Here is a 144,179-nt window from a genome sequence, read left to right on the forward strand (position 1 = left end):
TTCAAACTTCTTTCCAGGTACTTAGGGAAATTCTGAAGTGTTTCTAACACATGGGGGAGAGTACCAAGGAAGGAGCTGGGGAGTCTTATATTCCTTTGGCCACTCTAAATTCTAGCTGCAAATTAAAGGATCTATTTACTTTTCATTTTACTTTCCACTCATCATCGCACAATCCATTGGGTACTCTCTTTGTTATTCACAATTTTTATTCCTTTTTTTTTTTTAAGAATTTACTTGAGAGAGTGTGTGTGTGCGCGAGAGAGCACTAGCGGGGAGGCCTGAAGGAGAGGGAGAAGCAGGCTCCCTGGGACCGCTATGCCTGGCTCAATCCCAGGGTCCTGCGATCATGGCTTGAGCAAAAAGCAAATGATGCTTAACTGATTGATACACCTGAAGTGTACACCCCTCACTTTTTACTCCTTTTGAAACTTACTCCTTTTGAAACAAAGTTTTCTAAAGTTCCTAGAAAAAAAGGGGTGCCTGGGTGGCTCAGTCGATTAAGCTTCTGCCTTCACCTCATGTCATGACCTCAGGGTCCTGGGATCAAGTCCTGCATTGGGCTCCTTGCTCAGCAGGGAGTCTGCCTCTTGCTCTCCATTTGCCTCTTTCTCAGCTTGTGCTCTCTCACTCTCTATCTCTTTCAAATAAATAAATAATTAAAAAAATAAATAAAGATTGGTTCTGAGATATGACATGTACAGAATCAGGAAAATAATAGGAAATGACTTAAAAACAAATATTAGACATAACTATTTTTTAGATTTTTAGGACATTTTTTTGCGAACCCAATGTTACAGGACCTGCCATTTAGAAACAAAATGGTCTGCTCCCCCTGAAACCTATCTTCTGTCTTCCATACCTTTCTGTGACATGCTCTATTACATTTTCCTGGTAGTCATATGAAAACATTCTTAAATAAATGGATAATACCTTTTTTCCTTTTACATATTTTATATGAAGTACAAAATATAATCTAAGAGCATATTGGATTAAAATGTGTGTGTGTGTATATGTGTGTGTGACTAATCATCCTAAATCCTTTTTCTTAAAGCTTGCAAAGATAAAGATGTGAGCAGGTAGTTTAATTCTTGTAACAGCTATGCGATTTTCTACTTTGCTACATAGAAACACCTATGCTTCCCTGAAGGTATTAAGCATTCTGGATATTATGACAATAATATTTAGACTTCACAGCACTTGCTAATGAATTCTTTATAAATCAGCTTACTATATCTAGTTAGACTGAAGAATATGATTTCATTGTGTTTGCAATTATAAATGAGAAGGGGAAACCTTATTTTCTTATTCTTTAAGAACCTCAGAAAAAAAAAATAATAAACTCTAATGCATATCCTTTCCAATCTTAGATCTCTATATAACATATATAATACTAATATGTAGTTTTTCATATATACATAGTTTTACACATATGTATACTTATTTTGTGTGTGTGTGTGCATATATATATATATAAATACATGGATATGTATTTATGTAATTTGTTGTTTTATCACATGCTTTTTCCAGTTCGTCATCCTTATTTTACTATTTTAATAAATTTTCTTCTTATATAAAAAAAAAAAAAAGAACCTCAGAATAAGGTATTTCAAACTTAAAAGAAGAATGTTTCTCAACAGCTAACCTCAATTAAATCACTACATAGGGCAGGGGAGAACAGAAAAAACCAATGTGAATCTTTTATTTTTCCAAGCAAGAACAACGAAACACTTTTTAAACCTATTAATCTTTATTAAATAAAAAAAGATCCGCTTTTTGGCAAAGATTTCTGAGCTCTTGTAAATTTTTCTGCTTCTTAAAGAAATCCAATACATAAGAGAATTATTTATTCATGTTTTTTGCCTCACCTTCTTTCAAAAGCTGGAAATTCAAAGAATACTGTTGTACTTCTTTCCAACTGTTTATTGAAAAGGGCATTATACTAAAATCTCACATAGACAGATTCTGAATACAAGAAAATGAGTGATTAAGTTATAAACTTTGCAATGATTTTCAATCAGATGCTGAGGAGCTTATTTTCAAAATTTCATCTGAAAAATAACTATTTGCTTGATAGTACAAAAATACATTGATAATGTGCAAAAGGCATGCCCTTGATTCAAGATACCTACATTGTTTCTTTTAGGAGAACTTTAAAAATGTGTGTGTGTGTGTGTGTGCGCGCGCTCACACATGTTTTTCTGAGAACAGTACAATATTGATATATGATGTGTAAGTTCATGGTAGGCAGGTAGAAAAACCAATCAAACATTCTGCTCGAGGAGCTAAAAGTTTAGTGAAATCACCAAATATATATCTAGAGAACACTCACTAAAGGCCGTTCACGAGCAATGCTCACTTACACTGCAGGTTTGTCTTACAAGAGAATAGAAGTGGCAAAGGATTCTACCTGGATTGAATTTCAGCTCTATTATTCACTAGCTGAATGAAATTGCCTTAACATCTCAATGTATTAGTTTCCTTGTCTGTGGAATAAAATATTCATCCCTGTACAATAACAATTTTAACAATGAAAATGGAAATATTACTTTTGTTATTAATATACATGAGAAGAATAATTTTTAAAAATATTTTATTTATTTATTTTTTTTCACTTTTTTTTTCCATTTTATTTATTTTTTCAGCGTAACAGTATTCATTGTTTTTGCACAACACCCAGTGCTCCATGCAAAACGTGCCCTCCCTATTACCCACCACCTGTTCCCCCAACCTCCCACCCCTGACCCTTCAAAACCCTCAGGTAGAGAGAGAGAGCACAAGCAGGGTAAGCAGCAGAGGAAGAGGGTGAAGCAGGCTCCATGCTGAACAAGGAGCCCGATGTGGGAACTCGATCTTAGCCCCTGGGATCATGACCTGAGCCAAAGGCAGATGTTTAACTGACTGAGCAACCCAAAAGCCCCTGAAGAGAATATGTTATATATATATATATATATACAGAGAGAAAAAGAGCATGCACCAAACTCTGCTGAGAGCTTTTCATGCAGTGTCTTTTTACAAATGACATACAGCATATATATAGACAATGGAAATTCTAATTGTTCAACTCCATGAATTACAAATGAAGACATCCATGTAATACGCACCTAGATCCAGAAACTGAATATTACTAAAGACCCAGGGGCTCTTACGTGACACTTGCCAGTCACCTTATCACTACCCCTGCTCCCTGCAGGGGTACACATTATCTTGATTTCCAACACCATAATTTAGTTTTGTCTGTTTTTGCAGTATGCATTTTAGTTGTGTCAGTAGCCCTGAAATGTAAACATAGTTAATCCCTTTCACATATTCTTAAGCACTGATAAAGTCAAAGAAGATGCATTGTCCTCGAAGGCTATGGGACTGTTTCTTGGAAAACTGATTCACTGACAGGACTGTTGGATTGAAACGAAGAAAACAAAACAGTGAACTTGTGTTTGAGTGTGGCTGCTTCTGGCAAACACTGGAATTCTGAGAAATTTATCACCTCTGATTTCCCCCTTTCTTAATGAGATCGTTTTAAGGATTAAATAACATGTGGAAGAATTTAGTAAATAATAAAGTATTTTACAACTGTAAGATGGCAGCAGCAGCAGCAGCAGTGGTAATACAGAGAAAGAAAAAATGAGAGATAGCTGTGGGCAAAGCCAGTGAGTAGGGTGTATCCAGGAAAGAGCAAGAACTATATGATGAGGCTGCTGTTACTGACGTGGATTACATGGTAGAGAGATTAATTATGAGCGAGTACATTAAAATGTGGTTTGGAAACATATGGAGTCAATCTCTTTTCAATATGAAGTGTGGCTTAAATATAAATAGGGATATATAATATAAATTTACTCTTATTTGCTTTTTTGGGGGTGGTGATTAGGACAGCTTTTTGGAAATTTAGGTAGGGTGAACCATTTTGGGAATTTGAAACAAAACTAATATTAACTTTCTTTAGCCTCTGTACTTTAGAATGTGAAGGGTAGTATAATTTATGTCAGTGAAAAAAGAAACCTCTGAACTGCTTTATTCTCTGTGAAGAGGCTAGCATGGGAGAGAAAAGCGAAGGAAACCCCGTTCCTTCACAGTTCTTCTGTGGCCACTGAAATCCATGTAACTTGCTGATCAGGAGGTAGATTTAATTCCATAAGACTATTGGTCTAGACCAGAAATGTACATAGGAATCACATCTGTGGCTTCTTAAAAGGCAAGTTCTGGGCCCCACCCCTTCAGAGACACCAGATCATTATGCTTCTGAAGGGAACTAAGTGATTTAGATAAAGGTATTCCAGGAACTCCAGATCCTAACTCATTTTAGGAGACAAAGAGCTACAAATTTTGCAACTTGGGCTAAAAGTTGGGGGGGTGAGGGGGTGGGTGGACACAAAGGAAAGCCTGGTAGAGTCTGAGAAGGGAGATGAGGGTCAAGAGAAAGGATGTTGAAGTGAAGCAGGAAAGAATGTGCAGGGAAAGGTGTGGAACCCAGGAAGGACAGCAAAACATTGAAAGTCACATAAGAGAGGGGAAGTGTGTAGGGAAGAAATGCTTCAGAAGAATCAGATCAAAAGGGTCTAGGCAGCATGCAAGAGATTACGGGCAAAAGCTCTAGGATTGTAACAAATGGCACTTGAGAATGTAAAAGAAATATATAAATCCTGTGATTTATACATGAGAAAATAATAGAAGAGCAAGATGCAGTCCAAAGGCACTTGGCATTCATGCCTAGAGAATGCATTAGCGCTGAGTTTGACCCAGGATTCGTGGGCCTGGAATGCTTCAGTCACAAACAAACATATGCAAAATATGAATACAAAATTAGGTATACAAACGCATATTTATTTAGAATTGGAAAAATATGGAAAAATATGGCAACAATTTAAAAAATGTAAAAGTTAAGAAGCATGTCATTTAAAACAGTAACAATAAAATAATAACCATAGCTATGGTCTAGCGTATATCGATGATACTCCTACTAATTTGTTTTACTTCTTTATGTAGTTACCTCGTTGAATGACAGTTGTTTTAATGTTTTTTCAAAGAACAGAAAGATAATATGTTCTTTCCTTCCTCATTATTTCTTGAATTATTATTATTAGTACTATTGAAAATTTCAGGAAGCTTCTTTCAGTTTCACAATGCCTTATCAGTGATATTACATCTGTACTTTCCTTCAGAATAATTTGCTAGAAGGTGATACTTCTAGAAAATTCCAGAGGAATTTGTTCCAGAGAATACCAGGCCTTTAACCTCTCTTGGGTCCCAACACTTGGTGTTTCAGCAGCTCCGTTTCTGCCAGATCTACTTCCTGTGCTTTCAGTGTTGAGGCTTTGGAGAGAGAATCCATGCATTGTGAGATGGTTATGAAACCAGGACCATAGCCTTCTCTCTAACAAAAGCAGGGAGTAGAGTGAGGTCTTTAACCAGCTTCTGGTGAGATTCAAGTATCTTGATGCTCCATGAGGTCTGTGAGGGGCTGGTTGTCGCTGGCAGTGGGTGAATGCTGGCTTGCAACCTGGAGACCACTGCCTGGGCTGGGTAGGACCCCAGCTAGGACAGTAGCTGTGTCCTACCCACTTTCTTGGAGGACAACTCCCCATTCTGGGAAGAAGAGACTCATACAAGTGAAGGTTCTAGAAACTTAAACTTCATTGCCTTCACAGAAATCTTCCCTCTGACTTAAACTCTAGATAAGAAAAGAATGGAAGTCAAAGTTGACTGGTTACTGCCTGTCTGCTTATACTTATATCAAGTCAGCAATTCAATAAATTGAGTCTGGGTTTTCCAGAGTTGAAGTTTGGTATTTTCTATAGAAAATATTGGTTTTAAGTACTGTTTGGAATCCCTGAGGGAGTAATCAGTGTGTCACATGGTCTCAGATCCCAAGAGTCCCCAGAAGCCACCTATTGTCTGGACTGGTGCTCAGACAGGGAAGAGATATCGATAATTGGGTTATTCTACCATACCAGGTGCCTTTCATTCATTTATTTATTTATTTTTATTTTTTAGAGAAAAGGAGAGTGCATGTGAGTGAAGGAGGGGCAGAGGGAGAGGGAAAGAGAGACTCCACATTCAGGGAGGAGCCCACTACAGGGCTTGATCTGACAACCTGGAGATCGTGACCTGAGCCAAAATCAAGTATGGGCACTTAATCGACTGAGCCACCCATACTAGATGCCTTTTAGAAAACAGTGTTCAAAACCCTTTTCTAGGTATAGAGACTTAGAGAGTCTATTCTGGTCCCAATTGAAATATAATTTACATGGTTTTTTCCAAGGACTCATGGAATAGACTCATGGAATAAAAACCTATTTATCATTATCATATCAGAAACTAAAAATAAAGATATACACATTGCCATCAAAAACCGATATAATTTACTTCAAATTAAAGCCAGGCTAACTGAACTGTTATTCTGAATGGTGAGCTCCATGTTCTCCCCGCAACAAACACACTCTTTGTATAGCTAGCTGACAAGTAAAATGGCATCTCTAAATTTCTTATGGTTGCATTGTATCACATTCTATTTTCTGAGAACTTTTAGAAAGTTGTTCCTCAACTTTGTGTTCTAAATTGTGGGTTATCATAATCACTACTAATGATTTGTTCCATTGACTGAATCACTTAAGGAACTCTGCCAGTAAAACGATGAGCATTTTTTTAGGGGATAGTCTATGGAATAATTGAAGTCTTTAGAAAAACTGACTGCAAGTAATAATTCTAATTGTATTTGACTGATGGAAGGAACGCCTCATGATGATTTAGTGCAGGATCTAAAGCATTACTTACCATTAATCTGATTTTTTCCATCCTTACCAAAGTCAAAATAAAGTTATATTGTTGGAAGAATGAAGAATAGAGAAATAAAAGCTTAGATCTTTGAAAGGTATACTGTCATTAACTAAAAATATCCTGGAGTCTCAGATACTGTGATCTTCACATCTGTGTTTCATGTGGTGACTGGATCGTGGATCAGTGGTCTTGCCAAAGAATATCTGGGGGGATGTGTTGGGGGAGAGTATGAGGAAACAGAAAGTTCAACTGGCATCTGATCACAATCTTCATCGGCATCCGCTTCCTCAACCATCTAAAGATGCCTTTCTATAGCCATATGTCCTCAAAATAAATACAAGACATAATTAAGTTTCATGTACCTGCTATGCAGATTTGGGATCAAGAGAAGTCATCAAGCTCCTCCCTTCCAGCTATATTCCCACATTTCCTTCCACTAAGTGTCTACTGTACAGAAATTCTGATGCTACTACTGCTTTTATTACTTTTCACTTATTTCTGGAAAAAGAGGAGTTTGTCATTATGTTCTTTAGAAACTCCACGTGCAAAGTGCCATCATCACACTGAACTCATATGAGTCAGCTCTCTTCTCTGATTTGACCATCCCAATTTATTCCACTGAGGGGGTCTCTTAATCTTCATTTCTTGTTTTTATTTTTATTTTTTTCTTCTTGCATACCTATGACCTAGTTTATATTTCAATTCCAAGAATAACTTCTCAGAATCTAAGAAGATAAAAAGAAATCAAAATTAATAATTACATTTTCTAAGCATATTGGTGATCTCATATAGGATACAAAAGAGTGTATTTTTTTTAGACTATTTGTTGCTCTATCTTTGCAACAGACATTTCAGAGTATTGAAGTCATGTCTCTGAGTTGCCCTTGTCTTTTCCAATGAAGTTGCCCTCTCTCCCAGGAGCAATACCCATTTTGAGAACTGATTTAATGATGTTGGTATGAATAGTGTTGAAAGTGACACTGTGCCATCCTGTTGGTTGCAAAGAGGTCATCAAAAATATGGATGGCAAGGAGCAATCAATACATCTCTATTACACACAGATGGAAAGGAAGTGTTTAAGACAGCAGTTCTATCAAACAGAGGTGCTTATATATTCTCAAAGCAGCTGTCTTTAAATGAGTCCATTTTTAATGAGGTTAAGGCCTTATTTTAAAAGTGTTTGGCCGGTCTATAACTTTTCCAAACACTGTCATGTCATTTCTCATTTGTGAAGTTCTTTCTCAGCATAAGTGCCTAGAGTAACATCTATTAAAAAAAAAAAAAAAAGAAAGAAAATCTATTTTTTAAAAGAAGTTTGTAATATGAAAGTTCAAATATGTTAAAGTTGGAATTAATAGTTATCAATTAAAATAAAATATTGGTTTTCAAAAATAGTAAGCAAGTTGATTAAAGAGCAGAACTTTAACCAAAAAAAACCACCACCAACAACAAAACCCTTTACACTCAGGAGTAATAAAAATAAATCCTTTCTGTAAGAGACTTAATAATTGGATAGGAGTGAAAAATGGGTTGGTGGGAATTGAGTATGGGTTCTTTCAAGCTGGATAATGACAATGCTGATGTGAAACTAACTCAAGCTTTTCACCAGAGCTTGACACCTTAGCATTAATAGCCTCAGGGCCTCAGCTGTTCTTGCTGAGACTTACTATAGTTATCTGCTGTACCGGAATCTCACTGGCATTCCACCACACTTCCATTTTAATATAGTAATGTTGATCCATTGACAGTAATTTTTGGCTGCGTTGAAAGACTTGTGCCACCTATTACATATCAATTTGACCTGCCTTAATTTGATTTATGCATGCTATACTTTACAATTTATTTTTTTCTTAACATTTTATTGGTGTATAATTGACATATGATTAACTACACATATTTAAAGTGTACCATTTGATAAGTGTTCACATATGTCCACCTATAAAATCAACATCATCATCAAGATAAGACAGGTCTATGCCCTCCAAAAGATTTCCTTTTAAAATCCCTCCCTGCTTCTGTCTGTCAGAACATCACCTGTCCCTTAGCAATCATTAATCTGCTTTCTGTCATTATGTGTTTGTCTGCATGGTTTAGATGTTTATGTCATCATAAGCATGAGATATTTACTCTTTCTAGTCTAGATTATTTCACTCAGAATTATTTTCAGTTTTGTTTGTGTGTATAAGTAGATCAACAATACATTCTTTTATACTTCCAAGTATGAATTTATCACGTCTTTAACCCATTAACTGTTGATTGACGTTTGAACTTTGTGGGTTTTTTTTTTTTTTCAATTACATATAAAGCGGCTATGAAAATTCACATTCCAGTCTTTGTAAGGACACATTCTTCCAGTTTCTTGGATGAACATCCAGGAATGGAATATCTGGATTATACGGGGGGTTTATGTTTATCGTTTTTTAAAGATTATTTATTTTAGAGAGAGAGTATGGGAGCAGGGTGTAGGGACAGAGGGAGAGGGAGAGAGAGAATCTCAAGCAGACTCTGTGCTGAGCACAAAGCCTGACACAGGGCTCAATCTCACGACCCTGAGATCACAACCTGAGCTGAAACCAAGAGTTGGACACTTAAATGACTAAAACAACCAGATGTCCCTATGTTTATCATTTTAAGAAATTGCCAGAGTCAGACCATTTTCCAAAGTGACTGCACCATTTTACATTCCCAACAGTAGTGTATGAGAGTCTCATTTGCTCTATATCTTTGCCAAGAGTTGATATATTCAGTCTTTTTAATGATAGACATCCTAATAGGTATGTGCAATATCTCATTATGATTTTAATTTGCATTTCCCTGATCATTGGTGATACTGACATATTTTTCTATGCTTATTTGCCATCCATGTATTATTATCAATGAAATATCTATTTAAATATATTACCCTTGTCTTATTTATTTATAGAATATACATTTATATATTATTTTTAATTTTTTGTTTGTTTCAAGTTTATATTTAAATTCCAGTTAGTTAACATATAGCATAATATTAGTTTTAGTATTTAATGATTCATCACTTACATACCATATCCAGTGGTCATCATAATTAATGTCCTACTTAATACCTATTTAGCCCATCCCTTGCCCACCTCCCCTCCAGCAAACCTCAGCTTCTTCTCTATAGTTGAAAGTCTATTTTATGATTTGCTTCTCTTTTTTCCCCTTACGTTCATCTGTTTTTTTTCTAAATTCCACATATGAGTGAAATCATATGGTATTTGTCTTTCTCCCACTGACTTATTTCACTTAGCATAATAGCCTCCAGCTCCATCTGTGTCATTGCAAATGGCCAGATTTCATTCTTTTTGATGGCTGAGTGATATTCCATTGCATAAATATACCACCTCTTCTTTATCCATCCATTAGTCAGTGGACATTAGTCTCTTTCTTAATTTGGCTATTGAGGATGCTGCTATAAACCTCAAGGTACATATGACCCTTCAAATCAGTATTTTTGTGTCCTTCGGATAAATGCCTTGTAATGCAATTCCTGGGTAATAGGGTAGTTCTATTTTCAACTTTTTGAGGAACCTCATACTGTTTTCCAGCATGGCTACCCCAGTTTGTATTCCCACCAACAGTACAAGAGGGTTCCCCTTCCTCTGAATGCTCATCAATATCTTCTGTTTCCTGTGTTGTCCATTTTAGTCATTGTTGACAGGTGTGAGATGATATCTCATTGTAGTTTCGATTTGTATTTCCCTGATGATGAGGATGTTGAGCATCTTTTCATGTCTCAGCCATCAAGATGTCTTTTTTTTTTTTTTAATCTATTCGTGTCCTTGCCCATTTCTTAACTGGATTATTTGTTTTTTGGGATTTGAGTTTGATAGGTTCTTTATGGATTTCGGATACCAACCCTTCATTAGATATGTCATTTTCAGGTATCTTCTCTCATTCTGTACGTTGTCTTCGAGTTTTGTTGATTTTTTCCTTTGTTGTGCAGAAGATTTTTATCCTGGTGTAGTCCCAATACTTTATTTTTGCATTGTTTCCCTTGCCTCAGGAGACATGTCTAGTAAGAAGTTGCTACGGCTGAGGTCAGAAAGGTTGCAGCCTGTGTTCTCTTCTAGGATTTTGATGGTTTCCTGTTTTACATTTAGATCTTTCATCCATTTTGAATTTATTATTGTATATGGTATATAAAAGTAGTCCAGTTTCATTCTTTTGGATGTTGCTATCCAGTTTCTCTAACACTATATGTTCAAGAGACTGTCTTTTTTCCATTGGATATTCTTTCCTATTTTGTCAAAGATTTGTTGACTGCATTGTTATGGGTCCCTTTCTGGATTTTCTATTCTATTCCATTGATCTCTGTTTTTGTGCCAGTACCATACTGTTCAGAACCACAGCTTTGTAATATAATTTGAAGTCCAGAATTGTGATGCCTCTGTCTTTGCTTGCCTTTTTCAAGATTACTTTAGCTATTCAGGGTCTTTTGTGGTTCCATACAAATTTTAAGATTGTTTGTTCTAGCTCTGTGAAAAATGGTATTGATATGGATTGCATTAAATGTATAGATTGCTTTGGGTAGAATAGATATTTTAACAATATTTGTTCTTCCAATCCATGAGCATGGGATGTTCTTCTATGTCTTTGTGTCCTCTTCAATTTCTTTCATAAACATTTTATAGTTTTCAGAGTGTGGTGTGATATATTCTACAAGCTGAATGGGAAAAATCTGTGTCAAGAATACTCTATACAGCAAGGTTGTCATTCAGAAGAGGAGAGATAAAGAGTTTCCCAGACAAACAAAACTAAAGGAGTTCATGATCACCAAACCAGCCCTACAAGAAATACTGAAGGAAATTCTTGGGTGGGAAAGAAAGATCTATTTAAATATTTTGCTAATTTTTAAATTTGGATTGTATATTATACATACTTTCTAAGAATTCTTTTTTAAAAAGATTTTATTTATTTATTTGACATACAAAGATCACAAGTAGGCAGAGAGAAAGAGGGAAGCAGGTTCCCTGCTGAGCAGAGAGCCTGATGTGGGGCTGGATCCCAGGATCCTGAAATCATGACCTGAGCCGAAGGCAGAGGCTTAGCTCACTGAGACACACAGGCACCCCCCCCTTCTAAGAATTCTTCATATATTCAGGATACAATACCTTTATCAGATTTGTAATTTACAAATATCTTCCACGAGTTTGTGGTTTGTTTTTTCATTCTCTTAACAGTTGTTTTTAAAAAGCATAAATTCTGGGGCACCTCGGTGGCTCAGTGGGTTAAGCCTCTGCCTTCAGCTCGGGTCATGATCTCAGGGTCCTGGGATCAAGTCCCACATTAGGCTTTCTGCTCAGCGGGGAGCCTGCTTCCTCCTCTCTCTCTCCCTGCCTCTCTGCTTACTTGTGATCTCTCTTTCTGCCAAATAAATAAATAAAATCTTTTTAAAAAAAAGGGAAAAAAAGCTTAAGTTCTTCATTTTGTTAATGTGTAGCTTTTAAACTTACTCTCTTATAGATCATGCATTTGGTGTTTTCACTGAGAAATATGTGTTCAAAAATTTTTTTTCTAATCTGTTTTCTTCCTCTAGTTTTATGTTTCTTTTTGTATTTGATTCTAAGACCAATTATTTAATATTTATATGTGGTGTGAAATATATATCAACATATTTTGTATATGGACATTTAATTGTTCTAGCATCATTTGTTGAAAAAATGTTTGTTTTTTGTTGTTGCTGTTTATTTGTTTTTTATCCCAGAAATGTTTTTGTACTTTTATCAATCATTTGTCCAAATTGTTTGAGTCTATTTTTGAATTTTCTATTCTGTTTTGTTGCTTTCTTTACCTTTGTGCCAATTCCAAACTTCTGATTACTGTGACTTTATGCTAAGTAGAATATATTCTGTATAGGATATATTCTATGTTATATACTATACTATATATTCTATGGAATATATATATAGTATGTTCTATATAGTATACTAAGTAAAATATATCCTCCAATATTTACTTTTAAGTACTTTTATCTAGTTTAGGTTTTGTTTTTGTTTTGTTTTAATTTCCACATGAATTATTGAGTTGTCTTGTAAAGTACTACCAAAATGCTTGGGTGAAACTTGACTGGAATTGTATTGAATTCATAGATCTACAGACAAATCTCGGGAAGAATTAACAACAGTATTCTGACCCATGGTTACCTTATATCTGTCTATTTACTTACTTTTTAATTTTCTCAGCAATATTTTATAGTTTTGAGAGTACAAGTCTTACACAATTTTGTTAGAGTTATCACCACATATTTTGTATTTTAAATGCCATTTTAAGTCACATTGTTTTCTTTATTTCAACTTCTGATAAACTATTGCTGGATAATAAAATGTGATTGATTATTTGTATCAGTCTTGTGTCCTTCAGCATCATTAAATTCAATTATTAGTCCTAGAGGCTTTTGTGCAGATTTTGTTGGATGGATGATCATGCATTCTACAAACAAGAACAGTTTACCTTCTCCTTTTTAATTTCTTGCCCAATTGGACCATCTAGAATTGTCAGTACAATGTTGAATATATGTGCTGAGAATGGACATCCTTAACCTTTTAGGAGGAAAACATTGAGTCCTTCACAATTAGACGTGATGATATCTGTAGGATCTTTTACTGATGTCTTTTTTCAAGTGGAGGAAATTCCCTTCTTTTTTCATATCTCAAAAACTTTTTATACAGAATGGATATTGAATTTGGGTTTTTTTTTTCATGTGCTGTGATGACAATATTTTTTTTTCTTTTTTAGTCTGTTTATATGGTAAATCAAATCAATTTGTTGATTTTTAAGATGTTAAACTAACCTTGCAATCCTGAATTAAACTAATTGGTCATGATGTGCTTTCTTTCTTTTCTTTCTTTCTTTTTCTTTTTTTCTTTATGTAGTTGCCCTTGAGTTAAAGTTTTCTTAAGTATTTTTAAGAAAAATTATTTTTAAGTATTTAAGTAAGGTAAAGTTTTCTTAAGTATTTTTATATCTACATTAGGAAGTATAATGTAGTTGCCTTTTCTTGCAATGTTTGTGTCTGGTGTTGGTATTATAGCAATGAGAGTACCATCTAATGAGTTGGATAGTTTTATATCATCATCAGTTTTCTGGAAATGTTTGTAGAATTCCATAATTAAGATTTGGAACTAGAATTTAATTTGTGGAAATATTTTTAACTACAAACTTCATTCATTTGTGGTAGATACACAGTTATTATGTTGGTCATTTCAAGACTATATCCATTTCAAGGTTGTATCCATTTCATTATCTCCTAAAATTGTCCATAATCTTCATTATCCTCTTAATATGTACATAATCTGTGATCATATCACCTCTTCTATTCCTTATAGAGATAATTGTTTTCCTTTTTTTTTTTTTTCCTGATTAGTCTGGCTAGTGATTATTGGTCTTATTAGACATCATTCAGATACTCTCATTTTATTATTATTTTTAAAATCTAACTTGATGTTTTCTATTTTTTGTAAACATATTTTGTATGACTTCAATTTTTAAAAATTTGTTAAGGTGTATTTAATAGCCCAGAATGTGATTTATCTTTGTGAATGTTTGATATGGGCTTGAAAAGATTGGTCATTTCGCTGTGTGAAATATCTTTAAATGTCTATTAGATTATGTTGGTAGATGGTGTTGTAAAGTTCCTTTTTATTCTTGCAGATTTTCTGTTAAGTAGCTCTTTCTTTTTTTTTTTTAAGGTTTTTTTTTTTAAAGATTTTATTTATTTATTTGACAGACAGAGATCCCAAGTAGGCAGAGATGCAGGCAGAGAAAGGAGGAAGCAGGCTCCCTGCTGAGCAGAGAGCAGGAGGCGGGGCCCCATCTCAGGACCCTGAGATCATGACCTGGGCAGAAGGCAGAGGCTTTAACCCACTGAGCCACCCAGGTGCCCCTTAAGTAGTTCTTTCAAATGAAGATAGAAAATTATTGTAGTCACTGATATAATTGTGGATTTCTCTATTTCCTCTTGGAGTTCTACCAGTTTTCACTTCACATTTTTTAGATGCATAAATATTTAGGATCACTAGATGTTCTTGGAGGGCTGAAATTTTATTATTGTGTAATCTTACTCTTGATCATTTTTTGCACTGAAGTCACATTTAGCTTATATTAATATTATTACTTCTGCTTTTATTTTTTATTTTTATTTTTTTAAGATTTTATTTATTTATTTGACAAGAAAGAGATTACAAGAAGGCAGAGAGGCAGTCAGAGAAGGGGAAGCAGGCTCCCTGCTGAGCAGAGAGCCTGATGTGGGGCTGATCCCAGAGCCCTGAGATCATGACCTGAGCCAAAGACAGAGGCTTAACTCACTGAGCCACTCAGGTGCCCCTACTTCAACTTCTATATAAAAATTAATTTTTGTATGATATGTTTCTTCATATATTTTACTTTTAACCTACCTATGCTATATCTTTATATTTGATATGAGTTTCTTAAAGATAGCATATAGTTGGATCATTTAAAAAAATCTACTCCAGATATCTTTAATTGGCATCTTAATTGAAGGCAATTATTGATATATTAGGGATTATTTCACCATTTTATTATTTGTTTCTGTCTGTTCCACCTGTTTCATCAAAACACTTTTGTGATAACTGTTTTAAAATCTTTGTCAGAGGGGTGCCTGGGTGGCTCAGTGGCTTAAGCCTCTGCCTTCCGCCCAGGTCATGATCTCGGGGTCCTGGGATGGGGCCCTGCCTCCTGCTCTCTGCTCAGCAGAGAGCCTGCTTCCTCCTCTCTCTGCCTGCATCTCTGCCTACTTGTGATCTCTCTGTCTAATAAATAAATAAAAATCTTAAAAAAAAATCTTTGTCAGAGAAGGGCACCTCGGTGGCTCAGTCAGTTAAGCGTCGACCTTCAGCTCAGGTTATGATCCCAGGGTCCTCAGATTGAGCCCTACACGGGGTTCTCTGACCAGCCTGGAGTCTGATTCTCCCTTTTCCTCTGCCCCTCTGCACCACTTATGTTCTCTCTCTCTCTCAAATAAAGCCTTAAAAAAAAAAAAAGTCTTTGTCAGAGAATCCCAACCTCTGAGTCCTCTTGTATCTGATAGTTTTGATGATATATGATGGTATCAATCAGGTATAAATCATGACTGTTATCTGATTGGTTGATAAGGTACCAATCTGTAGTTGGTGTCTGTTGATTATCTTACTTTATTCGAATTATGATTTTCCTTGTCTGTAGTATGGTGAGTGATTTCAATTGCATATTTATTTATTTATTTATTTGAGAGAGGGAGAGAAAGCACAAGTCGGGTGAAGAGTAGAGGGAGAAGCAGATTCCCCACTAAGCAGGGAGCCCGATCCTGGACTGGATCCTGGACTCCAGGATCATGACCTGAGCTGAAGGCATGAGTAACCGACTGAGCCACCCAGGAACCCCTTCAATGGTATCTTATTTTGAGTATTATATTCTGAGAATCTACATTTCATTTAAATTTTTTTTTTTTTAGCAAGCAGTCACCTTCTTTAGGTTTAAGGCACATAAGTTTAGTCTCTCTTCAATAAGCTGTGGTTCTGACAATTTAGTTTTCAGAGCCCTTGCAGTACTGTTCTACTCTGCCCCATTGGTTTGATACCAGGAGACTACTCTGAGAATTGTAAGTGCTATTCTACACAGTAGTTCAGTTTTCAACATTTCAGTATGTTGATTCTTGTTACTTTCACTTGTAGGTCAGACAGGGATCAGCCCAAGACTTCCTTTGCATGTTTAAAGAATCACTTTCTTTAATTTCCTCCTTTCTGGGATCCTATTTCTAATGTCTTATTGGGGTAAGGATGGTTGCCTCTTGTCATCACTGCTGTAACTGGAAATCTGGACTCCCTGCACAGCCTCTGCTGACACTGCACCAGAGAGGAAGAGGAATGCTGAATGGGCCACTTGATACCATTGCCCTCTGTTAACACCAGGGTGGGTTGGAAGGGTGATCATCTACTGTATTTGGCTCCACTTGGGTATGTATTGTTAAAAAGCTTCTGGTACTGTAAGACTCCCCTTTCTCAGTCCTTTGCCTGGAGAGAACAGGTTTTCCTTGGAACTCTTTTTATTTGTGCCTCCTGATGGTTCACAGTTGCAGGAATTTCTACCAGTCAACCCATTAAATAATCAAAAACCGAAAATGCTGGGATTTGCTCCTGAAGTCTTCAAGTTCCTAGTCAGTCCAACTTTTTCCTCCCACTTTTCAAGAATCCTCTTTCATACCCTCAAATTATCTGTGGTACTATGTTGTCACTTAGTGAGGAGAAGCAGGAAAAAGATTTACACTATCTTGTCACTCACATAGATCTTGTTTTTTTAATCAAGTACATATCAAGTATTTATTATATGGAATTGTCTACCTGTAGAGTCACTGTGTGAAATAATGTTTGATTATTTATACAGGAATGGAAGAAATCATTAGTGTTTGTGTGCTCATTCCTTCTGACCTTTGTCCACCAGTGTAAGCTATTTAAGGAAAGTGGAGAAAGTAGAATAAGTACTGCGGCAGAGCTATGTTTCCTAATTCAGAAATCATCATTCAATTACTCTAGGACTTTAAGAAAATTATTCAGCTTTTCTTTCTCAGTTTAATTTCCAAAAGAAAAATGGATATAACATTATTTTGTATTCTTCAACATTTTTTGCATTTCATATACCTTTTCTCAGCCAATCAGAGTAGCTACATGCTCCTTGCTTTAGAGATGATTTAATCTAATTTAGTCCAATAAGACATGAGGTTGTATTCAAATCTTTTGCTCAAGGCTTCTGAGAAAGAAAAGCCAGTCTTTTTCAGACTGGATATGATCAAAGAACATGTGAACCCAGCTGCCTCTTTCAATCATTCTGCAATCAAGAGGCAAACCAGACTTAGGAAAAAATCTATACCATGAACAAAAAAAATGGAAAGAACATAAGACTATCAAGAACATCGATGAAGTACTGAATCAAATAACTCAAAGCCAGTCCTTTTCCTGGAATCTTCAAATGTGATATGCTATTTTTTGAAATTTTAAAAGATTTTATTTTTTTGAGAGAGAGCAAGAGAGATCACAGAGGGAGAGGAAGAGGAAGAAGCAGGTTCACCACTGAGCAGGGAGCCAGATGTGGGGCTCAATTCCAGGACCCCAAGATCATGACCTGAGCTGAAGACAGATGCTTAACCAACTGAGCCACCCAGGCATCCCTATTTTTTAAAATGAGGGCATTTGTAGTTGAGGGGTATAACTTGAAATATCCTAACTAATGTTGAAAAAAATAATAACCCTGTCTTATAGTATGGTGAAAATTAAATGAAAGAATGAATGTTGGGGCCCCTAGGTGGCTCAGTGGGTTAAGCCTCTGCCTTCGGCTCAGGTCATGATCTCAGGGTCTGGAATGGAGCCCCGCATCGGGCTCTCTGCTCAAGCAGGGAGCCTGCTTCCTCCTCTCTCTCTCTCTGCCTGCCTCTCTGCCTACTTGTGATCTCTCTTTCAAATAAATAAATAAAATATTTTAAAAATAAAATTTAAAAAAAGAAAGAATGGATGTTGAATGCAGAGTACAACTTCAGGCACATAGAAGGAGTACAATAACTGGCATTGATTATTTTAGATCTTTTGGAGATTGAGATTGGAGTGATGGAGTTTAATCCTTTATAGAACATGACAATTCAAGATTTTGGAAAGAAGAGTACATTACTATAATAACTATTCCCTTTCTTTGTACTATCAATAAAACATTAATTTGCCTATTTGACTGTTAAACCTGATAGATATAGCTTAAACTATTCTAAGACAGAGACCTCCCAATTCCATGGTTTCATTTCAAACTATTTTTTTTATTGCTGTTGAGGTTCACTGAAAGCCTCTTAACTAATTTTTTAGTTGAGGATAGTATTTCATCATCTAGAATTGTTACTTCCAAATCTGACCCTGTAGAGAAACTATAGAAAACTTAATGAAATTTTATTATAGAAAATGCAGGGGCGCCTGGGTGGCTCAGTGGTTTAATCCTCTGCCTTCGGCTCGGGTCATGATCCCAGGGTCCTGGGATCGAGCCCCGCATCGGGCTCTCTGCTCAGCATGAAGCCTGCTTCTTCCTCTCTCTCTGCCGGCCTCTCTGCCTACTTGTGATCTCTCTCTCTCTCTCGTCAAATAAATAAATAAAATATTAAAAAAAAAAAAGAAAATGCAGTAAATGTATATGTTGTGATATTATCATATTCAGTCACATGATCTAAAATGAAACATATTAATAAACCTGGATGCACCAAAAAAATTTTAATGTATACAACTAGATTCATACACTCTGTTTCTTTGGATATAGTTTGCTCATAAATACTTCTACTTTACCAGATCTAGAGCAATATATTGTTGAAAGTTCATGTAACATTTCTGTGTTTTTCTTACATATCTTTGTTATGATGAGGCATTAAAACAATGGCTGGGTCCAGAGATATAACTGAATTTGCAATGAGCCAAGATTGTCAAAGTCACCACAATCATTGATCCTAGAATTTCTGAAACATTTTAATTCAGAATTAAATGTCTCTGAATGTAACTTTTTGACTTTTTAACTTTCTCTATTACCATCCTACATATGACCCATACATTTATACAGTAGTATAAGCAACTCTAAGATTTAATCAGTACTTGTTGAGTATATTGATTTCCTTTTAGAACAAAAAATTATTGAAGTTTAAAAAGTTACTTAAAGAAGATGCAAACATTAAAATTATCATGGCATTAAATTATGCTTTCATTTAGTTGTACAGGACTCATTTTGTATTTCTACTTTAGCAAGATTGTAAGATCGAACCAATTGTCCTTCTGGGTTTGATTCCTAGGTTATTATGCAGGAAGATATTAAAATTTGGAGATATATGGCTACTAAAAGTGTAGAAATGAGTATTATCTTTATAATGTCATCAGCGTCATTGCTTTCACTATTTCCCATTTTTGGCTTGCAAAATTCTATTAAAATATTTTTAGAATATCTAGAGGTATGAATGTAGTCAAATTCTATCTTCAAGAACTCAGGTGTTATATCGTACGAAGAACATCTGCTAAGCCAGCTGTTGTCACCATTTACATTCAAGATGTTGCCAAGAAGCATTTTCCCCCAACCGTTTTATTTGTTCATTTGGGGAGAATAATCTGAGACTCAGTGCCAAGGCTAGATGTGATTATTATGGTGAAGAGTGATTTGGGGGGCCTCAAGTGGGCCGTCATATCTTTGCAGATCGAATGGTCTGAGTTGCTGCCAGGACATATTGGAGTGTGGTTGATAGATATACTGAATGGCACTGTTAACAGCGATGGTGAAATATTTTGCTTTAGTGAAGGTGATTGCGAACTCTGCACTGAGACCTGCTGTAAGTGTAGTCATTTAACCAGAACAAAGTACCTGTTAGGCACTGGACTCAGGTAATAGAGCCAAGAGTCTGACCTGTGCAGTCAAAATGAATCGCAGGTTGAGCACGAGACTCAGTTAATTTTGGCAGTGTAAAGAAACACCCACATTATCTAGGTCAGCTGTCTGCATTTTCTTTTCTCTGGATAGTTGCTAAACTCTACTTTCTATAAACAGAAGAAAAGATTTCAGATATGACAGTAGTTTGATTTAGTTGTAAAGATTAAATAGATGTTCAAATATCAATGAGAATTATCTCCAATTATTCAGCAAGAGAATGAGGTTAAAAACACAGAATTATTTCTCTTGTACTTTGTCTCACAAATATACTTCTAATTAGAGGAAAGCAGTGATTTGTATGGTTTTCATGTATATTTGCTGCAGGCAATCTCAAACCTCTGAATTGACCTGTCCATCAAGAGGAAAGAGAGTTGAACTAGATGTTAAACACAATATGCTCAACTTTTTCAACTGTGATACAGGCATGATTTCACCAAAGTGAAGAAAAATAGAAAGTGTTTTTTAACAAATGCTTTTACATTGTGCTAGCTAGGGAGCAAAGAAGCCACACAATAAAATGACCTGTGTATCAATGATTTTGCAGAAATACCTATTTAAAATGTTTACATAGATATGTGTAGTTAAATGCCTTACTTCTTAAGACAAAGGAAGTACATTTCGCACTCCCTGTGTCTGTGTTTGTAAGATGTACCACGAGCACAAGTTTGCCCTTCCCTGGAATTAGGTCAGCTTCTCTGGAAAGGTTAGAAACACTGAGGTACATACAGATGCTATGATTTAGACATATCAGAGAATACAAGGTTACTTGTGTTGGGTTTTAGTTTGGACAGAGAGCATCTGTAATTGTTTAACGATGCTAGTGTGAATATTGAATTATCAAAAATTACAAGACTTGATAAAAACTCTTCATAAAAGAATTGGTAAATTGCAAAATTTTATCCTCAAAGAGAACGTTGCCATCAAAGAGGCAGTACCTAATTCCTTGGAAATATTGGGATAAGTCTTTACCTTCTCTATTTACGAGAATTGTCATTTGACCATGATCTGCTTTTCCTAGACAGTCTACCTTTCTGATGACACTGTCTGCTTTCTGTAACCCTCTTTTATACTTTTATTCATGAAATCATCCTCATTCTATCTCAAAACATGAAAACTTCTTGTCTGCAACTTGTCAGAGATTGGGTTTAGAAAGTTTTTAGATGTCCACTCAGGACTTTGGAATTACTTTAACGTGAAAGGAAACAATAAACGATTTTTTTTGCCCAAGGATTAAATAGGGAAATTTTGTCCTCAGACTTAATTGTATCAGCTAGAATATATATGTTTTATGTAGCAAAATCTGCCACAGAAAATTCAGCACATTTTTTCCAACTGGCTTCTAGAACTTTGTTAATTGTGTAAAGATAAACTAAGTGAGTGCCTGAATACTTTTCAGTAAGAACTAGTCATTTTGCAAAATGATGGGGAAGAGAGAGAAAAAGAGGACGTAGCAAGGCATTAGCAAACTGTGCCTTGCCAAGTGTCTCAACTCACCAAGAGAGTTCTTTGACTTGGCGAAATGAAATTTTCAGGAAATGGGAGGAGGCTGAGGAGCTTTTGTGAGCCTTTCTACTTTGCCTGCCTCTTCCACCTAACACAGCAGTGGAGTTCCAAGTGAAAACCCCTGGGCATCAGGAAAAGAGTTAGCCTCAGTTGGTGAGAAACAGGAGTTTGAGTGCCACAGTGATGTTTTAAGCCACTTTGACACAGTCAATTGTTATGGTTCCCTCTTACTGCAAGCCCAAGATGAAAATGGTTCCCTCTTACTGCAAGCCCAAGATGAAAAGGGGCTCAGGAAATGGGGCTGGTAGCCTTGTACTAACAAATGTGTGTCCATATCAGCAGAAGAATGTATGGATGCTTTGGGATGGGCTGGGCCCTTGTGTAGACAAAGTTAAAGCAGTCCGGCAAAAAGTCAATAATCAGAATTTCCCTATAGCCCAAGATTTCTTCCATATTTTTGAACCAGAGAAAAAGAATATGGGAAGACGGGGTACAGAATGTATTTTCTATTTATCTGCACTTTAAATATTCTACTTTCTTTTTATGAGTATAAATAAGACCCTTTAATTTCTAGACATGGGAATATTGAAAGATACATTATACTCATTTAAATGCTAGAAGATGAATATGTCTTAAATTATGTGGATAATTTACATTAGTTATCTCCTGTATCTAAATAAATAACATTGGAAGTTCCCCAAAACAATTTGAAATGTCTCCAATTTTCTACTCTACTTCTAAATTCTTTTTGAAAATTTTTTAAATATAAGACAGATGAATCCCTGAACTCTAGCTCTGAAACTAATAATAGAGACTATATGTTAGTTAATTGAGTTTAAATATTCTACTTTAATATATTGGGAAGTACCTATCATACCTATGTTTGAAATTCCCCTAATTTGAGCCAAAACACAGATTTAAGAAGTACAGGGGGCTAGCTTTGAACAATGTATTTTTTTTAATTAATTAATTTATTTTTATTTGCTTATTTACAGCATAACAGTGTTCATTGTTTTGGCATCACACCCAGTGCTCCATGCAGTACGTGCCCTCCCTATTACCCACCACCTGGTTCCTCAACCTCCCACCCCACCCCACCCCCTCCCGCCGCCCCTTCATAACCCTCTGGTTGTTTTTCAGAGTCCATAGTCTCTCATGGTTCATCTCCCCTTCCAGTTTCCCTCAACTCCCTCTCCTCTCCATCTCCCCATGTCCTCCATGTTATTTGTTATGCTCCACAAATAAGTGAGACCATATGATACTTGACTCTCTCTGCTTGAACAATGTATTTTTATTGGATTGTTTTTATGCCAGCCTTCATCACCACTACCATCGCCCCTGTTTTTTTTTTTAAAGCTTAAGAGGCTAATCTAGGGACACAGAAATAAATAATTTCTCTCCACCCATGGAATAAGGTAGTGTCGGCAAAATTTAAAGATATTTTAGTATAAAAATGTACTAGAGATATTGAGCAAAACCAGGGCATTGGTGAAAAATTTAAAACAGAGTTTTTAGTTTTTTTATATCTTAAAGTATTTGGAAAGTCAGGTCAGCCAGATGTGATAGGTTGCCTATTAGGAATAAGAAGAAGTAATTGGCAAGAATGATTTCATAAATATTTCCTTGCACAATGGGATGAAGTGTGCTGCAGCTACACTTTCAGGTAAAGAACACAGAAAAATGGCTGATTTGGGAACAGGAAGAGAGAGAAAACAGCAGTTTGTATTTGGGCATGTTGACTTTGCATTACTTTGCATTACATAGAAGACTATCCAATAAATGGTAGCAAAAGCCATTTGGATAAATAGGTCTGAGGCTTTAAGGGAATGTCCTGAGCAGTGATATACTCCAGAGTCTGCTAGGGCTAGAGTTAATTGAGAAAAAGTATGAGTACTAAGACTTGAAGAACTTCCATAATTAATGTCTGATAACTGGAAGAAAGAGCCATTTAGAATGAGAGAGCAGGTAGCCTGAGACGTAAGACTTTCACCAAAAGATATCTTCATAGAAACCAAGAAGAGAAGGTGTTTCCACCAAGGATGTCATCAGCAGTGTAAGAAGTTACTGAGGGCTTATGAGCAAGACTGAAAAACTGGCCTCGGTGTTTAGCAATACATAAGGCATTTGGTGACATCACCAAAATAAAAAATTTGTGGAGTGATGGGGATAGATATTGTATCAGTACTGGTTATGAAATATGAAGACTTGAATACAATGAAGGCAACTTTTTCAAGATCGTGTGCTCAAAAGAGTAGTGTTGTAAAAAAGAAAATAAAGCAATAGCTAGAGAAAGATGAAGAATATGGAAGAAGGTACATTTTTCCATTTATCTTGTTTTTATTTGAAAAACTTGAAAAAACATAAAGTTTGATTTTATAAAATATCTAGTCAAGTCCCGTAAAGCATGTAAGAGAGGGAAAGAAAACAAAGAATGCAAATTCCTGTAAGCTGGGAGGTGTAGGATCCAAAACAGAAATTGGGGCAAAATCCAAGAAAGAGTGCTTATTCTAATTATTATGCTCAGTCTTCAATCTTCAGCCTTAAGAAGCTTAAAGAAACATAGGGAAAACTTTATTTTTAGAGATGCTTTTTGCTTTTATTTTTTTCTTATGTATTTCCCTGAGTTTAGATATTGAGTTCATGGAAGCATATTGGTTGCTAGAGAGGAAAGACCATGTCATTTAATCCAGTTGCTTTCAAATGCCAACACAACAATTTAGCTAGTCATCTGATGTTTGGTAAATTCCCATCTCTCTGAGCCTCTGTTTTCTCATCTTAAATGTAAGATAATTGTACCATGTAAGAGGCTTTAAGCCAAAGACAAATGAAATAATCGGATTCAATATTCAATAGTGTTTCTCACTATTAAGAAATCTTAATTCCTTTCTTCCTTTAGTTTGATGAAAAATTAAAATTTTAGTTTCAAGGTTGAGGTTAGAACATAAGCTGTATACATAGCCTTAAAGATGGCTTGTGTCTTGTCTTGATAGTCATGAGATCTACTACTGCAGGCTCCTTTCTCATTTTAACAAAGGAGGAAACATTATCTTAGGTACTTACACTGTCAATGAGGGGTCTTCTTCAATGGCCAGCTCTATGAATCCCTCTTTCAGATAATGAATGACCAACCAAACAATGGTAGATCTATTGGAAAATGATAGATTTAGCTCTATTTTTCCAAATAGTGTTTAATGTTCAGAACTCAAGTAACCACACATGCTAGATGTTCTGTGCCACTTTATGTTTTAAAAATCTTTATCTTGATTATAATGATTTAGCTGGGTTTTAGAATGAAACTACCTGCATCAGATTGCAGTTTCAGGTACTACTATGTGCCTTTGACAAGTACCCTAAACTATTTGTCTTCAGTTTCTTCATTGTAGAATGGAGATAATAGCACAGAGTTATTTTTATGATGAAATGAGATAATATATTCAAAGCCCTTAGAGTTGTCTTTGGACGAACTCATTAAATATAAGCTAGCCATTTTCTTGGTATTCTGAAATCTCAACTGTTTCCTAAGTATATTAATTTTCATAGATTTTTATTTAAAAATTTTGGTTTGCTTTTACTGAAACCAAGCTTTTCAAGCAAAGATTTCAGTTTAGAAACATGGTATGTTGTTAATATCCCTAGTTGAGACTGCTTTCCAGATTAAGGAGCATAGAGTTTAGAGGATAAACCTGGAAATCCTTAAACTAGGACAGGAGTGAAGACTCCCTTCCTCTTTGCTGATGAATGAACAGAAAGGAGAAATGAAAATTTAATTTTAAATACTTTACTCCTTATTTTTTATATCTTATAAAATAAATTTTAATAGTTCAGTTCAATAGTTCAGTTCAGTTCAATAGTTCACATCCTTTTATATTTTGGAAAAATGAGTATGCATAGTAGTTTGGGATGAAGGTCAATATTTTTTAAACATGTTTGGGAAATCTTAGAAACAAAATAGTCACTCTTGGTTATTAGATTTGTTTTGGGAAGGCTAAGAAACAGTGTGACACTTAGAAAATGCATGTTTATTTGGAAGAAAAGGCAAGGGCGTGAATAGTCCTCAAGTGGAACTGTAGGGGGAAAAAGAGGGTATTTTGAGAAGAAGGAAATAAGTTTTGAAAAATGGTTTGATATCTTGACAAGAATTAATGTTTGCTTTTTGGAGACAGAGATAATGAACCCCATCCTCACTTGGTAGTCAAAGTACTAATGTTTTATTTTCTGGAAATTTGAAGAAACTGTTTCCTGAATTTTAAACAAAAGAAAATGTCTCATAATTAACCACACACTTCTTCCAATGCAAAAGCAAGAAAGCACTTTAAAGACCAGAGTGTTTGGAAAAATAGAGGTGGGTGAAATTCTGGATTTTCCTAGGTCCCGAAATAAATTAGCATTGCAACATAAAGTTGCACAAGCGAGGCATGCATGTGGAATTTTGAATTTTTTATAAACAATTATTCAGGCAGAGTTATAAAAAATAATTTATCTTTATTTTTCCCATCAACATCCCTGTAACTAAGCTAAATTAAACATGAATTATAGCTCATATTTTATTAACATTTACTTCTTTCTTTAAGGTTTGGTTTTCCATTCTCTAGTTATTTATTTTATTCCATCTAGTTCTCTGTATACGTATGTTTAGTTTAAAGATTGCTGTATATTTATTTCCTTGTACAATATGTCACCTAGGGATGGAGAATATCTGTCTATCTATTTATCTATCTATCTCATCCATCATCTCAAGTAATGTTTGTAATTTAAATAAAAACTTGTGTAAATATTAGTAATTATTTTTTAGAGAAACAAAGATACCTAGTATCAAGTTCTTTTATTTTTTTTGGTATCAAATTCTTAATAATGTGTTTGTTGTTGTTTATTTCTTGATCAACCTATACTAAAATTACATGAGATTATTGAAGAAAGGTAATATTTTTGTTTGAAAGATTGATAGGTATCTCTGTGGATCAGCATTTCCTAACAGATCTTCCTAATAAGTATACATAAATAAATTAAGAATACATGGAGAAATAAATTCTGAAAATGCTTGGTGACATGAAGGAAAATTAGATTTCTAAATACACAACTTCACTGAGTTCTTGGTCTTATGTGCTGTATGAAATATTCTACAAATGTGTATGCCCAAAGGAACTTTCTATACAAAGACTTTTGTAGGACAGGTTTTAGAAGAAAATCGTTGTCAATTCAAAACCTCTCTTCACAGTATATAAAGTATGTAAAAGTCATAGTACTGGTTTTCTCTTAAATATTAATATGTGACTTTTGTGACATGGTTTCCTCATTTGTAAAATTAGGGGCTTGAGGTGATGAAATCTAAGATTCCTTTTTTTAAAAACATTTATTTATTTATTTTAGAGTGAGAGAGGGGGAGTGTGAGTGAGGGGAGGGGTAGAGGGAGAGAATCTTGAAGCAAACTCCTGGCTGAGCATGAAGCTCGGTGAAGAGCTCAATCTCATGACCCATGAGATCCTGACCCATGAGATCCTGACCTGAGCTGAAACCTAGAGTTGGAGACTTAACCAACTAAGCCACCCAAGCACCCAGAAATCAAGATTTCTATGTCCTTCTTGTCACAGACATTTTATAATTATATAATTTTATATTACACATCATGATAAATTCATGCTGCAGTGTTCTGTATGAATAGTTCATTTTTCTCTGGTAAACTCCATTTTACAAGAAAGATTGTGAAAGTTATAATTTTTAATCCAAGGAGAACTAATAATAGTTTTCTACTCAAAAAGACAAATATAACCTTCATTCTGTCAAGATGTACCTCTCACCAAGATTTTGTTCCTCCATATTGCTTTATAGGCCCATCCTACTGTAATACATGCCCATATGCAAATTACTTAATCTGAAATGGAGCTAGAGAGGCTTTGACTTTATTTATTTATACTCTGCAATGGATATAGTAATGTGCCCAAATAAAAGGTTTATGCAACCATAAGCAGAAAGTTATGCAGAAAGAGCACTAAGTGTTAACTAAAGATAATTAATTTAACAACTTTGAGTCTTAAATTTCATTACTGTAAAATGAGAGGATAAATCTCTATCTTTTCGGTCTTACAGTAGAGTGACTATATAGTTTATCACCCAAATCCAAACACTATTTATTTATACAGTGAAAGCAGCAATTTTATTCAATCTCAAGAAACTCATGAACTCTCTCTAATATTATGGCTCAGTCAGTAAAGCATGTGACTTTTGATTTCAGGGTTGTAAGTTTGAGCCCCATGTTAGGTGTAGATAATACTTAAAAATAGCAAAAATTTAAAAATAAATAAATGAATGGACCAAGACCACCACAGTTAGATTTTTAACGTATCAGAGATTTTGTGTAAAAACAAGATCACAAATCTAAAAGTAAATTTTCTATTAGATTCCAAATTTGGATCCTTGATTCGGAAACTCTGATTTTCCAATAGTAAAATATACTCACCTAGGGATATAGGATATTTGTGTTTAATAATCAAAGCACGGTGTTCCCCGAACATACTAGAAGCACGTAGATCATTGAAAAATGTCCAATTCCTTTTTTCCTTTTTTAATTCATAATCAGAACATTTACAAAAAATAGCAAATATTTATAGACCTTTAATTTGATCCCAGAACTAGTATAATACATTATTTTCAGCTTTGTAGGGATGAAATGATACCCTGTTAATAATTACACTAATTTAGCAGGTATAATCAGGTCTGTTTTGGACTAACTGGAATGTATGGTTACCCTTCCTAACAAGCTGGATCAAATGAAATAATGTGTGACAGAGGGTTGAAAGTCTTTGTAATTGTATGAATACAGGGTACAATGAAATCTTACTATCTAGATGTGCTTTTGATGAAGAGAGAGAGAGAGAGAGTTGAGCTACTTTCAACATATAAATGAACAAACAGGCTTATGACAGAGTTTCTCATTACCTAGACTTGTAGTAGGAGGAAGCTGTGAGACTAGAAAGTTGTAGGATTGCTGATTATTAGGTTAGGGCTCTGAGTGCTTTAATGGCGGGCTAATTATTAGCGCTGTCTGTGTGGTGATAGGAATACGAATGTTATTCCAAATATCAGGGAATTTGTCTCTGGCTTTGCACTGTAGTTGAGCAAACAAATTATATATTCACTACTTTTCAAGGTCCTTTTTTCTCAGAATAAGCAATATCTTAGAATTTATGGGTAGGTGCCCATGTCTAGAAACATTTAGGATATTTGTTATTCTACCTTTTATGGCTTTAAAAGAAAATATTTTATCCAGTATTAGCTTCTATTGGCCTGTAGTAGACATGTCTACAATAGATATATCCATATTGAAATACTGAAGAACAGCATAGTTGTCTTTTCAATTTAAACTGTCTGTAGTCTTTACTGAATTAGAGAAAAGTAGGGGATCTGGTCTAAATTACTATGCAAGATGAAAATGTTAAATATTTGGTCTCCCATATTATACCCATGCATTCCCAAAATGTTTGCCATAAACCTTATATTTGAAGTAAACTTACATATTTGATGTAAAACTCTCAAAGCTCTTTGACAGTATCCAAAGGGCATTCTAGACACATACATTTCTTCTGTTCTTCACATTCACTTAAACTTGTTGTCCAAACAAGGACTATTTATTGCATGGAGGTGAGAATACTATGAACATCCAGATCAGTGCTGAGATTGTGAAATCCATTTCACCATTGTTTACTCTAGCAATCTAACCAAAGTCATTCTTCAACAAATCTTACTGGTCTAGATATGAACCTCAGCCTCTGCAGTAAGCTATTTATGATTAATTTATGCAGCTACTCAGTTCCATTTCCTATTAATAATGTTTTTATCATATAACTGTATTCAAGGGCTTACCATTTTATCTGATTTATAAATGCGTTTAATACCTTTGGCTGATGCAAGTTTTAAAGTATTTAATAAAGTGGTCTACAAACTTCATTATTAATGTGTACATTTCACAGATAACTGAGACTGTACCTTCTATCTAGGTCATACGCTAAACAATTTATAACCATTTTTAATGCTTTATTTAGATGCCTTTGGAATGTGGACTGAAGGTTTTGGAAATGAGCCCGAGGCAGCTTAGGTGGTATACTGATTCTGTGGGGGGGTACTTTTACTGTTCTAATGGAGATTCTGTGCACAAAGGATTCCTTTTGAAGCCCATATTTTAAGTAGATCTGAATATACTATGGGCCATTTTTTCATCTGAAATGAAAACATGGATAAAATCATCAAGTTTAGATTTTTTTTCTCTCCCCTCATTTAAGTTACAGTGGGTTTCTACTCTAACATTTTGAACCTTTCTTGCTTTAATATCAAATTTACTTTCCTAGCATACGTTCTTGAGATGAGAACAGCTTCTGAGTTTATAGTTATTAAGAGGTAAGATTGGAGTAGATTCTGACTATAATAAGTTTAAATATACATAAGTATGAGTATTTCTATCATTAATTGAAAATGAAATAAATATTTCTCAGTTGCTCTTGCAGCACAGGACATGGTCTTAAAGGACGCTAAAGCAAAAGAGAATATCCAGTATTTCCATACAGGCACCACGTTAGCCAGAGGAAAGTTGGTGGTATCAGCTGTGTGTGAATCAGACCACAAAAAAGTCTAGGAAAAATAAAATAGAGAGGCCCTCACTCAGCACCCTTCCTCCTTCCAAAGCCTGTGACTCTCACTGAAGGAGATTTCTGATTTCTCTGTAAAGATTATAGGAAAGTTAAAAAGAGCTGGAAAATAAAGTCTGATTTAGGAGGCAGAGAAATTCTTAGTTGGTAGAAACATAGTTATTTTCATTACTCTTACCACTTTTTAATTATTTTTTAATTCCAAAAGTAGAAGTAATAGAGGTTCATTTTACATTTTGAAAAAAAAAAACAAAACACAAGTATTTTAAAGAAAAGTGTTAAGTATCTCCCCCTCAGCTCTTTTTAATATTAATAGCTTCATGGTATCTCCCCAGGCCCTTATCCATACATATATATGGGGCTTATTGCTTTAAAAAAAAAAAAAAGTGGTAATTACTTTGACTCTTAATTTCCTTATTTAAAATATATCATGGTCATCTTTCCAAATTAAGATATATTTCTAACTAATTCTTTTTTTAATAACTGCATTAACACCCTCAATATCATCATACCATAATAGATAAAATTATTCCTTCATTGAAAGGGATTCTGATAGTTGTCTTTCTCCGATTGACTTATTTCACTAAGCATGATACGCTCTAGTTCCATCCACGTCGTCGCAAATGGCAAGATTTCATTTCTTTTGATGGCTGCATAGTATTCCATTGTGTATATATACCACATCTTCTTTATCCATTCATCTGTTGATGGACATCTAGGTTCTTTCCATAGTCTGGCTATTGTAGACATTGCTGCTATAAACATTCGGGTACACGTGCCCCTTCGGATCACTATGTTTGTAACTATCATATGATCTCCCTGATATGAGGACATGGAGAAGCAACATGGGGGGGTAGGGGGATAGGAGAAGAATAAATGAAACAAGATGGGATTGGGAGGGAGACAAACCATAAATGACTCTTAATCTCACAAAACAAACTGGGGGTTGCTGGGGGGAGGTGGGATTGGGAGAGGGGGAGCGGGCTATGGACATTGGGGAGGGGAGGCGAACCATAAGAGACTATGGACTCTGAAAAACAACCTGAGGGTTTTGAAGGGTCAGGGGTGGGAGGTTGGGGGAACAGGTGGTGGGTAATGGGGAGGGCACGTTTTGCATGGAGCACTGGGTGTTGTGCAAAAAGAATGAATACTGTTACGCTGAAAAAATAAATAAAATGGAAAAAAAAAAAGAAAGGGATTCTGATTATTTTCAGTTGTTCTGCCATTGTGGTTATATGCTGCAATATTCTGTTAGTACTGGTGCTTTTGTTTGAAAAGGTTAGATTTTCAAGAGTTGCTAATAGAAGATTACATATATTTTTTATTAGTTTTAATGTGCAGCCATTGCATTTACAAGTTAGGCTCCCAGCATGGAACATGGACACCTGACAGTCACCAAATTTGAGAAGAGTTTATTAAAGAGACCAATTATAAAGGAGCGGGTAGGATTTAGGGAGACTATGAGATATAGTTCAATCCACTAATGTTAATAATACTCATGAATTATCATTTCTAGACCAGGAGGCTCTAGAAGACAGAGGGAGTATATGAAGAAGATTGCCCTGAGGAGTTGCAACCTTCCTTAGGGATGTGGTCAGCCAGTCAAGATTCTGAGAAAAGGGAGTTGGTAACATACATTCTGTGACCTCAGTCTTCTCCCTTTTCTCATCGTTATTGGCTGAATACAACTAGAAATTCAAGGATCAGACATCTAGGTAATATAACCTTTATAGGTCAGTTCCCCAGGAACTCAAAGAAGGTGGAGAAAAGGGAAGGAGAATGAAGTGGAAAGTAGCCCCCTTAGCATTCCCTTCCGTTCCCTGAATGTTGGTCCTTCCCTTGGTCCACATAAAACATTTGTGCTCCCACCTCAGAGACCATGAAAATCCCCTCAATACTTATCACTGTGAGGCTGGAATTCATTAACAAACAAATGATGTCCATCATTTTGTCCAAATATACTAGAGAAATTAATAGCTTTTCAGTATCTGCACCTTACAATTTTTTAAATTTGTCAATCTGATGGAAAAAAATACAAATCTCATTTGAAAAAGTTGTAATTACCTTTATTCTGTTGAGTAGAGCAAAGTTTCAAATTTTTATTAGCTATTTAGGTTTCCTTACCTATGAACTACCTATCCATATCCTTTGCCAATTGTATCCTTTGAAGGAATTCTTTGAATATTAAGTATCTACTCATTCATTCACTCAATAAATATGCATTAAATACCCACTATGTGACGGGTTTTGTTCTAGGCAGTGGGATCCAGTGAACAGAATAGGCAAAAATGCCTGCCTTCCTAAAAGTCACATCCAAGAGTTCGAAGACAGTAAATAAGTGAGTATAATATATGGTGTATTAGATGGTGAAACCTAATGCAGGAGAGAGAATGCCTAATGCAGAATGTCTGAGGAAATGCAATTTTAAATGGGATGTTCAGAAAATGCACTTATGTAATATAAGCGAAATCCCAAGTCCCAAGGATCTAAGATAGGGAGTGGTACCTATACCTTGGGAAGAACATTCCAAACAGAGAGAAGAGCAAGCATGGATTCCCTTTGGTGAACATTTCTGATTGATGGTTAAATTGCATGGAAGTCTGTGTGGTGGGAGCACAGCGAGAGTGGATGGGAAAGGTGGGAAGTGAGATCAAGGAGTTGTGGTGGGGGAAAGACTGATCACAAAGGGCCCAGGGTGTTGTTACAAAGATTTGTGTTTTTATTCTCAGTGAAGTGGGAAGTCACTAGAAAGATCACCAAGCTGAGGAGTGACAGGACCTAACTCATTTTTAAACAATCTCCCTGGCTGCCAAATTGATACTACAGTTTTGGCCAGATGGGGAAGAGCGTTGGTGGTAAAGGAAGAACCAAAAGAGAATTTTGGAGACTATTTCAATAATCCACGAAAAAGATGATAGTGGCTTGCATCAAGGTGTCTGTGGAGGATAAGAAAACTTGAATTCTGAAAATATTTTGAAGATATAGCATAAGGAGTTGTTGAAGTTTTTGATATTGCATTTAGAATTGTTTGTGTGTTTGAGGATCAGAGGTCTTGTTAAGGACAGGTTAAGTTTGAGATGCTTATACCATATCCCAGTTGGGGTCATGGCTAGATATAGAAGCCTAGAGTACTTTGGAAGATAACCAGCAGGGCATATTTTCCCTTTGCACCTGAAATATGCCACGATTGGTTTTTTCATAATCTTGCATTTGTATCTTGACATTTTTGCTATTCTTTCTGAGGTTGTTGTTGCTATTTTCTGTCTCTGTACCTTTCTGTGTTTTAAGTTTCAGATTTGCTTAGCAAAACCTCCAAAAGCACAAATTTCTGATCGTAATTATTTATTTTTTCTTCTAATCATATTTATGATTAGAAAAAAGATATACTTATGACTTTTATAAATCTTATAATTTTGTATACTTTTCACTCTCAACCATAATTATAATTTAATAATTGTATAATATAACACATAATACCATAATTTTAATTTAATAAAATATAATTTTTAAATATGCTATATTTAAAAATATGAAGGAGGTACTCTACCTTTGTTGTCAGATGGCAACAAAGTAAAGAAATATAAATATAAATATACAAATATAAAAAAAGGCAGTAGTCTAGCTTTATTGCCAGATGGCAATAATAAAGTAAAAAGTTATTTTATTGTTCTAAAGATTTTATTTATTCATTTGAGAGAGAAGGAGAGATAGAGCACAAGCAAGAGGCGGGCAGAGGGAGAGGGAGAAGCAGACTCCCTGCTGACCTGGGAACCTGACATGGGGCTCGATGCCAGGACCAGCGATCATGACCTGAGCCAAAGGCAGATGCTCAACCATCTGAGCCACCTAGTCACCCTTCATGTAAAAAGTTATTTACCTGTATTTTTGAATATGGCAAAATAAGTATTTTCCAGTTTTTAAAGGTGAACATTAAAAAGGAAAAAGAAAGTTAAAGATCTTAAGTCCCGGGGTGCCTGGGTGGCTCAGTGGGTTAATCCTCCGCCTTCAGCTCAGGTCATGATCTCAGGCTCCTGGTATTGAGCCCTGCATTGGTCTCTCTGCACAGCAGGGAGCCTGCTACTCCATCTCTCTCTCCCTCTGCCTACTTGTAATCTCTGTCTGTCAAATAAATAAATAAAAAATTAAAAAAAAAATCTTAAGTCCCTATATACTGACATAGTCTATAAAAAGGATTCTGTTAAAGAAAATATCATTTTTTTTCTCAATATGTACGTAAGTAATTAAGCTTTTCGATTGTGTTCCCTACTCATACCTTTTTTTTCCTTTACCATTAAATGAAAAGTGCACTTTTTTCACCCTCAGTAATGACCAATACCATCCTCCTCAGTCCCCACTCACATATTATCATGTCTCTTTACATCTGAATATGGATAATCTTCACAAAGCCTTATGTTTTACAAAGAATGTTATCAGTTATAGCAAGACAGATATTTTTATAGCATGGATCTTTCTACGATTTTTTTTTTTTTTTTTCAAAAAGATCTGGGCTTACATCATGTTTGCATCTAAGGAATATTGCCTTGTTCTACTTAGTGATACAGAACATATTTAAGAAATACTGAGTTCATCTAATAACCAGTAATGAATTCTTGTTGGCTAAGCAGACTTAAGACTTTTTTTTTTTAATTTAAACACATTGAATAAAAAAATTTAAAAAAGAGGGAAAATATAGTAGCCACTAACATAATTTAGCATCTTCAACAAACTTTTTAAAACTTCCTTAATATCCCTAAAAACCTATTATGAAAGCAAAAAGTCCAATATCAATTATAACAAGGAGTCATATTTTTCCTATGAAAAAATGGATAAAAATGAGCCTTAAATCCACTTAACAATCAACAATTCATTAGTATATTGATCTCCTTGATTTCTAATACCTATATATGCATATATACATTTACATTTAAAAATTACTGAATTGTAATATTTGTCCTGAGTTTTGTTCAATAGTGTCTTAGGTTTGAAGATATCAAGTCAGAGCTGATGAGGCTTGGCAATGAGCTAGTTTTGGGGAAGTAATATAAAGATAGTTTGATGAAAATAGAGAATGAGACTGAACTAAGAACAACAAAGATCCATGGAAGAATGGGGAAAGTAGGAAATGGAACAGGTGAATATGTGCATTTCTGAAGCTTAGAGGTGATTTTGAGGGAAGGAAAATGAGTCATGTGGTAATTGTCCACTCTTTGAGCGATGCATCATTCTTTGGAGGTGCTATTTTCACTTCTAAGTAAAGACTTAAATTGGAAGGCTCACAGCAGAATTAAATGCATTTACAAAGTATTTAACAGCTTCATGGAAACTTACAAACACAGTCTATACACCTTACTTCACGGAGGAACCAGCTTAAAGAGGTTTTTAAGCAACTTGACCACAAGTTTGACTTTCAGTGTCATTTGAAACTAGTTTTGGGTGTAAGCGAATGAAATAGCATGTTGAAGAAAATAAAACATCGAAAGGAAGTAGTTAAGCAAAAATTAAGCAGAATCTAATTATTGTTTCTCTTTAGATCAGCCATTAAGGGTCAACATGTGCAGGGCTTAAGTTAGTGAGAACAACCTGAACCAACTGTCTAGTGCTTATCTTTTGCAAGATGCAGTAGAGCTACTCAGCACATGGAGACTTCTCATTTGAAAAACAATTGAAATACATTTAATTTGTAAATCCAGACACACAGCAAAGTTTAGTTCACTTTGTTTCTGGCTTCATATCACTTCTGCTGAAAGCTGCTCTGTGTGCTATCAAATAAGTAAACATTTCCCACTTGGGGCAGAGCTCTGAAGCCAGATTAAATCAAGGCCAAGTGGTATCGAATGATCATTTAAGAGTAAACAAGACTAGGGGCGCCTGGGTGGCTCAGTGGTTTAAGCCTCTGCCTTCGGCTCAGGTCATGATCTCAGGGTCCTGGGATCGAGCCCCGCATCAGGCTCTCTGTTCAGTGGGGAGCCTGTTTCTCCCTCTCTCTCTGCCTGCCTCTCTGCCTACTTGTGACCTCTCTCTCTGCCAAATAAATAAATAAAATATTTAAAAAAAAAAGAGTAAACAAGACTAGCATAATTTATCTCTTCAGTTTGAAGAGTTTAAACATGATATTCACACAGTCATACTATCAGAAATATATATCTAAACATTTCTCAGACTTTATCAACAGTGCATTCAATCAACAAGTAAAGAGTAGTAAGGGGTCCCTCAGTGGCTCCAATATTTTTACTCCAATAAAACCAGAGTTAGTGTTTATCTAGCTGCTTGTGTTTCCAGTTTTGCTTTGGTCCGAGTGACTTTAAAAGTTGGCTGATATTTTCTTACATTGTATATCAGCATGACTACACAATAGAAAAAGAATAATAGAAAAATCATTATGAATAATCTCTATAATTTTTACCAAGTTTATCATCGAGTCAAGGAGATAGGCTGAGCTGGGAATACAGATTCTCAACCAATAGATGGAATTATAGAACTGTCCTCTGCGGAATCCTACTAGGCACAAGAGATAATTCAAATTTAAGTTCATTTTTTAAAATTGAAAAGTCTGTTCCTCAGTCATATAAGTCACAATGCTGCTAGTAGACATATATGACTAGTGACCACTGTATTGAACAGGACAGATATAGAATATATGCATGAAATTAAGAAAATCCTACTGGGCAGTATTGCTAGAATCGTGAGTACATTGACCAAGGTTGTGTTCTTTACTCCTTCTCTACTCTGCAATGTCTGCTTTGCTAGAGATGTGATTGATTCAGAGTGACTGGATCCAATCTTCCTCATGCCTTCCTGACCGTTTCAAAATCATATCTGATGCCAGGAATTTATCATCTATTCCAAATTACTACTTTTCTGCCATTTCCTAAGTGGGAGATCATTGCAGTTTGTACTTACAGATGGTCACATTTTTTATTCCATTAATTTAACTCTGTGCCTTATAGAATTTTTTTGTAAGCCCGAAATGAAAGATTTAGCTTTTACCTGCATATATTCATTTTGGCTCTAGAAACTTTGGAGATGTGTAGCCTTGTATGATATTGCCAATTACTGATTTTCTGGTTGTAGAAATTTTATTAATGCATTGTTTTTATCCAACTGTATATTGTTTAGTCTAAAATGAGTTATATAGAAATTGATTAATTTGGGGGCATCAAACTCATTATGCATCTCAGTCACCAATTGTAGATATAGTTTTTGTCATTTTAAAAATTGTAACCAATGTTGAGATTGGTTTTCTTGAGAAATGCAAAAACAGTGTTTTCTTCCACTAGTGGAATGAAAGAGAAATGTTTTAATAGTCTAGCTTGAGTCTAAAAGACAAAACATATGTTTGATATAAATTGTGAATCAACATCCTGCAAAAGATATATATTTTTAAAGACTTTATTTATATGACGGAGAAAGAGAGACAGCAAGAGAGGGAAAACAAGCAAGGGGGAGTGGGAGAAGGAAAAGCAGGTTTCCCTCTGAGTAGGGAGCCCAGTGTGGGGCTTGAGCCCAGGACCCTGAGATCATGACCTGAGCTGAAGGCAGAGGCTTAACAACTGAGCCACCCAGGCATCCCCCTGCAAAAGATATTTGAGGCTGACCTCTACCATGAAAAAAAAAAAAAAGATGTTATTGAATCTCAGGTTCAGGGAAATGAAGTTGTGCAATTAGTTATTATGATATAAAACTTGTGTTTTTTGAACATTTCCAGACTATTCCTTTCTTTTCATGTTTGATTCTTAATACTTTCAATCATGCATTGATTTATATAAATTATGTTTCACAAATTATGTTTTAGACATCCATATTAGCATAAATGACAATATCTGATCAAAAATGTGATAGATTGGAGTAAATAGATTTTTAAATTAAGATGCTATTTTATGCATTCAGACCACATATCTCCATATATATGTTGTGATGAACTATGAAAGTATTATTATTATGTTTTCTCCATAATTCCTTATTTTTACACCCTTTGCTGGTGCCATCTCATACTGACTCAGCTTGCACGTGTGACTTGCATTAGTTAATATTATAGTTCAAAAACTTGAGTGAAACAGAGACTGAGAAAACCTCTCATACATTTTTACTTTGTCTTCCCTCCATGTGGTTGCCACGGGAAATATCTGGGCTAGTCTGTCAAAATAATATGACAGATGCATAGAGGAGATTGTAACGACACACTGGAGTTCTTTCTATACCCAGCGGCACCCAGCTGACCTAGCAGTTGACCAAAGACCCATAAGCAAGTCCAGCTGAGATGAGTCCAGACAGGCCCTTAGCAGAATCACCCAGCTGACCTGTAGACTCATCAGCAAAAAGGAACACTTTTTAGCATATGCCATGGAAATTTGTGGTTGTTTATTATGCAACGATATTATGATACTAGATAAGTGATTCTGGCTAAAATCAGAACAAAGCCAATCAGTGTACACCACTGTCACATTTTCCTAGACATCCTATATTTCTCCTGAAATCCTTATCTCATATCATATAGAGTGGTGTTCTTTCTGCATGACTAGAAGTAATGGGTACTCTGGATTTGTTTCTATTCTCCAAAAAAACTCCATTCCAGGAACTAATTCAAATTCCAGTAAAAATACTATTCACATTTGATATTTAAATTTGGAGCTCTCTTTTCAAAAACACTAGAAATTCTGCTTTTCTTTTTTTTTAAATTTAATTTAATTTTGTATTTATTTGTATTTATATTTATTTTATTTTTATTTATGGAATTCACATTTATTTTATGTTTATTTAATTTTTATTTGGCATAGCTAGTGATAATTTTATGTATTTCTTCATATACATCATACTAATAATTTCATAGTTTCAATGCTTCTCTAACTTTATTTTATTTCTCAAACTCCTCAAACTCGAACTCAACTCCTCAAGTTCACTTACATACTCCCTACTCATTTCCTACATGACTTTTCCATGTAATTCAAATGTACTACCAAAGAAAGTCATCTTTCTAATTCCCAAATCCAGAGGATTCATTTTGGTTGGCGGTCCTCTATGTGATTCAGCAGAGCTCTCCACTCCCTGGGTGAATTTCTCTTGTCTTTTTACTCTATGACAACATGTTTTCATGGTCTTATTTTACCTTTATGATTATTTGTTTTCTGTTTTCTTCTTTATTTAACCATTATTTATTTTCCTCCAGCATTTTGTGTTTGGTTTTCTTCTCACTCCACCTGAACTCTCTATGTAATGTCACAGCTTCTTCTGACTTTAACTACCACCTATATCCTGATTGTCCTTTTTTTTTGCTTTTGCTTTTCTATTTTTATATTTTTTTTATTTGTTTATTTACAGCATAACAGTGTTCATTGTTTGGCATCACACCCAGTGCTCCATGCAGTACGTGCCCTCCCTATTACCCACCACCTGGTTCCTCAACCTCCCACCCCCCCCGCCCCTTCAAAACCCTCTGGTTGTTTTTCAGAGTCCGTAGTCTTTCATGGTTCATCTCCCCTTCCAGTTTCCCTCAACTCCCTCTCCTCTCCATCTCCCCATGTCCTCCATGTTATTTGTTACGCTCCACAAATAAGTGAGACCATATGATACTTGACTCTGCTTGACTTATTTCGCTCAGCATAATCTCTTCCAGTCCCGTCCATGTTGCTACAAAAGTTGGGTATTCATCCTTTCTGATGGAGGCATAATACTCCATTGTGTATATGTACCACATCTTCCTTATCCATTCATCCATTGAAGGGCATCTTGGTTCTTTCCACAGTTTGGCGACCGTAGCCATTGCTGCAATAAACATTGGGGTACAGATGGCCCTTCTTTTCACTACATCTGTATCTTTGGGGTAAATACCCAGCAGTGCAATTGCAGGGTCATAGGGAAGCTCTATTCTTAATTTCTTCAGGAATCTCCACACTGTTCTCCAAAGTGGCTGCACTAACTTGTATTCCCACCAACAGTGTAAGAGGGTTCCCCTTTCTCCACATCCTCTCCAACACACGTTGTTTCCTGTCTTGCTAATTTTGGCCATTCTAACTGGTGTCAGGTGGTATCTCAATGTTGTTTTAATTTGAATCTCCCTGATGGCTAGTGATGATGAACATTTTTTCATGTGTCTGATAGCCATTTGTATGTCTTCAATGGAGAAGTGTCTGTTCATATCTTCTGCCCATTTTTTTGATATGATTATCTGTTTTGTGTGTGTTGAGTTTGAGAAGTTCTTTAAAGATCCTGGATATCAACCTTTTGTCTGTATTGTCATTTGCAAATATCTTCTCCCATTCCATGGGTTGCCTTTTTGTTTTGTTGACTGTTTCCTTTGCTGTGCAGAAGCTTTTGATCTTGATGAAGTCCCAAAAGTTCATTTTTGCTTTTGTTTCCTTGGCCTTTGGAGACATATCTTGAAAGAAGTTGCTGTGGCTGATATCGAAGAGGTTATTGCCTATGTTCTCCACTAGGATTCTGATAGATTCCTGTCTCACGTTGAGGTCTTTTATCCATTTCGAGTTTATCTTTGTGCAGGGTGTAAGAGAATGGTCGAGTTTCATTCTTCTACATATCGCTGTCCAGTTTTCCCAGCACCATTTATTGAAGAGACTGTCTTTTTTCCATTGTATATTTTTTCCTGTTTTGTCAAAGATTATTTGACCATAGAGTTGAGGGTCCATATCTGGGGTCTCCACTCTGTTCCACTGGTCTATGTGTCTGTTTTTATGCCAGCACCACGTGGTCTTGGTGATCACAGCTTTGTAGTAAAGCTTGAAATCAGGTAACGTGATGCCACCAGTTTTGTTTTTGTTTTTCAACATTTCCTTAGCAATTCGGGGTCTCTTCTGATTCCATACAAATTTTAGGATTATTTGCTCCAGCTCTTTGAAAAATACTGGTGGAATTTTGATCGGAATGGCATTAAAAGTATAGATTGCTCTAGGCAGTATAGACATTTTAACAATGTTTATTCTTCCAATCCAAGAGCATGGAACAGTCTTCCATCTTTTTGTGTCTTCTTCAATTTCTTTCATGAGTGCTCTGTAGTTCCTCGAGTACAGGTCCTTTACCTCTTTGGTTAGGTTTATTCCCAGGTATCTTATGGTTCTTGGTGCTATAGTAAATGGAATCAATTCTCTAATTTCCCTTTTTGTATTTTCATTGTTAGTGTATAAGAAAGCCACTGATTTCTGTACATTGACTTTGTATCCTGCCACGTTACTGAATTGCTGTATGAGTTCTAGTAGTTTGGGGGTGGAGTCTTTGGGGTTTTCCATATAAAGAATCATGTCATCTGCGAAGAGAGAGAGTTTGACTTCTTCCTTGCCAATATGGATACCTTTTACTCCTCTTTGTTGTTTGATTGCTGTTGCTAGAACTTCTAATACTATTGAACAAGAGTGGTGAGAGTGGGCATCCTTGTCGTGTTCCTGATCTCAACGGGAAGGCTGCAAGCTTTTTCCCATTGAGGATGATATTTGCTGTGGGTCTTTCATAGATAGATTTTATGAAGTTCAGGAATGTTCCCTCTATCCCTATACTTTGAAGCGTTTTCATCAGGAACGGATGCTGGATTTTGTCAAATGCTTTTTCTGCATCAATTGAGAGGACCATGTGGTTCTTCTCTCTTCTCTTATTGATTTGTTCTATCACATTGATTGATTTGCGAATGTTGAACCAACCTTGCAACCCAGGGATGAATCCCACCTGTTCATGGTGGATAATCTTTTTAATGTGCTGCTGGATCCTGTTTGCTAGGATCTTGTTGAGAATCTTTGCATCCATATTCATCAGTGATATTGGTCTGAAATTCTCCTTTTTGGTAGGGTCTTTGCCTGGTTTGGGGATCAGGGTAATGCTGGCTTCATAAAAAGAGTCTGGAAGTTTTCCTTCTGCTTCAATTTTTTGGAACAGCTTCAGGAGAATTGGTGTTATTTCTTCTTTGAAAGTTTGGTAGAATTCCCCAGGGAATCCGTCAGGTCCTGGGCTCTTGTTTTTTTTTTTTTTTTTTTCAAAGATTTATTTATTTATTTGACATAGAGAGATCACAAGTAGATAGAGAGGCAGGCAGAGATAGAGAGAGGGAAGCAGGCTCCCTGCTGAGCAGAGAGCCCGACGCGGGACTCGATCCCAGGACCCTGAGATCATGACCCGAGCCGAAGGCAGCGGCTTAACCCACTGAGCCACCCAGGCGCCCCCTGGGCTCTTGTTTTTTGGGAGCTTTTTGATCACTGCTTCAATCTCATTACTAGATATCGGTCTATTCAGGTTGTCAATTTCTTCCTGGTTCAATTTTGGGAGTTTGTAGCTTTCCAGGAATGCATCCATTTCATCTAGGTTGCTTAGCTTATTGGCATATAACTGTTGGTAATAATTTCTGATGATTGTTTCTATTTCCTTGGTGTTCGTTGTGATCTCTCCCTTTTCATTCATAATTTTATTAATTTGGGCTTTCTCTCTTTTCTTTTGGATTAGTGTGGCCAATGGTTTATCGATCTTATTGATTCTTTCAAAAAACCAGCTTCTGGTTTCATTGATACGTTCTACTGTATCTCTGGTTTCTACCTCATTGATCTCTGCTCTAATCTTGATTATTTCCCTTCTTGCATGTGGAGTTGGTTTGATTTGTTGTTGATTCTCCAGTTCTTTAAGGTGTAGAGACAGCTGGTGTATTCTGGATTTTTCAATGTTTTTGAGGGAGGCTTGGATGGCTATGTATTTCCCCCTTAGAACTACCTTTGCTGTATCCTATAGGTTTTGGACCGAAGTGTCTTCATTCTCATTGGTTTCCATGAATTGTTTAAGTTCATCTTTGATCTCCTGGTTGATCCAAGCATTCTTAAGCAAGGTGGTCTTTAGCTTCCAGGTGTTTGAGTTCCTTCTGAACTTTTCCTTGTGATTGAGTTCCAGTTTCAAAGCATTGTGATCTGAGAATATGCAGGGAATAATGTCAGTCTTTTGGTATCAGTTGAGTCCTGCTTTGTGACCCAGTATGTGGTCTATTCTGGAGAAGGTTCCATGTGCACTTGAGAAGAATGAGTATTCGGTTGTTTTAGGGTGGAATGTTCTGTATATGTCTATGAGGTCCATCTGGTCCAATGTTTCATTCAATGCTCTTATTTCTTTATTAATTTTCTGCTTCGATGATCTGTCTATTTCTGAGAGAGGCGTATTAAGATCTCCTACTATTATTGTATTCATATCAATATGACTCTTTATCTTGATTAATAGTTTTCTTATGTAATTGGGTGCTCCCATATTGGGGGCATAGATATTCACAATTGTTAGATAATCTTGGCGGATAGTCCCTTTAAGAATTATGGAGTGTCCTTCTGTATCTCTGACTACAGTCTTTAGTTTAAAATCTAATTTATCTGATATGAGAATCACTACCCCGGCCTTCTTTTGAGGCCCATTGGCATGAAAGATGCTTCTCCATCCCTTCACTTTCAGTCTGGGTGTATCCTTAGGTTCAAAATGGGTCTCTTGTAGACAACATATGGATGGGTCCTGTCGTTTTATCCAATCTGCAACCCTGTATCGTTTTATGGGTGCATTTAGGCCATTCACATTGAGAGTGATTATTGAGAGATAGGTTTTTATTGACATCGTGTTGCCTTTGAAGTCTTTCTGTCTGTAGATTGTTTCTATATTTCTGTTCGATGATATTCTTAGGGTATTTTCTCTTTTATAGGACCCCCCTTCATATTTCCTGCAGTGTCGGCTTGGTGGTTGCATAGTCTTTTAAGCCTTGCTGGTCTTGGAAACTCTTTATCTCTCCATCCATTTTAAATGTCAGTCTTGCTGGATAGAGTATTCTTGGTTGCATGTTCTTCTCATTTAGTACTCTGAATATATTTTGCCAGCCCTTCCTGGCTTTCCAGGTCTCTGTTGAAAGGTCTGACGTTATTCTAATGGGCTTTCCTCTGTATGTAAGGAGCTTCTTTGTCCTAGCTGCTTTTAAGAGGGTCTCTCTTGAAACATAATTCCTCATTCTAACTATAAGGTGTCATGAGGACTTTCGAGAATCTAAAATCTTGGGAGGAAATCTCTCTGCCTCTAGTACATGAACGTTGTTTCCATTCGTGAGATTGGGAAAATTTTCATAGACAACTTCTTCCACTATATCTTCTAGACTTCTTTCTTTTTCCTCCCCTTCAGGGATTCCAATAATTCTGACGTTGGAACGTTTCATGGCATCATTTATTTCCCTGATACTGTTTTCGTGGCTTCTGAGCTGTTTGTTCCAGGCTTCCTCCTGATCCTTTCTCTCTATCTGTTTGTCCTCCAGATCACTAATTCTATCTTCTGTTTCAGTTACCCTAGCTTTTAGAGAATTTAGATTAGATTGGAACTCATTGAGAGCATTTTGAACATCATCCCTGGTGGCTTTCAGTTCTGCCCTAACATTGTGAACATCATCCCTGGTGGCTTTCAGTTCTGCCCTAATCAATTCTGTTTGGTCATCCATGGCTTTCTTCACCTAGCTGTTGCCTGGATAATTGTTAGTCTGAATTCCTTTTCTGACATATTGTCTATGTTGATAGCCATTAGCTCTGTTGCAGAAGGCCCATCCTCTGTATTTTTCTTCTGTTGGGTATTCCTCCTCCTAGTCATTTTGGTAAGAGATGACTAAACAGATGCAGCTGGACTTATCAATTGTGGTGCAGTCAAGGTGCACCCTGGAACGCTTCTGTGCAATCAGGATTCCCCACCCAAATGAGAGAAAAAAGAAAAGAAAAATAAATAGAGAAGAAAGAAAAAAAGGGGAAAAGAAAAAAGGAAAAAAAAAAGAGAGAGAGAGAGAGAGATAGGAAAAGAAGGGAAGATAAAAGAGAAGGCTCAGCCCAAATGGGCCACAAGGTAAGATTTGTGAAGTATACAAACAAAAACAAACAAAAAGACTGATAAAAGTATATGACAAGAGAAAAAATATATATATATAAGCAAAAAAAGGGAAGAACCTCATCAGAAAGAACCCCAAGTATAAGATTTATATATTATCAGGACAAACACAAATTCACAGAAACACTGACAGAAGGAAAAATTGGGAGAGTGGTTATAAATTCTTAGTGTGGGTGAGGAAGTTTATTTTGATTCTTCCTGAAGGTATCTTGATGTTTTTGTTAAGGGACTCAACTTTCCTAAGTTACAGGGGGATTAGAAACTGGTTTGCCTATAGGGGTGGCATTGACTGGGGAAAGGGGATTACTGTGAAGTTTAACTCTATATGTATAGTAGAAAATAAAAATTAAAAAGAATAAACTAGACTAAACTAAGTTAAAATTAAAAAAGAATTAAAAAAATAGAAAAGCAAAAGAAAAACACGGGTGTATGTATCAAAAAGTTCAGGTTAGAAAGTTTCCAAAGAATTTGATGTACTGGACATCCCAGTGTGATGGTAAATAGGTTAAAAAATCATCTGCACATATTAAAAAAAAAAAAAAAGAACCAGAATATTGGTAAAGAGCCAAAAACAAAAGTTGCATTTATGAAGTAGTGGTGGTTGTTCTCTTATAGTCTTTTTTTTTTTTTTTTTTCTTCCTTCCTGGTTGGTTTTCTGGGGGAGGGGCCTGCCACGTGGGTTTTCAGACAATGATGTTCCCTGAGTTAGGTTCTCCCGCTCCCCTCAAGGGGGTGGGCTCTGAGGAAACTGGTTTTTTTTCAGGCTTTTGTTCTCTAGGGGTTTTTATGTTCTTTCATCTGTTTTCTCTCGCCTTGACAGCTTTTGATGGTTTTTGGAGTTTTAGAGGAGAGCAAACTGCACCCCAACCTCCCTCTCAAAGAGAAGCCTCAGAATGTTCTGCAAGAGCTGCTGGCAGAGTCGGTTCTGAGTGACTGTCCCTGGGGATGCAGGAGCTCCTCATTGTACCCAAAACCAGGGCAGCGGTGGCTGTCTAGGCAGCTCCAGACCGCCAGAGAGGTTCTGAGCAGAGATCGCAAACTTGAGATTTTCCCGCTGTCCCGGGCTGGGAATGTCTGGTTTTTCTGGATGCCAGAGCTCCAGGCTAGCGCCTATGAGCACCTCTCCCAAGGGAGGGTGTGGGATGCGCACATTTCAGGATTGCCATCTGGCCAGGCTTCCAGCTCCTCATGGGAGCCAGACCCCACTCATTCTCGGGCGCACTGGCAGGTCAGGTGCACTGGAGGCTCAGGGACGGAGACCTGATTTCTCCACCGCACTCTCTCTGGCTCAGCGCCAGGGGAGGCTTTCCTGGGTCCGGGGACTTAGGTTCCTGACCCTAACCGCCCAGGTTCCCACTATTTCCCCCCATGATCCTTTGCTCTTTGTTTTTTGAGTGCTTTCAACCAGACTCCAAGTTAATGCTGGTCCCCAGATGCAGGGCACTCTCGTATTGGGGTATTACTTTCCAATCGGTCCCCTCTGGTGGCTCTCTCCCCCTTTTGTTTATCTTCCAATATCAGTCCAACGCTCCCAGTTGGCTTTACCTGCCACTGGCATCTTCTGCTCCTGTAGAGATCCAGATGTGTATAATTCTGATCTCAGGCTGATTTCATGGGTGGTCGGAGTTCTTTGGGTAGGTAATCAGCTCACTTTAGGGTACAGGTTGAAACGGTGCCTCCTCCTACTTCCCCACCATCTTGACTCCCCCCTGATTGTCCTTAAACCTAAATCTCCATCCCAGTGATGGATTCTGAGCTCTAAACTGATCATTCAAGGACCAAAATGAATTATATATGTCCTTTCAACCCAACCCACTTCTTTATTTTTCCTACTTTAGTGAATGGCCTAACAACTGAGACCTGAAACAGAAACTCAGAAGACATTGCAAACTCTCACCTCTCCTTTCTCATCCACACCCATGGAAGGAGCCCTGCAGCCCAATGTATCTTCTATATGCCTCTTCCTTATGAGAGTTTCTACCTTAACTTTGCCCTAATAATTCTCACTTAAATTGTTTAAAGAGTTTCCCTCTATTTCTCTTCCTGCCATTTTGAGACTTTTCAAACTAACCTTTAAAATGTGCCAAATTTATCTTTCTAATATACATACCTGAGCATGCTATTCCACCTTAAAATTTCTCTGTGACTATCAAATACATGAAGTATAACATCCAAACTTTTATATTGCAATAAAAGAATAGTCAACTGAAATTTGAATAACACAACAAACTAAATATGCATATGCACAACTACTTTCTATTCTTCCATGACGAAGCTCAGGGTGTATATACATAAGGGTAAAGTGTGTGTGTGTGTGTGTGTGTGTGTGTGTGTCTGTGTGTGTGTCTGTGTGTGTGACAGAGAGAGACAGACAGACAGAGAAAGTGTTAACCATGCTAGAAAACCAGAAAGTCTGCTCCAAGAAATTGTGTAGTCTTTCTGGAAGATGAATGGAAGATGGATCAGATACACAGATTAAAAATTCTAGTGGAAATCAGAGTTTCAGATCTGCAGGAGAAAACCTGCAGTGTGCAACATGATTACAGGACAACTCTGTTTCTGGCAGGGTAAACTTTTGGTGAAACGGGGATCCAGAAGCAAACAAAGTGGAATTAATTGAAGCCATTGCTTTAAGAGAAGATTGGTCAATATGATTCTAATGTTTATGCTTTTAATAAAAAGATACTTCTGGGAAGTAACAAAGAAGAGCAATGCTACATTCAAAATAGAATCTTCACTTACTATTAAAATATAGTATTGATCAGTTGAGGGTCAAGCTAGAAATAAAATAGAACACTGCAGCTATATATAAGTATATCTTTGTAGTATATAAGCCACGTGTAGTTTAACTTCATTTGCTAAGCTCTGATACAGTTGTGCACAGTTGATCTAATTTTGTCATTGGTTATAAAGTCAGAATAACTGGATATCATATTCTGAAGACTGGATCACTTTGGTTGTTTGACACTGAGCTCAACCTCTGCAGATATTAACTGAACAAATGAACTTTGGCAAAAGGCAAACTTTCATTTAAGAAATGGGGGAAAAATATCCCCTCATACAAGGAAGTAGATAATGAATAGGCATTCGAAATCTTTGCACTTTGGTAATTTGCCCTCCCCCAAATCAAATGCTCTTGCTCTATAACGTATAAAATGGATTTTTGAATGTCTGCTAAGCTTTTTGCTTGTACCTCTACCTCGTTGTTGAATAATTTTCTAGATTCTGTACTGCCCCCCACACACATTGACTAAACTAACGAGAATCATTTTCTGTTTCTTATACCCAAATACATTATTATCCTGATCTAAAAAAAAAAAAAAAAACATTTTCACCTACATAAAAGTACCAATGGGTCAAATGGAATGACTCATGCCCAGAGGCAAAAGTCAGTCTTAAAATTGAATGAAATATTTAATTGAACAATTATTTGTTGAAAAATAATAGTCTGTCTCTGATAGAGGCACCAGCATGGATTTATTCTTCTTTTCATATTCTAAGACAACAATATCATTCAAGCTACTTCTTTGACAAAATATAAATTAAAAAATTAGTATGTGTAATATGCACTTTTTGGTATCCTAGGGACTATGTCTTACCTGATTCTGAATCTGTTGAACTAATTTGAAAAAAGTTCTTTGATGAGCTCTGTGGGATAGAAAGCAAATAGAAAACAGGAGCTATTGTTCTTTACCCCAGGTAAACATTGTTTCAGCATCAGCTAAAAAGTATCCTAAGAATGGTTGGAGAACATACTCAGCATTAAGGCCTCCCTGCCTAGTGAGATTGTCTCATTACTATGCCAGTTTGACTCTGTGAAAATGGGGAGAAAATATCTTATTCTGCCTCTGTAGCTAATGTAATGTAATTAGGGTGATGTGGAATTGTTTAATTGTGAATGTCAAAACACAACAGGATACCAGCAGAACCAAATTTCATCCTAAGGTAAATCTATCTCTACAAGGTGTGGGGGGGAAAAAAAAGGCAGAAATTTCATGCTCTGAGCAAAACAAAACTTTTGGTACATGATATCCTCTCTTTAAATTTAAGTGTTTTTACATATGCAATAATAATGTGAAAGGAAATGAATATGGTCTTTTTATTTATAGGCAAGAAAGTTTAAATGCCACTTAAGAGGAACCCAATTATAAAGATTTCTTTCTGGATATTTATACTAGCAGATTTAATGTAAATTCGCATTCCTATGGGTTTATAATCTCAGGAAAACAGAAACAGATATCCAGTAAACTAAATAATGATATTACTTAGCAGAAAGGACCTTTTAAAGAATTTACATGTCTAGTTATCTTGAAACAAAATTAAGAAATGAGGAAAATTTTATTTTTGTCATTTTAATATGTGGAAGAAGTTTTCATTTAGAAGTGATATATTTGAAGAGGAAATAAAAAAATACACCTTTTACCATGGCAGAAGGTAAACATTTACTCCATCTGTATGTGAGTGACTTGTTTGCTTGCTTTTTTATAATTAAAATGAAAATATGTTATTTAATGTATAATAACACATTATGATAAATACATACAACATTCAACATTTATTATTGCTCTTTGCTTTATATTAATACATATAAATAGGATTGCATGTTTTAGAAAATGTAATTTAGTAATGAAATTTCTAAATTGGAGTAATAAAAAAATAAATCCCATTAATAACATAAGATGCAAGGAAATCTTATTTTTTAAAAATTGAGGTATAATTGACATATAACATTATATTAGTGTCAGGTCTACAGCATCATAATTTGGTATTTGTATGTATTACAAAATGATCCCCACAGTAGGTCTAGTTAACATCCATCAACATACATAGTTAAAATTTTTTTCGTATGATGAGATCCTCTAAGAAGTCATTTTTAATTTGTAATGTTGCTGATGAGTGACACAGTGAAGATACTGAAAAAAATATAACATTCACACAGAATGAAGATCAAAAGACATGTTTTCAGGGATTTTCTTTCTAAGAGTTAGATATGTTAAATACATAGGATTAAATTGCTGAATACTAAGCAGTATAGCCATAAACTGTTAAAGTATAGGGCATACCTATTTCACGAAATGAGTCTGATTGTTTACTCAGAAACTGTAGCCTGTTGTGGATCCTTCAGTCAATAATGTGATACCCCCTCAATAAGGCTATAGAAAGCTATCATTTACTAATTAATCCACCTACAAATTAATTAGGTAGAGCAGGGGGTTGTTAGTTCCCCATTTTACAGATGAAGAAGCAAAGGTAGGAAAGGTTAAGATAACATGCCACAGGCCTCAGTTAATGAAGGCACAGTGTACTTACTAGTGCCATTCTCTGAGGACCTCGAAGCATCAGACTGAATCTTTAATCCTTTTAATTTTACTGTGCATTTGGTAGGGGAAAGGTACAATTATCCTTATTTTACCTTTAAGGAGAATGAACTGCTCTCAAATAAATGGTTTGCCCAAGGTATCTGGCAGAGTTTACAATTAGGTTCAACTCTTTAATTCATAAAAGTTATTTTTTGTCTTGTGTCAGCATAATAGACTTTTCGCTAACCAAAATTTTAAAATTTAGAAGCAAATAAAAGTGTTTTTGATATCCTGTCCTGATCTTCGACCATTACATAACACTTTCTTCCAGTATTTTCATTTCTTTTTCTTTTTCTTTTTTTTAAGAATTTACTTATTTATTTATGTATTTATTTCTTTATCTATTTATCTGAGAGAAATAGAGAGAGGGAGCACAAACAGGGAGAGGAGCAGATGGAGAGTGAGAATCCTCAGACTCTGAACTCAGTGCAGAGCTTGACATGGGGTTTGATCCCAGGACCCCAAGATCATGACCTAAGCTGAAAGTCAAGAGTCAGACACTTAACTGACAGAGCCACTGATGCACCCCTCCAGGATTTTCAAAGAATGAGTCCGTTTTTAAAATAGTGTCACCTCAAACTGACAATACCTGCAAGGAAAATATAACCAGATGTCTCAGTCTCTTCAAGCTCCTATAACAGAATCCCATAATTGGGGTGGCTTCTAGCAACAGAAGGTCACTTCTCATAGTTCTGAAGGCTGGTTCATAGACAACTATCTTCTCCTTATGTCCTTAAATGTTGGAAGAGAAAGGGATCTCTCTGGAGTTCTTTGAAAAGGGCACTAACCTCATTCATGATGGCTCCATCTTCATGACTTGATGACTTCCCAAAGCTCCCAACTCCTATTACTATCACATTGGGGATTAGGTTTTAATATATGAATTTTGGAGAGACACATACATTCAGTCTATATAACACCAGAGGCAACGAGTATTGGTCTAAATATTTAAGAAATGTAATGAGAAGATTGTATGAAGCATTTAAGTATAACACTGATCTTAATTATACATCTTAACTCTACTACTGATTGACGATGATGAAAATTTATTATATATTAATCAAAATATTTTAAAAATATACAAAATTGATGGGGCACCTGGTGGCTCAGGGGGTTAAGCCTCTGCCTTCGACTCAGGTCATGATCTCAGGGTCCTGGGATTGAGCCCAGCATCGGTCTCTCTGCTCAGTGGGAACCTTCTCCCCCCCACCCCGACCACTGCCTGCCTCTCTGCCTACTTGTGATCTCTCTCTCTGTCAAATAAATAAATAAAATAAAATAAAAAAATAAAATATACAAAATTGCTATGAATAGTCACATGACTATCTCTTCCCCAATCATTAACTCTAATTTTTAGTTCTGTGTCTTTGGGCATTGTTGAGAGTATTTCATCACTATATGTAGAGAATAAATACATGCTTTACAAAAGACAACTAATTTGTACTGAAAGAACATTAAAGAAAAAAGAAACTTTTCATAGGTCAACTCAAATACCAAAATAACAATAAAGTCATACATTTTTGGAGCTAGAATAAATTGAGACTTCTTTTTGATTCCTCTTTTTTAAAATTAGAGTATTGAACATTTGAAAAATGACTTGTTCAAGACTGCACAATTAGTGTTAGAAACTTGTAAAATTTCCAACCTTCTAATTCATTGCTTTTTTCAGGTCAAATAAAAGTAAAGTGTCATGAAGATAATACTCAGAAAAATTGGATGAGGATTTGTCTTATAAGACATATATATTAACTAATTGCTCTGAACTGAAGCAAGTTTGGAATCCCCCACATAAGTAGTAGAAGGTCTTCCCTCTCAAAGAATGAAGTTAATATAATCAGAACTAAATATGTAAATGCCTTTCCATTTGTCTTCTTTTTCAAATATCCTTATTTTTTTATGTTTTAAAATTTTTATTATTTTTCAATTTTTTAAAGATTTTAATCACCAGTGATCATCATGACAAGTACATTCTTTAATCCCCATCACCATTTCCACTCATCCAACCACCCTTGTCCCCTCTGGTAACTACCAGTTTGTTCTTCGTAGGTAAGAATCTGGTTTTTTGCTTTGTCTCTTCCTTTTTCTCTGCCCTGCCCCCTTGCTTATTTGTTCTGTTTATTAAATTCCATATATCAGTGAAATTATATGGTGTTTGCCTTTCTCTGGCTGGCTTACTTCATTTAGCATAATACTCTCTAGCTCCATCCATTTCATTGCAAACAGCAAGATTTCAATCTTTTTATGGCTGAATAATATTCCATTGTATGTATATACCATCTCTTGTTTATCCATTCATTAATCAGTGGACATTTTCATATCTTGGTTATTGTAAATAATGTTTCTAAAACATAAGGGTGCATCTATCCCTTTGAATTCGTGCTTTTGTATTCTTTGGGTAAATACCCAGTAGTGTGCAGATTGTAGGATAGTTCTATTTTTAACTTTTTTGAGGAAACTCCATACTGTTTTTCAGAATGTCTGTACCGGTTTGCATTCCTACCAATAGTGCACAAGGTTCTCCACATTCTTGCCAACTCTAGTTGTTTACTCTGTTGTTGATTTTAGCCATTCCAACAGGTGAGAAGTGATATCTCATTGTAGTTTTGATTTGCATTTTATTTTTTTTTATTTTTCCCATTTTATTTATTTTTTCAGCGTAACGGTATTCATTCTTTTTGCACAACACCCAGTGCTCCATGCAAAACGTGCCCTCCACATTACCCACCACCTGTTCCCCCAACCTCCCACCCCTGACCCTTCAAAACCCTCAGGTTGTTTTTCAGAGTCCATAGTCTCTTATGGTTCGCCTCCGCTTCCAAATTTTTTTTTTAATAAACATATAATGTATTTTTATCCCCAGGGGTACAGGTCTGTGAATCGCCAGGTTTACACACTTCACAGCACTCACGATAGCACTTACCCTCCCCAATGTCCTGATTTGCATTTTCTTAATGGTAAATGATGATGGGCATTTTTCTTGTGTCTGTTGGACACCTTCTTTGGAAGAAATGTCTGTTCATGTCTTCTGCCCTTTTTTAAATTGGATTATTTGTTTTTTGGCTCTTGAGTTTTACAAGTTCCTTATGTATTTTGCATACTAACCCTTTACCGCATATGTCGTTTGCAAATATTCTCTCCTATTCAGTAGGTTGCCTTAGTGTTTTGTTGGTTGTTCTCTTCACTGTTCCAAAGCTTTTTATTTTTATGTGGTCCCAATAGTTTATTTTTGCTTTTCTTTCCCTTATGTCAGGAGATCTATCTAGAAAAAAGTTGCTATGGCCAGTGTCAGAGAAATTCCTGCCTGTGCTTTTTTCCTAGGCTTTTGATGATTCCCTGTCTCATAAATAGGTCTTTAATCCATTTTGGATGTATTTTTGTGTATGGTGTAAGGAAGTGGTCCAGTTATAATTCTTCCACATGGTGCTGTCCATTTTCCCAACACCATTTCTGGAAGAGACTGTCTTTTTGTACATTCTTTTCTGCTTCGTTGAAGATTAGTTGACCTTATAATTGTGAGTTCATTTTTATATTTCTATTCTGTTCTATTGATAAATGTGACTATTTTTGTGCCGGCATCATACTGTTTTGATTACTGCAGCTTTGTAATACAGTTTGAAATCCAGAACTGTGATACCTCCAGCTTTGCTTTTCTTTTTCAGGATTGCTTTGGCTACTCAGGGTCTTTTGTAGTTCCATACAAATTTTAGGATTGTTTGTTCTGTCTCTGTGAAAAATGCTGGTGATATTTTGATAGGGATGTATTAGCTGTGCAGATTGCTTTGGGTAGTATGACCATTTTAACAATATTTGTTCTTCCAATCCATGAGCATGGAATGTTTTTCCATTTCTTTGTGTCATCTCTATTTCTTTCACCAGTCTTTTATTGTTTTGAGGGTACAGATCTTTCACCTCTTTGGTTAGATTTATTCCTAGGTAGCATTATTTTTGGTGCAATTATAAATGGGGTTACCTTCTTAATTTCTCTTTCTGCTTCTTCATTATTATTGTATAGAATGCAGAAGATTTCTGTAGATTGATTTTATTTCCTGTGACTTTACTAAATACATTTATCAGATCTAGAAGTATTTTTGGTGGAGTCTTTTGGGTTTTTTCTCTATGTGGTATCATGTAATTTGCAAATAGTAAAAGTTTGACTTCTTCCTTGCTAATTTAGATGCCTTTTATATCTTTTTGTGGTCTGATTGCTGTGGCTGGGACTTCCAGTACTATATTGAATAAAAATGGTGAGAGTGGACATCCTTGACTTGTCCCTGACTTTAAGAGAAAGGATCTATTCTTCTCTACTGAGGATAATGTTAGTTGTGAGTTTTTCATAGATGGTCTTTATTATGTTGAAGTGTTTTCCCTCTAAACCTACTTAGTTAAGGTTTTTTTTGTTTTGTTTTGGTTTGGTTTGGTTTTTTTTGTTTTTTGTTTCTTTTTTTTTTGTTTTTAATCATGAATGGATGTTGTACTTTGTGAAAAGCTTTTTCTGCATCTATTGAAATAATAATGTGGTTTTTAATCTTTCTCTTACTGATAATGCTGTATCATGTTGATTGATTTATGAATGCTGAACCACCCTTACAACACAGGAATTAATCCCACTTGATCGTGGTGAATGATTATTTTTAACGTATTGTTGGATCTGTCTTGCTAATACTTGTGGAGGATTTTTGGAATCCATATTCATCAGAGAGACTGGCCTATAGTTCTTGTTTTTATTGTGCTGTCTTTATCTTGTTTTGGTTTCAAGTTATTGCTGGCCTGATAGAATGAATTTGAAAGTTTTTCTTCCTTTTCCATATTTTGGAATAGTTTGAGAAGAACAGGTATTGGTTCCTCTTTAAGTGTTTAGTAGGATTTACCTGTGAAGCCATCATCTGGTCATGGAATTTTGTTTATTGGAAGTTTATTTGTTTATTTATTTACTTATTTGTTTATTTACTGATCCACTTTCTTTGCTAGTGATTGATTTGTTCAAATTTTCTATTTTCAAATATCCTTACTTTTTGCACACAGTAGTGCTATTAAGTAACATTGCATGTACTCAAAATTTTGAATCAAGTTTTAACCTTTCTCTCTACTGGGGTAGCTCACATTGCCAAGCTCGGTTGCCAAGTCCTGTTAGTTCTGTCTCCCAAATATCTCTCAAAGTGCTTGGCAGTCTCTTGGCCATTTCTAGAGTCATTTGCTTGGGGAAGGACTTTATCACCTATTATACTGGCTACTGCAAATAAATTTCATCTAGACTTTTCCTGCTCTTCCCCTCCATGGAATTTTCTTTGTGTCACATTTTATGAATATTTCCTTCTCACTTTTAAGGTCTTTCTAAGCGTTACTGTTCTGATTACCCTATCCCATTCCTGATTCAATCTTTCTTCACAGCACTCATTATCTAAAGTAATCTTGCTTTTTTATTTATTATTATTTTTTTGTATTTGCTTATTGTTTGTCCACAAGAGTAAATATCTGTCTTGGTCATTGCCTGATTCATAGCAGCAATTTGACTCTCAAAAAATGTCTTAAATAAATGCCAGGAATAGTAACTTTATGTTTGGAACCTCATTCTCTGATAATTTCTTATTTTTTCAGATCTATCAACCATTTCTCCTTTACATGTACTTAAGGGCCCTCAGTTCCAAGTCATTACTATTTCAGCCTGTGCCAAGCCTCATCTCAGGTTATTTCACAATCTAGAGGTTTATAAGCATCACTGACTTGTTGATTATTGCATTATTGTGGCTATTTTTTACATGGTGCCTATCCCTGCTCCTCACTACTGAATCACCCTAAGATTCTGATTCAGAAATGTATAGATCTCTATAAGAAATTTCCAAGTGAGAAGAATGTACAGTTCAGTTCCTTACCTATCCCTTCTCTATCAGCACAAAATTATTCATCCCAATTCCAGATCCAGATGTTATATCTCTACTGAAATACTTCACATTCATATCCCTAAATAAGTCCTCCCAGTCTAAGGCCATGCAGCTCTCAGTTTATCTCTTTTATGGTTCTGATAAACTCCTTTTGCTGTGATGATTAAATGTATAATACAGGTACAGTGCTTAGAATATTTCTTTTTCCTTTCCTTTCCTCTTCTTTTCTTTTTCTTTTTTCGTCTTCTCTCTCTCTTTTTAAGCATTTGTCCAAGCATTTTTTTGGTGCATCTCTACTTTACACATATTAACAAATTTAAAAGTCAGTTTTCATTTTTTTCTGGTAATAATCTTCATAACTGATACATACACACACATCCATACATAATCTGATGGAAAACAAACACAAAATGTATACACAGAACTATACTATAGGAACGTGTCTTTTTAAAAAATGGAAACCAGAGATCATTACATAGGAAGACAAAACTCAAACCGAACATGCGCAGTAAGTCTCTGTTCACCACTATTTCAAGATTATTATCATAGCTATATTTCTTGTTTTGCCTTTCTCTTCCTTCCAAGAAAACCATGTGCTACCCAAATACACTCTTATAGATGTATACTAGATAGCAATTCTTGAAGGACAAAATTTTTTATCAGCTAATTTTGTTTAAATCAGTATTTCCGGACACCCAGGGGGCTCAGTCAGTTAAGGAGTTGACTGCAGCTCAGGTCATGATCCCATTGTCCTGGAATCAAAACATGCAGCTCCTTGCTCGGCAGGGAGCCTGCTTCTCCTTCTGCCTCTGCCTGCCACTCTGCCTGTCTGTGTTATCTCTCTCTGACAAATAAATAAATAAAATCTCAATAAATAAAGAAATCAGTATTTCCTACAGGTCATATTATGGTATCTTTCACTAAAAAGAATATTATTAAATACTTGATATGGAAATGAAAAAAAAAAAGGAAGAGAAAGGAAGGGATGGAAATAAGAATAAATAGAGGATAAAAGAATGGAAGGAAGAAAGGAATGGAATGGAAGAAAAGAAGGAAAGAATTTTTTAAAAAAGAAAGGATTGGATAGTAACTGAGTAACAGGGTCTATTTCCTCACAGTGCCAGACACAGAATATTCATTTTTTAATATAAATTTAAAATATATCCTCCATCATTTCTAACCTCCTATGAAAAGAGATGGGAAATATTTGGGACTACACTCATGATGTATTTATTTATTTGTTTATTAAAGATTTTATTTATTTATTTGACAGAGAAAGAGAGGGATCACAAATAGGCAGAGAGGCAGGCAGAGAGAGAGGGGGGAACAGGCTCTCTGCTGAGCAGGGAGCCCAATGCGGGGCTCTATCCCAGGACCCTGAGATCATGACCTGAGCCAAAGGCAGAAGCTTAACCCTCTGAGCCACCCAGGTGCCCCTCTCATTATGTATTTAAGAGTAAGAATTATTCACCAATTCCAGGCTGCTGTTCCAATGTCACTATTTCTCTTCACATATGTCATTCTTTTTTGGGATCTCCATTAGGTAGCCTAGAGTGGCTAGCACAGATAATCTATTGTTCTTTAACTTCTATACACGATACAGATTGAAATAATACAATGACTACTTTAGTATTGTAGTTCACTGTCCCTGAGTGACAATATTAGTAAGTGTCTTAGACAGCAACAAAAAATGAAGTAAGTGCTTGGAACATCTGTAATGTATGGAATGACACAGATAATAAGTCAGGCACTACTCAAGAGTTTGAAAGGTCTAAATGTAAAAATAAAGGCAGAGATATAAATTTACCAACTCCATCTCCTGCACCACTCAGAATGCCTGACAGAAGATGCCAGTAAGCAGAGAATGACAATGACACAAAATGGTTACCATGTCAGTCATGCCAAACAGGTTATATCAAATTTCAAATAGCTGAGGACAATGTTTGCCAGTCTATAAAGCAACGTGCATACACAGCTGACAGGTTGGTGTTACGAATAGAATCGAGGAAGGGGGTACACAAGTAAATTAGTGATCCTGGGTAGCTTGTTTGTATTCCTACAGGACAGTGTTTAGAAGTAATTTCTAGTTTTTTTTTTCTGTCTTTTTTGACACCAAACCAACAGAAACAAATGGTCCACCGTGATCACTTAATAGTACCCAGTTTCACAATGAGGGTTTTGCTAAATCTCATTTGTTGGCAGATGAAAAATGAAAAATATCAAACATCAAGGGTATGTTTCCTCTGTGTCAAGCCCTAGGCTTGCTGATAAATGTGCAAATAAAGAAATAAAGAAATAAATACAGTGTCTTTGAGTTCATACACATGGGACTAGAAGAGAGGTTAAAAGACAGAAAAGTAAACCAAGAATGAAGTTAGTTAAAATAAAAGTATATTCACTATATTATGCAGGCAGGCACTGAAGAGAGACTAACATCTGATGTAGGGTCGATTCTGATACTGTTTTCAGAGGAAGATGATATCCGTCTCTTGCTATCAGGAGCTGTGCACCCAGGAACAATAATTGTTATGTAATTAATTGAACTCTGTATCAGCAAAATTGACAACACTCCACGGAAACCCAGAAGAGAATGTCTGCCTAAGAGTTTTAGGAAAGTAATATTTTATCCAAACTTGAGCAAAGTCTTAGCTTATGATGTGGGAAGGTGGGTGAAGTATCTTTTAGGCAGGGAGTAATGGTTTCAGAGGCCCACAAACAAAGTATGTTTAAGGAACAACTAATAGTTGGATTCAATCAAAGATATTTGCAGATGGGATGAGTGATGGAGGGAATGCTGCAGGATGGGTTGGGAAGCAAGTTGAGCAAGATTGTGATGGACTTTTTGGCCGTGCTAAGCAAATGCAATTTAACCTTGTAGGGTTTTGGGGTAAAGATCAAAGACACTGAAGTAAGACAACTGCATTTTTAAACTATATTTTACACTGTAATCATAAATTAAAGGAGAAAACAAATTAGGAGGTTATTATATTATTCCATGTGGAGGAAAAATGATAGCAAGATGTAGAGCAGGCATATACATATATACATATACATGTGTATGTATATAATTAGTATTTAGAATATACATAGAACACATATATAGCTAGTATATATGTATGTAATTAATATCTTGTTATAGGTTCCAAATATCTTTAAAAATGTTTTATTTACCATAAGTCATTTAACACCTTGGAAAGCCTATATAATTCTCCCCTTTTCTATAATGCAGAAAATGAAGTCTATGCTTCTGTGGCTAATATATGATGAGCACAGGATTCAACTGATATTGCCTTTGACAAAGATTTTTTTTCCTGCTCATAAGAGATAATTCTAGATGAAAATATGCAAAGAAGAAAGGGATAGTGACAAGTGTACTAAATACAGTATTTAGGGTTTGGTGCACACATTCATTTTTCAGACCACTAGGGCACCATTTAGTGTGATGCAGTAAATTAGAAAAACTCAGCTTAATACCAAGGAGTGTCATAGATACTGGAAATTATGAATCTCCAAAGGATCATAAAACCCTGAGCTAGAAAAAATGTTAAAATGTAATATAGTCTGTTCTCAACTTCTACTAAGACTGACTGAACATAAAATTCCTCTAAGAGATGGGTTCAATCCACCTGTGTTGTAAACCTAAGGCTCCGAACTCTGACAGAATCCTGAGAAAGATGAAAAGGATTTAGTGACAGGGTAGCCGGGTCCCTCATCCTGAGAAGATCACTAGGAATCAGGTTGACTAGAAGCTATTGTACTTCACATATCTGTAGTTAAATGAGATCAGATACTCAAATTTTCTGCCTCAACTTCCTTCTTCAGTACCTCTTTCTTATTTCCTGATACTATGATTGTTTAATTTTCTTCTAGGAATAAAAGAGTATTCTTTTGCTCACTCAGCCATAAGAATATCTTTAAGAGGAGAACAAAAGAGGAAAAAAAAACCTACAACTATGCTATGGTACAATCTGTAGCTAAACCAAGGGCTTTTATGTGCAATACTTACAAAATAAACACTTAGCATGATCACCATCATTTAAGAAGAAGAAAATGGTATAGGATAGCAGAGGGAGATAAGACTCCTTTTGTGTGTCTGACTTTTCTGAAACTCACCACTTCTAATCTCCAATAAAATGCAGAAAAATATTCCTTTTCTCTTACAGGGTTGTATTAAGTGTCAAATGAAACGGTTATATAAAAGAACTTTGTGAAGTGAAGTAACATGGCACGTAAACAGACTTTGTTCAAGGAGCAATCCCTCATTATGTAAGGACCACTGGTCACATAGTCTGCCCACAGGGGCATTCTCTTGCCTGCAGTTGACAACCTGGACTCAAAACACGTTGGTTATGGATGCCCAAATAAATATTGTGCATATAATTTAAATTCTAATAGAAAGGATTCGTTAGTAGAAAGCTATTGAATCCATACCATTAATATCAGCAAATACATTGGAAAAACCAAACAATAAATCTAATGTGAAAATATGCTATAAATTAAAATCCCTATGTAATAATACATCAGTACAACTTTATGAAGTTCAATGACAGGCAAAATTAAGCTCTTATAAAAGAAATCAGAATGGTGGCTACCTCTAGAAAATAGACTGGAAAAATTAACACAAAATCTGGGATAAAGGAAATGTTTTATATCTTGAACTGGGAAGTGATCTAACTGGTATATACAAAGGTAAAAATTCACTGAGCAATACCTTTAAAATCTGTGAATTTTACTGCATGCAAATTAGATCTCAATAACACCTTTGTTCTGGTTCTAGGCTTACCGCACACACTTCTTGACAACATGTTACTATCTCTTAGAGCTCTTTCTCTACATCCCATTCTATCTGGCCCCCTGATGGTGACTAGCATGTAGGAGAACTGAGTGTTTCTTTGGAAAAAATAATGACTTTTGTCAGTGTTCGGTATCTGAGCACAGCGTTTTTAAGCTCGTTTTGATTTCAAGTGCTACTAAACATAAATGTGCCTTAGTGCTACTGGAGGAAGTCAGTTCTGCTCCAGCGAACCTGTAGAAAGGGACTGCTCAAACTACTTCTGGCCACTTTTGATTTGCAAATTGTCTCTATCTGGGCTTTGAGTTGTGAGAGTAAGAGCAGTTAGTGAATTAAATGTTATGCATCTGTAAAGGCTCTCAGAATAGTTGTGCTCATCTGAGCTCCGTTGTCTAGCACAGTGTTGGTACAAAATACACACAATGAATATTTGATAAATGAAAGGACAGAAAGAGGATTTACTTGCTGTTTCTCCATATGTGTTTATTTGTTTATTTACATTTGCCTGCTAAGTTCTGTTGACACATAATAGTCACTTTTGTTGAAGTTACATTTTTCAATAAAACATGATCCTTAATTTATGTCACTCAATTTATGTCACTTAATTTATGTCACTCCTTAATTTATGTGACTCAATTTATGTCAACCCACACGGATTTTCTCACAAAATTCTTCCCAGGGCTCGCTCTTCCAATCCCGGCCCAAAGCAAAAGGGAAAAATTGGAGTGATTATATTTTCACTAACTTTTTTCATAACAATGAGAAAGAATCTTCCTGCTAGATTCTGGAATAAAACACTACTTAATCTGAGATAAATTAGGCAATGACTTGTTCGTGAATATCCCCAGTTAAAAATAACATGTTTTCCATAGTTTGGCTATTATAGACATTGCTGCTATAAACATTCGGGTATATATACACAATGGAATACTATGCAGCCATCAAAAGAAATGAAATCATGCCATTTGCGACGACGTGGATGGAACTAGAGCGTATCATGCTTAGTGAAATAAGTCAATCAGAGAAAGACAACTATCATATGATCTCCCTGATATGAGGACATGGAGAAGCAACATGGGGGGGTAGGGGGATAGGAGAAGAATAAATGAAACAAGATGGGATTGGGAGGGAGACAAACCATAAATGACTCTTAATCTCACAAAACAAACTGGGGGTTGCTGGGGGGAGGTGGGATTGGGAGAGGGGGAGGGGGCTATGGACATTGGGGAGGGTAAGTGCTATCGTGAGTGCTGTGAAGTGTGTAAACCTGGCGATTCACAGACCTGTACCCCTGGGGATAAAAATACATTATATGTTTATTAAAAAAAAAATTTGGAAGGGGAGGCGAACCATAAGAGACTATGGACTCTGAAAAGCAACCTGAGGGTTTTGAAGGGTCAGGGGTGGGAGGTTGGGGGAACAGGTGGTGGGTAATGGGAAGGGCACGTTTTGCATGGAGCACTGGGTGTTGTGCAAAAAGAATGAATACTGTTATGCTGAAAAAATAAATAAAATGGGAAAAAAAATAACATGTTTTCTATACATTCCAAGTGATAAGTGATTTCAACACACTTTTAAAACATGAAAACAGAACTAAGATTTATAAACAAGAATGCGGAAATGACTCCATCTCTGCCTTTTTAAACCACAGCTGCCCTAATATCTGTAATTGTAATAATGAGGATTTTTCCTCTAAAGTCTTTAGTTATAGTAATGAGAATTATTTTATCCACATATACATCCTCCAAAGTTATACAGGGACAGATTAGTTCATATTTATAAAGCATGTTGAATATAAAATCATAGTTTTAATTAAATTTCAAGCAAAGTTTTAAAACTTGGCTTTCTGTTACTAATTACTTATAGCATGTTCTCTATAAATGTGGCATTGTCTGTACAGCAAAGTTGTCATAACCACATGCTCTCTCCTAACTCTTTCTCATTTTACATTTAAGAAAACAACAAGAAAAAAAAAGTGAGAAAGACTGTATGAGCAAAGTTTATATAAATTGGTTCTAAATTTAAGCAAGAAGCTATAAGACTATAAAAGCACAGCAAGTGGTGAAAATCTTTTAGTTTCTAGTAGTATAATATTCTTATTGGCTCTGGAACTTGTAATTTACATTTTCATTCATTCATCTTTGCTTCAAGGAGGAAAGGATTTAGAAGAGGGTGACAGACAAGTTAACAGATAATTACCAGACATTGTGATAAGTGCTTTCATGGAGAGAAGCAATTTGAAGTGCTATTTGGTTTAGCAAATTGCTCTCATACATATCGCACCATCTGATGCTCAAGGTAACATTGTGAGTTGGTTGAGTACATACTAACCATAGTGTCCCCATTTTACAGTTGAAAGAAGCTGAGATTGAATGAGTTTAAATTAATTTTCCTGAAATCATATAAAAAGTTGTTGAAATTGGGATTTAAACAAGGTATCCTGACTTCTAATGTTGTGGCCAACCCAGTGAATACATCTCTACTGGTTAATACTCCCACAAAACATTATTTTGTGGGACAAAAGGTGATCTTAGGTAGAAAAGCTAGTCTTAAAAAAAAAGAGGGAAGGTGTAATAAGAACAATAATAGAATAATGGGTAGAAAAGCATGGGCAAAGAATATTCTCCTAAGATCTAGTTAATACTACAAAGATTATCAAATGAACTATGTAATACATAGTCATGTGTTTATGGAAGCTTTTAAAGCATATAGGAAACAGTGGAGAAATTGTGTATTTAATTCATATAAGACAAGTAAAGTAAGTAAGTAAAGTGTTAGAAACATAATTAATTGAACAAAGTATCTGTTTGTAGGGGAAAAAAAAAACCTGAAATGCTACTGAATAAGAATTAAAGATCTATTATAGAAAAATCCATAAAACTTTCAAACAAATACCTAACTGAAATAAAAGCAAAAAGGATGCTGCATTTTACTGGCAAAAAATAGAACGCGTATCTCGAGAGAAACCATTTATTTCACTGATTAAAATTCTTATAAATATAGTGAAGAAGGTGTCTCAATATTTTATTTTTCACCTTAGTCTTCTTTTTCCTCCTTAATAATTTTCAGGCTAAAATACCTTTGATGGACGGACCTAAAGTTTAGGGATTAAGTCTCCCCACCCCCCTTTTTTTGTTAGACATTAACGTGCATTTCCAGCTTTTTGGGATTTAAGATATTTTTATTTTATGAAGGTCCAGGTGATTAAGTAAGTCTGCAAATCCTCTGTGGCATCCTGGGGTGATTACACACCATAGTACCCTGAATGGAGAGAGGTTTGATTGTTAGAGATGCATGTTATCCATGATCTAAACTAAGCATTCTCATTAACAAGAGGAGTTTAAAGGAAAATTCAGAATGCAATGTGATATTAAAACATGAGGAAGACCTAATATGTGTTGGTTGTTTACTCTGAGGCAGGCATTATGCCAGACTCTTAATTTACTTCATTTAATTCTCGCACAACTGCTGTGACACAGGTCACTAGTTAAGGTTTTTAGTAGAAAGCACCAGAGGTTTACTCTGGCTAATGTAATAGAAACAGAATTTATTACAAGAATGTAGGGTGTCTCATAGAATCCCTGGGAAGTTTAAAGAAGGAGGTTCACAAAACTAGCATGATCAAGGGGGCTGGGCAGCCAGACATGGCCACATTCCTGACACAAAATACGTCCTGGAGAGAGCACACAGACCTTGGGCTCAGGCTGCTACATTGTTGACAGAGAACACTGGGTTTATTACTGATTTTGTCGCCATTTTGCCTCTGCAAAGTTAATTTGTCGTCAGTAGTCTCAGGGAACTTTTGGGGGGTGGTTGATATATGAAAATGAAGTCATCAGCAAGGGGCAAGATTTACTTAAAAGAATACAAATAAAAACCTGTCTTAAGCCTGAAATCATATTTCATATAGTCCAAATACTAAAGTATTGCCATTTCATAAGGAGATCACAATACAAATAAAATAAGCTTTTATATCTAAAAATATCAGTATGCCTGAAATGGCCAAGTTGGAATGATTTAAAGAAGGGAGATGTTTAAATATGCTGAATATTTTGTTGTTGCTGTTGGAAAAGGAACATGTTGCTTATTAAAATGCAAAATGAATCTAGTTTCTTAAAACTGTTAACATGTTATTCCTATATTTACAAAACTCCATCTTTAGCTTGTTGTTGTGAAGCAACTTTTATGTAAAATGCAACAATTCAGTTTTCACTTTATTTCATCTTCTAACAAATTTAGGTAAGAGAACTTACTATTTAAAATAAGAATATATAATATAATGTAAACACATAAATGTAAAATAAATATTAAAATAAATATGTTATATATTTGATCTATTTTGGTGAAATAATATTCCATATGGGCCATGGCAGATATCAATAATTAAGGGATTATTTTTTGTCTGTTTTACATCATTTCCTTGTGTTAAGGATGTATTATTTGGGAGAAAAGGTACCTGCTTCTAGTGTAGACACGGTGACAAAGTGTAAGAAGACAGTTGCGTCCCCACATGGTTTGAAATGACGGTAAAAATTGTGTCAGTGCCTACTGTTTCACTCTTCTGTGGAGCGACTCGCTCAGGATTCCCTTTCTAAGCCAGAACTGAAGGGTAAGAGTGGACTGCTGAAAAGTCAGTAAACAGAAATAGGATCAGAGTGAAGAATGTTCAGTCTCTCAAAAATGTCAAAGCTTATGATTATGGATTTTGGCCAAGGAACATGTTGTAAGAAGAAAATGAGGTTACAGTGACTGTTCAGAGCATTTCTTTTTTGTCTCTTTGAACTTCTATCAATTAATCAGTTTTGGCTGCAAAAATATGTCTTTTCATAAGAAAAGGAGCTGTAGCTTCTTTTCATGTAGCTCCATGAACTTTTCTTTCTCTTCATTATCATAGCTTCTCATCTTATTACTAAACGTTCATTGGTTTTACTATTTTGTTCATTAATTAAAATTGGAGAGACAATGATTAAACTTGTATGAAGAATGTGTTTCATATATTCATGTCTTATATCATACTCAGGGTTTCCTAATAGTAATTATAGCCTAATACAGTTACTCTTAAGTAAAGAGCAAACTCATGAGTCAAAAAGAGTAATAGAAGGAAAGTACCTCCAAATGTAGCAATGACCTCCTAAAATTCTCTCTCCCATAAAATAAAAATGAACCCTGAGTTTTTAAAAATCAGCATTGTCAGACATCTGGACATTAACCAATAGCTTGTAAAATTTGGAGTACAATTTATTCAAGAAAAAAAATGGTTGATAGTAAGAAGAGTGAGCTTTGCAATTTTTATCTCTTAAAAATCACCAGTTCTGCAATCACAGTGAACACCAGCAGGTAGCAGCCCCTGGAGGGGCCAGATGGGGTTGGAGCAACAAAAATGTCCCATACCTGCAAAATTGTCACAATTTGACCTGTCTGGCAACTCTCATGAAAACCTTATTCACAGGACTGGTCTTTATTTTGCCTGACATCTTGTTGCGTGAGGGAAGACCTTTCCCCAAAGCTTTTCACTTAACAATGGCTGCCTGTGGCTGTGATACCAGTTGGAGCAAAGAAAAAGATTGCCTGAAAACTAAAAAGGAAAATCTGTAGAGAGAAATGTCCATGTGGGCCTTGAAAAGCTCCAGCATATTTACGGAGACTTGGAAGGCCATGGGCACATGCAGGGCTGTGCGCATGACCAAGAAAGACCTTAGAAGGCCTTAATGTCTTACTTCTGGCTGACTTTGAGGCTAAGCTGCTGGAGCAATGAAGGTGTGCCTCCACAAGCACACAGCACTTTTCAGCAAAAGGTAGGAGACTTATTGTTTCAAAGAAATTATTGAAAAATAATCATTAAGTGACCACTAAGCTAACGGAAAAGAGACTTCCGTGGTCACACTATAGAACAATAACACTGATTTTTGTAGTATGGTTTCAATAAATCACTAAACTAACAAGCAACACCAACAAAAACAGCACCAAAAACAAATCTGAATGAGGTGGGTGAATTTCAACATCTTCACATTATATTATTTAAAATATCCAGTTTTGGGGGGCACCTGAGTTGCTCAGTCAGTTAAGCATTCAACTCTTGATTTCAGCTCAGGTCATGATCCCAGGGTCATGAGATCAAGCCCCAACTCAGGCTCCCTGGTCAGTGTGAAGTCAGCTTGAGATTCTCCCTCTCCTTCTACTTCTGCCTCTCCCCACACTCAAGCAAATGCTCTTTCTCTAAATAAATAAATAAAATCTTTAAGAAATAAATGCATAAAATACCCAGTTTTCCATCCTACCTGTCTTACTCCTTTAATATTCTCAACTTCCTGATTAGATATGCACTATTTTGATTCCCATTTTTTCCATTTTATTTTATTTCTTTTCAGTGTTCCAAAATTCATTGTCATTTTAAAGATTAAGAAACTGAAGTGTAGGTAAGCTAAGTTTGTTGATTATTTAAAGACTATTTATTGAGTGATTATCATGTGCCACTCACATGTATAGATATGCAGTAATAAAGAAGACGTCAGTGATGTTATTATTGAAAGTTTATAAGAAAATATCAATAATAATAAGTTATATGAGGAAAATAAAAAGATGAAAGGATGATGTAATAAAAAAAAAAAAAACCTGGATACTTTAGATTAGTGGTTAGGAAGATAACTTCCCCAAAGTTATAGAGTTAACTAAAGTAAACTAGGGTTTGAACTCAGTTCCATGAAGCGTGAGTGTAGAGGTATTTGCCTCCCCTTTTTTCTGTTGCTTTGCCAGCATATCACTGAAATATTTGTTGAATAAAATGCGTAATAGCTAATAGTTATTGATGGCATGTTATTCATTGTACCATATTATTTCCACAATGTTTTAAAATATTTATAAGGTTAATATTATTACTCTTATTTTAAGGACTTTGAATCTGAGGTTTACTCAGTAAAATAAAGGGTTCACATTTACACTGTGGCTCTGTAGGGGTGGATATCCGAATGGCTATCCATACAAGTCTGAAAATAGGAATATCTCATGGATGAGCATTTGCAGTGAACCTCTTTACTACCCCATAGGTTTGGGAATATTGCCACTGTGTGGGTCTTGACGGCAGGTTGTGGGAAAAGCCTAGATTCTTGTCTCTTGGAATCTGGATGCTTGCTCCGTGCCCTGAAGAGAGGAAGTCCGTACTTCTTGAATGCAAGAAGTCATCATCAGTCAGTGAGAAAAGAAATTACAAAACTGTTAAATACCTAAATCTAAAGTTACCACTATGTCACAGGCTAGATTAAGAGTAAAGATAAGTTTTTCTGCTTTTTTGCTGGCATTTTGCTAAAAGTGTAACATTAAATTGTGAATAATTTTTGAGTTAGAGGATACCTACACATGTCTCAAAAACTAGGATGTAATTTGGATATTGGGCTCATTCTGGCTCTTGTGATAAGGAATAGCAATGGGTAAAACCGAATGTAATCTGCTTTGGTGATTAAGTTGGGGAAAATGGACAGAAATTTCAAATTGTACTTTATTTTCTCTGTTCTAGATATTTAAAATTTTGGTCTATTTATAATAAAAATTGAACGGAATATGCAACTCTCAAAACCAATATGATTTCCGTTTCTGAATAATACAAAATGTTCTCATTTTATCATGAACTGTCTGATGTCTTAGCAGTGATTATCATTATATCTTATATAATCTAAGCAAAGTTAGAAAATCTGTTGACATTTCAGCCTACAGTCAGGAAGTGCTTCAAGGTTGGTTGGAGATAAATCATCTTTAAGTACAAGGATCAGTTGATGGTAACAAAATGGCTTATCTCCCATATTATTGTGAACCCCTCATTAAGCATGCTGTGAGGAAAGACTACAAATCTGGCCAGCCAGGATAGATCAGTATGCTGTTCCACATCAATTTGTACAGCAATTTGGTTTGCTGCAACACTAAAGATATCTATCAGTTGCTTTCTAAGAGGAAATGCATCAAAATATTCTTTTGATTTTCTTTTGACTTAAAAATAAAGTCCCCGTTTTCCCACAACACAATGAATATATTTATTCTCCACATTCCAAAAATTTTCATAGAGAGGATACATTGCAAAAGAGTCTAATGCTTTCTCTTTGATTTCTATCAGAAGATAGCTCACAGACGGCTTCCCTAGCCTATGACTTATTCAGTTTCTTCCACGGTGCTGGCAACCCTCAAAACTAATCCCATACCTGTCTGTTGAATTCTTTAAGTGCCACATTTAGTTGCTGGCACTGGGAATACAGTGGTGCACAAAACTGATTACCATTTCTGTTCTCATGGAGATTCCTCGTCAGGGAAAATCCGTAGCCAAACTAATTTTTCTATTCACATTAAATTCGTACATACCCTCTACCTACTTTAATTTCTCAAGTGGCCTATTGATTTTTTTCAAGTCCTAAGACCCTATATACAAACATATTTGAAGGCTGTTGCAAGTGAAATAACAAGTTCAAAGCAACAAATGTAAATAGAAATGAACAATGATGAAAAATAGGTGATTAATCTCACTCAGTCAAATATTCAAGGATGAACCAGAATCTACATAAAATATGGTGTCAACTTCTCACTTCATTTTACTTGGATAAAAATTCAAAGAAAAAAAATACTATACTTCCTAGCATGCTTATTTATGGTTCTAGGATAAAACTAGGTGGAACCAAGGTAATCTATCACCTTATTTTTTATGGCCCGTGATTACTGTATTTTTTATAATTCTCTTCTTTCATGATTTCTATCATGTTGCAACTCAGGAAACTGCAAACGATAAATGATAGTATCCACAATTAAGCCATTAAGCAACATAGTCTTATAATAATATAAAGATATATTACAAAACATGTCCTAGGTAAAGAAGTTGTGGAAGTTCATTTTTCAATTCTTTTTTGTGACAGTTACACAAGGACCCCTTCTTGACCTAATTCTAAGCTTATACTTAGCTACAGTCACCATTTACAATGGTTCGTGAATGCGATTAAGTTTCATTGTGTCCCTATCATCTGCTTCTCAGAGATTTTCAGTTATTTTTAGACATTTATAAACGCAACCAAATTTATGTTTTATTTCTAAAATTTAAAGATGCCATTTCCTAATGCTTTATAAGCACTCTAAAATAGTTTGAGAACACCATTATATCATTAATTTCGGAATGAAAGGGACAAGAGTTCATTTTGTTTATTTCATTCCTAATGTGTACTTTTGTCCAGAAGTTTTCACATTTTCTAGCAAGTTTTATTTGATATTGCATTCATGAAGCCCTCATTGATGAAGTGATCCAGAGATATCTTATGAGCATCTACTATGAGCTCGTCAATGTTCTGATTTCTGAGGGTTGAAATTAAAGTTTTTGATTTCACTAAGAGGAATGTACTATAGGCAGTAATGGTAAATATGACAGAGGAAATACTAAGAGCGGTGAAAGCAGGTACAAGAGGTATTTAACCCACTCTATATAGCCTTTTATTTCATACCACCATATTCTAAGCATCAACCTGTACTCAATCTGATTTGTGCAGACTTATCAATCACTTGGCAAAGAGCATATCTTTTGGATGAAGTGTATACTTTCTGCTGTAATGTCACGGTAATTGATATCATCCAAAATGTATGTCTTCACATATATGTATAATATAAATTATGTAAAGATGAGTGCTTTGTTATGTTAGTGGATATATATGTATTTATAGTCACACACACACACACATGCACACATATATTCGGTTGGCCTTTGCACAATATGGGTTTGAAGTGTACAGGGCCACTTACATGTAGATTTTTTTTTTAATATTTTATTTATTTATTTGACAGAGAGAGATCACAAGTAGATAGAGAGGCAGGCAGAGAGAGAGAGAGAGGGAAGCAGGCTCCCTGCTGAGCAGAGAGCCGGATGCGGGACTCAATACCAGGACCCTGAGATCATGACCTGAGCCGAAGGCAGCGGCTTAACCCACTGAGCCACCCAGGCACCCCTGTAGATTTTTTTTTTTAAGATTTTATTTGTTTATTTCACAGACAGAGATCACAAGTAGGCAGAGAGGCAGGCAGAGTGTGTGGCAGGGAAGCAGGCTCCCTGCTCAGCAGAGGCGATGAGGGCCTCGATCCCAGGACGCTGGGATCATGACCTGAGTCGAAGGCAGAGGCTTTAACCCACTGAGCCACCCAGCTGCCCCTACATGTAGATTTTTAATGATAAATACAGTACAGCATTGTAAATGAATTTTCTCCTTCTTATGATATCCTAAAAACATTTTCTTTTCTCTAGCTTACTTTATTGTAAGAATACCTTCTCCGGTACATATAATACACAACACATGTGCTAATTGACTGTTTATATTATTGGTAAGGCTTCTGTCAGCAGTAGGCTATTAGTCATGAAGTCGTGCAAAGTTAAAAGTTAAACACAGATTTTTCCACTGCACAGGCCTTGGCAGCCCTAACCTCCACATTGTTCAAGGGTCAACGACATATGTATGTCTGTATCAAACAGATACAAAAACATATATGTACCTATTTATGTATACATACGTATATTCACATATGCATATACATATGTATACATAATGTATACTATATGTATATACGTCTATGTCCTATATACCTACACAGGGGGAGGGACTGGATTAAGTCCGATGTTCAAATGATTTCAATTTTTATATTTTACTTTCTTTGACCTTCATGGATTTGCCTCTACTGAATTGAGGTTTTGTCGTTTTACCTTGAGATTGCTTTGAGGGACATGTTCATCAGAATTCATGTAAAGCTTAAAATTTATGGTTTTATTTATTGCAATGACATTTTGCAATGTCTCCCACATCACATAGGGTCTTCTTTTTAAAAAATGCTATAGGGGTGGGAATGGGGAGACTATTCTCATGAACCAAGGCGATGCTCTTAATCTTTTAAGTGCAGTGATTTTTAAATGTTATTTTTACCATTACTTTAGCCACTAGGAAATTAGGAAAAAAATTTTGTTACTTCACGTTTTCATGAGCTTTTTTTTTGATATTCTCTTTCCTGGGGCACCTGGGTAGCTCAGTGGGTTAAAGCCTCTGCCTTTGGCTCAGGTCATGAGCCCAGCATCTGGCTCTCTGTTCAGCAGGGAGCCTGCTTTCTCCTCTCTCTCTGCCTGACTCTCTGCCTACTTGTGATCTCTCTCTGTCAAATAAATAAATAAAATCTTTAAAAAAATGTTCTCTTTCCTTATGTATTGTGTCAAGTATTATCTTAGGCATCAAACAAAATATGAGACGCAAAAGTGTATTTCATGTGCATTCTCTCAATTGAGGTTTTATGAACAAATTGGGAATTTAACATACAAAAATGTAAACAATACACTGCTTTTTTATTTAGTTACATGTTTAGTTTGGCAGTTTTTCATTTTAGCATTAAATAGCCTAAAATTTTCCTGCTATCATTTACATTTTCCATTTTAGTATTCTACTTTTATTATGATGGCATCTGGTATTCCATATTTATAGCACTGGGTAACAGGATAGTATTCATTTTTAACTTGTTGATTATTTATTTTCAGTAAAAATAATTTGGGCCTCCTGAGCTCAATCTTATTCTGCTGGTAGACACAGCAAACTTTCATGACAGAGACATAAGTTTAATTCATCAATATAAAAGGAGAATATATCTGGTTTAAGGATCTAAAGAAACTCTGTGGTTCCTATCACTGCGGAATAAAACAGAGAAGGAAACCAGAGCAGCTGAGGGTACTTTTTTTTTTTTTTTAAAGAATTATGCTTTTACCTCATAGAATTCTTTTCACTGTTGATTGGCTCATGTGTATGGCATTGTTAGAACCACTTTGCTTCCTTTTGACTTATTTTTTATCTTCTCAGCTCTTTTCCATGGCTGTGCAATGTTTCACACTAATCAAGCCCTCCTTTCTGGTTGAATCCAGTAGTTCTTTGATAAGCATGAGGGTTAGAAGTGACAGCTCAGAGAAGAGTGTAGATAAGGCATGGATCATGAAGATTTCAGTTAAGAAGTATGATTCCCTTTCTTCTCACCTTAGTCTAATGTGTTTGTGGATGTGTAAATTAATTTTTAGCTTATAAAAATAATACATTCAGAGAGCTTGGACTAGTTAGGAAAATAAGGGAAACCATGGAAGAATAAGAGCAGTTTTGTATGTTAAGAAACTTTTCCCCACTCAGTTCACTATTAAAAGAATTTAAGGAATGTGAAATGTCTTATGGATTATTGTTTAATAATAGTGTGTTGGTCTGATGTAAGTTTACCAGCTCAAATGTTTAAATGATTTCATTATATTTTGAATTTTGGTGAGTCCAGTTTCCATATAAGCAAGTTGTACTATACTGTCTCTTTTTAAATAATTACCAATAGTCAGAGAACCAGGTTTAATGTTGTGCGTGCTGGGCTAGAAGGACATGTACAATATTTCTTACAATTACATTAGCTTTATTATTTACATCGGTAAATATATGCAATCAATTTGTGCTGCCAATTTGAAATGTCACTCCAAACTGTAAGAATAAGATCTTATTTGAGCTTCAGTGATATCAGAGACATTTTGCAGGATGCTTATATTTGATGATGCATAATAAGTAATTCTTAAGGTAGGAAATGTTGAAGAAACTGGTATTGGTGTGTGTCTGCACTTCTATTAAAATAAAAAAAAATTATATGTATCGGTGGCGTTTTGAAGAGTGTCTTATAAAATATTGGTCCTTCTGACTACAATTTGATACCTCATGCTTTAGGAAATATGAGAAGTTCCTTTTGACCAGAAAATGAAAAAAAGAAACAAATGAATACATGTATTTATAATGTAGATCTTCCTCATAACTAAAAAAAAAAATAATGACAAAATCAGAGCAGATATTTATAAACTTCACCATGATATGGGATCAAACCTAAAATTGTTCTTTGGCTGATATATTGCTAGTTTACATAAAAATACAAATTATAAAATGTCTTTCTCTTTTTTGATAATAATTACTCAACAAGGCCATACTGAATACAATTTATAGATCAGATGATCAAAATCCATTTAACTTACTGTATTTCATAATTTAAGATAAATACAACCACACAATTTGTCTTGTTTTGGATTGAATTTGTCTCAAATTATTAAATTATTAAAGTTAATATAACAGTGGTATATGGTTATCAACAGAATTTATTTATTTTTGAGGGAGTTTTTAAAATACCATGGGGGAAGAAAATGTTAAAGCTCTAAATTTAAAATAAATTTAACTACATGAACATTTATTGTAATAATTTGTTTAAAACATGGATGTAAAAAGTAGTCAAATAGATGCATTTTCTTGTGTAAAACAGACAATTTACATTTTTCAAGAGTTAAGAATTTGAGCACATTATATAATGTGCACATTATATAAATACCTAATAAACAGTAGAAATAAGAGAAATTCTATATCGATAACAACATAAAATACTTCATTAATAATTCGATTGCAAACTTTTATTTATCCATCTTATCTTATAGGTAGCCTTCTAGATGTAGTCTTCTAGATGCTATTGAAAAGTTACAAGATCTTACTTAATTTGAAGATTCACCATGGTGAGTTTCTTGAGAAGTTTTGATGCCTTAGATTCTGACTTCTAGAATCACAGAAGTTTATTTAAAGATAAATTTTTAGTGTCAAGAAGTAAAATGAAGTAACCTACATAGACAGTTGTGAAACTTCAGGTAAAACAGTAAGTCCAATACTTTGGTTAACAAAAATAAGAAATTTCAACAGACTAAAAGGGTAGTTATAATCAGTCACTGAAATAGTACACTTGATAGCTTTTAAATAATTGCATGAGTGAATGAATGAATATATTTTTAGAGATTTATATAGTTGCTGTTTAAATAATTCAAATTTGAAACCTTTGATGAACATTTTTTTAATGATACAGAGATTTTTTTTTTAACCTTACTAATAAAAACTGTTGGACATCTGATTAGCTGTGGAAACTCATCTGGAATCAAGGGATTGATGTGTTGGCCATAGACTATATTGATTCCTAACTGAAGGCAGCAAGGTTTAGAACACATTTCAGAGTCAAATACAAATTTTCTTTTTTTTTTTTTTTTAAAGATTTTATTTATTTATTTGACAGAGAGAGATCACAAGTAGGCAGAGAGGCAGGCAGAGAGAGTGAGAGGGAAGCAGGCTCCCTGCCGAGCAGAGAGCCCAATGTGGGACTCGATCCCAGGACCCTGAGATCATGACCCGAGCCGAAGGCAGTGGCTTAAACCACTGAGCCACCCAGGCACCCCAAATACAAATTTTCTATCTGATTCCTTCCATATATTGATTTCAGAAGCCCTATCTCCTTGGATTTTAAGGATTTTTAAATTTTTTTTTTTTTTTTTTTTTTTTTGGTAGCTCTCTTGTAGTTATACCCATTCTGATCACAACCCAAAACAGTTCACACCAATTTTCTAGGACAAGGGTTATTAACTTTGTGTCAGTAAATTTCCCTATAAGAAATACACATATTTGTATATATCCACTTTTTTTGGCAAGAAGCTATCATTTCATTTTCTGAACTATTAATTATTCTAATAAGACTAAAAAGTGAGTTTATTTTGGCATTGGTATTTGTTTGGGGAGGGTGCTGAAATTGGGATGATCCAGGATGAGAGAAAGGGTCTCACATTTCCCCAACAAGAAAAATTAAGGATCAAATGCGGTTTTCTCTTTCAAATATCATAAGTGCAAGTCTTACAGGAAAAGAAAAAAAAAAGTCAACACAAGCATTGAAAATTTACATTTATTTGATATAGGCATGATGTTTAAAAACAAGTGATGGGGCACCTGGGTGGCTCAGTCAGTTCAGTGTCTATCTTCTGCTCAGGTCATGATCCCAGGGTCCTGGGATTAAGCCTGGCATCCAGCTCCCTGCTTGATGGGAAACCTGCTTCTTCCTCTCCCTCTTCCTGCTGCTCCGCCTGTTCGTGCTCTTTCTCTTTCTCTCTTCGTCAAATAAAAAAATAAAATTAAAAAAAATAAAATAAAAAATAAAAGCCACTGATTATCTTAAAATTATAGGCTCCTTTTAAAAAGGAATTCTATAGGTACAATTTTCTTTCATATTTAGAAAAATTTCCTTTATTTTACTCTTTATTATTTTCCCAGATAAAATTATGTTCAATTGCTGGTTATTGGTTAAATATGATTTCAAATTGTTTTTAAAGATACTGAAAATTAATATATACTAATTATTTTCAACACAGAAATTCTTTATTTGAAATGGTTCATATTACTTGCATAGCAGTTACTTAAGGTAGTTTGTTGATAGCAACAGACATCAAAAGAACATTTTCATCACTTTTTTTGTTGGGTTGAAGTTCAGTATAGAGTGTCTTTTATCTTTAAAGACCAAATAAGCGAATAACTATTTTAATATTGAAAGCCATTTAGAGAAAATTTCAAGCAGCTTCCAGTATTTAATTCAAATCTGGTTTCTCAAATTTAGCATTTGTGTTCCCCAAATTTAGCTGAATATTTTTGCCCTTCATTATCAGTCTTGGTGTATACTAAATGGAAGTAGGAGTACAGCAAACTTTACAGTAGTTTCTATTAGAATATTTTTGGCTGGGATTAAATAAGAGAAAATTGGAACTTCAATGTGTAACTTAAAGTTTCAATTTTTTCATAGCAATTTTTAATCCAAAGAATTTTGAATAAATCCTAATTCATTTGGGACTCCTTCAAACCTCATTTCTGTAAAGAAGTGTGCAATTATTTCTTTGATCCAACCTTATGAAGCCATCTTTTGTGGAAGGAATCTTGACTTTAAACAAGGGGTAAAAGGGAAAGCTAGAAATTTAGAGATACAAAATATCCTTTATTATAAGATTATCAAACAGTAACTTGGGAGACTTTTTTGGGAAGAGGATGGGATTTTATTGTTATTTTTATATTAGATGTTATATTCTCACTTGTCATGGAACAGAAAGACCGGAAGATTCCACATTTACTTTTAAAGAATTTTAGGCTATAATAAAATGCATGCTGTTTCATTAAAGTTGAAGTTTGTCATTACTCAATAGTCGTTTTCACTGGTGAAGCCTCCATCACTCAGTCTAATTAATACCTTTGTAAACCCCTGTATAAGTGTACAAGACCTTTAGACTTAAAATGATCCAATTCTCAGTAATAAAAAGCTCGTAGGAATTACTCAGTACTCAACTTACAACTCCTTTAAGTGCAAGCGGACACATTATTGTCCATCATTTAAAGATCCACGTAACTATGAAATACAACTGAAACAATTATACTTTTAAAATATGATTCTGCTAGAATTCATTATAATATTCTGATTCTTTATCATGTGCTATTCAGCCACATGTATTGATATTGGGATGACCTCATTAATTATAGTGACAGAGTAATGGATAAGCGTTGTATTACACTATCATTCATGGCTATGGAGGAAAGCTAAGTATCACTTTCAATCCCTTTAACACTGAGTATTAGAATAACATAAGGATTAAAAGCTGAACACTAGTATAATTGCCACGATTTTCTATCTAAATCCTTCCAATCTGAAGAAGAAAATGTTTGGACCAATGTTTTGGTACAGTAATCTACCTGTGATTTTGAAATCACCGAATCTGAATCATCCCTCCTCACTTGCCAAGGATTAGGATGTTTCTATTTAAGCTTTCAAGTAAAAGTAACCATCCATTCCTGCTGAGGGTGAAAAAATGTTTTCGGGGTATATAAAAGATTATTTCCAAATGCAGATATGCGGCAGACTAAAATATTTAACTAGGTCAGAGAATTATGTTTTTATATCCTAAATCTACATGAACTGTGAGTATATAATTATAATAATGATAGTTTTAACTACCTGTTCTACAAAATGTTTACAAATGCAGAAGTAGACAATCATTTACTTTTATTTTTTGACAGATGCATAAAATTGTTCGACATTTTTATTCATATTAAAAACATAATATTTATCTGCTTTTCATCATTTTAAAATACAAAATCCCTCATAATTATTAGTGCATTCTTTTTGTCCTAAGATTTTATTTATTTATTTGAGAGAGAGCATGTATGAGCCTGGGGGAGGGGAAGAAGGAGAAGGAGAAACAGACTCCCCAGTGAGCAGGGAGCCCAAGGCGGGGCTTGCTTGATCCCAGGACCCTGAGATCATGACCTGAGCCAAAGGCAGATGCTTAAGGTTAACCAATTGAGCCACCCAGGGGCCCCATCATTTCATTCTTTATAAAAAGTGTTATAAAGCTTTATGGACTTTTAAAATTTGGGTAAACACACGTGCATATGCTCACACATATGTATGTTTGTGTTTTCTACCTATCTACCCTCTACCCTCCAGCTGTAGTTTATGTTCCATTATTAATATTATTATCTTTTCACTGAATACTCTTCAAAAACCTACTTTCTCAGTACTGAATACTAACCTATATTTTTTTCCTAAAACGTCTATAGTGATAACCAGCTCTCTTCACATGACAAGATTCTGAAACACCTACCGAAAGGCAATCACAAACCAAAAAGCCTACATTAGGTTAAAAAAAAAAAAAATCATATCCCCTTTGTTAGGAATCAATCCTTTTTAGTCCTCTCATCAAACCTCCTGTAAAACACTTTCATGTTAAAAAATTAATATGGGAAGGTGGGACATTATGGTGGAGATTAATCCCCAGACAAATTTTTGATCCTGGGTAAGCTTCAAAATTTTTGTTGTTTTTACAATGGTGAGAAGATCGGTTAGGAAGAAGTTACATCAGTCTGTGAGAAAAGGATGAGGCACTGAAGGACAGCGATACAGATAATAATGAGCGCTGCTAACTCAAACCAGTAAAACCCCAAGAAATGAAAACTGCCTCTCACCCCGGTCTTTCAAAGTCCCACCATTTTGATTTTTTCCAGCAGAGTTAAGTTCAGACCTCCGTACTTGCTCCTTTTCCCTATTGCAATCGCCTTGAATAAAACCTTCCTGGTCTGTTCAAATTTGTCCAGGGCAAGTGTTGCTTTGGCAGGCCATCGTACGCGTCCTTCCGCTGGGGACGAGCTACCTGGAGCTGGGTTTGTATTTCCAGGGATTTGTTTCTGCAGGTTTATGACTCATGCATCTTTATGGATGATGTAGTCAGAGAAGATTACTGGGTACTGAAACTCCAGCTACTAAAGAGCAATTTTTTAAGGTAAAACATAACTGGTATGCAAATTCCCCAGACATTTTTGTGGTCAGTATAATTTGAAGACTAGGACTTGGGGCGCCTGGGTGGCTCAGTCATTAAGCATCTGCCTTCAGCTCAGGTCATGGTCCCAGGGTCCTGGGATCGAGCTCTGCATCGGACTCCCTGCTCAGTGGGAAGCCTGCTTCTCCCTCTTCCACTCCCCCTGCTTGTATTCCCTCTCTCACTGTGTCTCTCTCTATCAAATAAATAAATAATATTTTTTTAAAAAAAATGAAGACTAAGACTTGCTACAGCAGCAATTACAGGGTACAGAATAAATGGTATATCTTGACAAGACAGTAATTTTATCCTTTTAATGATGTCTAGCTTTTCGGTTTGTTTTGTTTTATGTTCATTTACATTTTTTTTTTTGTGATTTACCATTTTGTTCATTTACATTTTTGCATGCAGAACAATTTTTGCATTGTCTCTTCTGGCTATGACATGAACACTCTTGACTTCTGGTTTGTCTCTCTATTGCAGCAATTTTCTTGGGCTGCACTAATATTTGTCAACTCAGATCTATGGAATTTAATCCCTTACACCCATTCTATGGCATACTGGACTAGAGAGATAAAGATGAGCTTTTTCTGGATTAGCCCCTGTATTTGTTATCTATTATTGAATAACAAGTTAACACAAATGTAGCAATTTCAAACAACACACATTTATCTAACAGTTACTATAGTTAGGGGTCCAGACATGACTTAGCTGGGTCTACATCTTCAGGATCTTTTAGAGAGATGAAATCAAGTGCTGCCCAAGGTTGAGCCTCATCTGAAGGCCAAACTGAGGAAGAATAGCTGTCAAGCTCTCATGGCTGTGAAAAGATTGCAATTTCCCAAGGGTTATTGGAATAAGTGTGTCAATTTCTAGTAGGCTATTGGTTGGTCAAGCACCAAGGTAGGTCAGGAGACAGAAGAAAGGAAGGCAAAGTATGGACAGCAGTGTAGAATGAATGGATGAGGATAGCAAGCTGAGAAGGTTTCGAATTAGACAGTTTCAAGAATTCCAGTAAACTCTGGCTTGTAGGGATTGTCCCTGTTTGTCCAGTACCTGACCATGGGGTGATGTGGGCTGGGAAATAGTATTCTGCACTGTAGGACCCTGATAAAAAGGGGTAGGTTGGGGTATGGACTCAGGACTAGCTAGTTTGCATATCAAACACTGACTCACAGGCAAGTTGTTGGTGATATCTATGAATTCACTAACTCTGGGATGTTAAGTCTTGCCCTAGATGTGCAGTACCCTAAGATGTCAAGGAATGATAAAATACAGAAATAAAAAAAAAAATGATTACCACACCCTTTTAATCATATGCCATTCTCAGAACTTCAGCAGTTTAATTTTAATGCAATAATATGAAGGATTTATATTCAGTTGATGAGAATAGCAAAGTGATTGAAACTTGGAAGTTTGACTGCTTGGGTTTGAATATCAGTTTTGCCACTATTCAGCCCTAAAAGTCAGTGTCCCTGTTTGTATAATAGAGAAAATAATAGTTTTTCCTTGATATATATTTTAACAGTAAATATGATAATGTGTAAACTAATTATCCCAGTATCTGGTACATAATGAATCTTCAGTGGATACTAATTAGTTATCTTTTTTTTTTAAAAGATTTTATTTATTTATTTGACAGAGAGAGAGATCACAAGTAGGCAGAGAGGCAGGCAGAGAGAGAGGAGGAAGCGGGCCCCCCGCGGAGCAGAGAGCCCGATGCGGGGCTCGATCCCAGGACCCTGAGATCATGACCTGAGCCTAAGGCAGCGGCTTAATCCACTGAGCCACCCAGGCGCCCCCTAATTAGTTATCTTATTATCTCTAATAATTCTGTAATTTCCAAGCCTCAGGACGGCTGTTGGAATCTTCCCAGATTCGTATATTTCCATCTTGGCACAGAACAATACAAATATAAAGTAGAATGGGATTTTACTTGGAAAAAAAAATCAAAAAGGGAAAGCAAAAATCGCAATTAAAAAGTTATTATAAGAAGTGATGTGGGCAAGACCGAGAGAAAAGGATAGAAGTTGGATGAATGAATGTGGATTGCCACTTTGTCTGGGACCTCTTTTGTGCACCTTGCCTACTCACCTTTCTCCACACCGAGTTTGGGACCCTGTTTCCCATCATATGTGTCCATCTTTTAATCCTATTTGTATGTGTCCTTCCAGATGTACGAATCCCATAGATTCTCAGCTCCTTCGTGATAACCAGGCTGAGGACAGATGTGAGAATCAGGATAATCATACTCTGCATCTCTAATTGGCCTGTTAACAGTAGTAATCAATAGTGTCGAAGACAGGAAATGTCATAAAATGTTGAACTGCTCTGTTCTGGTGATAGGAAAGACTTTGTTTTTAAATGAGACTCTGTTTTTTGTGTTTTGGTTTTCAGTGGGTTTAATAAATCTGGTGATGGCATTTTGTTTTTTCCCTCTGTTGTAGATGCCACTTTCTGAGGATAAGCAGGGTACCAGATTCCTTAAGCTTCTGCATCCAGAATGCTAAGAATATTGGGATCCATTTGCCATTTGATTTCCACTGAAATCCAAAACGAGAAAGCTTTAGTCTCTAATTGTCACCGCACTTGTGGATGCTTCTTTAGATAACTGGGCATTCGGACCTTTTGCTCTTAAACCTCTCCTTTCTTTGCCTTACTACTACAAGCCATTTTAAACACAGTCACACTTAAACACATATCCCCTCTAACAGAGACTCACACTGTCTCTGGCTTTATTCCCTTTTATAACTGTTTCTTTGTTTTCTCCTCCCTGTCCAGGGCCCCATCCATATCCAGGTGGTATTGTGAATGAGGTATGTATTTGGGAAGCAGGAAAGAACTGTGACCGCCTGCTGGATAGACTTTTTACCTGCTGCTCTTCTGATTATTTGTGCTGGGATGAGACAGCTCTTTAAAAGATCTGAGATTAAGTCTGTTCAGAGGGAAACTGAACTGGGTATCTAGACAACACAGGAGAGAATCGATGAATTACCGACTGTACTCACCTCACCTCAGCAGCATATTTAGAAACTCTAGTCTTTCCAAATTTATTGTATCACAAGTCTTTGTCTCCTCTGTCACAGGAGAGCAGAAAGCCAACTGAGATTTTTGATCCTAGATATGGTGTCTTCTTGAGCTTTCTATCACATATTTGTTGACAGCCTCCTGTTGTGCAATTTCCTCTTACTCCAGAAATTTCTCTGGTTATTATTTAGGAAGAGAATAATTTTTTTTTTTTTTTAAATGAAACACACTTTCACTATCCCAGCTGACTTTCCGGTGGTAGCAGAGAAAAAGACTGGGCAGAACTGCTATTGAGGGAGGGCAATGAGAGGTAACAGGCAGACGCTGGTCAGCGTGGGCAGAGGCACTACTGGAAAGTGAGCCTGTGGCAATGTTGACGTTCACCCTGTTCCATAAATCCTAGGTGGAAACGTCAACCCCCCCCCCTTGCACGCACAGGGCTCTGAAATCGTAGTATGTGTTCCATGACTGTTGGTCCTTCCCATTGTTACGTAATATTTACATGGCATCTGCATTACACTCCCAAAGCGCATTTCTGGTAATAACATTCACTCTATAGCACATAAACTTTCAAAAGTTTACATTCTGTCTCCGATTGACTTATTTCACTAAGCATGATACGCTGTAACAAACCATCTGTAGTCCTTAGTTTAACACCCAAGATGCAACCCTAATTCACATGAACACATTCCTTGTTTCCATGAAGCTTCTCCCTCTTCTGTGTTTTCTCTCCTTTCTCTTTTTTATGGCTTTCTTTCTCCTCACGTTTTTATGGTTCTCTCTTGGAGGCTTAAAGTGCATTCCTTTAATACTTCCATAGATGAATCTATTTAAGCCACATAAAATGAAGAGATAAATGCTATTTTTAGTCCAGTTTTGCTGGTAAGAAAACTGACATTTCACAAGCTTAAATACATTGTCCAACTTAATTCCAAAGTGAAGCTTTCACCAGTATTCCTACTAGTTATTTATAAGTGTACCCTTAAGAGCCACATTTAAGGACTGATACTTAGTAAGTAGTTGGAGATACATATCTTGATTTCAAGGGAAATGCCTGGAGCTAACCATGGAAAAGGAAGACGTCATGTATAATTAATATGGATAGAAAATAAAAGACATTTTAAATCTAGAGGCAATACTGTCCAGGTGTCAGAATATGGCTTTTTAAATTTTTGATCTATTTCTTAACCAGTAGTTTAACCTCCTATATGGTACTTACTTCACTAAAAACTAAACTGTGAGAGGAAACACATTAAAATTGTTAAGAACACAGGTTTCAAGCTCCACCACTATGTGAAGGTAAATAAATTACTGGGATCCTGGGTGGCTCGGTTGGTTGAATAACTGCTTGGCAAGGGGGTCTGCTTCTCCCTCTGACCTTCTGATCATCCCCCTTTCATGCTCACTTTCTCTTATTCTTTTTCTCTCTCAAATAAATAAATAAAATCTTAAAAAAAAAAGAACATAGGTTTCAAGCTCCACCACTATGTGAAGGCGAACAAGTTACTAAAATTTTCTAAATATTATTTTTTTCATCCACAAAGTAGAAAAAAATACTTATAGCTACATCAGGAGGTTATTTTGAATTTTTATACATATTAATATTTGAAAAAGCATTTAGTGAATTTATGGCATCTAGTAAGTCTTTGATGTTTTAGACTTTTGATGCTTTCTAAAATGCAGTTGGTAATAGTAACTTCCTCATACCCTTAAGAATTAAATGAGATAAGACACATATAAGTACTAAATAAACTTTTTTTAATAAAATTTTTCATCCAGGTGATCATGCTATGCATAACAGATACATTTTTAATTTATTATAATCTTTTACATAAAAATGCATAGCTGTAGTTTTGTGTAAAAGAATATTTAATTCTTTTCTTGCTTCAAGATTTATTCTTTTTATAACTCCTAAAAGGCATTTATACATGGCTTAAAAAAAAATCACATATTTTCTTTTTCAAAGCACGCATTTTTAATATCTTTTTACCTTGCCGTGAACTTCAGTATACGTTTATTTTCTTGATTCTTTTAATAGAGTCACTCAGATATTGGAATGAAGTTTGTTCTAGTTGATGCATTATTTATTGAATATGTCCAATATACTATAAAATATTGAATTTAAAATATTGTAGACCTTTCACTTTTCCTAACATTTTTAAAATAAATATCTTTTCCTATAAGTGGTCTCCATTGCTAGGTTACAGATCTGGTTACATGAAATATCACCTTCTACAGACTCAAATTTGGTAGTTATAAATAATCTTTTCCCAAACTGGATAAGTGTTTAATTTCCAAATATTTTGGATTTCTTCTCAAAGTGCCTTCAAAGTGCATTATCAATGTTTTTTTATAGTTGGTGTACTTTGTTTTAATTGGAAAGCATTTTTCCTGCAAGGAATTTTTTTTAATCCAAACTGTGACTAAAGTCATTAGCTTAATGGCTCTTACTGGCCTTCCAACCACAGAACAATATCTCTTTACAACTGACAAGGGAAACTCCTTAGTTGTCTAGAGACACCTATGAGTTTTCATTACTCGATACCTACTTAAATGCATATTCTCTGAGTAAAACTTTAGGAAACTTGATTATATTCCTGAACAGATAACATTGTAGTCAAAGGCTGCCAAGAAACTCCTAGGAGAATTTCGAAGAAATACCTTGAAGTGAACAGTAGTATTAAGCAGCTCAACTCCATGGATTTAGACCATAGAGTGCATAATTTCTTTGCAGTTGGAAAAATATGAACAGTTCTCCCCTTCCCTAGCCATTATTGTCAGTGCAGGAATTGCCACCGGAAGGATACAGGAAGTCAGAGGGGAGTTGAGAATATTAGAAATCTAGAGAAGAGGAAATTGTGATTGCTGCTGTTGCCTACAACTCGGTCTTCCTTGGCAGAGTGAAGAAGCACATCTGATTCTGAAAATCTACCAATATTCTGAGAAACAGAGCAGCTGTTGGATTTAAGATACAAACTCCTCCAAAATGTCTGGTGTGATGGTCCTAGTATTTCACAGAGGGAATTAGTAAAGAAAAATTAGATTTGTGTGTTCAAGACTACATTTTTTCCCCCAAAGTAGCTTTTGAAAATGTGAGTCATAAATGGACTATGAAAGGTAATGATAAAATATCAGAAACAATAGAAAGTGTGAAGGGGTCTAGAATAATGGCAAATAAAGTTGGATGAGCACATATGGGTTCTCCTGATGCCAACACTTGGAGAGATAATGGAGTGTAATAGAAAGAAGATAAGCAATGAGGGAAAGAAACCTCTATTTTATTTTCGACCCTATCATTAAGCCAGCTGTGTGACAGATTTAAACCTTTGTTCCACAGTGGCTTATTTAAAAATCAAGATGATTATTAAATGTAGTTCCAGCTGTGCTCCTGAAATTTTCGGGATTAGAGCGTATGATTCTGGGGAGATCAGAGTAGGTTAACATTCTGGAAATAGAGGTCACATTTTATTTTTCTACCCGTAATATTCCCTTTTTTATAACTGTCATAACTCAAATGAGCAACAGTTTATTAAAGATCTCCTTTCCTCATATTATAATGCCCTCCACAGCAGAAGCATTCCCTTTTTTAACATAGTGTCTAAAATATATTAATCTTTAAGATACATCACAGTTTAGAATTTAGTGCAAAATGAAATATGTATACTCGTTCCATACACCTTTATACAAAATGCTAAGTGAATTTTCAATCAATATAGCTTCTGTCAGATACTGAAGGAAGGAAAGATTTACTAAATTGGTAATTATAATATTAGCAATAATGATAATGCAAGAAATAACAACAATTGACATTTATACTAAACTATTTTATAACATTGTCTCACCTGTTTCTCAAAATAAACTTACTTTATTTCTATTCCAGGAAACAGGCTTAGAGAAGTAAAATTGCTTCCCCAAAATTACACAGTTAGGAAGTGGTGATGCCAAAATAGGAACCAGGGTATTTGTTTCCAAACCAAAGATGTTGCCCGTATTCCAATTTACCTAATCTACCTGCTTGGTTTAAATTGAGAATCTTAATGAATAGGGAACGATTTAGTGTTGTATTACACATATATAAATTTTCTTTTTCTTTTTTTTACATATATAGAAATTTTCTAATTTAAGAATCTAATCTAATTTTTCTAATTTAAGATTACCATACTTACTACAAATACATAAAAGTAGCCAAAGATATATATAAACTTGAACATAGGTTTCAAGCTCCATATATATATATATATTTTTTTTTTTAATTGAATGTTCAGGTTGGGCAGAGGGAGAAACAGAATCCTAAGCAGGCTCCACACTCATCATGGAGCCCAACTCGGGCTTCATTCTACAATCCCGACATCATGACCTGAGCTGAAAGTTGGAGTCAGAGGCTTTTCTAACCAAACCACCCAGGCGCCCATTTGCAGCTTTATTCTCAATCAGTGATTCTTTCTGATAAGTTGGATTTTTATCTCCTTCTGAAATAAATTCAATGATTAAATTTTTGAAAGTAGTCTTTAAGTCTCTTGTAGATATTGGCATACTAAATGTCACTGTGTAAAGTTACTGTATGGTTTCTGAACACTTAATATATACTACATACTTTATTTGTTTATTTTTAAAGATTTTATTTATTTGACAGATAGAGACACAGCAAGAGAGGGAACACAAGCAGTGGAAGAAGGAGAGGGAGAAGCAGGCCTCCCAATGAGCAGGAAGCCTGATGCAGGGCTCGATCCCACGACCCTGAGAGCATGACCTGAGCCGAAGGTAGACTCCCAACAGACTGAGTTACCCAGGTGCCCTTATGCTAAATACTTTTAAATATACAGTGTCATTTAATCTAATAAAAAGCCTAGGTGCTAAATATTTTTCTTCTTCTGAAGATTACTGAGTCTCAGAGAAGATAATTAAATATACACGTTTTATACAGTTGATAGAGAACCAAGGTACCTCAGACTCATATTCATTAATTTTTATTTCTAAAGTTCGTTTTCCTTTCTATATATGAAATATCTTTAAAAAACCTCGTGCACATAGTCAGTGGTATAAGTAGTATATTAATAGAGTTGTGGTTAGTAAGTACAATTCATATTTAATGGCCCCATTTTATGGTCAGTTTTTATAGATGTTCCATAGGTGTTTGAAAATGTCTGTCATATTGTTCTTAATGATTAGGTTCATGTTATTTATATATTATTATTATTACTATTATTTTCTTGAGCCATTAGTTACTGAGGGGGTTGTTGATTGACAAAATACTCACCAAAACTAATACACACATCTGTATTATCATCAAATGTTTGATTCACTTTTTATTTAGCCACATTCATACTGTTCATACTAGATTATGAGCACCCATGACATAAGAAATACAATTATCTGATTAGTTTTAAAAGCTACTTTCATAGCATTCCACAAAGATAAAGCATTTATCAATTTTTCTTAATTCTTTTTTTCTAAACTCTCTTGGTTGACAGTTTCTTATAATTCAAGTATCTGTTGAAATGTCACCTCCTTCGATGATTTTCCTGATTGTCCCGCCTTTTAATTATTCATCCAAGACTCTATTATATCATCTACTTTGGAAAGAAAGGAAGAAAAAGAGAGAGAGAGAGAGAGAGAGGAAGGAAGAAAGGAAAGGAAAGAAAAAAAAGGTTAATTTTTTTCCTGAGGACTTATCATTATCTGAAATTATTTTGCTTCGCTTTATTTTGTTGTTTTTTATCTCTTTCCTTCCACTAGAATATGAATTCTGTCAGAACAAAGACTTTGTCATTCTGTTCACCACAGTGTCCCTAGAATTTAAAACAATGACCATAATAGTACTTATGAAATTTTTGTTGAACAAATAATGCTGAATAATACTGAGTCCAATTTTCTTCAGATTCTACTTTCAAAATTTAAGAGGAGAATATGGTTATGTATGTAATTATCTAACTTTAGTGATCACAAGACACATCCTGATTCATCACCTTCCTTTTTTCCTTTGTATTTCTATTTCTTCCTTTTATTTTGTGATTTCTTTGCCTTCTTTCCCTATCTATTTCTTTCCTTTTTGTTTTCCCCATTTTTATGTGGATGGTGAATTTTTCTGAGTCTGGCTGATTAAACTCATTGTCATTTCTAATGCCTAACAGTCAGTGGACTTTGCAAAGAAAGAAATTAAAATGGCAAATTCAGTAGCTCAAGGTCAGATATTAATGTTCATTCATATGTATAGACACTGAAGATGCAAATGATGGTGTTGGATTTTTCTCAGAGCATCAACCGGGAGCTTTTATTGTTTTGTTATTATGAAGATAAGTCATCATGGGGATCAACCTACACTGTGCATTCACTTTAATAAGTTTCTTTATTGTTGCCCAGAAATGTGCATCAGCATGGAATATAAGCCACTGCTCCTTTAATCTTCCATTCAGGAAATGAGTGTGCCTCAATGAAATATTAATACCTTTTCCTTTCAGCCTTTAAGATATGGCCTATTTTAATCAATGGTCCCCTTCTGATTACTGTTAATAGCAAAACGACATGCAAGTAGAGGCTCTAGTTATTAGTAACATGCCAGCATTGAATGACATTGTTTTGATTGATGGAGAAGACATAAAGAAGGAAAAGGAAACAATAAATTACAACATAAAAACTGTGTGTGTGCTAACATTAAGGTCCAGGGCAATTCAACACAAATTGATCATACATTTAGTCTGACTCCTAAAAACTAAGTGAAGTTGTATCTAGATATGCCTAGATTGACACAAATTCTGCTTATGCATATGAGTAAATTTCCATAACAATACTTGTTTCAAGTTATGTGGTTACTAATCACAGAGAACTTCTCATTAGCATATAAGATAATTTCATTAGCAAATTCATCATTCAATAGACAGCTATTAATTGCTTCCTACACAATAGGCTGTGTTTCAAGCTTTAGAAATATAATGGTAAACTATCCACGACTCCTGTCCTCTTGGAAGAGGGAAGATATAACAGAAATGAAACAAAACATACCATCACTTTAGACTGCAATAATGACTTTGCAAAATGGATATACATGGTGGGTGCTGTTAGAGTTATTTTAGTTACACTGGTCAGGAAATGTTTTTGTGACGAGGTGACCTTTGAGATCAGATATGAATAACCAGGTAACCATGCAAAGGACTTGAGAACAGCATCTGCAGTGAAGAGAATAAGGTACAAAGGCAGTGGTATTCCTGGAATAGAAAGAAGACACACATGGCTAGATTGCACACATCTAGATTGCAAAGAGGAAAATAAGAAAAAATGAAAGCTGAAGAGAGAAGTAGGCACTAGGTTATGTCAACCCCTGTAGGGTAATATTTTAAAAAATAAATTTATTATAACTTTAAAACAAGCTAGTGAAATATATTAATCATGGGCGTGAATGATCTTGTGTACTTTTGAAATTTTATTTTTAATATCATGAGGCATACTGTGTAGAAAGTGACTATAATGTGATAAATACAGAAGTGGGCAGACCAATTAAGAGGAGATTTTGGTTGTGCACATGGAAAATAATGTTGATCTGGAGTGGTGAAAAGAAGTGTAAACAGTGAGAAGTGGTCAGGTGGAGAAAAGCAAGTGAAATTAATGGTGATGGCATGCATGGAAGAAGAATGACAGTAATCAAGAATGACTTAGCCTTTCAACATAATACTACACAGATTTAAATTACATAGAAATAAATTTGCTGAGTACCTTATTTTAGGTTCTACATTTTCCATAAATGTTTCTACCTTGTTGACTATTAAAACTTCTTTCTGTGATCCCAGGGTCAGATCCTGAGGAATACTGACTGTATTTATTAATTTAATTTAATTTTATTTTATTTTTAAAGATTTTAGTTACTCATTTGACAGGGAGAGAGACACAGCGAGAGAGGGAACACAAGCCCGGGGAGTTGGAAAGGGAGAAGCAGGCTTCCCAGGACTCTTGGAGGATGATGACCTGAGCCGAAGGCAGCCACTTAACCGACTGAACCACCCAGGCACCCATGACTATATTTATTTTGAAGAGAATTTGAAGATATATTGCAGACCAACTTTTTGTATCCTGCTTTCCATATATATATATGTGTGTATATGTAGAGAGAATTTGAACCTTGAGTAGTTAAAGAAAAAAGAAAAAAACAGAACCCCTTATGTTGAGAATTAATGATATATGTAAAATATTGAAGAATTATCAACCTAAATGGTTGGTAACAGTTTTAGAATTTTCTGTGACATTTTATTTTATAGTGAAAAAGGGAAACATACTGAAGCACAGGGAAAAATCAATAATGAGCATTAATCGAAGGGCTATATAAAAAAAAGAGGCTAAAGATGGGTTTTTTCAAGTTCATTTATCAGAGGACAAAAGAGGAAAGGACTTTATCTTACATAGTAATCTATATGGAACATATCTAATAGGACTAATTCACAGATGATAACACTTGTCCATAATGGTCTGGCTCACTTAAAAAATGACTGAATACATGGTAGGTCCTAACATTTAATGTTTGCATGACACAGTTTCTTAAAGAGCCAAAGGTCTCTATGTCTCCAGATAGTCTTGGAATTTACCTGAGTAATTTGTCTTATGCTTGTGCAACTGATATTACCTGATTTTCATTTCCCTTGAATTGTGATGATAATAATTCACTTTTCTAGCATGAAGTAATATTTTATTTCCCCACTGGTGTTAATAAGAGCACATCTTTGCAAGAAGCATATTTTGATTAAAGATTCAGCTCTTTGCAGCCCATCTTCATTTTAAAATTCAATGTTGTTAATCTGCAATTCTTTCCTGTGGAATTTTTTTATTACCATTACAAACTGGTATTCAAATCATTTTTTCCTTAAACTGTGAAGACATCTGGTGGTTTTAATAAATGGATTTTTAAAAGTGTGTTAATCTTTACAATTCATAATGAAACACTTTTTTTCTACAACTACTTTATTCTCTGTATATCATTCCAATAACAAGAGTTAGAACAAATTCATTTCTATAAATCTGGATTCATATAATTATTTAATATAGGGTATTAATATCTCCATGTTGACATAATGCCAATTATATCAGAAATGAAAAGTCTATGAGAAAAAACCTCAAAATCTCTACAGTAAAACTAATTTGTTTTTGGTGTAAGAGCGAAATAGTATTTGTAGATGTTTCTTTTTTAATAAAAATTCAGATGAAGGCGGATACCTTTTCTCATATGTCTTCACTAGCTTCTTAAATACAGCTTGGAAAGATAATCCAGAAATTAGTGTAAAGGTAGGTTATAACTGTCTAATTTACTGGAAATGTAATAAGGAGATCTGGAGATAATCCATAGTAATAAGGATTAGCTGGGGAGTCTGGGTGGCTCAGTTGGTTTAGCATCAGCCTTTTGGTTTTGGCTCAGATTATGATCTCTGGGTTATCAGACAGAGCCCTGAATTGGGCTCAGTGCTCAGCATAGAGTCAGCCTGAGATTCTATCTCTCTTTCTCCCTCTGCCTTCCCCTCTTGGCTTGTGCTCTCTCAAAACTAAATGACTGAATGAATGAATGGATGAATGAATGAATGAATGAATGAATAAATAAATAAAACAGTTGCTTGCGCTCTCCTTATGCATTTCCTTGGCTTGTGCCCACTCATAAATACATACATACATACATACATACATACATACATACATACAACATTTATAATAAGGATTAGTTAATAATTAGCTAATGATTTGCTATAATAATTGGACTCAAGCTAAAAAATATTACAGGCTGTCCAAATATGATATGTGGAGATGTACTTACATTCATGTAATTGCTGCAGAGGATTTTTAGAGAAAGCTTTTATAAATAGCAGAACAAATGAAAAGTTATCTTAACTCTTGTAATCATCTAGTGTTTTAGAGATATGATCTACCTCAGGGTAGCTTTCTCTCAATTATTATGCAAATAGTGTGTGCTGGCTCTGTGCTAGGTGTTGGAAATATGAAGGTGAACTAGATGGGAATATATCTAGCCCTTGGGTTTATACATTCTAGTGGACAAGCAAAGGGAATCATGTAAGCAATTAAAAATACAAATGAAAAAGATTTCTAACCAGGAATAAGAAAGATTAATACTGGCCAGAACTACTTTGGATTAAGTGTTCACAGAAGTTTACTTTAAGGAAAAGATATTTAAACTGAGCTCTTCAGGTAAAAAAGGAGCCAGCCATGAATAGTTAAGATCAATTCAAGTAAAACTTTCTATAGGAAAATGAAAGAATTTGGTGAAGTTGGAAAAACAAAACAAGAAAACAAAACAAATTGCATGTGGTGTTAATTACCGTGAGACCTGATCGAAATGATTATTTTAGAAGAATGTTTCTGACCTTATCAAATAATTTAGTATTCTTGCAAAAACTGTATAGTCTATGTGAACTATTAATCTAAGAAAAAAGTATGTTTACTGTTTTTAGCCAAAATGTACTTGGCTAAGGGAGTCAAATAAATCTTTTTCTTTTAATGAGTGACTTCACTCTAAAAGTTAACAATATCTAGGTGACACAGCAAGCTGATACTAACACTTTGTGGTACAAAATATTTTTTTTTCTAAACCATTAGGTGTGTCTAATTTTCATAAATTAACTTTTTAGAATTTTTCCTAGTTATAAAAATAGTATGATTGTCAAGCAATGAAAGGAAGTAGAAAGAAGTGAAAACAACTTTTAGATACTAATTCAGTGTCATTTTTGTTAATGCTTTAGATATAATCTTACTGATTTATTTCTTAATAAAATACAAATATACTGATTTATAATCTACTACTATTCTCTTAAAAAATATAATAATCCACCTTTTTTTTCCTTAAAGAGGGAGGGGGAGCAGGAGCAGAGGAAGAGGGAGAGAAGTTTAAGTAGGCTGTATATCCAGCTCAGAGTCTGACACGGGACTCTGTCTCATAACCCTGAGACCATGAACTGAGCCGATGCCAAGACTGAGCCACCCAGGCTTCCCAGTATAGTGACCCACACTTTTAGGTCAAGCTATGTAGTATGTCACATGGTATATGCACAATAGTTCATTTATTTTCCACGAATGGTCATTAAGCTTTTTAAATTTTTTAATGATTGTAAACAACACAGCATTTAGTATTCTTGTTATATATAAACTTTTGGTACGTATCTAATCATTCTGATAAATTTCTGGTATGATATTTTCATTCAAAACACCCTCATCTTATGTTTATATCTATGGCTAGCTATCTTTTAGAAAGAAATAGTTCTGTTCCTTCATGTCTAACCAGAGGAAAATATTACTGTATTTTTAACTCATTAATCTATTTATTTATTTTGCCAATATTAGAGGTGAACTATGTACTTTTAAAAATTGTAACTTAAAAGAAATTTAAATGTTGATGAGTAAACTTGAATATCTTTACCTGGTCTGGCATGAATTACCTCTGTATACCTTAAAGTACTTTTCTGTTGAAGTATTTCCTTTAATCAGGACAAGTGAAGCTGTATGTAGTAATAAAGAAACCCCAATATCTCATGATCTTAAAACAAGGAAACTTTCTCTCTCTTTCATGTCACTAGAGGATGAACACATGGAAGCATCCACTGGCTCTTCTACAAATCTTAAAAAGGCATCTCTAAAGCCCGCATTGTTTTCATAATGTCATGATACAATACGGAGCTCATAATTGTGAGGTTGCTGGGGAGGGGGAAGAGAAAGCTGGAGTATTTCAAGACTGTTTTTCAAGGTTATGTTTGGAAGTGGCTTATGTTTCACATTTCATTGGTCAGATTTAGGTCACTTGATCCTCCGCTTCATTTCAAGGGAGGCCGAGAAAACTGTGATGAGGCATGTCTCCACTACTGTGGTGGTGTTTTGGTTGCATGCTAGCAAGGTCCTTCTTGCCTAAAGATTAAAGAACTACTACTACTACTACTACTACTACTACTACTACTATTACTACTACTACTGCTATGGCTGCTGATGCTGATAATAATAATAGTTATTATTATTAGCATTATAATTTAATATTTTCTTATTCTTTCTGCAAACCAAGTGAATTTAGCGTGCTCATTAAGTAGAGAACAGTTCTGAAGATCCAGGTTTCCTACATCTTGGCATAGTTATTTTCATATATTTTATCATAATAACATAAAGTGTATGTTAGTTCAACATGATTCCTTCATATTATTTTAAAAACACCCTGTGGCATTGAGCTGTAGCAAGAGAATAATCTGACACCAACTTGACTAAGTAGCAATTTGTTGTTTGTTATAATTTCAGTCAAAATTTGAGTTGATTATAGGCTAATCCCTTTCATTTGTGCTCATACTATCTAGGTGACTAAGGCAAAATTCCTGGTCTACTGTGCCCATGTGTAGTAAGTTGAATGGTGGCACCTCAGAAAGAAATGCCATGTTCTAATCCCCAGAATCTATGCATATATCGATTTTTTTTTTTTTTTTGCAAAAGGGTTTTTACAGATGCAATTAAATTAACAGTTTCCAAGTGACACCATCTTGAGTTTTCGAGGTAGGGTCTAAATCCAATGAAAATGACTTTGTAAGAGAAAGGCAGAGATTTGACACAGAAAGGAGAGGAAAAGATAAACAGAGAAGGAGGCAATATTAAGAAAGAGGCAGAAATTTGGAGCTATGCAGCCATAAACCAAGGATCATCTGGAGTGACCAGTGCAGGAGAAGTCAAGGGAGGATTCTCCCTTAGAAACTTTAGTAGGAATAGGGCCTTCCTGACACCTTTATTTTGTACTTTTGTCCTCAAGAATTTTTTGAGAATAATATTTTGTTGCTTTAAGCCTTTAAATTTATATTACTTTGTTGCAGAAGCCCTAGAAAACTAATGTAGGCACAATTCCTAGTCTCATAAAGCTCAGGGTCATGAAAGAATCAGACCTATATGCAAAAAATTTAAATAGGAAATATCACTGTAAGACACTTTTTTTTTTTTAAACATTTATTTATTTGAGGGAGAGAGAGAGTGTGTGTGTGTGTGTGTGTGTGTGTGTGTGTGTGTGTGTGTGTGAGCAGAGGAGGGGCAGAGGGAGATGGAGAGAGAGAATCTCAAGCAGGTTCCATGCCCAGGGCAAGACTGAGTCTGGGCTTGATCTCAGAACTCTGAGATCCTTCAAAGAATACCTCTCAGGGTTCTGAGATCATGACCTGAGCCCAAACCAAAAGTTAGACATTTAACCAGCTGTACCACCCAGATGCCCCTGTTTTTCACAAATTTTAATGAGTCAACAAGAGGATCAGTGTGGGGATTCTTCATTGGCATCAGGAAATCCTTTGTTTTTGACCTCTCACTCCCATCTCTGTGTTCTCAGTGGATGTAGATCCTTTACAATGAGCTTCTTGGATTCTATCTTTTGTGGATAACTTGAATGTGAATCCGCTTTACTTGTTTGCTTTGTGTTTTGGTTCTTACTATTTTTTTTTAAAGATTTTATTTTTTTATTTGAGAGAAAGAGAACACAAGAGAGTGAGAAGATAGCATGAGCTGGGGAAGAGAAACAAACCGCCTGCTGAGCAGGGAGCCTGACAAGATACAGGACTTGATCCCAGGACCCCAGGATCATAACCTGAGCTGAAGGCTTAACTGACTGAGCTAGCTGGGTGCTCCAGTCAGTACCATTTGTCACACATGAGCACCCGGGTGTGCGCACACACAGTGCACACACAAGACCTGCCAAATGTATAAAGCAGTTAGTGTAGTGCCTTGCACATAATATAAGCTTATGTAAGATTTCTGTTAAAATATGATTAGTGAATATTATATATACAATATAAACATATTTGAAGTATGTGACATTTTTAAAGTGATATGAATTGTTTTGCTTATAAATTTAAGTACATTTTCAACCTTCACTTAATCTACACTTAATCAACCTTCACTAAATCTACACTTAATTTCTTGGACTTCTGTTTGTGGGTTGGCTCTTTTTCCAAATATGATCAATAAATGACTCAATTCCCAAATGATGAAACTTCTTTTATAAAAATAAGTGTGAAAAAACTGCAGAAATTTTCAAGGAACTTGATTTTGATGCACGAAATTGAAGAAAAACTACTCTGCAGGAAACTCAATTTCAAGATGTAAAAGTGTTGCTGGGCTTATTGATTTGAACTGTATCTTCACCCTGGGATGCCACTTTCTTAACAAACTTTCTACTTTGTTTCTCTGTATATGGAAGAAACAGAAAATATGAAAAATTCACTTTATAAGTTTAATAACATAATATTAATCAAATTATAGCAAGTTGCCCTGAGACAAATAATACATTACACATTAATAAAAGTAATTAATAAAAAAAATCACTAAAAGAATGTGAAGAGGTAGTAAGTTATCAATATGAAATTGACCAATATTGTAGTAATGCTATCTAAGTGAAGAGAGATAAGACATATTTGATTAGAATAAAACCCAATGCAAGCCAATGCTAGAAAGGATATATTGTTTTGATATAGTATTTACATAATATTTTACCTAATTTCCCTTTTCATGGAGAGCTTTCTTGACAGTTGAACGAATTGCAGGAATAAGATCTGGCCCTGCCTGGATTTTGAGTCATTGAATATGAAATATTCAGCAACTCTGTAAAGATGTTCTATCACAACACTTCAGGATATGCTTAAACTTTCAGGATTCTCCTATATAACTTAATAGTAGAGTGGGTAAAAATTTTATTAATATCCATAAATTTGGGAAGAATGCAGAGCAGCATAATACAGTCTAAAATAGGGCAAAAAGAAATGGCTTCTCCTTCATAGTAAGCAGCCAGGGGAGCAGATCTCAGAACATTACTTTAATAAGAAGTAAGTGTTGAAGGATACAAATTCCTGGACATTGTCTTGCCTGGTGTTACTTTGCAAGTAGAATAAAGACAGTTCGAGGGCACAATAAGACACCAAAATCACAGTTAATCCATATATATGGTCTAATAATTCTGTTTCAGTGCACCCTCATGCTTAGTATAAACAACTTTACTTTTCCAGGTCACAGTTTTTATGTGGTATGCTAATTCACAATATTAAAACATTTCTCCCTTCTTTCCTCCCTCTCTCCCTTCCTTCCTTGCTTCTTTCCTTCCTTTATTGTAACAGATATTTTTCAAGCGCCCACAATGTGACTAGAAGTTATTTAACTAAATGTCAGTGATGCAAAGATGTAACACATTCTTGGCTCTGAAGGAGCTTTTATTCTAGAGCAGGAGACAGATAAATATAAGTAAGAAGATGCTTTTAATGGAATGTGGTCAATATTAAAAGTCTGCTCGGAGAACGAACTAAGATAGCACAACTACGGCTACTATGGCGTAGGCAGTCTCACAGAAAAATAGAATTCAATGTCAAGGTAGTTGATCCTTATACAGTGATTTTCATGTAAAGTTTCAATCCTTATACATGGTTTTCATTCTTTGGAAACTCATGTGAAAAAATACTTCCATTTTAAAGGTGGATGGTTATATGTAATTGTAGCAGAGCTAAAATGCAAACATTTAATTATTGGAAAACAAACAACCCAAAGGGACTTAGTGCAGCATTCTATAAGCTTTAAAGTACATTACCACTGAATAAACAATAGGAATTTCTAAACTGTAGTGAAACATCAAAGGACTTTATATTCAAAATACATTTTTCATTTTATTTTTATTTCATTGGTTCAACATTCAAAGTAAAATTTCTATTCAAACACAATGAATGAATGTTTGAATGAATTCATTCAAACATACTGAAATCAGGAAAAATTAGATCAAAGAGAAATGTATTCTAAAGTCTATAGTATGCTACACAGGAAATTTTTATCTTAAAATAAAACAATAACCCAACTGTAGAAATGACTGCAATGTAAAATGATAAATTATTAATTATTTATTTAGCAACTAAAATAATCAATCCTCTGCTCTCATCAGATGATAGTGTTTATTCCAAATTAAATCATAGTCATTCTCTATTATCTTTTGAAAACATAATGGAGTTATGGTAAGATGCTAATAATTGAGCTAAAGCTTACATTCTTCTTAAGGTAAAAACCACCCAAACTAAGCAAAACTAGCAATAGTGTTGTGTTGAAAATGTATTTGACCAGAATCTCATTAATTTATTTTGTAGAGGGGTGCCTGGGTGGCTCAGTAGTTAAGCGGCTGCCTTTGGCTCAGGTCATGATACCAGGGTCATGGATTTGAGCCCCACACTGGGCTGCCTGCTCGGCGGGAAGGCCTGCTTCTCTTTCTCCCATTCCCTCTGCTTGTGTTCCCTCTCTCGCTTTATTTCTCTCTGTCAAATAAATATAAAATCTTAAAAAAAATTAATTTGTAGAATGGAATGATATCAATTGTGTCTAAAATTTGTTGGGGAAATTTTATGAGAGGATGTTTATAATTTATCCTAGCACAAAGCAGGTGCTCAGTGAATGCAGGAAGCAGATCCTTCCTAAACTCCTACCTTGGATAGCCACACATGCCCTCCCTATGTTTTCCATAAGGATAATATGTTTTGCTTGTCCCAATAAACAATGGCTTTGTACAATTGCTGTAAAGGATATAATGAATAATTATGTTTAATTATTATTAATATTTTGCATTTTCACATATTTTTATACCTCTTTATCTATAATTAGGTAATTATTTAATAATAATTATTTGCAGAGGCTACTTGGGAGAGTGTCATCCTTAAGACATATTGGCTGAAACTGACCCATTGGCTTGCTGTCATTATGCAGGCCAGGGAATACAGGGCAAGATCTCTGTTAAAGAGTTGCAGAACATCATTTTTTTTCTAGTAAAAGTAAAGCCGGCTAGTCTTATGTTTTAGCCAATCTGTTTTTCTTTTAGGCAAATAAGGTAGATTTTTAGTAGGTGTAACTCAGTGGTTAAAACAGGAAGTCCTGCTTTGGAAGTCTGGGAACCTCACATTCTAGTAGCTTATGTCTGAATCACAAGAATATAGTCCATTTTTTCCCTATGTAATCATGTGATATAATTGCTATTAAAATGCTTTTCAATAAGTTACTCTTTCTCATTCAAGCTCATATGTTTCTATCAGTACATATCTTAAATGACTCCCTAGAATTTCCAAATTGTTCATGGTCTTCCCTTTAAACAGCAAATTTTGTATAAGATTTTAAAGTAAGCCTATAAAATCTGGATCATGTAAAACAATAACAGATTTCACATATGTATTGTCTCTTCTAGTTCTGCTAATGGGTTAGGCAACTGTATTATCCTAGTCAATATTTTAAATTTGCTAAGAAAATAAATATGAGAAGTATGTGTGTGTGTGTGTGTGTGTGTGTGATTTCTGGAGATTGAACAATGGCCTTGACTGAGAGTGAGCACGCATATTCTGACTAGTAATGTACTTTGCAGTAATATTTTCAAGAGTATACTGAGTGGTCAAACAGTGAATTGTAAAATCCTGAAGATGGTAATACTAAGCAGTTTTCTTTGCTTCTTTACCACTGTTGTGAGCAGTTTCTTAATTTTAACTTTATACTATGAATATTTCCATGCAAAGGTGAAAAGGACAATTAACTTCCCCATACTATTAGTTAGCATGAGAAGACATCACCAATAGCCATATTTTCACATATGTTTTTCAAGATCCATGATTACCCTTTGAGAATCAATTAAAAGTCAATTTCTTTGGTTTTTCAATCAATTGTTCTATTCCTAGGCTTGGAACCAATCCTGGCATCCAAAGAAAAATGAATTTGCACAATATAGTCACTACTTGTTTTTGTTTGTTTGTTTGTTTTTGTTGTTGTTTGGTTTGGTTTGGTTTTTATTTGGCAGAGAGAGAGAGAGAGCACGAGAGAGCACAAGTAGGCAGAGCAGCAGGCAGAGGGAGAGGGAGAAGCAGGCTCTCCATGGAGCAGGGAGCCCGATGGGGGCTCAATCCCAGGATGCTGGGATCATGGCCTGAGCTGAAGGCAGTGGCTTAACCGACTGGGCCACCCAGGCGCCCCATAGTCACTATTTGTAACGTCAGGTGCAGCACACCAGTTAGACACACTTAACGGTAATTATGCTCCTTTTGGTCATGAAACATCTAAAACTTGCAAACTCCTTTTAGTTTAAATGAAAATTTTTATCTCCTAACAGTAAGGGGCTGGAACTTTCTCATGAACTAGTTTAGATTTTATAATATCATAGTCAGTTGTATAAATCTTTGAATGCAAATATTCTATTGTCATAATTTTGGTCTCCTAACATAATGTAGCAAAAAATCATTACCTCTGTAAGTCTTAAGTGTAAAATTTAAGGATATTCTTGATGAGATTTTTTTTTTTTACTTCTTGCTGGAGATAATTTTATGATATGTAACTAAGGATAGTTAATGTAATAGATTTTAAGTGCATCAGAATTTTAAAGTCCAAGTAAGTGTTTTCTCTTGAGTGAATATCTTAAGGCACAATATATTTATATTAGTAGTTTTGTCATCTTTAAAGGTGTAATTGGAATAAAAATTAAGAAAATAAAGATGCAATTAGAACATTCATATTAGAATAATTGGAAAACTGGGTCACCTGGGTGGCTCAGTTGGTCAAGCCACTGCCTTCAGCTCAGGTCATGTTCCCAGAGTCCCAGGATCAAGTCCCACATTGGGCCCCAACTCCAAGGGGAGTCTGCTTCCCCTTCTGACCTTCTCCCCTCTCTTGCTCTCTCTCTCAAATAAATAAATAAAATCTTAAAAAAAAAAGAGTAATTGGAAAACTTTCTTTTGCCTTCTCTTAAAAAACTTAGTGATGTTTTAAGTGTGACAACACCCCCCCCCATTAAATCCATTATGTGCTGAAAGTTATAACAGTCACACTTCTGATTACAATCATCTCCTTCTCTGACCTGATGGGCCATATAAGATGTTCCTAAATAGTAGACAGTATCCTGATGGCAGATAAAAGAGTTGAGAATTTTCTAATCTGAGCAAAAACAATTTGTTTGGAGAGATGAGTAATCTCACATAAATACTGTATTCACTGACAATGTTGTGTTCAGCACTGAAAAATGTATAAAGCAGGAAAGGAAGATAGAAAATGCTCTTGGAGCATTTACTAAAATATGATAACTTGTTGAGGCTTCAAGGAGACAACATGTAAGCTAGAACACGAAGGAAATGGAAGAACTAGCTCTGCAGGTATCTGTGGGAAGACTGCTGGGGGAAGAGTACAAGGAGTGGGTAGAGGGTGCCTGCATATCTGAAAGCTAACAAAGATGGCGGTAACCTACAGTGGTGTGAATCAAGTGGGTAACTGTTGCACAAGAGGTTGGCAAGCCATTGGCATTAAGATCATGTAGATTATTTTAATGACCAGTTCACTCGGGACCTAAAGAGGAGCTATGGAATAGATTAAAAAGAGGGAAGAGATGAGATGAGGAAACCAAACAGCAAACTACTAATAAGCCAGAAAAAAGTAGATGTTTTTAGACAAGTTCTGAGAAGAGATTTGAGTTGGAGTAAATAAGATTGGCTGGTTGATTGAATGTGGAGTGTGACAGAGAAGAGACTGTCAGTGAGGCGCTTGGTTGAACAGAGGAGGAGGAATTTGTAGTTACTGATGGGGTAAAATATCTAGTTTAAGAAACTTTTCCAGAGGGGTAGGATAGATGATCAGGGATTCCCTTTTAGTGTTACCTTTGCATTTATATGTGCATATATGCATTAATATTTTATACTTATTCAGGTAGAAATGTTTGTAAACTGTTGAATATATAACCCTAATATATAAAAGACGGTTTACTTTCAGATAGGAGGGGAAGCCTGTATTTCAGCTTTTCCATTCCAGATTATTTATTGGAGAAGTGTTTGCATACAATCACTTCAGCTCTCAATTATTACATTGGTTAAATTACTTAGTTGCAGTACAGAACATCTAGACTAGTTTGAGCAGAAATGGATTTAAGAGAGATAGAACATTGTGGGCATGCCTGAAGAAAATGACTCAAAGCTGAGCTTTTGGGAATGACATACAGATCCGCAATATAGAAAGTTGCTCTCCCAAGGGAACTGCTGCCTCTTCTTGTAATCAAGTTTCTGCCAACACAGAAAGCTGCCTCCACAGCTGCCAGGTCCAGAACCACTTCACCTCTGTCACAGTCTTGCATCAGGAGAAAATACATGTCTCCTACTTTGCATTTTCTTTAGTTCATTTAGTCCTACCACAGTTTCATTCAAGTATATTAGATTGCCAGAAGCATATTCATATATCTGTACTGCAGGAGCAAAAGAAGCTAGGAAACAGAATATATGTCTATCTTAAATTTTACATTAGGATTTACACTGTGGAAGACTCAATATCACATAAAAACCCACATTATCAACAAGTTTGGGGTCGTCATTTCTATCCCATTGGTCTCTGGTCCCTCCATTTGGGACTTGCAGGCTAAATGCTTGGTGAGGGTGACCTGACACAAAATAATAAGGCTGTTGTTCCTTCACAAGTGTGTGATTAATTCACACCCTTACTAGATTTTTCAACTGTATAGACTTTTCCAAAGCAAGGTACAAAGTGAGAAAACTGATTATATTTCTGTGGCTTATACACTGGCTTTGAAGATTTACAATAAAAGAGCTCAAACTTTAGAGACAGTAAAGAAATTAGAAAAGATGGTGTAATTAGGACATAATGATCTAGAACTTTGATATACATAATGAGGAAAATATTTTAGAAGTAAGCCTGGTGGTGAAAAGACCTGGATTTATTTCCTTGTTCTTTCCTTCATGACTTAAAATCTTGGGAATATGACTTGTCTTCAGAAGGGAAAATAATTTTGATTGAAGCATTTTTTAAAAATATTTTGGAACCTAGACATCAAATAAAAATCAGAAGGTAGGTGTAAGACTGGGTACTGTAAGTAATGTAAGTTTTATTCTGTTGCTTTGTGCTGAACTCCTACTATTTTGTTGCCCTTTTACTAGATGCTGAGGGTAGAATTGAGAATAAGGTAGCTCCTGTGGGTAGAGATGGAGGATATAATTAGGGTAAAGGCATGGTAATGAAACAAATATTCTGAGATGCCAGGTCATGAGACGTGTACTTACAACATTGATAATGGATGCAGTTCAGCATTGGCATAAGTAATAGCACACATGTCTGTAATAGTAGGTTGTGATCATTTTGTGGAGGGCAAATGCCAGGTTGAGGAATTGACACTGAATTTGGAATATTATCTAGGAGGCTCTAAAGGCTTTCTTAACAGAGGACAATGTGATCTTTGCTACTTTATAAGATTATATTAAGATTTCTTTAATGATATTTGAGAGGTACAAAGGATATTTATATCTAAAATGCTATAATGGGTATGATCTTATTCTATCTACATAAACCCTTAATGCCAGATAGGTAAATGATATTTCTTTTTGCCATTTTACTACTAGGAGGTTTTCAGTTTTCTAAGGTCAGACAGTTCAGAACACAAACCTATATTTTAAGGTAACTGTGAGGTCATATTTTAAAAATATCTTTCATAGGATTTTTTAAATCCTAAAGAGGTCAAGCCATATTTTCTCTTGAATAGCTGAAACCTGCAGATCCTTTTGGTTGAAGCATTAATTTAAATTCCACCACATGCAAACAGTTTTAAATATGTATAAGGGAAGAAAATTTTTCCTTTCTTCCCTTCTTGATTCTTTGGCTGATCTAATAATTACATTGACATGAGACAGGTTAACAGGAGAAAAAACTATGTTTTGTACATACCGGAGTTCATAAAAATATGAGACTCAAAGAAGTGACTAAAGCAGGCAGCTTTTATATCTTTCAGGCAAAGAAATAATAAATTTGTGACAAACTGACAAGACAAAGAAGTTTGGGCTTGGGGTAGTAAATTAGTGAAGTAACAAGATTTGTTTATATAGCCTTCTTGGCCCTGAATTTCCTCTCTGGTGATAAGGATGTCTTCTGATACAGGAAAGGTATGTTTCTCATGGGAGATTTATTTTCTGCTCTCAAGGGCACAGAAAAGGGTCATGGTGTCCTCTTCACACTGGCTGTTTCTTAAGAAACTTTAATTTAAAATAATCAATATGCCAAAGTGGCATATTTTGGGGCAGCCTGCCCTGAACCATGTCAACAGAGGCTTACAGGTTCTGTGATCCACAAGCAGTAAAATAGATCCACTAGTTTGGAGGGTTCCAAATACATGAAGGACTCTTCCTCCAAATAATAGTTATTAAAGCTAAATGTGCTGTGTTTACAAACACTTGTTTTTAAATTGGTAAATTGGTTTTGCTCATCCATAGTGACTATATTAGGTTTAAACTACTGTGAAATTGTGAAATTAACTTTACTAATCATATTTGTAGAAAAGATTTTCAAAGCAGAAAAGTAGGTCAAAAGGTTAAATTTTTGACTTAGATTTCAGTAGTTATTAGTGAAACATAACTGGATTTCTGTTTACTTGAATTACATTTCCATGAACAGAAATTGCTCTATAACAGAATCATTCATGGAATTATGCAGGAAATTCGGAGAACATTAGACAATTGGATCATGAGAAAGACTATAGTTTTTGAGTTGTGCTATCATAGGAAAGGTAAAAAAAAAAGAATTATCCTTCTGATATGTTATAGTGTATGCATAAAGGTATGTGTGTTTTTAAATATCTTTGTGGTATCAAATAAGGATTGCAACCTACTTGACATTTTTTTTCTTTTGCTCTAAATATTTTTTTTTAGATTTATTTATTTATTTGACAGAGAGAGAGATCACAAGTAGGCAGAGAGGCAAGCAGAGAGAGTGAGAGAAGGAAGCAGGCTCCCCACCGAGCAGAGAGCCAGATGCAGGACTCGATCCCAGGACCCTGAGATCATGACTTGAGCTGAAGACAGAGGCTTAACCCACTGAGCCACCCAGGCGCCCCATATTTTGCTCTAAATATATTTTTTAAATATTTTATTTATTTATTTGATAGACAGAGATCACAAGTAGGCAGAGGCAGGCAGAGAGAGAGGAGGAAGCAGGCTCCCTGCTGAGAAGAGAGCCCTAGGCGGAGCTTGATCCCAGGACCCCAGGATCATGACCTGAGCCAAAGGCAGAGGCTTTAACCCACTGAGCCACCCAGGCGCCCCTTTTGCTCTAAATATTAAATGAGTAGGTTTATAGGTTAAAAACCTTGAAGGGCTCTGAGAGTCTAACATGAATACCCTCGAGAAAAACTAAATAATCCTGTTAGTGCTTTTTAGACCTGGAGGCCCACTTCTATTATGGTTCAGTCATTTGGTAGACAGTGAAGAGGCACAGCACTCTGTAATTTACAAGCCCTTAGTTTGGAATGCCAAAGGTAAGTTTGTCACTATCCCTGGAGTGCTTATACCTTTCATGCCATTTCTTGTTAGAACCAAAATAATTGGAAAATTATTTGTTTCCTCACCTACTTTATTTTCTTCACTTCTTTCTTTCTTGCTATTGATGTGGGAGAAAATGTCTTCACTGTATAAAAAAAGAATGAACACATTTGTTTTTGTTTTGTTTTGTTTTCTAAAATATATCTGATCTTGATTATAGCAATGGAATATTCTGAATTAATACATAACATATCTTTTCTTTTTGGTAAATGATTTCCTTTCTGTAACCCTTTGGCTATTAATAATTGACCATGGTTGAAGCCTTATTGCCCTAGGGAACAGAGAATTCCAAAGGAACTCAGTTTGAAAGTTGTGTGAAATTATTGTCCTTGAGTTCCAAAACTTTGTTGAAGTGCAACTTGGATTTTGACTGCAAGAGCTGTGCATTTGATGGGACTTCTGGGGGCTCAGTTGTTTGAACATCGGACTTTTGATTTCTGCTCAGGTCATGGTCTCAGGGTTGTGAGATGGAGTCCTGGGGTCAAGCCCTGCATAGGGCTCCATGCTCAGCAGGGAATCTGCTTGAGATTCTCTCTCTCCCTCTTCCTTTGCCCCCGCGCCCATAAGGAAATCTTTTTTAGCTATACATTTGCATGATTTTGAAAACATTTATTTCCATTAAGTTTGGCTTTGGCTACCAAATTGAAGTTTAGCAAACTCTGTTGCCTAAAGCATAAAGTATAGAGAAATGAAAGACTATACAAAGAAGTTTCCTAATGTGCAGAAAGAAAAATGATGCAGAAAATTACTAAACTAGGGTTGGAAACTTTGAAGAGGATTGAAAAAGAAAATCATAAGAATTTAGCTGTTAGTATGGGTGGGGAGTACTGTCTCCTGCCGTTTCCTTCATTATAGAATTCTTAGAAGATGGCGGAGGTGCTGCAGCAGCAAAAATTCCAGAATAGTTTAGGAGATCACAAGAAAATAGTGGAGTCATGCCTTACTTTTTAGTGTGAGCCAGGACATTTAAATATGACCAATTATTTAAACATGACACATAAGCAGAAGAATAGCAAAGACTTAGTAAAGTATCCAGAAAGATGGGACTTGGGGCAACTTCGCAGAAGAGTGTGAACTATAGAAGATACTGGAAAAGAAACTAAAAGCTCTTGTTCACCAAGGAAGAATCAGAAATAATCAGTTTAGAACATCTGTGGTCAGTAAGAGGAAGAACAGAATGCTTGGACCTGGTAACCAAAAGACATATATTGAATATACGTATCAGCAGAGAATGCAAATGTGTTCTAACGAATGCCAGAGGAGGAAAGCTACTTCTACCCAGATGCCAGCAGAGGAAAGATGACTAAAGATGTAGCAATGCACTTTCAAGGCCATGCCTGTCCCTTTGCAGTTTAGAAAATGGCTGAGCAGAAGAAATGGTAAGCATTGAGGGAAAGAGTTCTGCAGGTCGATCAGGTATTATCTTAAAGAGGCCAAATGGGTAAGATTAAACCATATATTTATATTTTTATATATTTATATACATATAAATATAATATATATTATATTTTTATATATTTATATATTATATATTTTTATATTTATAAACCATATATTTATATTAAACCATGTATTTAACCATAAATACAAAGAAGGATGAAAATCTAGATTATAGTTAATATGTCCTCGTAAAGTTAACGTTTGTACTCTTGATTTATATGAACTATTAAACTGTGAAGTATATGTGCTACATCAACAGCCTTAGTAGTATATTTCTTCTTAATATGTAGGGGAGAATATGGACTTAAATGGGAAAATAATGTTTTGTTTGGGTTTGTACAAATACATCATCATATTTATTAAACCTGAGTTACTATAGCATGCACACACACACACTCCCTGAAATCCAATGTTTCCTAAGCAGCGATAATTTCTTTTTTTTTTTTTTAAAGATTTTATTTATTTGACAGACAGAGATCACAAGTAGATAGAGAGGCAGGCAGAGAGAGAGAGAGGGAAGCAGGCTCCCTGCTGAGCAGAGAGCCCTGATGTGGGACTCGATCCCAGGACCCTGAGATCATGACCTGAGCCGAAGGCAGCAGCTTAACCCACTGAGCCACCCAGGCGCCCCGCAGCGATAATTTCTTTACCATCTTCTTCATTTTTGTCATATCTACATACCACTGGTTTTAATTGATTTAATACTTTATCTATGCTTACTTTTAAAACATTACTTTCCTAATAATTCTAATTGAAAGAAATTATATAAATTAAACCTTTAGTGGACTGAGAGTTAATTTGTATTTATTCATATTAATTATAAAATTATTATTGAAAGGATAATAAAATCCACATAACACCCCAAATTTTAGCTAATAACATCTAGTAGTCACTTACTAAATTTTGGAAAACACTGATCTCATTAATAATGAAGTGGAAAAAATAAAATGAAAGTTTATTTAAGGACCTTATATTCAGTATTTCTTAGTAAAGTAACATTTAACATATATTTGTTGTTGTTGTTGTTGGGAAAAGGAAACATCATCACTCTTTGGAATTGGTCTATCCTTACATGACATTTAGCAGCTGGTACTAAATGCCAGGATCATCATGAAATCCACTTCCCAATCATTTCTAACCACTTCTTAATAGATTTTGGTGCCAACAATCTTTATGCCAAGGGTATGTATTCACTCTTAAATTAAAAATAAATCTTTAGGGACACCTGGGTGGCTCAGTTAAGCATCAGCCTTTGGCTCAGGCCGTGATCCCAGGGTGCTGGGATGAAGCTCTGCATAAGTCTCCCCACTCAGTGGGGAGTCTGCCTTTCCCTCCCCCTGCTCATGTATGCACTCTCTTTCTCTCCCCCCTCTTCCTCTCAAATAAATAAATAAAATCTTTAAAAAATCTTTAATTCACTCAGTCTATTACAATACACTTGATGGTTTATAAAATATCAGAATTGGAGAAAAGCATTTTGAAAGAAAAATATTAGTAGGACAAGATGACAGGTCAGGAATATCTATTTGTAATTAAAATGCAGAAGACATTAGGAAATATGAAACCAACTAAACTGGTAGACTAGGAATTGTATTTTTATATCTTTTAAGTAAGAATATATTGAACCTTGTGCAAGAGAAATAGAAAGAGCCTTAGTTGGATCAAAGAACAAGTCAATTTCTTTCTAGATTTTGTCATGCTTTGGCATGAAGTTGTAAAAAAAATTGAGGGACTAATTCATTTTTTGCATGTAAATCCATTTTTCCAAACACTATTGAAGAGACTGTCTTCTCTTCCTTGTGTATTCCTGGAACCCTTGTTGAAGATGAGCTGACCATTTTCCTCAACAATATTTATCGAAGAGACTGTCTTCTCCCATTGTGTATTCTTGGAACCCCTGTTAAAGATGAGTTGACCATATATGTGTGGATTTATTTCTGGTCCCTTTATCCTGTTTTATTGGTCTATATATTTGTTTTTATTCCAATACCATACTATTTAGATTATGGTAGCTTTGTAATATAGTTTTTTTTTAACTTTTTTTATTATATTATGCTAATCACCATACAGTATATCATTAATTTTTGATGTAGTGTTCCATGATTGTGTATAACACCCAGTACTCCATGCAATACATGCCCTCCTTTTTTTTTTTTTTCCATTTTAATTTATTTCTTTTCGGTCTTCCAAAATTTATTGTTTTATGCACCACAACCAGTGCTCCATGCAATATGTTTCCTCCATAATATCCACCATCAGGCTCACCCAAATCCCCACCCCCTTTCCAAAACCTTCAGTTTGTTTCTCAGAGTTCATGGTCTCTCACGATTTGTCTTCCCCTCTGATTTCCCCCAACTCACTTCTCCTCTCCATCTCCCAATGTCCTCCATGCTATTTCTTATGCTCCACAAGTAAGTGAAACTAGATGATAATGTTTATCTGCTTGACTTACTTCACTCAGCATAATCTATTCCAGTCCCATCCATGTTGATACAAAAGTTGGGTATTCAACCTTTCTAATGGAGGTGTAATACTTCAGTGTATATTATCAACCATATCTTCTTTATCCATTCGTCTGTTGAAGGGCATCTTCGTTCTTTCCACAGTTTGGCGATTGTGGCCATTGCTGCTATGAACAAGAGGGTACAGATGGCCCTTCTTTTCACTACATCTGTATCTTTGGGGTAAATACCCAGTAGTGCAACTGCTGGGTCATAGGTAGCTCTATTTTTAATTTCTTAAGGAATCTCCACGCTGTTTTCCAAAGTGGCTGCACCAACTTGCATTCCCACCAACAGTGTGACAGGGTTTCCCTTTCTCCACATCCTCTCCAACACTTATTGTTTACTGTCTTGTTAATTTTGGCCATTCTAATTGGTGTAAGGTGGTATATCAGTGTGGTTTTGATTTGAATGTCCCTGATTGCTAATAATAATGAACATTTTTTCATGTGCCTATTAGCCATTGGAAAAAAGACAGTCTCTGGGAAACTCTTTTCTCCTCTGCACGCACTTAACTTTGGCATTGGCAGTGATAGCATGCAACATGTGCTTTGGCGGCTGGAGAATGGGGAGCTGGAACACAACCGACCCAAGATCATGGTGGTCTGGGTGGGTACCAAGAACCATGGGCACACAGCAGAGCAAGTGACTGGTGGCATCAAGGCCACTGTGGAACTGGTGAACCAGCGGCAGCCCCAGGCCCGCATCATGGTGCTGGGCCTGCTTCCGAGGGGCCAACACCCTAACCCACTTCGTGAGAAAAACCGATGGGTGAACGAGCTGGTCCGAGCAGCACTGGCTGGCCACACACAGGCCCACTTCCTGGATGCTGACCCTGGCTTTGTGCACTCAGACGGTACCATAAGTCACCATGACATGTACGATTACCTGCACCTGAGCTGCCTGGGCTACACACCTGTCTGTCGAGCCCTGCACTCCCTGCTTCTGCGTCTGCTGGCCCAAGAGCAGGGCCAGGGGGTCCCTCTGCCAGAGGCCACACCCTAAGCATTCTCCCTCCCCGACATTAAATTTTCGTTCCTCAAAAAAAAAAAAAAAAAAATTTTGGAGCTATGTATAGAAGAATGAAACTCGACAATTCTCTTACACCATACACAAAGATAAACTCAAAATGGATAAAAGACCTCAACATGAGGCAGGAATCTATCAAAATCCTAGAGAAGAACATAGGCACTAATGTCTTCGACATTTACCGCAGCAACTTCTCCCAAGATACATCTCCAAAGGCAAAGGATACAAAAGTGAAAATGAATTTTTGGGACTTCATCAAGATCAAAAGCTTCTGCATAACAAAGGAAACAGTCAACAAAACAGAGGCAACCCAGGGAATGGGAGAAGATATTCACAAATGACACTACAAAGGGCTAATATCCAAGATCTATAAAGAACTCCTTAAACTCAACACACACAAAACCGATAATCAAGTCAAAAACTGGGCAGAAGATATGAACAGACACTTCTCCAAAGAAAACATAACAAATGGCTAACAGGCACATGTAATATAGTTTTAAATCAGGAAGAGTGATATCTCCAATTTTGTCCTTTTTCTTCTAAATTTATTTGACTATTTGGAGTCTTTAGGGATTCTATAGGGATGTTAGGGCCTTTTTCTATTTCTGTGATCATTTTATTAACTGTGGGCATTTCATATAATGGCTTTTATTGCGCTGAGGTAAGTTCCTTCTATATCCACTTTTTGAGGGTTTTTACCACGAAATGGTGTTGAATTTTCTTAAATGCTGTTTCTGCACCTAATGAGATCATGTGTTTTTTATCATTCATTTTGTTAACATGGTGTATCATACTAATTAATTTACATATGTTGAATGATCCTTGCATGCTGCGAATAAATTCACCCAATCATGGTATTTGACCCTTTTGATGTATGGTTGAATTTGGTTTGTTGAGGATTTTCGTATCTATACTCATCAGGGACATTGGTCTGTAGTTTTCCTTTTTTGTGGTGTCCTTGTCTGGTTTTGGTATCAGGGCAATACATGTCTCATAAAATGAGTTGGGAAGTATTCTTCCTCTTCTATTTTTGGAAGAGTTTAAGAAGGGTTGGTATTAATTCTTCTAGAATATTTGGTAGAATTCACCTATGAATCCATCTGGTCCTGAGCTTTTCTCTGTTAGGAAGTTGTTAATTATTGATCTAATCTCCTTATTGGCTATTCATCTGTTCAAGTTTTCTATTTTTTCTTGATTCAGTTTTGGCACGTTGTAAATTTCTATCTTACACCATGCTACAAAAGTCAACTCAAAATGAATTAAAGACTTAAAAGAAAAGCCTGAAACCAAAAAAAAACTCCTAAAAGAAAACATAAGGGGAACCCTTTTGACATTGGCCTTGGCCATGATTTCTTGGACATAACCCTAAAAGCATAGGTAACAAAAACATAAAAGGACAAATAAGATTATATCAACCAAAAAAACTGATGCACATCAAAGAATACAATCAACAAAGTGAAAAGGCAGCCTTTGGCATGGAAGAAAATATCTACAAAGCATGTATCTGATGAAAGGTTAATAACCAAAAAGATTTTAAAGTGGGCAAAGGACCTGAATATATACATTTCTCCAAAGAAATGCAAATGACTAACAAAAATATGAAAAGATGCTTAGTATCACTAGTTATTAGGTAAATGCCAATTAAAATAATAATATCACTGATTAGAATGGGTATTACTAAAAAAAAAAGCCCCCAAATATAGCAAGTGTTAGTGAAAATGTGAAAAATGAGGAGTCAAGATGGCGGGGAAGTAGGAGGAGGCACCATTTCAACCTGTACCCTAAAGTGAGCTGATTACCTACCAAAGAACTCCGACCACCCATGAAATCAGCCTGAGATCAGAATTATACACGTCTGGATCTCTATAGGAGCAGAAGACGCCAGTGGCAGGTAAAGCAGACTGGGAACGTCCGACTGATATCAGAAGATAAACAAAAGGGGGAGGAAGCCACCAGAGGTGACCGATCGGAAAGTAACACCCCAACACGAGAGTGCTCTGCGTCTGGGGACCAGCATTAACTTGGAGTCTGGTTGAAAGCACTCAAAAAACAGACAGCAAAGGATCGCGGGGGGTAATAGTGGGAACCTGCGCAGTTAGGGTCAGGGACCTAAGTCCCCGGACCCAGGACAGCCTCCCCTGGCGCGGAGCCAGAGAGAGTGCGGCGGAGAAATCAAGTCTCCGTCCCTGAGCGGCCAGTGCACCAGAACGCCAGCGTGCCCGAGAACGAGTGGGGTCTGGCTCCCGTGAGGGGCTGGGAGCCTGGCCAGACGGCAATCCTGAAACGCGCGCGTCCCACACCCTCCCTTGGGTAGGTGCTCATAGGCGCTAGCCTGGAGCTCTGGCATCCGGAAAAACCAGACATTCCCAGCCCGGGACAGCGGGAAAATCTCAGTGTGCGATCTCTGCTCCGAACCTCTCTGGCGGTCTGGAGCTGCCTAGACAGCCACCGCTGCCCTGGTTTTGGGTACAACGAGGAGCTCCTGCATCCCCAGGGACAGTGACTCAGAACCGACTCTGCCAGCAGCTTTTGCAAAACAGTCTGAGGCTTCTCTCTGAGAGGGAGGTCGGGGTGCTGTTTGCTCTCCTCTAAACCTCCAAAAACCATCAAAAGCTGTCAAGGCGAGAGAAAGCAGATGAAAGAACATAAAAACCCCCAGAGAACAAAAGGCTGAAAAAAAGTTTCCTGAAAAAAAAAAGAGCTCACCCCCTTGAGGGGAGCGGGAGGACCTAACTCAGGGAACATCATTGTCTGAAAACCCACGTGGCAGGCCCCTCCCGCAGAAAACCAACCAGGAAGGAAGAAAAAAAAAAAAAAAAGACTACAAGAGAACAATCACCACTACTTCATAAATACAACTTTTATTTTTAACTCTTTACCAATATTCTGGTTCTTTTTTTTTTTTTTTATACATACAGATAATTTTTTAACCTATTTACCATCACACCGAGATGTCCAGTACATCAAATTCTTTAATAACCTTCTAACCTGAACTTTTTGATACATACACCCGTGTTTTTCTTTTGCTTTTCTATTTTTTTTAATTCTTTTTTAATTTTAACTTAATTTAGTCTAGTTTATTCTTTTTTAATCTTTATTTTCTACTATACATATAGAGTTAAACTTCAAGGTAATCCCCTTTCCCCAATCAATGCTACCCCTATAGGCAAACCAGTTTCTAATCCCCCTGTAACTTAGGAAAGTTGAGTCCCTTAACAAAAACATCAAGATACCTTCAGGAAGAATAAAAATAAACTTCCTCACCCACACTGAGAATCTATAACCATTCTCCCAATTTTTCCTTCTGTCAGTGTTTCTGTGAATTTGTGTTTGTCCTGATAATATATAAACCTTATACTTGGGGTTCTTTCTGTTGAGGTTCTTCCCTTTTTTTTTTGCTTATATATATATATTTTTTTCTCTTGTCATATACTTTTATCACTCTTTTTGTCTGTCTGTTTTTGTTTGTATACTCCACAAATCTTACCTTGTGACCCATTTGGGCTGAGCCTTCTATTTTATCTTCCCTTTTTTTCCTATCTCTCTCTCTCTTTTTTTTTCCTTTTTTCTTTCCCCTTTTTTTTTCTTTCTTCTTCTCTATTTCTTTTTCTTCTCGTTTTTCTCTCATTTGGGTGGGGAATCCTGATTGCACAGAAGCGTTCCAGGGTGCACATTGACTGCACCACAATCGATAAGTCCAGCTTCATCTGTTTAGTCATCTCTTACCAAAATGACTAGGAGGAGGAATACCCAAGAGAAGAAAAATACAGAGGATGGGCCTTCTGCAACAGAGCTAATGGCTATCGACATAGACAATATGTCAGAAAAGGAATTCAGACTAACAATTATCCAGGCAATAGCTAGGTTGGAGAAAGCCATGGATGACCAAACAGAATTGAATAGGGCAGAACTGAAAGCCACCAGGGATGATGTTCACAATGTTAGGGCAGAACTGAAAGCCACCAGGGATGATGTTCAAAATGCTCTCAATGAGTTCCAATCCAATCTAAATTCTCTAAAAGCTAGGGTAACTGAAACAGAAGATAGAATTAGTGATCTGGAGGACAAACAGATAGAGAGAAAGGATCAGGAGGAAGCCTGGAACAAACAGCTCAGAAGCCACGAAAACAGAATCAGGGAAATAAACGATGCCATGAAACGTTCCAACGTCAGAATTATTGGAATCCCTGAAGGGGAAGAAAAAGAAAGAAGTCTAGAAGATATAGTGGAAGAAGTTGTCTATGAAAATTTTCCCAATCTCACGAATGGAAACAACGTTCATGTACTAGAGGCAGAAAGATTTCCTCCCAAGATTTTAGATTCTCGAAAGTCCTCACGGCACCTTATCGTTAGAATGGGGAATTTTGTTTCAAGAGAGACCCTCTTAAAAGCAGCTAGGACAAAGAAGCTTCTTACATACAGAGGAAAGCCCATTAGAATAACGTCATACCTTTCCACAGAGACCTGGAAAGCCAGGAAGGGCTGGCAAAATATATTCAGAGTACTAAATGAGAAGAACATGCAACCAAGAATACTCTATCCAGCAAGACTGACATTTAAAATGGATGGAGACACGTGCCCCTTCGGATCACTATGTTTGTATCTTTAGGGTAAATACCCAGTAGTGCAATTGCTGGGTCACAGGGTAGTTCTATTTTCAACATTTTGAGGAACCTCCATGCTGTTTTCCAGAGTGGTTGCACCAGCTTGCATTCCCACCAACAGTGGAGGAGGGTTCCCCTTTCTCCACATCCTCGCCAGCATCTGTCATTTCCTGACTTGTTAATTTTAGCCATTCTGACTGGTGTGAGGTGATATCTCATTGTGGTTTTGCGACGACGTGGATGGAACTAGAGCGTATCATGCTTAGTGAAATAACTCAATCGGAGAAAGACAACTATCATATGATCTCCCTGATATGAGGACATGGAGAAGCAACATGGGGGGGGTAGGGGGATAGGAGAAGAATAAATGAAACAAGATGGGATTGGGAGGGAGACAAACCATAAATGACTCTTAATCTCACAAAACAAACTGGGGGTTGCTGGGGGGAGGTGGGATTGGGAGAGGGGGAGCGGGCTATGGACATTGGGGAGGGGAGGCGAACCATAAGAGACTATGGACTCTGAAAAACAACCTGAGGGTTTTGAAGGGTCAGGGGTGGGAGGTTGGGGGAACAGGTGGTGGGTAATGGGGAGGGCACGTTTTGCATGGAGCACTGAGTGTTGTGCAAAAAGAATGAATACTGTTACGCTGAAAAAAATTAATAAAAAGGGAAGAAAAAAAAAAAAAGTACCCCACATATGAAACTAGCTACTAAGCACATAGTAGGAACTAAATTGACACCCACTAACCCAATTTTACTAATAGTTGTAGTTTGGTTCTGTGCAAATATGAACTTTAAAATAAATTTGATGCTTTAAAAAAAAAAATAAAATAAAATGGATGGAGAGATAAAGAGTTTCCAAGACCGGCAAGGCTTAAAAGACTATCCAACCACCAAGCCGACACTGCAGGAAATATTAAAGGGGGTCCTATAAGAGAGGAAAAATCCTAAAAATATCATTGAACAGAAATACAGAAACAATCTATAGACAGAAAGACTTCAAAGGCAACACGATGTCAATAAAAACCTATCTCTCAATAATCACTCTCAATGTGAATGGTCTAAATGCGCCCATAAAACGACACAGGGTTGCAGATTGGATAAAACGACAGGACCCATCCATATGTTGTCTACAAGAGACCCATTTTGAACCTAAGGATACACCCAGACTGAAAGTGAAGGGATGGAGAAGCATCTTTCATGCCAATGGGCCTCAAAAGAAGGCCGGAGTAGCGATTCTCATATCAGATAAATTAGATTTTAAACTAAAGACAGTAGTCAGAGATACAGAAGGACACTCCATAATTCTTAAAGGGACTATCCGCCAAGACGATCTAACAATTGTGAATATCTATGCCCCCAATATGGGAGCACCCAATTACATAAGAAAACTATTAATCAAGATAAAGAGTCATATTGATATGAATACAATAATAGTAGGAGATCTTAATACGCCTCTCTCAGAAATAGACAGATCATCGAAGCAGAAAATTAATAAAGAAATAAGAGCATTGAATGAAACATTGGACCAGATGGACCTCATCGACGTATACAGAACATTCCACCCTAAAACAACAGAGTATTCATTCTTCTCAAGTGCACATGGAACCTTCTCCAGAATAGACCACATACTGGGTCACAAAGCAGGACTCAACCGATACCAAAAGACTGACATTATTCCCTGCATATTCTCCGATCACAATGCTTTGAAACTGGAGCTCAATCACAAGCAAAAGTTCAGAAGGTACTCAAACACCTGGAAGCTAAAGACCACCTTGCTTAAGAATGCTTGGATCAACCAGGAGATCAAAGACGAACTTAAACAATTCATGGAAACCAATGAGAATGAAGACACCTCGGTCCAAAACCTATGGGATACAGCAAAGGCGGTTCTAAGGGGGAAATACATAGCCATCCAATTCTCCCTCAAAAACATTGAAAAATCCAGAATACACCAGCTGTCTCTACACCTTAAAGAACTGGAGAATCAACAACAAATCAAACCAACTCCACATGCAAGAAGGGAAATAATCAAGATTAGAGCAGAGATCAATGAGGTAGAAACGAGAGATACAGTAGAACGTATCAATGAAACTAGAAGCTGGTTTTTTGAAAGAATCAATAAGATCGATAAACCATTGGCCACACTAATCCAAAAGAAAAGAGAGAAAGCCCAAATTAATAAAATTATGAATGAAAAGGGAGAGATCACAACTAACACCAAGGAAATAGAAACAATCCTCAGAAATTATTACCAACAGTTATATGCCAATAAGCTAAGCAACCTAGATGAAATGGATGCATTCCTGGAAAGCTACAAACTCCCAAAATTGAACCAGGAAGAAATTGACAACCTGAATAGACCGATATCTAGTAATGAGATTGAAGCAGTGATCAAAAACCTCCCAAAAAACAAGAGCCCAGGACCTGACGGATTCCCTGGGGAATTCTACCAAACTTTCAAAGAAGAAATAACACCAATTCTCCTGAAGCTGTTCCAAACAATTGAAGCAGAAGGAAAACTTCCAGACTCTTTTTATGAAGCCAGCATTACCCTGATCCCCAAACCAGGAAAAGACCCTACCAAAAAGGAGAATTTCAGACCAATATCACTGATGAATATGGATGCAAAGATCCTCAACAAGATCCTAGCAAACAGGATCCAGCAGCACATTCAAAAGATTATCCACCATGACCAGGTGGGATTCATCCCTGGATTGCAAGGTTGGTTCAACATTCGCAAATCAATCAATGTGATAGAACAAGTCAATAAGAGAAGAGAGAAGAACCACATGGTCCTCTCAATTGATGCAGAAAAAGCATTTGACAAAATCCAGCATCCGTTCCTGATGAAAACGCTTCAAAGTATAGGGATAGAGGGAACATTCCTGAATTTCATAAAATCTATCTATGAAAGACCCACAGCAAATATCATCTTCAATGGGAAAAAGCTTGCAGCCTTCCCGTTGAGATCAGGAACACGACAAGGATGCCCACTCTCACCACTCTTGTTCAACATAGTATTAGAAGTTCTAGCAACGGCAATCAGACAACAAAGAGAAATAAAAGGTATCCAAATTGGCAAGGAAGAAGTCAAACTCTCTCTCTTCGCAGATGACATGATTCTTTATATGGAAAACCCCAAAGACTCCACCCCAAACTACTAGAACTCATACAGCAATTCAGTAACGTGGCAGGATACAAAGTCAATGTACAGAAATCAGTGGCTTTCTTATACACTAACAATGAAAATACAGAAAGGGAAATTAGAGAATCGATACCATTTACTATAGCACCAAGAACCATAAGATACCTGGGCATAAACCTAACCAAAGAAGTAAAGGACCTGTACTCGAGGAACTACAGAACACTCATGAAAGAAATTGAAGAAGACACAAAAAGATGGAAGACTGTTCCATGCTCTTGGATTGGAAGAATAAACATTGTTAAAATGTCTATACTGCCTAGAGCAATCTATACTTTTAATGCCATTCCGATCAAAATTCCACTGATATTTTTCAAAGAGCTGGAGCAAATAATCCTAAAATTTGTATGGAGCCAGAAGAGACCCCGAATTGCTAAGGAAATGTTGAAAAACAAAAACAAAACTGGCGGCATCACGTTACCCGATTTCAAGCTTTACTACAAAGCTGTGATCACCAAGACAGCGTGGTACTGGCATAAAAACAGACACATAGACCAGTGGAACAGAGTGGAGAGCCCAGATATGGACCCTCAACTCTATGGTCAAATAATCTTCGACAAAACAGGAAAAAATATTCAATGGAAAAAAGACAGTCTCTTCAATAAATGGTGCTGGGAAAACTGGACAGCGATATGTAGAAGAATGAAACTCGACCATTCTCTTACACCGTACACAAAGATAAACTCGAAATGGATAAAAGACCTCAACGTGAGACAGGAATCTATCAGAATCCTAGAGGAGAACATAGGCAGTAACCTCTTCGATATCAGCCACAGCAACTTCTTTCAAGATATGTCTCCAAAGGCCAAGGAAACAAAAGCAAAAATGAACTTTTGGGACTTCATCAAGATCAAAAGCTTCTGCACAGCAAAGGAAACAGTTAACAAAACAAAGAGGCAACCCACGGAATGGGAGAAGATATTTGCAAATGACAGTACAGACAAAAGGTTGATATCCAGGATCTATAAAGAACTTCTCAAACTCAACACACACAAAACAGATAATCATATCAAAAAATGGGCAGAAGATATGAACAGACACTTCTCCAATGAAGACATACAAATGGCTATCAGACACATGAAAAAATGTTCATCATCACTAGCCATCAGGGAGATTCAAATTAAAACAACATTGAGATACCACCTGACACCAGTTAGAATGGCCAAAATTAGCAAGACAGGAAACAACGTGTGTTGGAGAGGATGTGGAGAAAGGGGAACCCTCTTACACTGTTGGTGGGAATGCAAGTTAGTGCAGCCACTTTGGAAAACAGTGTGGAGATTCCTGAAGAAATTAAAAATAGAGCTTCCCTATGACCCTGCAATTGCACTGCTGGGCATTTACCCCAAAGATACAGATGTAGTGAAAAGAAGGGCCATTTGTACCCCAATGTTTATTGCAGCAATGGCTACGGTCGCCAAACTGTGGAAAGAACCAAGATGCCCTTCAACGGATGAATGGATAAGGAAGATGTGGTCCATATACACAATGGAGTATTATGCCTCCATCAGAAAGGACGAATACCCAACTTTTGTAGCTACATGGACGGGACTGGAAGAAATTATGCTGAGCGAAATAAGTCAAGCAGAGAGAGTCAAGTATCATATGGTCTCACTTATTTGTGGAGCATAACAAATAACATGGAGGACATGGGGAGATGGAGAGGAGAGGGAGTTAAGGGAAACTGGAAGGGGATATGAACCATGAGAGACTATGGACTCTGAAAAACAACCAGAGGGTTATGAAGGGGCGGCAGGGGGGTGGGGGGGGGTGGGAGGTTGAGGAACCAGGTGGTGGGTAATAGGGAGGGCACGTACTGCATGGAGCACTGGGTGTGATGTCAAAACAATGAACACTGTTATGCTGTAAATAAACAAATTAAAATATATAATAAAAAAAATGTGAAAAATGAGAACACTTGTGCACTGTTAGTAAGAATGTACATTTGTGCAGCCACTATAGAAAACATTATGAAGGCTTCTCAAAAAAATTAAAAATAAACTACCATGTGATTCAGCCATACCCCTTCTGGTATATCCAAAGGAATTGAAATAAAGATCTCAAAAATGTATCTGCATTCTCATGTTCATTGCAGAATGATTCACAATAGCCAAGATAGATAGTGACAAAAATGTTCATTCACAGGGGAATAAATAAAGGAAATGTGGTACTTACATAATATAAAATATCATGCAGCCTTAAAAAAACGAAGGAAATCCTACTATTTGTGGCAACATGAAGAACCTGGAGGACATTATGTTAAATAGAATAAGCCAGATGGAGAAGAACAATTACTTTGTGATCCCACTTATATGAGGAAACTAAAATAGTCAAACTCATAGAAGCAGAGAGTAGAATGGTGGTTACCAGACATCGTGAGGAGCGGGGATGGAGACGTTCATCAAAGGGTACGAATTTTAATTTATGCAAGCTGAATAAGTCCAAGAGATGTACTGTACATCATATTGCCTATAGTTGATGCTACTTTATTGTATACTTAAAAATTTGCCAAGAGGATAGTTCTTATATTAAGTGGTCTTCTCAACAATAAAAAATAATGATAACCTATGGTTAATAACCACCTGTGGTTGTGATGGATATGTTTATGGCATTGATTTTGTGATTGTGGTGCTGTTTTCACAGAAGTACACTTATGTCCAAACTCATTGAGTTGCATACCCTTAATCTATACAACTTTTTATATGCCAATTATACATCAATAAAGTTGTTTAAAAAACGAAATCACAAGATACACTAAAAATAATGACCTTACATGTTAAGATAACTTATTTCAGCATGCATTGACTGTTTCTCTTAAGAATGTTGATCTCAGAAAGATAAATAAATTTCATCAAAAGCTTTTAGGTTATCAAATCAAGTTACTCTGTTTTTGGAATTATTCTTTATTCTTGAGATGGAATCCAGGAATCAATAAATAAACCCCACAAATATTATTTCTATGAATCATAGAATATAAGAATATATATTCTACTATATTGTTATGGAGTAGGCCTATTTTTGTTAAAAATGCAATCCTTTAAAATAATAGGACCAAAGTATTTGTAGTATATGAGACAAAGCAAGTCATTTCAAAGGCAGTCATATGTTTGGAGTTCTTACCTCTACTATTTCTGGTGGTAGTGTGAATATTCATATTGCTGTAATTATTTTGTAGAAAATATATTAAGGAGTACTGATATAATTAGTTTAATGTAATATAATTTCCTTCAACTTATCAAACCTTAGATTACATTGAAATATAAACTTATCAAACACATAAGTAATTATATAAATAATTGAATTCTATAATATACAATTATTTGTTTTGTTAAAAATCATTTTCTTATATATAGTAATAAATATATTGAGTTATTATTAAAACATCTATTTAATGAAAAATATTACTGTAAATGTAATTGACAAGAGTGCTTCAAGAATTCTTTTTCAAAATAGCATATGACTCACCTGTATAATTCATGTATAAACTAATAATTTAAAAAGTTAATAAAAAATTCCTAAGGGGGGGGGCCTGGGTGGCTCAGCAGATTAAGTCTCGACCTTCAGCTCAGGTCATGATCCCAGGGTCCTGAGATCGAGTCCTGCATGGGGCTCTCTGCTGAGCAGGGAGCCTGCTTCCCTCTCTCTGCCTACCTCTCTGCCTGCTTGTGATCTCTGTCTGCCAAATAAATAAAATCTTTTTAAAAAAATTCCTAAGGGGGAAAATACAATTATTGATTTGGAAAGAATTAGAAAAAAAATATTGAATGATACAAATCATCAGAAAGTGTCCTAGACACATTTAGATAACTTATTCCTTCAAACAACTTCATGAAGTGAGAATTATTATCTATCTTCATGTTACATATTTTAATTGAGACCAAAGAGTTTGTGTTGCTTAAAGTCAGTGATACCATGGTCTCTCCTTTCTAATCGAGTAAAATCTGCATATCTTCAATTCCTTAGAAGCCCAAATTAGACTCTGAACTAATTCAACTTTTCTTATTCAATAGAAGTAAACAACTACTCAATTCTTTCCTAAATTGATATAGAAGTAGAAATTAGATACATTATATTTAGAGTATAATCAAGAAAATTATTATTATAATTCCTTCTTTGAATCTTATGTTGTAAGCTAAGGTTTATATTGTTTAACATAATTGAACCTTAAAAATAAAGAGCTATGTTAGTAAGTGATTATGCTAAAATTGGCAGAAGCTGTAGGTAGAGAGTCATTTGTAAATTTAGTATATTATGCTGTACACTAAGGAAGGATAATGTTAATTTTCTGGGAGCACCTTATAGCAATATTACTACATTTGAGTTAAAAAAATAAACTTATCAAGACATGGATCTTAGGGACAACACCTTATTTCCTCCTAATTTTCTTTTAGAAAGGAATAAGAAGAGAGAAAAGTGTAAAAGGATCTTTTGCTTTCACTGGATCATAAAACATAGTTATCAACAGTAAGATCAAGTAAAGATTATATGAATTAAACAAGATACTGACTTAATAATTCATAATTATGAGAATTTTAATATTGTTAATAAATGCTGTTAGTCAAACCCATTATCTTCTGCTATTAAAGAATCTGTCTGCTCTTTGGCTCTTACTTACCTTCTCCTAAAGTGAAGGGTTGCATTTAACAAGTTTAAAGGTTCTTCCACTTCAGTCATTCCACGATTCTGTGCTTGTTTTCAATTTTGTACAGAATAGCTTTTAAATGACAAATAATTATAAACCACAATGCATTTATAATACTAAAAGTTTATCTGGCCTTTAAAAAATATTTTATTTTATTTTTATTTTTCTTAAAGATTTTATTTTTTTATTTGGCAGAGAGAGACACAACTAGAGAGGGAACACAAGCAGGAGTGTTCTTACCTGGGAGAAGCAGGCTTCACGCCATGCACAGCAAGAAGCCTGGGGCTCAATTCCAGGACTCTGGGATCGTGACCTGAGCTGAAGGCAGATGCTTAACAGCAAGCCACCCAGGTACCCCTCTGGTACTTTTTTAAAGATTTATTTATTTATTTGGGAGAGAGAGAGGGAGAGAGAGAGAATGCACACGAGCAGAGGGAGGGGCAGAGGGAGAGAAGAGAATCTCAAGTAGACTCCATGCTGAACCCTCAGTGCAGAGTCCATCCTGGGGCCGGATCTCGGGAACCCCAAGATCACCACCTGAGACAAAATCAAGAGTCAGTTACTCAACTGATGGAGCCACCCAGGCACCTCCTATCTGGTCCTCTTGGAAATGCATATGAGAATACAGATATTTACTCATTCTGGGTCTCATGTTTTAATAATAGTTTTAGGAAGTTAGGTGCACAAAAAATCATCTAATCAATCAAATTAACTGTTTTACTATTAAAATATGATTCTGTAAAATATGATTATCTAAAGCCAAACTGCTTAGACTATAAATGAAATGAACTTTTTTTCTGATGTGTGACTATATGAAAATATTGTTACAATGCATATACTTAAAATTGGTCATTTATGGATTGTCTTTTTCCTAACATATGCATTTTTTTTAAGATTTTATTTATTTGAGAGAGAGAGAGACAGTGAGAGAGAGCATGAGAGGGGAGAAAGTCAGAGGGAGAAGCAGACTCTCCAAGGAGCAGGGAGCCCAATGCGGGACTCGATCCCAGGACTCTGGGATCATGACCTGAGCCGAAGGCAGTGGTTTAACCAACTGAGCCACCCAGGCGCCCCAACATATGCATTTTTAACTTAGTCATGAAATCACAGCATTTTCTAGTAAGTATAGACACTAAAAATGGAAACTTTTAATTTATTGGAGGAATTTGCATCATACTAGATTAATATCAAATATTTTATCATAGTATCTTCCAAAGTAAAGTAAAAACTGAAGTAAAAATATTGTATGCTCTATGTTTCTTGCTATCCTATCAACTTAAACAAGTTTGCGTGGGCTAGAAATCAATTCAGTTCAACCATTTCTAGGTTCTTGTTTGAAATTTTAAAAAAACGTATATAGAGCAGACTGATTTGAATGCATATTGGAATCTCTTCTTAAAGTTGAATTGAGTCTCTAAAGCTCTCACTGACATGATAGCCTATGCAATAGCTGTGCTGACTTCACGGTTCTATTATGTAAATAAGGTAATAGATCTACTTATGCTCCTCAGAATGTGACTAAAAACTGCAAAGAAATACAGCAGAGTGGAATGTGCTTGGAAAATTTTTATGGAGTTTTTTTATGTCCAGTTATCAAACTCTGCCAACTAATTATACTGAGAAAGGAAGGAAAAACACCCCTCCCTTACATTGTGTATAGCTTCACAGAATAAAATACAGAAGGAAAATAGCTATTTAGTTTTATAAAATATGTTACTTCAATTTAGTTATATTTAGTAAAAATGATTATTTTAGTATGCATGTTTTCAGGAAAGAGTTACATCAATCAAATTGTCTATTTTTGGTCTATGTAATTCTGTACATTTCCCATCAAACTATTAGAGTGAAATATATGACTTCAGGGACTTAATCATAAGGCAATTTTACTTTGGTTTCCCATTCTTCCTCTACAGAGGTACAGGGAGCTCATTTTTTACCGCTACTGAAAAAAATATAGAAAACTCTATTCTTAAGACTTCAATTATCACATTTTTTTTCCTGTAATACAAACTGTAGTTACTTTTCAAAATCCCAATGCCATGTCAAAATCAAACTTTGGACTTGATTCAAAATCAAAGAGCCTCCCCACCCCCACCTCTCAGTTTGGACGCATGCAATGGGGAAGTCTGTAATAAATGAAGAACAGCTGGCTTTTTCTCCTACCCTTCTACCTTGGAAATAGTTTTAAATCCACAGTGGAGGGATGGGGGGAAAGAAGGGCAGAAATACTTTAATGATTGGTAATGTTATGAGCTGGCCTCACACTTCCAAACCTGGGCAGATTGTGAAGGAGTATTCGCTCACTGATGTTTTCATAGGGTCCTTAGATATTTTATGCATATTTGGGGCATTATCTCATCTGCAGTTTTCTTGCTGTAGAGGATGTTCTCCCCGTCAACTCATTTATTACCATTTCTTTCTCAGACTCTGCAGCTTGGTGATTCCCTTTGCTGTTCTGGGTAGGCTTTTTGTAAAGAAAAAAAAATGTGCTGCAATTTTCAGTGAGTGACAATGCATCACCCAAATCTGGTCTCCAGGAAAAACTCATCCACTAACTCCTATATAGGAGAATATATACAAAGATTAATTGATTGATTTAAAGATAACTAATTAACTAGCACTATGTAGCTAAGAACCTAGAGAACTGGCTTCATACAATTAGTGTGGAACAAAGGGAAAGAAAACAACTATCTAGGATTTCTGTTTAGGATACATGGCATGGAACAAGGGTTTGCAGTTTGCTGCAACAAGAGAGTCAGTCTCTTGGGAAATTAAGCTCACTTTAGCGGACACTCCAATTCTTTACTCTTTATAACACTGCATATTTTTTGTTTCTAGCTTTCAGTTTAATATCTGGGATGTATGTGTCTACACAGAGTATCCATTCAAACCAAAGCTGCAAGGGAAGCCGGGTAAGCCATTATCTGAGATTTTCATCTTTCCAGTAAGATGTAGAATCTATTTTCCCTAAATCTCACAAAATGTTAAATGTCCCAGACTAAACAGAAACCTAAACATAAAGCAATAAAAATGGAAGAAAAATGTTTACTCTTTGGGCAATCACTTATTGATATTGTTTTTGAGAAGATTAAGGGACTTAACATATGAAAGGTATTGGAAGAGTTCTTGGCAAGTAGTATTATAAATATTAGTTCTTATTACTGTTAAAAGAGAATTGTCAGTTCTTCAACTGACATTTATTGAGTGACTCCTATGTGTCATAAAAATGAATCAAGGAGGCTATGCTGGGCCAAAGTTGAGACAGATATGCAGAAGTGTGACCTTAGGCAACAATGACACCTACCACATCCCAATATCCTTTCAGAGGTTCTTCATGCTACCTGGACAGAAAGGAGAATATCAGTAACTTCTGAGAAGGTTTTGACAGACATTAATATCCATACACTCTGATTTGTATTTGGCTAGGAAGAAGCATGTAAAAGAAATTCTGTTGATAAATAAGCTTCAAGCATATTCAGAATTTCTGTGTCCTGTAGATGGCAGCCAACAGAAATATGGTTGCTTTCATGGATATGCACAGAGAATCAATATCTGCAAAGGCTGCAGATGTCTGGTTCTTACAATATTAGTGACAAATTCTAAGAGTTTCAGTAACATATTTCATTTTCATATTATCAAAATAGTAGAAGTGCTTTTGTGTGGAGGAAGTTTCAATTAGATTTATTAAAAAGAAAACCACAGGCCCAAGATGGAATCACTTATACTAGACCAAGTCACCAAACCAGGTGTTAATCTCCAACCTAATTCCAGTTTTCAACTTCAGAAATGTAGTTTTATCTGAACAGTCAGAAAAATTCTGGTCAGCACCAATAAGGTAATCTATCACAAGGACCTTTATCCATACCCCCACCCCAAGGAAAATAAGGTAATGTACATGATAAGACACCCTGTTCTTTCCCCACTTAGGCAAAGTGAACTTGCCTGAAACAATATTTTCTTTTCTTTGACTAATAACTTCCTTGCCCCACCCTCCTTCCTATAATAAAACTTCCGTTTTCTACAACACTTTGGAGTTGCAATCTGCTTGCAAGATGGGATGCTGCCCAATTCATGAGTCATTTAATAAAGCCAATTAGGGCTTCAGATTTACTCAGTTGAACTTTTTCTTTTTTAACAGGCTGTACCACTAATTCTAATTCTTTAGTGAATACTACCACAGGAGCATTTTTCCTCACAACATTATACAATAATAGATGAAGAAATTTAGTGAATAGGAAAAAGAGGTAATTTTGGAGAAAAGTCTTGAAACTTTTGGATTGAGGACTTGTATATGGCTAGTCTCGGCTAGAATGGAAATTAGTATGTTTGTTTCCCCATGGGTCCATTAATTAATTATCTGTCCAAATATTTACTATGCAAATTACAACGTAGGGACTATTACAGGGAGTGGGGATACTTAAAAACAAAAACAAACAAGAAACAAACAAAAAATGAACAGAATGAACTCCTTGGTTTTATAAACCTTATATTCTATAAGAGAGAAACGGACACAACAAATTACCTACCTGAATTAAATAGACTCTCTCCCTATTCAGCTTCTCCTCCACGCAGCAGAAGACAACCAACCAACCAACATGACCAGTTTACTTTAAATTCATTCACATTGACCTTAGTTGGGTTCTCAATGGTATTCTTCCTAAATTAATTCCTGCTGTCTTTTCACCCTCTGCAGTGTGAGGGACTCAAGTCACATCCTCATCCTTGAAACCTTCCATATTTCCCCCACTTGTCATCCTCAGCTGATATCCTTGGTTACTATTTCACTGAGGAAAAAGAAGTAATGAGAAAAAAAATTTTCCATATATTTTTCCCACCACATTTACCATTTCAGCATGCAAACATGCAACTGTCCTCGTTCTTTGTTATCCCTGTGGTCCCCATGGGAGAACAGTCCCTTCAATCCAAGGCTAAACTATTCATCTGTAAATCCAGTCCCTCTCATATCCTCAAGAGCATCACTCTTGTTTTGTTTCTTTATTTTCCTGGAACAACATTCCCACATACCACCTGTATCATTTCATCAAAAATCAAAAACTGGTAATTGGTATTACGGTTAGCTTACAAATGAATTTTTTAACACTGTGTTTCTCTTCATTTAATCTAGCCTCTACCATATCTTCTTTTATTTTTTTATAAAGTGAAGGGGAGGGGCTCCTGAGTGGCTCAGTGGATTGGGCCTCTGCCTTTGGCTCAAGTCTTGATCTCAGGGTCCTGGGATTGAGCCCTGCATTGGGTTCTCTCCTCAGCAGGGAGCCTGCTTCCCCCTCTCTCTCTGCCTGCCTCTCTGTCTACTTGTGATTTCTCTCTGTCAAATAAATTAAAAAAAAATTAAAGTGAAGGGGGACAGAATTTGTCTCGTTAGCAAAAGGATTATTTTAGGCTGATTATTTTTAAGAAACAGCAGACATAGGAAAAGCTTTGAAAACTGAATAGATGCTCCTTGTTTGTAAGAGACATTTACATTTATGAGGGAAATGTTCATTTGTAAGGGTGTCTCTCTCTCTCTCTTTCTCTGTATGGGGAAAAAATGATGACTTAATCTCTAGAAACACCTATCAATAGAGAAAGCAAAGACTTAAAGCTACATAATGATCTTACTCTTTTTTTGTTGTGCCTTTCTCAGTAGCTGCCATAACTGGCTCCCCCAACCCAAAACATCTTTTGTTTTTAGCTGGGCATGATATTTAAGGTGGTAGCTTGGGCCATTTTGAGCAATTACTCAGTTTTCCTGGGTATTTCCTATGCATACAGGAGTTATACATGTTATAAAACTTCTGTTTGTTTTTCTTCTGTTAATTTGTCTTTTATTACAGGAGGGCATTAGCAAAGAACCTAGGAGTGTAGAAGGAAAATTATTTTTCCTCCCCCACAATAGCAAAACTTCTCTACAAATTTATTTTTATTGCCTCCAGCCTTTCTCAGCCTCATCTCCCTGAATACAGTTTAATCAAGCTTTTATTTCCAATATTCCACTGACTTTGCTCTTGTCAATTTAAATTCCATATTGCTAACACAGTGGTCAGTTCTCTGTCATTATATTACTCAACTTGTCAGTTGTAGTTGGCATAATTAATCATTCCATTATTTGACAAAAACACATTTTTCTTCACTTGGATAGTCAGAAACCCATGGCTCATTTTCCTCCTCACATTTAATTAGTTTCTCTCAAGTCATTTCTCTAGTTTCTCCTTTTCTAAGTTTTTAAAGATTGGAATGCCCAGTACCAATGCACTAACCAGAATTTGAATTTAATCTAATAGGACCCAAGTGAGAGTTTATAAACATTAGACTGATTGATTTTTGAACTCACCAGTGTCCTTGGTTGAATGAGGTTGAGATCCAGATATTTCTTAGTATACCACTGGAAAAAAATCCAGTTATCTTAGGGAGATGGAAATAGTAGAGTAGATTTATCATTTTTTAAAAAATTTGTTTATTTATTTTTAGATAGAAAGAGCACACAGAAAGGGGCAGAGGGAGAGAAAGTATCCCAAACAGACTCCCCACTGAGCTCAGAGCCTGATTCGGGGCTTGATCTCACAATCCACAAGATCATAACCTGAACAGAAATCACTAGTCAGATGCTTAACAGACTGAACCATCCAGGCACCCCTAGGTTTATCATCTCTGATGTTGACCCATTCCCTGTCAATGTCATAGGAGAAAGCCAAAAGATACTTCCTTGATTATGACATTGATAATACATTAGAAGAGGTAACAATGGAGTGAAAACTCCTTGTAGTGACACTTTGTTTTATATTATCTCTTTCTGAAATGCTGTTCTGGAATGAGATCCCTGCTTTCAGTGGGGGTGTGGGCTCCCAGAATAGTGGATTCAAGTGTAGTAAGTATCATCTGAATTCTTAGTAGGTATGTGTTGTGTATTGGTTTTATAGGATTTCACATCTACTTTTTTATGCCTTAAGTGAAGTTGTCACTTGTTCACGGCAAAGAAAAAATAAAAATGTTATTTTTGGAAGTAAAGTTGTTTTGATGTAAGAATGAAGAAGATTATGTCAAATGTCATCATCTTACCTGTTCTCACCGGAAAAAACTCTGTAGCTCAGCTCCTGAGGGCCCCTGGTAGGGACTTATCAATAAAAACATATGGAGAAAACACTACAGCAGGGTGATATTTAGACTCTAAATATTAAGGGTTTGTGGGGATTATGGAATTGAATAAACAAAACAAAGAAAAAGACAAATCAAAAGAAAAACTCTTAACTGTACAGAACAAACTGATGGTTATCAGAAGGGAGGAGGTAAAAGGATGGGTGAAATAAGTTAATGAAATTAAGAGAATATTATCAAGATGAGCACTAAGTAATGTATAGAATTCTTGAATCAATACATTGTACATCTGAAACCATTAGAACACTGTATGTTAACTCTATTGAAATTAAAATTAAAAATAAATAAGCAAACAAATAAATTAATTAAAAAAATGAATAACCTTATTGGTTCCTAGTTGCTTAAGGATCACAGATCTCTTTGACCAATGTTGTGTCTTGAGAGTACTTGGTTTATAGATTTCATTCTTTCTGTAGTTTCTGATTGGAAAGTAATTTCAGTCTCTGTTATTCTTTCCTGGTCAGGAGCACAGATCCTGGTATATCTTGAATAAATGTTTAAGGTGGCCATTATGAGTCTGTGGGGATCCTCAAGTCCTTAATCCAAAATTCTCGACTAAAGAGCAACAGTCAAGGAACAGCAGGGTGGTATAGTCTGTTGAGCCACTGACTCTTGGTTTCAGCTCAGGTTGTGATCTTGTGATTGTGAGACCAAGCCCTATGTTGGACTCTGCGCAGTTAGCAGAGTCTGCTTGGGTTTCTCCCTCCCTCTACTACTTCTCTCTCTTTCTTTTTCAAATAAATAAATAAATCTTAAAAAAAAAAAAAGAACAACTGTTCTTTTTGCCTCTCTAGAGGCAAACATTTGCATTTTCTGAGGAGCTTAGAGGCATATGATGACACAGCAAATTAAAACAGGAATAAAAATTTTCCATAATATTGTAAAAGATAATTTATACCAGATACTTATTAAAAATAGCAAGGAAGATGTTACTCAAGATGTTACTCAAGATTATTGCAGTAAGGATCAAGACTATTACAGTAGCAGGAAAAGATCTAAATCAGTTCCAAATGCAATAGGGGCAGGTGGGAATTTGAGGCCAGTAGAAGAATGGGGGAGAGGATGGTAAAGTTATGAAGAATTTGGTTAGGTATCAAGGTGGGGGAAGAGGAACTTGATTAGATATCAAGCTTAATTGTATATCAAGTTTGGGGGGCACAGTTCTTGCTCCCTTGGCTTGCCAGAATTCCTTGAAAATAGGTTTGCAGACCAAGGCCAGGATTAAGAGCAAGGCCTAGTAGAAAGAAGGCTCTGATTAAAGGTTTGGTCTAGGACGGAGTCCTTGTCAGAATGTACTAGTGATTAGACTATCTGCCTCAAAATCTTCTCTTTTGGTAACAGTGTAGACCTAGGCACCCCTTTCCCAGATTCCATGAATTAAGCATACTTACAACTGGGCCCCAAGCATAGACCATTATCATGCTCCCCTGAGACCTTCTAAAGCAAAACAAGATTGGAGAACCACTAGTAGTGCAATAGAAATAAAATTATATTGAAAAAAAAAAGCCTAAAAAAAATGTAAAGAAGTATATCGAAATGTCAAAGATGCCAGCAGTTCATATACACCATGACCTAAATCATCTTATTCTACGTTAGGCTCTTTTAAAAAAAATCTTTCAACATTTCTTACATTGGAATACATCATGAAATAGATGTGTAGGTTTTATGTAATGGGTTTTAGTTTTATCTCAAAAAAGTGTTTGAATCAATGGTGTATTTTATAGATGTTAACTAATCAAGAAAGTAAGATATATAAATATATATAACATATGTATATGCAAATAGAAAATGCATAAAGGAATTCATCACTGATGGCATTTGGGGTTGAATGTGTCAGTAGAAATGATTTTTCCATTTCTTTAAAAAAGAACAAAAACTCTTCAAAGACATTGGGGCAATGAGCTCCTACCACAATAAAGGTGACTCTATTTGTTCATTTATTTCACTGAAGCATAGTTGACATACAAGACCATATTAGTGTCAGGTGTACCACATAGTCATTAGACAATTCTATCTATTACCCGGTGCTCACCATGATAAACATAGTTACCATCTATCACCATATAAAATTATTACAATTTTATCAACATATTCCTATGCTGTACTTTTCATCCCCATGACTTAGTTATTTTAAACTAGAATTTTGTACCTCTTAAACCCCTTTGCCTATTTTGCCCATCCCTCCCACCCCCCCTTCTAGCACTCAAGAGTTTGTTCTTTTTATGAGAACTGTCTCTGTGAGCATGTGTGTATGTGTTAATTTGTTTTGTTTTTTAGATTCCCCATGTAGGTAAAATCATCTGGTCTTTTTCTGAATTACTTAATGTAGCACAATACCTGCCTCCAGGCTCATTTCATGTTGTCATAAATTGCAAAATTTCATTTTTAATGCCTAAATAATATTCCATTGTGTGTGTCTACACCACCTCTTCTTTATCCAGTCATCTACTGATGGACACTTAGGTTCCTTCCATGTCTTGGCTATTGTAAGCAATGCTGCAATACATCTAGGTGTATACAAATCTTTTGAACCAGTGTTATCATTTTCTTTGAGTAAATACCCAGGATGGAATTACTAGATCATACAGTATTTTTATTTTTAACTTTTTGAGGAACCTCCATACTGTCTTACATAGGGGCTGCACCAATTTACTTTCTCACCAACAAGATGGCACAGATGAAAGCTGTGTAGAGAGGCCCCTCAAAGGTCATCTTGTCTGTAGGCACCGTGACTGACAGACTCTAGCAATATAGTCTCACAACACAGGATTTCCACTTGTGCTCTGGCAGTTGGACATCAGCTCTTAGTTGGCTAAGAGATCTCCCCGGACTACCAACTTGAATAAAAGTACACCTCCACTCAATTAAGACTTTATTCCTTTTATATCTTCTTGCCTGATACGATAGTATGATTTATCTATCATTGATTTGTAGTGTCTTAGTTTTTTGTTTGTTTGTTTGTTTTTGGCTTGTTGGGAGTTATAATCCTGCAGGCTGTTGGCTTACGAAATACCTGCAGGGAACCTGTGCTAAATAAATTGTCAGTAGACAAACTCAGAGCATCGATTTGGCTCCCGAAACAAAACAGTACGGTTACCGTAATGGGAATGAGGTGAGACAAATAGTCACAAAATTAAAACCAAGGGGATCCGTGGGTATGAACTAATGACTACAGGTCCTTTAATGACCTGGGAAACTGAAAAAGATCTTACTTATGTATGCAACAATAGTCACAGCCACACACATCCTCTTTGGCCAGGTGAATCAAGCCAGACTTGGCTTGGCATACAGGCATGGATCTGGCAACTGTTTTTGTTGTTTTTTTTTCCCCTGTCTCTTAAGGAAGAAATGTTGGCAGCACTTTTCTTTGTTTATTTTTTTTAATTGACGGTTGTGGCAATGTACCTTTACATAATGGCTCAGGTTCATATCAGCTATCTAGATTCACGATAATTTTGTTCACAGAGACGGATCACTTTAACCTCCTACAGGGCATTCCATTACTTTGCTCTATCAATTCCTTAAGACATGTCCAGGTGCATAGGAAGTCAGAGGTACTTCAGATTCTTTGTTAAGTTACTATTGTGCTTGGAGAGGGGAGATAAGCAACATGAAAATTCAGGCTCCTGCTGTCTCAGTTACTTTCTGAGTGACCCTCCAAAGTACATTCTGCATCTTCCTTCTTCTTCAACTTGAAATAAGCCAAACCTTTGAGAATTCTCTTGTTTTAGAGCCAGCATATATCAAACTTGTTCTGTCACCATTCCTATGTGAACTGTGGGTTGTAAGCTACAGAAATTTCAAGGTGATCAAGGCTGAAGTTCAAGTAGTAATAGTACTTTTTCCTGAGGATACACTGTTAAGACTCAGTGAGCATGCAAATTCTGACACAAGCACTCTCAGGCAAGAGGAATCGCCGAAGAATAATCTCGACTTTTGCTATGGTTGGTGGTGTTTTTGCTTCAACAAAGTCATGTTTTTTAAGCAACTAACCATTTTCCTATCTACAGGCAATCCCTGGTTCTCTATTGTGCCCATGTTAGAAACCCTAACCCGACCCCAGGTTATCCAACAACAATATGGCTTAAAGGTCTCTGTTCCGGCAAACCATGAAATCCTGTGTTAGTCACAATCTTTTGGCATTATGTCTCAAGAGTGGATTTGAAAACCTACAAAGAGCTAAACTGCTAACATGCTGATGTCATTGCCTCTTTTCACACAACTCACATTTATAGAGAATTTTTATGGGAAATTCCTTATGAATCAGGTCTAAGTGAAACTGGTTTACTGATGACCATACCTGATATGTTAGCAGCAATAGAAGGGTTGATACTACAGTTTCATAATGACACACACAGGGAAGGGGGCGCTCAACAATAGTGGAGAAAGTAAATCTTTCCTGTGGGGAAGCATCTGGCAGCATGCCAAATTTCAATACTGTCTGGAAGGAGAGGAGATCTAAGGTAGAAATATATACTGACTTGATGGAGTGGCTAATGAGTTTGGCAGATTATCAGGGTCTTGGAATAAAAAAGCCTGGAGGGGGGCGCCTGGGTGGTTCAGTGGGTTAAAGCTTCTGCCTTCGGCTCAGGTCATGATCCCAGGGTTTTGGGATCGAGCCCCGCATCAGGCTCTCTGCTCAGCAGAGACCCTGCTTCCTCCTCTCTCTCTACCCGCCTCTCTGCCTGCTTGTGATCTCTCTCTCTCTGTCAGATAAATAAATAAAATCTTAAAAAAATAAAAAAGCCTGGAGGATGGGTAATAAGGAAATTTGGAAAAAAAGGTATATGGAACCCTCCCTTCTCAACATGGACGTAGAATGTAAAGATGTTTTACTCAGCAAAGAATTTCTTTGCAAAGGGGGCATCCAAACTCAAGTAAAACAGACGACATGCTCCATGGTCCTCAACAAAAACTCTTGCCTCATAAACTGTCTGATTATGATAAAAGGAACAAAGGTTACATAGACTTCACTCAGATTACCACCACTCGTCAATCTAATCTCGTTATTGCCAATATCAAGTATGCATCTGATACACACACACGCACATTTATATTTTCTAGAAAACTTGGAATAGGGCTTTTTTTTTATTATGCTATGGATATAGTTGATTTTATACTTTGGTCAAAATTTCCTAGGAACTATAAATAAAATTTTGACTAACCTGAAAGAGAAACTAATGCCATTTAGAAGTAGTTGTGATTATAATTAATAATGAGCATTGAGTCACCTTTTGGGGGAGACTTGAGTATGATTGAAGTTTTATTTGTATGGGGAATAGTTACATTACATTAGGCAGATTCAGATTGTTATAGCTATTACATGAACAGCTAAATGGAGCTAAACATAGTTCCATTTGAATAGTCAGAAGGCCAAGTGTGTACTTACTCATATTTAGTAGGTATTGTAATGCCATCTTAGATTGATTTTTTCCTACCATAGTTTCTGAAAATCGAGGAACTACAACTTAAGACTTGCACATGGTTTAATTTTCATGGTGTTGACTCTATGAGAAATTTGGAGGTGAAAGGGGATGATATGAAGGGGCAGCAGTATATGGAGTTGCTGGTGATCCTTTCAAACCTTGAACATTAGGAACTTCCAAGGAAACAGTGGTGTAGTTTTAAGCATTTGGCTCGTATGCTCTAGGGCCAGATGTTGGGCAGTCCTGGCAGTGGTATTTCACTAGGAACATGGATGCTATAGTGTTCTCTACGTAGTGCCACCTAGAAACACTTGTAGGACTTGAAGGTGCTGAAAGCTCTCAGCAGACATCTCTACAGGCAGCCCTCTCCAGGAATGCAGTCTGCTCAAGAAAACCACCTCTCGACATCATGGCCCCCTTCCAGGGGCAAACTGCGTATCATAATTTACCATTGTAGGGTTGTAGAGGGTTACGCTACTTGTGAAGTGTCATTGGAACTTCAGAGCACCTGCTGGAATTGGCTGAGGTTGTTGTGATGTGTTTATTCCTCTGCTTAAGCCATGTTGCTTAAACTTCACATAGGTGTTAATCCTAAAAACCCTCCGCAATTAATTTACTAAATGTTAATCTTCATTTCATCCTGGGTAACCTGATCTGTCACTGCTGGGTATTTTCTTGTACTATTTCTGATTATATGGTGTCCAAGCCCAGTTCTTGGGCCCTCTTAGATATTATTTATATTCCATATTTTAATATGTAATATGTAGTAGATCACATGTTTTAATAATACTTTTGGTGTAAGTTTGAAAGTGTGGTTTCTATTACATGAAAATATGAACACTGACAATATACTACCAAAATGCATTTCTTCCTTTGACTTTTGATCAGGATATGAATATCATTATTATTTGATCTTTTAGGAATATTTAAATTTATATTTAAAAAATATGATGTCCCAAGTTCTACATGCCTCTATCTACATGTTAATAGATATATAAAATGTGTTTGTATATAAATATATCATGATATAATGTTTATATTTTTAGTGAAGGCAAAAAATTGAATACTACATGGTGAAAGTTCTGACTTTAATGGAAAAATGTATTTGCAGAGTCCTCTCTATTGCTGTTTACAATTTTTCTTTTTAATCTCAAACATTATCAGGATGCCTGGGGTGCTTAGTTGGTTGACCATCATACTGTTGATTTCGACTCAGGTTATGATCTCAGGATCTTGAGATCGAGCCCTGTGCCACACTCAGCATGGAGTCTGCTTGGGATTCTCTTTCCCTTTCCCTTTGCCCCTCCCCCGCCCTCACACATGCATGCTCTCTGTCTAAAATAAATAAATAAAATATTTTAAAAATAAATAAAAATAAAATCTTAAATATTATTATCACATGTAGGATTTTTAAAGATGTAGCTATGGTGTCTTATTGTAACTACAACAAATAAGACTCCCAAATAAGCTATTTAAATTGGTTCTGGACAAACCACCAGGTAGACATCACCATGAAAATTTGTTGTTAATAATGTTTTGTTCTAGAATTGTAAGCTTTAAAGGGAAGCATCTTTTAATATAGATTTTTAGTTCAGGTTATTTGTCTTTGTTTTCTAACTGTATAAATTGGTAATGGGATTTGAAAAAGAAAGGACGTTTAAGATAGAAATAAGTGTTTCTATCCAAAAATGTCTGACTTGGAAACTATGGTTTGGACAGTCATTTATTATATTTTAATCTTTTATAAATTACTCATTCAGCTAGACAATAACCTGTGGATTCAAAATACAAAGTTGGGTGGCTAACAGAAGAAAAACATACAACTAGTGAAAATTATGGACTCTTTGACCAGTAGACATGTTCTAAGATTTGACATGGTTACTTTGATACAGTTCTTCATGAGAACATCCTGATATGGGGCGCCTGGGTGGCTCAGTGGGTTAAAGCCTCTGCCTTCAGCTCAGGTCATGGTCCCAGGGTCCTGGGATTGAGCCCCGCATCGGGCTCTCTGCTTGGCAGGGAGCCTGCTTCCTCCTCTCTCTCTGCCTGCCTCTCTGCCTAGTTGTGATTTCTCTCTGTCAAAGAAATAAAAATTAAAAAAAAAAAAAAAAAAGAACATCCTGATATAACCATAAGAAGACATTTTGTCACAGCTAAAACTATACAACTTCAGGGGCGCCTTGGTGGCTCAATGGGTTAACCTCTGCCTTCGGCTCAAGTCATGATCTCAGGGTCCTGGGTTCGAGCCACACATCTGGCTCTCTGTTCAGTGGGGAACTTGCTTCCTCTTCCCCCTCTGCCTGCCTCTCTGTTTACTTGTGATCTCTCTCTGTCAAATAAAACCTTAAAATCTTAAAAAAATCTTAAATCTTAAAAAAAAAGAAAGTATAAAATTTTAACTGCTTTGCCTCTTTTTGGTTTCATTTAATTTGTTAAACATCAAACTCTGAGGTGAGGATGAGTCTTAGTGTAAAGATAGTGATGAACTGACAAGATGAGTGCAGAGATCAATGTAAATTTCAGTACATGTGAAGGACAGCACTCAGGACTTAAGTGTGTATTAACATTTAGCTTTTGAAGAAAAGGGCATTAGTTTTTCTAAGCCTACTACCTGCTCAGTTTTCTAAGCATTATAAGAATTTGCAATTTTTCAGATTCTCAAATTTCTTAAGGTCATATTTCAAATATTTATCTGCTAAATGATTGTATATGTGCTTTTTTTTCAATTAACAAATCCAGAGGCTGAGTGTCTTCTTTTATTGTAAACTGTCTGTGTTAATCTCATCAATCAGGTCATAAAATACAGATACAGAGTTGATGGGAAAAATACTTGAGCCATACTATGATTTTTTATTCACATTTTCACCTTGTCGACTAAATTTTATAATATTTTCTAAGACTTAAAGTGGTACTCAGTGTTATGGAGATCTTTAATGATCTTTTTAAAGATAGTTTTAGATATTAAGTATTAAGATATTTATTTTTTTATTTTTTAAAAGATTTTATTTATTTATTTGACAGACAGAGATCACAAGTAGGCAGAGAGGCAGGCAGAGAGAGAGGAAGGGAAGCAGGCATGAGCAGAGAGCCCAATGCGGGATGTGGGACTCTATCCCAGGACCCTGAGACCATGACCCAACCAGAAGGCAGAGGCTTTAACCCACTGAGCCACCCAGGCACCCCAAGTATTAAGATACTTAATATTTAGTTAATTTAGTTAATTAAATATTTAATATTTAGATATTAAGTTTAAGATGTTAAGCATTTGGAAGCTAACTCAGTTATAAATAAAGTTTACAAACGTATTTCTTTTTTTTCTTGTTTTCGGCTTTTACAAGCGTAAATGTATGGTTTAAGGTTTTGTTAAAGAGCTCCTGATGATCCTAGTTCTTAAGAGCAAATCTTCATGATCAGAACAAGAAAAAAAAAATGCATGTCCTTTTTCCTAGTGGAAAAAAAATCTAATTTCAAGTTGATTGAGTTAAAATAGTTTCAACTCTAAAAGAACCACGAGAATATTCAATAGCATCGATAGATGAAATTTTAGGATTGAAGAAAGGTCACCTTAAGTATTTCAAAGAAGATTGTTTTGTTAAAATCTGGCCCAATCAAACTCCTGTTAGAAAATAAAAATTCAAATGGAGATATTTAAACAATGAGGAAGAGAAGTGATTTGCATGAATGTGCTGTGTTTAATTGTTGCTTTATTGTTTGTTTATATTTCACTTTTGATGAACCCTCAGCTGTTTGAATATATGTTTATTTTTTAATGTTAATTTGAGTTCATCCTGTGTTTTAAAACAACAGACATATATTATCACTGGAGCAAATACAACTATGTGAAATTCATCAGGCAAGATACCTGACGAGAGTTTGGCATTTCATATTGCACAAACTGCAATATGGTAGGAATCCCACACCTCTTACTTGTGTGAAGACTGGCACTAATTGTCATCAACATTGGCAGACTATGGGGACTGTCCAGTTAAAGTGAATGGACATGACATCTAGAACTCCCCTTCCCAATTAGAGAGCCTTTTCAGAAAGAAGGGGCTGTAGCAAAAGCTTAGAGCTACAGAAAAAAAAAAAAAAAAAAATCCACAACTCTGCTGCATAAAGAGAACTTCTTATTCCATATCATACTTGGGCTTAAATAAAAGACAACAACAGCAAACAAACAGAAAAGAAAATCATACCTTTAAGTCACAGGAGACAATTAACTTCCTCCCTGTTAATTCTAGGCTCAAAAGGATACTCAAAATTCAAGAGGTCCCATACTCAAGAGGTCCCATATTAAATAATCATGCTAACTGGGATACCACTTTCTGTCCCTGATTTTATTTCTGTTATATAAGCCTAAATCCTTTTTGTATACATATCTTTGCCATTTAAAAATTAGGACAATGCATAACATGCAGAACTGCCAAGGAGCTTGAAATGCAATTTGGTATTGTGAATATCAGTGTTTCCAATTAAAAGAAGACATGACAGAAAACTTCTCAGAAATGATTACAACTTATGCTATTTTCATCTTGAGTACTTATTGTACTGAGGCTTAATGCTTATTACTTTATGATACAAATAAATACTGAGACCCAGTCTTTTACTTTTTTTTTAAAGAGAATATATCTTTATTTTGAAGTCATATTTACTACTGCTTCTGAGTCAAAAAAGCATGACAGAGTAATTACCAGAACTATAATATTACAATTTATGACTGAAACAAGAGGAATATTTGAAACAGCACAAATAATCCAATTTCTACAGATTCTTATGACATTATGAACACAATTCTTGAGAAACTGTAAATGCCTATTAGCTCTGTGTTAGCAGTCTTCTTACTTGCTTTCTCATCACTTCTAGTTGGAATTGGAGAATTGATCTTCTGTTCTCCTAATCATTTTCAGGTTGATACTTTTCACCATCCAATAATTCCCAGTTAGATGTTGTTATTGTTTGTCAAAGACTACATAGGAGGGATCTGCTTTGTATTTTTGATGAAATTTTTTAAAAAGATTTTTAGTTGGCAGTCTTAGGATTAGAAGAGCAAGAACAGGAAAGAACAGAAAGGACAGAACATCTTGCAGTAGATCTAGCAATGCTTCTTACCTCTACCTCCATGTCTTCCTTCAGTATTTTTTTTTTTCTAAGAGAGGCAGGTTTGGGAGAGAGAAAGAGGGAGAAGGAGAGAATATTAAGCAGGCTCCACACATGAGCCTGGATCCCCATTTGGAGCTCCAACTCACAACCCTGAGATCATGACCTGAGCTGAAATCAAGAGTCAGACACTTAACCAACTGAGCCATCCAGACATCCCTTCTTTCTATAATTCTAAAACAACAAACCTCCTTTTAGTTTTTCAGACTTCTATATCATATACAAAAATTAACTTAATTAAATACTTAAATGTAAGACCTAAAACAATAAAGCTCCTAGAAGAGAACATAGGGCAAAAGCTTCTTGGCATTGGTCTTGGCAATACTTTTTTAGATATGTCACCAAAACCATAGGAAACAACAGAAAAAATAAGTGAGACTACAGTGACCCTCCTTCTTTGATGTGAGAGAAAACTGAATTACCACCAACAAATCTTAAAAGATGTTGTGCTCTACATTGTAACATTTGACTTTCCTTTGCTAGGTTATAAATAAGTAACTTGTTAATACTTTGTACTTTCCATAAAGAATTTCATTTAGATGTTACAATGGAAAATGATTAGTGCATAAGACATATCTCTATATTAATAAGAACTTTTAAAAACTTTTTAAAATTTTGCCCCATGAGGGGCACCTGGGTGTCTCCGTGAGTTAAGCCTCTGCCTTCGGCTCAGGTCATGGTCTCAGGGTCGTGGGATCAAGCCCCACATCAGACTTTCTGCTCAGCGGAGAACCTGTTTCCTCCTCTCTCTCTGCCTGCCTCTCTGACTACTTGTAATCTCTGTCTATCAAATAAATAAATAAAATCTTTAAAAAACTTTTTTTGCCCCATGACATGGGTCTGTGAGAGTTCATGAACCATAGATGTATAACTTAATGAATTACCAGTTATGAGGGGAACCCATCCACATCACCATCCACACCAAACATAGAATATCATTAGCATCCTAAACATGCTGTAAAGCCCTTTGTATTCACCAACTCTTCCTTTCTTTCTATAGTTCTCTTCCCTCTCTTTCTATAATCTAGAAGTTTTTAGAATCGCTTCCTTGCTTTTTTTAAAATCATGTAACACATGCTATGGTATATTTCTCCCATTAGTCAATGGGATCATAGACATATATTCTCCTTTTCTGACTTTTCCTTTCAGTATTGTACCTAATATTAATTTGTATTATTGTATATGATTGTATTTTATAGATCTTCAAATATAGTATACTTTCCTTGTTTGTTACACTGTTAATGGTTGGTTAGGTTGGTTTGGAGTTATTATAAATAATATACTTTAAACACTTTTATCTCTTGCTATATATGTGTGTTCATTTCTCTTTGGTATGTATAGCAGAATTGTCAGATCATTGGGCATATGATACTTGTCAACTTGAAAATATCATAATTTAGTAGGTAATAGAAAAACATTTTATAAAGTGGTTATACCAGTTTATTCTTTATAAACTATGTGAGAGTTTTCATGTCCCACATCTTTACCAATAACTGACATTGTATGATTTTTATTTTGTTAGCTCTTCTTGTGTGTGGGAGAGGCATTTCACTGTAGGCTCAATTAGAAAGTTCCTGGTTTTTCTAAAGAGGTTAAACAAAATTCATACATTTATTTTCCATAATGCATTCATTTCTTTTGTGACTTACTTTCAGTTGATTGTCTATTTTAATTTGGAATGTCTATCTTTTTCTAATTAATCTAAAGGAGTTCTTCACATATTTTGGATAGGAAAAAAAATTATTGATTCAAAATGTTGCAGAATGTTGTTCATTCTACAATTTGCATTTTAAACATCTCATTGGTTATTCTGATGAAGAGGTAACTTAAATGTATCTATCTTTCTCTTTATTTATGTTTTGTACTTTCACAAGACTATGGCCCTCTAGATTTTCTGTATATATATTTTTAAAATATATATACTTAGAGTGATCTTACAGCTTGATTTCCTAGAGATAGACTTAATTTTTACTGGTCTTCCTATTGTAATTATAAATGTCATCCAGTTCACATTACATTTACCTTAGGGGTAGATTTAGATTTTACCAGGTTTTTTTGTTTGTTTGTTTTGTTTTGATTTTTGTTTTAACAAAGAAGTACAATTAAGCAAAAGAATGGTAAAGGGGTTGAAGCTTTAGGCAATGGAGAAATTATGAGGACCTAACACTTAAAATGAAGCTGGGCAATGTGGGAAGAAAGTGGCCATCACAGAGGGGATTTAATGGAATGGGGAACAAAGACGAACTAAGAAGAACTGAAGTTCTGTGCGATGATGACTCAGAGTGACAGGCTGAAACAGGATGGAGGAAAGGAGCATAATGGACAAATACTAAGGTTTTGGAAAGGCGTCCCTCAAGTGAATGTTGAAGTTGTGGGTAATTAAGATGCCTGTCAGCTAATTTTGCTGATAATACTGAAACCTGGAGAAATCTCTCAGCAAGGTTTACTTCTCACAACACCCATTTACCAAATGTGGAGAGCAAAGACGCGCATCCACATTTTCTTCCTTCACAGAGAATGGTGTTTCAGAAATGGGGCATAAAAAGGCTTCATTGTGCCTTTAAGAAACTCAGTGATGTCAGCCCTCATCTAGGATGAGGGTCCTTTGTTTCCCTTCAATATTCAAAACCACTTCATTGCTCCTTCCTTTCTGTACCCCGTATTTCTTGTACCCTCATGTTGCCTAGGGGTGTGCCGCTGACTAGTGATACAGCTTTCACTCTTGTACACAAAGCATTTTGAGACCGAGGACAGAAACTCTACTGACCTTGTTATAGAATTTCCTGTACCTGTGAAATTTCCTCCGGATTTTCTCCCTCATTCCCTTTTCGTTTCAGCTGAGTAGTCATGCTGTGCAAAGCTGCCATGATGCTTCCAAAGGTTGGGGACCCAGGTGCCTGGTGAGCACTGACCCCTTTTCCAATGTGCTCCATACTGCCCCGGGGCCTCAGGGCACTGCATGCATTTTTCCTGCCGAAATCAGTGGTGCCTTTGGCACGTTATTTACCTCTGCTGTTTGAAAGTCATTGCAGAAGGGTCTCAGTTGCATTTCTAAGAAGTGAATGCAGTTATTAAATTTGCCCTTCTCTTTTCCACTTAGAGGACTAGTACTTCTTGCTGTATTTAAGTGCCTTCTTTCCGTTTTCCTTGTCTTCTGGACCAGACATTTGATTTTCTAACATACTCATCTACATTTAGTCTGGAAGA

At 35.8% G+C, this 144,179-nt stretch overlaps 1 protein-coding gene across 1 annotated transcript; it reads left to right on the forward strand.

Moving 5' to 3' along the window:
• The first annotated feature begins 19,938 nt into the window (after positions 1-19,938).
• LOC123943927 (platelet-activating factor acetylhydrolase IB subunit alpha1-like) lies at positions 19,939-110,794 on the forward strand. The gene is made up of 2 exons (XM_046008496.1): positions 19,939-20,122; positions 110,234-110,794. Exons 1-2 carry the CDS (start codon positions 19,939-19,941, stop codon positions 110,758-110,760), a joined length of 711 nt encoding a protein of 236 aa, XP_045864452.1. The 3' UTR covers positions 110,761-110,794.
• Positions 110,795-144,179: the final 33,385 nt, after the last annotated feature.

Source organism: Meles meles, chromosome 1, assembly GCF_922984935.1.
Source record: "Meles meles chromosome 1, mMelMel3.1 paternal haplotype, whole genome shotgun sequence".
Classification (NCBI taxonomy): domain Eukaryota; kingdom Metazoa; phylum Chordata; class Mammalia; order Carnivora; family Mustelidae; genus Meles; species Meles meles.

Excerpts from the sequence above, each read along its gene's own strand:
- LOC123943927 (XM_046008496.1), top strand. The coding sequence starts at position 19,939 with ATGGTGAAGAGTGATTTGGGGGGCCTCAAGTGGGCCGTCATATCTTTG. Across the intron at positions 20,123-110,233 it reads ACTCTGCACTGAGACCTGCT|TCTCTGGGAAACTCTTTTCT; the intron begins GTAAGTGTAGTC and ends GAAAAAAGACAG.